This window comes from Takifugu flavidus, chromosome 8 (assembly GCF_003711565.1).
Source record: "Takifugu flavidus isolate HTHZ2018 chromosome 8, ASM371156v2, whole genome shotgun sequence".
Taxonomy (NCBI): domain Eukaryota; kingdom Metazoa; phylum Chordata; class Actinopteri; order Tetraodontiformes; family Tetraodontidae; genus Takifugu; species Takifugu flavidus.
This window is the reverse complement of record NC_079527.1, coordinates 8,237,207-8,360,544: the sequence shown is the minus strand read 5'-3', so window position 1 is coordinate 8,360,544 and position 123,338 is coordinate 8,237,207. Positions and strand designations below refer to the sequence as shown.

At 43.9% G+C, this 123,338-nt stretch overlaps 8 protein-coding genes and 1 long non-coding RNA gene across 36 annotated transcripts in view; 3 read left to right on the top strand and 6 right to left on the bottom strand.

The window, feature by feature from the left end:
• Positions 1 to 4,910: 4,910 nt before the first annotated feature.
• Positions 4,911 to 36,720, bottom strand: huwe1 (HECT, UBA and WWE domain containing E3 ubiquitin protein ligase 1). 17 transcript variants are annotated; one of them, XM_057041064.1, is made up of 84 exons: positions 36,648 to 36,720; positions 35,285 to 35,350; positions 32,582 to 32,625; positions 32,350 to 32,413; positions 31,920 to 32,018; positions 31,316 to 31,522; positions 31,065 to 31,217; positions 30,911 to 30,973; positions 30,740 to 30,817; positions 30,595 to 30,645; positions 30,347 to 30,515; positions 30,166 to 30,266; positions 29,621 to 29,771; positions 29,414 to 29,541; positions 29,177 to 29,317; positions 28,941 to 29,046; positions 28,718 to 28,813; positions 28,538 to 28,639; positions 28,337 to 28,417; positions 28,143 to 28,249; positions 27,706 to 27,883; positions 27,397 to 27,488; positions 27,089 to 27,309; positions 26,903 to 26,960; positions 26,646 to 26,822; positions 26,238 to 26,483; positions 25,880 to 26,013; positions 25,675 to 25,787; positions 25,406 to 25,585; positions 25,113 to 25,329; positions 24,745 to 24,867; positions 24,401 to 24,638; positions 23,935 to 24,267; positions 23,233 to 23,289; positions 22,852 to 22,974; positions 22,669 to 22,764; positions 22,256 to 22,525; positions 21,977 to 22,129; positions 21,753 to 21,880; positions 21,586 to 21,667; positions 21,018 to 21,194; positions 20,362 to 20,913; positions 20,065 to 20,260; positions 19,803 to 19,970; positions 19,571 to 19,719; positions 19,413 to 19,500; positions 19,162 to 19,266; positions 18,175 to 18,398; positions 17,832 to 18,043; positions 17,530 to 17,712; positions 17,183 to 17,355; positions 16,956 to 17,095; positions 16,750 to 16,825; positions 16,453 to 16,551; positions 15,983 to 16,110; positions 15,739 to 15,898; positions 15,373 to 15,601; positions 15,120 to 15,298; positions 14,933 to 15,022; positions 14,627 to 14,787; positions 14,488 to 14,530; positions 13,554 to 13,904; positions 13,155 to 13,365; positions 12,804 to 12,928; positions 12,493 to 12,713; positions 11,879 to 12,267; positions 11,135 to 11,789; positions 10,311 to 11,040; positions 10,153 to 10,241; positions 9,793 to 9,949; positions 9,575 to 9,704; positions 9,219 to 9,421; positions 9,049 to 9,131; positions 8,451 to 8,553; positions 8,101 to 8,250; positions 7,778 to 8,023; positions 7,574 to 7,691; positions 7,356 to 7,496; positions 6,985 to 7,272; positions 6,769 to 6,874; positions 6,556 to 6,673; positions 6,160 to 6,341; positions 5,849 to 6,039; positions 4,911 to 5,763 (listed from the first exon to the last, which is right to left on the bottom strand). In XM_057041064.1, exons 4-84 carry the CDS (start codon positions 32,392 to 32,394, stop codon positions 5,661 to 5,663), a joined length of 13,719 nt encoding a protein of 4,572 aa, XP_056897044.1. In that variant the 5' UTR covers positions 32,395 to 32,413; positions 32,582 to 32,625; positions 35,285 to 35,350; positions 36,648 to 36,720; the 3' UTR covers positions 4,911 to 5,660. The 17 variants fall into 17 exon arrangements, with proteins under 17 accessions (XP_056897044.1, XP_056897028.1, XP_056897036.1 ...); XM_057041048.1 differs by having other exon boundaries at positions 8,902 to 9,131; positions 36,648 to 36,719; XM_057041056.1 differs by having other exon boundaries at positions 8,902 to 9,131; positions 12,804 to 12,889; positions 36,648 to 36,719.
• Positions 36,721 to 37,355: 635 nt separating this feature from the next.
• Positions 37,356 to 45,186, bottom strand: phf8 (PHD finger protein 8). The gene is made up of 22 exons (XM_057041077.1): positions 44,893 to 45,186; positions 44,124 to 44,359; positions 43,934 to 44,019; positions 43,710 to 43,836; positions 43,363 to 43,523; positions 43,070 to 43,211; positions 42,650 to 42,836; positions 42,396 to 42,558; positions 42,228 to 42,315; positions 41,815 to 41,921; positions 41,623 to 41,714; positions 41,445 to 41,534; positions 41,080 to 41,361; positions 40,926 to 41,008; positions 40,678 to 40,847; positions 40,181 to 40,266; positions 39,889 to 40,010; positions 39,384 to 39,715; positions 39,201 to 39,296; positions 39,017 to 39,126; positions 38,538 to 38,898; positions 37,356 to 38,453 (listed from the first exon to the last, which is right to left on the bottom strand). Exons 2-22 carry the CDS (start codon positions 44,219 to 44,221, stop codon positions 38,365 to 38,367), a joined length of 3,072 nt encoding a protein of 1,023 aa, XP_056897057.1. The 5' UTR covers positions 44,222 to 44,359; positions 44,893 to 45,186; the 3' UTR covers positions 37,356 to 38,364.
• Positions 45,187 to 45,565: 379 nt separating this feature from the next.
• On the bottom strand, positions 45,566 to 75,451 carry si:dkey-151g10.3 (serine/threonine-protein kinase WNK3). Of its 9 annotated transcripts, none has more exons than XM_057041066.1 (25): positions 74,919 to 75,451; positions 68,931 to 69,920; positions 62,842 to 63,014; positions 62,415 to 62,635; positions 61,877 to 62,034; positions 61,615 to 61,703; positions 61,286 to 61,505; positions 60,788 to 61,106; positions 60,555 to 60,667; positions 60,257 to 60,457; positions 56,057 to 59,191; positions 55,723 to 55,766; positions 54,869 to 55,001; positions 54,664 to 54,780; positions 54,482 to 54,583; positions 54,345 to 54,393; positions 54,099 to 54,251; positions 51,721 to 53,762; positions 51,288 to 51,534; positions 49,909 to 49,988; positions 49,469 to 49,809; positions 48,794 to 49,026; positions 48,598 to 48,708; positions 48,328 to 48,485; positions 45,566 to 48,227 (listed from the first exon to the last, which is right to left on the bottom strand). In XM_057041066.1, exons 2-25 carry the CDS (start codon positions 69,645 to 69,647, stop codon positions 47,706 to 47,708), a joined length of 9,678 nt encoding a protein of 3,225 aa, XP_056897046.1. In that variant the 5' UTR covers positions 69,648 to 69,920; positions 74,919 to 75,451; the 3' UTR covers positions 45,566 to 47,705. The 9 variants fall into 9 exon arrangements, with proteins under 9 accessions (XP_056897046.1, XP_056897048.1, XP_056897052.1 ...); XM_057041068.1 differs by having other exon boundaries at positions 48,607 to 48,708; XM_057041072.1 differs by having other exon boundaries at positions 51,429 to 51,534.
• On the top strand, positions 60,964 to 61,613 carry LOC130530144 (uncharacterized). Its single transcript, XR_008951750.1, has 2 exons — positions 60,964 to 61,190; positions 61,295 to 61,613. It is a non-coding gene; the product is annotated as an uncharacterized LOC130530144 (long non-coding RNA).
• A 731-nt stretch (positions 75,452 to 76,182) lies between the features above and the next one.
• On the bottom strand, positions 76,183 to 80,641 carry fam3a (FAM3 metabolism regulating signaling molecule A). 2 transcript variants are annotated; one of them, XM_057041078.1, is made up of 10 exons: positions 80,390 to 80,641; positions 79,375 to 79,406; positions 79,176 to 79,283; positions 79,063 to 79,086; positions 78,834 to 78,960; positions 78,506 to 78,564; positions 78,089 to 78,139; positions 77,909 to 77,993; positions 77,364 to 77,490; positions 76,183 to 77,220 (listed from the first exon to the last, which is right to left on the bottom strand). In XM_057041078.1, the coding sequence occupies exons 2-10, from the start codon at positions 79,385 to 79,387 to the stop codon at positions 77,122 to 77,124; spliced, it is 693 nt and encodes a 230-aa protein (XP_056897058.1). In that variant the 5' UTR covers positions 79,388 to 79,406; positions 80,390 to 80,641; the 3' UTR covers positions 76,183 to 77,121. The 2 variants fall into 2 exon arrangements, with proteins under 2 accessions (XP_056897058.1, XP_056897059.1); XM_057041079.1 differs by having other exon boundaries at positions 78,834 to 78,957; positions 80,390 to 80,640.
• A 172-nt stretch (positions 80,642 to 80,813) lies between these two features.
• Positions 80,814 to 84,682, top strand: idh3g (isocitrate dehydrogenase (NAD(+)) 3 non-catalytic subunit gamma). Its single transcript, XM_057041080.1, has 13 exons — positions 80,814 to 80,934; positions 81,164 to 81,211; positions 81,414 to 81,425; positions 81,982 to 82,079; positions 82,173 to 82,288; positions 82,378 to 82,438; positions 82,537 to 82,669; positions 82,855 to 82,988; positions 83,109 to 83,211; positions 83,290 to 83,436; positions 83,580 to 83,674; positions 83,764 to 83,824; positions 83,904 to 84,682. The coding sequence occupies exons 1-13, from the start codon at positions 80,854 to 80,856 to the stop codon at positions 84,003 to 84,005; spliced, it is 1,191 nt and encodes a 396-aa protein (XP_056897060.1). The 5' UTR covers positions 80,814 to 80,853; the 3' UTR covers positions 84,006 to 84,682.
• Positions 84,683 to 101,262: 16,580 nt separating this feature from the next.
• LOC130529790 (vasopressin V2 receptor-like) lies at positions 101,263 to 113,942 on the top strand. The gene is made up of 7 exons (XM_057040357.1): positions 101,263 to 101,572; positions 101,973 to 102,047; positions 107,153 to 107,532; positions 107,925 to 108,170; positions 108,407 to 108,553; positions 109,269 to 109,824; positions 110,667 to 113,942. The coding sequence occupies exons 3-7, from the start codon at positions 107,155 to 107,157 to the stop codon at positions 110,864 to 110,866; spliced, it is 1,527 nt and encodes a 508-aa protein (XP_056896337.1). The 5' UTR covers positions 101,263 to 101,572; positions 101,973 to 102,047; positions 107,153 to 107,154; the 3' UTR covers positions 110,867 to 113,942.
• A 2,317-nt stretch (positions 113,943 to 116,259) lies between these two features.
• ssr4 (signal sequence receptor, delta) lies at positions 116,260 to 118,929 on the bottom strand. The gene is made up of 6 exons (XM_057040358.1): positions 118,743 to 118,929; positions 118,435 to 118,553; positions 118,282 to 118,356; positions 117,576 to 117,665; positions 117,415 to 117,480; positions 116,260 to 116,904 (listed from the first exon to the last, which is right to left on the bottom strand). Exons 1-6 carry the CDS (start codon positions 118,789 to 118,791, stop codon positions 116,800 to 116,802), a joined length of 504 nt encoding a protein of 167 aa, XP_056896338.1. The 5' UTR covers positions 118,792 to 118,929; the 3' UTR covers positions 116,260 to 116,799.
• A 248-nt stretch (positions 118,930 to 119,177) lies between these two features.
• arhgap4a (Rho GTPase activating protein 4a) overlaps positions 119,178 to 123,338 on the bottom strand; it is a 6,792-nt gene continuing 2,631 nt past the window's right edge. For all 3 annotated transcript variants that reach the window (XM_057040355.1, XM_057040356.1, XM_057040354.1), the window contains 16 exons: positions 123,304 to 123,338; positions 122,959 to 123,180; positions 122,772 to 122,873; positions 122,513 to 122,683; positions 122,349 to 122,433; positions 122,200 to 122,227; positions 121,956 to 122,055; positions 121,786 to 121,846; positions 121,621 to 121,698; positions 121,413 to 121,541; positions 121,231 to 121,336; positions 120,814 to 121,044; positions 120,683 to 120,735; positions 120,367 to 120,601; positions 120,255 to 120,294; positions 119,178 to 119,834 (listed from right to left, as the gene is read on the bottom strand). The exon at positions 123,304 to 123,338 is cut by the window's right edge and continues 94 nt beyond it. In XM_057040355.1, the coding sequence (XP_056896335.1) occupies positions 119,673 to 119,834; positions 120,255 to 120,294; positions 120,367 to 120,601; positions 120,683 to 120,735; positions 120,814 to 121,044; positions 121,231 to 121,336; positions 121,413 to 121,541; positions 121,621 to 121,698; positions 121,786 to 121,846; positions 121,956 to 122,055; positions 122,200 to 122,227; positions 122,349 to 122,433; positions 122,513 to 122,683; positions 122,772 to 122,873; positions 122,959 to 123,180; positions 123,304 to 123,338 (1,838 nt within the window). In that variant the 3' untranslated portion in view covers positions 119,178 to 119,672. The remainder of the gene's footprint in view (positions 119,835 to 120,254; positions 120,295 to 120,366; positions 120,602 to 120,682; positions 120,736 to 120,813; positions 121,045 to 121,230; positions 121,337 to 121,412; positions 121,542 to 121,620; positions 121,699 to 121,785; positions 121,847 to 121,955; positions 122,056 to 122,199; positions 122,228 to 122,348; positions 122,434 to 122,512; positions 122,684 to 122,771; positions 122,874 to 122,958; positions 123,181 to 123,303) is intronic.

Genomic DNA, 123,338 nt, shown 5'->3' with positions numbered 1-123,338 from the left:
GTCAAAGGTTGGATTCAAGAGCTCTAAAATAATTGCAAAAATAAGTCTTTCGGCAACAAGGCGGTTATTCTGCGTGAACATGAAATGGGCTGCTTCAACTCTAATATGAGCTGAATGTCCAGTGGGATTCTACTGACCATCGCATCCACAAGTGCTTCCTCTACATTATATGTTTCTTTGCTAAAGGTTAGGATGTAAATATGACCTTTAGGTTTTGTACTAAACAGTCATAAATTATAGCTGACGAGTAATAGTGTTTGGCTTGGGTTGGGAGGCCAACGTCAATATTTATGGACGAGTCTAACTCATAAATGAAAAAGAAAATCTCCTTTTCAGTCATATTTAGGATCAAAAACTGAGTATAAATCTGGCAAAATGAACACCTGTTAAACAGTGTTGAGCCCATTCACCAGCACTGGTCCATTTTAGTTATTTGTGCCACCTCATTTGGATAAATAACCAATCACACATAGCTTCATCAGCCCTTCAGGCTTCCGTGTGTTGCTCAAGGACACTCCGGCATCACAAAAACAGGGCACGGGATCTACCTAGCGACCTCTGGAGTGGAGTCCACCACCTGAGCTCCAGCCGCCCGACACTCCCCTGCAGCAAGAACACAAAATGTTGCCTTCCTGTAATCACGAAGAAAACAAATGTTTGGAGGAGAAAACACTTGGGAATGAGGACAAAAGCACGCTCGTCCCAGAAAATGAAAGCGCTCGGAAAGATTCAGGTAATTGGGTCAGCGCCGCACTCTGTCATAAAGCCTTACTCCAATCAGCGCCGGCGTGCCCATCTGCCATTCCTGCCCCGGGGTACGGCTGGCCTGCAGACAAAACTGTGGGACGAGCACAGGGGCGACGGCTGATGGCAGGTAAGGACCTCCAGCACGATCCTCCACAGAAGACGTGCTGAGAGTTCAGGGCCCCAAAACGGTGGGATGGTCAGGATCACGGGCGGGTGTGACATGGTTTCAGAGTCCAGCCTGAGCTGGGGTAGATCCAGCTCTCTGTACTATCACCTCGGAGGAGACGCCTCCCTGACGCGTCCTTTTCTGTCTCCCAAAGCCATTCATCTGCAGAGACGTCTCACTCGACCTTGGAAAGGTACAGCCCTTCATTCCCTACTGTGAGTCAGCTGGCAGACAGGCTGGAGAGATGGAATTATATATGAAGCAAGGAGTGTGTGGGGGGGGGGGGCAGGGGGGCGCGTTAAGGTCTGGAGTTGCAGGAAAAAAGAAACAGTTGCACTCAGCAAAAATCATAGACGGAGACAATTCCATCAGCTTAAGCAGGGAGGGGATGGATGCAATCTAGTAAATGGCTGCGGCATGGGCGGGTGGAGGCTGAGAGGGAGGGGAATGAAGTCTGGGGATCCAGAGAAGCACAGAATTAAAGACAAAGTGATGACAGCTCGCCATCCGATAGAGAGAGGGCCACTGGGCTCCTTCCGACTGTCCATCCCAGTTCCCCATCGAGCCCCTTTCTCTTCCTCTCTGGAGTTCAGCTTTGATATGAGGCCTGATGGGAAGTCAACACAGTTGGATTTACTGGAAGGAAGAAAGCTCTTTTTTTAAATGTGTTTTTTGGGAAATGCACAATGATTGAAAACAGATGGCCGGAGGGGGGAAAGAGTCTCCGAAACACAACTGAACAGTGGGGAAATAAAAAAGACCGATTTCTCTGAATTTGGAGGAAGAGTTGCACGCATGTGTGATTGCACAATTCAAACGTCCTCATGGTTTTTAGAAAAACACTTTGCTGTTTGAGCACTTCCTGTTTATGAGCAACCATTTCTCTTCCAGTCAGTTTGTCTCTGAGGGAGAAAAACTAAGAGGGCAACAGAAATTGTGAGACAAATAGAATCAAACTACACTTTGACTACAGGTTTATTGTCTGACTGCACAGTTCCTGGGTTGGTGTGTGTGTGTGTGTGTGTGTGTGTGTGTGTGTGGAGGTCCAATGATCCAAGTTAAAGACATTACGCCTGCAGAAGGTCAGCCAGCCGTCAGTGACCTGGTGTTAATCATGAGCTAATTGGAGGGAAATGACTGATTTAGACCGCCACCTTGCTTCAGAGTGGCTGGGCCGTCACGACTCACCACAAAACATCCCATTAAACATGCGAACCACGTGAAGAAAGACACCCCCAATCAAGACTGGGCTGAAGAATAAAAGAGCAGGAATGCCAACGTTTGTATGAGAACGCAGGTCCGAAATACGTCATCCGACCATTTTCGTAGTCGAATGCAGTGCAGATGTCCCCAGAACAAGTGTCATTGGGAGAACTAGATTCACCTTCTAAAGCTCTTCAAAGGCAGATTTATATCAAACTCCTGTAAAATGCCACCAGTTGCCACTGCTGTGCCACTGAGGGAGAGGCCGCGGGAGAGCGGGGTCCTGTCCGATATGGCCGAGAGGGAAACGAGACGCTTGGAATTAAAAAAGACAGTGACCTTTGCGGAAGACGGCGTGTCACCGACAATTAAGCTCTGGGCTGAACCATGCAGCAGGGGTCAAAGGTCAGGTGGCGTACACCCGTCCCTGCCTCTGACACGGCTGACCTCCTCTGCCACCAGAGGTACAAACTTCGGAGTGCTTGAAGTCATCGTGAAGCCAGGACAGTATTGGCTAAGCAGCCACTTACACACACACATCCTCTTACTTCTATCTTTGTGAGGACCTTTTATAGGTATAATGCATGATCCCGTTCCTTCCATTAACATAAACATCCCCACTTGACCCTAACTTAAACCCAACTATAATCCCAACCTTAAAACCACGTCTTAACCCTCAAGCAGAAGTTGTGAGGATCAGCTAAAATGTCCTCACTTTGCCAGTAGAATGTGGATTTTGGTGCTCAGTGTGCAGCAAGTACAATTACAAGAACAAAACAGGCAGCGTTCCATGGAAATCTTTGTATTTAGAAAGATGAAAACACACAAAATATGAGTCAAACTGCAACTATGGTGCTTTGATCAGGTTATTGTTTGTACGAAATACAACATGCGATTTGTTCCTGAATACTAATCAGGCTTTATTTCATCTTGTTTCTGTTCTGAATCCTCTGAAGAAAGGGTTAAGACGCCATCTCTCACTGACTCCGTTCCAAACATTTCTGGCTAATTAGAAACACTGAATCAATTACTCTAATGAACTGATCTTGCCTCCCTGCCCAGTCGAGCTCTGCGCTGTGGAGGCCATTGGTAATTTTTGCTGTGATTTATCCCAGAAAGACAGCGGCAGTAAAAAGGCTCTCTGGCTGGGATTCACGGCGCAGCCATTATTAATGAAGCCGCCTTCATTTCCTCCGTCCACTTACGAGGAGGGAGTCGCCATTAATGGTGCACTTTGTTTACCATCTTCAGTTGTTTCCATCGTTGTCATTGGGGGCATGTTACGATGCCCAAATGTAACTCATTCATTCACACCTAAGGTCAGTGTATCCTGGCAGCGGATTGTTCTGGACTGGTGAATATCTGAGGGGCTTTACTGGAGGACGCCATGGAGAACAGGCACGTGGCAGAATGATGCATCTCCAACTGCAAATCTGCCACATTTGTTTCTTTGAAAGGAGATCTCCAATCCCGCCCCAGAGTAACAGACGACTTCATTTCCCGACAGCCCTCTTTGAGCAACTTTACTGCATGATTTATTATTTTTCTCCATAAATTTCAAAACTGTGCCTCCACTCCACCCCTGCAACAGACGCTCATCAAATTAAGTCAATTTATAATGGATAGAAAACTACACAAGGAGGGGAAGGGGGGGTGGACTGGTGACTATGTGGTCTGAAGGAAGCCCAGGAAAGCATTTAGACCCAATTTTTCATGCCTCAGCAGGCAGCAAATCAGACGTGGTTGCTCCGTACTCTGCAGCCACGTAGGTATTCGCTGGCTGTGGGGGAGGGTCAGAGAACCTCCACAGCAACGCAGGCGGAAGAGAAGGTTCGATTTTTTTCCCTCCCCAACCGTTGTAGCGGCTCCTGAAGTGGAACAAATTCAGCAGAGCAGGTGTGTGATTGGGGGGGGGGGGGGGGGGGGGGGGTCCTGACACTGAGGTTGGCTTAGTAATGAAAAGGATGAGAAACATCAGCTGGTTCTTCCTTCAGAGGGGCTGAAGTCTGTATTTTTTTAAATGATCATTTGACCTTGTTAGGGGTCATGCAGCATCTGACAAAGGTCAGGCCCAGGCACTGATGGATGCATCGGGGATAGAATCAACACCCAGAGAACCTTTGATAATCCTGAAACATCTACATAATTACAAGCTTTAATGAGGCAGGCAGATGCAAGTCTGTTGAGATGGGAAGCCAGGAAACCATTAGGCTTTGCTGCCCAAACAGCTCTGCCATATACATTTGCTTTATTTAGTCTGAATAAAGTAACAAATCAAGTATTTTCAGTGCTAATCTAAAACACTTCATTATCAGGATAAACATTAGTTTGATGAGGTTTTAAAAAAAACTGTTTTTTGCCAGTGACATTTAGAATTTAATGCTTGAATTTTCCCCCTTTGTAACCACAATTTCATAAAGGAGCTTTGAAATGAACCTGTTTGATCTCAGGTTGAGCAATATTCCAGTGTTAATATTTAATGTGAGCCCCGGGGACGATCATTGTCCAAAGCATGACATTTTTCCCTCCCAAGACATTTAAAGCTGATTAAGTTGCTTTCGTGGAAAGGTTTTCCTCACATCAGCGCTGCGGTCAGTGACCCGTCGCTGCCAGGATGTCTCGTACCAACAGATCCAACTAAACATTTGCTGAGCATTAAAGGTGTGATTTAGGCCAAAATTGGTGACGTTTGATTTTTAGGGGTCCAATAATCAGCTATAGTTTTGATGTGATTAGAATTCAATGAGTGGAGACTGTAAAGAATGTTTAAAACACCGTTCAAGGACACAATAGATGCAATTTTATGCATTTATTCATGTAGATATTCCACTCTGATTCAAAGGCTCAAGGCTGGGTCAGCAATTTAATAGCCAAAAATACTCTAGTTTTTTTTTTTTTTTCTTTAAATATCTCCTTCAGGTCATGTCTTCATTTTTTGTACCATCCTTCCTTAAAAATGCCACAAAACTCTGAAAAGTGCATTTTTGCGAATATCTGAAAACTCCTGTTGCTCATATACCCCCCACCCCCCCGATAAAAATGCTCCCCACCATCAAGGCGCATAAGGTAACAAATCTGCAACAAGAAACCACCACCAATTTTTCCCCAAATGTTTTATAACCGTCCTGTTCAAACAACATTCTCTTATCATTTTTACACAACCAGAGAAAAAAAGATTAAACATAAACTCCCAAACCTTTTGTACAGAGAAATCAAACTAAATGAGAAAAAAGGTCTCTTATATTAGTCCATGATTTATCCTCTGAATATCCACACTTGCATTTGTAATTAAACTGGGGAGGGAGACACGGCTGTGTCATTCATGAGGCTTTCTGTGTTGTATGCAATATCAATCAGTCCACTGCACTTGCTGGTTATATCTGCTCTATACGAAATAGAAACCAGTAAGTCGAGGCCATTCAACTAGTAATCCAGTGATGTCTATGTTTGTTTGTGTTCAAAATTACCGGTGTTGATGCATCAAGAATAGGCAAATCTAAATCAAGTGTTTGTAATCATATCAGTTTGCTGAGAATCTCATTGTTTAAGCCAATCCGAATCCCTCTGAACATTCCTGAATGGCCAAAAGCAGCATATGTCTTAGCTTCTCATAGCTTTCATAAGCTGGGAGGTCCAACTGGTTAAAGCTGTGGATGGAGAAAACAACAAATCACATTTTACCCTAACGACTGTGTTATTTATGTCTTGTAAATATGACCCAAATGTCCATACCAGGTATGAGCGGATGGTAAGCGGTCAGTGGAGCGATCGTCTCTGTGGATCTGAAACTTCTGGATGCCGTTCATGCCTTCCAGGGCAGAAAACCCTTGGAGGGGAACCTTGGATGTGCCGGTGACGAACTGTAGGAATTTGGCTCTGTCTGCCTGGTCAAAAGACCGCAAAGCTCTCCAGAACCACTGAATCTGAAAAGGAAGAGAAGGTCAAGATACAATGGAATTAAAACCAGTTACACTTTACCCAATGACAGCGGAGACACAACAAAGTACAGAAACCTGGTGGATAACAACAACACTCACTCATACCTGGATTGAACTGGACTGGTATTTGTGATATTCAGTGTTGGCCTTTAGGTCATCAATATCAATGGTGGGGAGACCAGAAATCAGCAACTCCAGTTCTTGCTCAGTGAAGATGGAGATAAGTCTCTTGGGAATGATCTCGTAGAATCCCTCCAGGAAGGCAGCAAGCTGCTTCCGGATCGCACCTACAAAACCAATCAAAGTACTCCGTCAGGAATCTTTGTGTAGTTTCACATAAAACTTAATGCACTTGCTTAATTTGGCATTTTTAATTCAATTGTCATGACTGGTGCTGTGTGGAATGCTGCCACCTAGTGTTTTCTTTTAGGATTTGTGCTCTTCACATGTGATTATTCACTCTGCTTTGGCCAAAAAATAGGAAATGCATCACATTCTCACCTGTCATCTTCATCTGGCACACCAGATGCACATACTCCTTTTTGTTTTCCTCTGTTACCAGGATGTTGGCTCCATTTGGTTTGAGATCCCTGACTTCGCACACTCCAAACTCCTGGACCTACCAAGTCATGGTTTCAGTGCATTACTTTTTTAGTCCTGAACAAGTTGTAAGACACATTTAAAACCAATAAGTAAAAACTAAAAAATACAAACCTCAGTGCTAAAGGTCAACTCATAGCCCAACGTGGATACATCATTCTCCAACAAGTATACCAAACCCTGGAAGAATGGGTAATCCTCACTCTCCATGTCTGTGTACCTGGTAACACCACAAGAATTTGATCATGAAACAAAGACCGTTGAATCCATTTAAAACTTTTCTCTTGGAATATTTAATATAAAGACTGAAACAGTCAGTATCTGGAATACCTGACACTCTTGCCCAAGATGTGCTTGTAGAAGCTGCGAGTGAAGTAGCACTCCAATAACCGGTTATCATAGACCGCCTTGGCCACCACACGACCCACAAACTTAAAATAGCTCAGGTGGTTGGGGTTACAATGTGAAGAGGGGTTGATGGTATATGTGACCCGGTCACCAGGTGATGTGCGAAACAGTGCATACATGGGATTGAACATCTCCCGGGAGATGATCATGTACCATTCTCTTAACAGACCACCGGCATCCTGGCCCTCTTCCCCTTCAAATACAATGTAACTGCAAAAGGAATGAAAGAGAATATGAGGCTAAATGATGAATTTGGGAGGAAATCCTGGAATGGGACAGCACTCTAGCCTTACAGCCTATTCTTCATGTCCTCTGGACTCTTGCGATGAAGTTCTCTGTACGAGTCCTCAAACACGTGATCCCGTCTCACATGCACAGCCATGTCCTCCTTCCTCAGGCCTTCATCCAATCTCTCCAACTCTTGGCGGAAGTACCTACAAAGATGGTAAAAATGGATGGGGTGAGTTGCGGCCCAACAGAGAGTGAAAATACTGCTTTCAGAAAGACTTACTTCCTCTTAACATCAAAGTCAAGAATGCGAATGTAGTCAACAAGTACTGCAAAAGGTCCATCAGCCAAGTGAGTCGTGGACTGCCGGAGAATCTGGTTCAGCACTGTGCGGTGGGTTTCTAAAGGTAATGAAAGTAAATCAGATTAAAGGATTCACATACAAATAACTAATTGAAGGGAGAAGATGTATATTTTTAAGACTCACCAGCAAACCGGAGGAATTTCTGGGTGTCTGGTGGCAGGTTTGAAGAAATGTGCATGGAAGAAGGCTCCCTGGAAAAGAACGGATCTAGGGATGAAGGGGTGGCTGGAGTAAGGGGCGCTGGAGAGAGTGGTGGAGGCTCATCTTTGATGTGAGAAAGCTGGCTCTCTCGGGTGTCTCTCACTGGTGGTTTGCTTTCTCGTTCTGTGGCGTGCACCAAAAAGAACGCCTCAACAGCAGGCTGGAGAACTGCAAAACCAAACAGAGATCATTAGGACAAAGCCCAATCATCCAAGCATTTCAGAAATAAAATGAATTTTACTGACCCAGCACGGCGTGCTGATCATGCGACTCCTCCAGTTCTTTCAGACACTCTCCGAGCATGTCCCACAGCTCATCCAACAACAGCTGCTCACTTAGCAGTGGAAGGTCTGGAAGTCTTTCCTCGCTCTCAGACTGGCCATTTCCTTCCTCATCTAAAAAAAGCAAAGTTAAGCTCTAATATGAGCAATTATTTCTGTCAAAATCAGTAGAGTGAAACGGTCTCGCTATTAAAATTATATTGGTTTAAGTAGAACTTCAAGAGTGATTAAAAGAATATGCATGACACAAAAAACTTAAAACAACATATCTAATGATTACACAGAAAAACCCCAAGGTCATCGTTAAAGCTTACCCAGAGGTGTTGGATCTTGCTCTAGAGGAGAAGGCTGGTCCACGTCCATTGGAGAGTCATCTCTCTGCGTTGGCTGAGCCTCTCCCATCGACTGTGCTTCAGACTAAAGAAACCAAATCAAAAAAGCCAGAGTGATGCAAAACAATGAGTGCATGAAGCGTTTAATTCATAAAACTATTGGACACAGCAAAGTCCACATCAACAAGAGCACAGGCCTATGCTGAGGCAATATATTTGAGAGGCAAATCCCTCTTCATGATGGGGCTGGAGAGCTGCAGCTGGTAGACTCCAGTGTGACATTGTCACATGCATTACAAACAATATTTTAGCTTTTCCAAAATGCACAAACCAAGTTCAGACAAAACCAGGTTAGATTATACAGCATGTTATTGAAAACACATGCAATGGGACAATACGTATAACGCCTGCCGTGAGTGCAGCTCATGCTAACCGTTGCAACTGCAGCAGGTGTGGCAGCAGCACCAGCAGGGGGATGGGGGGCAGCTACTGAGGACCCAGCAACGACAGCAGCAGATGCAGAAGAGACAGTGGGTGGAGGGCCCTGTTGGAGCCGCCGACCTCTCTGGCCTTCTCTTACCATCTGGATGATGGCATCGGCTTCAGCCTCTAGCTGTCGCACTGCAGCCTGGATGCTACTGGCTGAGCCCAAACTGGAGGACCCTGGCAAACAATCATCAGGAGGTAAATCAGGCTGTTACAAGCATTGGAGACGACGTCAACTGTGGGAGTTCGTGTCTTGTGTCGCACCTAATCGCCCGGTTTGTTTTGCTTTCTTGTTTGCCCGCCTCGTGTCCTCCCGCAGCTGGATAATGACTTGCAGCACTCGCAAGAAGAATTTTTGTGTCGATGTTTTTGAAGTTAGTGAGCTCATGCACGGTAGCTGCAGTTCGCGTCCCCCAAGAGTACGCTTCTGTGCAGCAACAATCACAACACTTTCTGCTCCATCAAACCTTCATTTGAAACAAGAGATATAATTATGCCAATGGAGATATGGGTTATTGTCAAAAAATTCACAAAATCATTGTACATCACATTAAAAAACAAATGCGGCTACATTTGTTGTTGCAATCAGAGGTTAAGAATCCACTAACGTTGTAGCTAACCTGCTTTTCATCTTGCCCTTGAGCCTGGCTGTGATGGAGGAATCTTCAGGAGCATCTGGGGAGTGTAAATCAGCTTGTGCACGTCTCTGCTGCTCCAAATTGTATTCTCGAAGTTCAGCCAGCAACGTGCCTGAAAGAATGAAAATATTTTTTTTTTTAATTCTTTTTTTCCAAGAGGAATAAAACATAATCCACCAATGTAACTGCCTGGTACTAACCAATCTGTTTACAAAGAGTGTATCCCAGGTGTCGAGCTCCACTGAGAAGCAGCCTGAGCACAGTGTCTCTGGTGGCACCATCACCTCTCGATAACTGCAGCAGAATATTAGCTGCATCCTCCAGACCTTCCTCTGAACACGAATGAGATGTCAACACCTTGGGAGAAGATTACACAACATTCATTAGAAAATCAAGGGTTATGACAATTATCACAACAAAATACATTATGAAGGTTTCTTTAGAGAAGCTGCAGAAATGTTACTGTACAAAATAAAGCCTCAAAGTAAATATTCTATTTATCAATTACTAAAATCTCTTCAGACATATTTTAGACGGCGACCAGGTGACAAGCCTCATACCTCCACAGACAGCTGAAGCTGTTTCTCCGTGAGTCCAGCTGATGCCATCTTGTCACTGTCTACGATGCTGGTTGTAATCTTTTGTTTTCCTGTAGTGCCAAACATTCAATTGCTGTTAATCAGTCTACAAGATGCCGAATATGTTTAAATTGCACTACCTGGAGCTGTTATTCCAGTAGATGTAGGTATAGAGATTGTTGTTGAAGGAGTTTGGGAAGCGACAATAATGGTTCCTGAGGATGGTCCCTGAGCTGCAGTTCCCACCACTGATGACCCTGGAACTACCACTGTAGGCTGAGTAGAGCCCACTGCGGTAGTTAAGGTGCCGAGCGTTGTGATGGGCGCTGGGGCTCCTGAGCTGCTTGCCACGTTGGGATTGACAGATTGTGGGGTGGGGTGTCCAGCAGGCACCTCTGTGGCTTTGTTGTCAGGAAGGGCAATAGATATAAGGGACAGAAGACGCAGTAACTTCTCTGTGAGGAGGGAGCTCCGCCGGATGACAGGATGAGACAGCATGTTCATCAGCTGGCCAAGGGGGGAGGTCTCCAAGCTGAACTGAGCGCCCTCTGCCTCTGCACTTCCACCTAGAGGCACCATCTTCATTGAGGCTTTGCCCTTGCGACTGACATTCATGTTATCCAGCTTGACCAGCAGATCCCAAAAGTCCGTGGAGATTCCAAGTGACTGAAGATTAGCAGCAGTAGCACCTAAGGAGTTTTGGGTGTTGGAAGAATTGGACGTGGTGTTACTCTGCGGCTGGGGCACTGCCCTCATGCCAACACCTCCACCCACTCCTCCAGTCGAGATCGAACAAAGACGAGAGTCCAGTTCCGAAGCGGCGGCTGACAGATCCTTACAACGCTGCTGTGTGAAATGACTGGGGAATACCTACAGAAACAGACAAAAAAATTATAACGGCTATCCAATTTAAGCTTTCTCTTTGCACCACGTCACCATTGACAAGTCAGTAGACCGCACTCACCTTTGCTAGCTGAATAAGTGTATCCAAAACATGTCGACATACTACTGGAGCTGCTTGCGGGTGAATGTGAACAGTGGTACCTCCCCCACCACCACATGTGACACCTGCTGCTGTGCTCGACACTCCTCCTCCCAGAGTTCCTGAACCTGCAGATGCACCAGCAGTGTGCCTGTCAGCGTGCTTTCGACTGGATACTCTTTGAATCTGGAAAATGTTTGTCCGGCAGCCCAAGGCCGCATCCATAGAAACAGAAAGCCAGGAGAGCTGACTAGAGCTGCGAGACTCTACCCTGTTCAGCAGCTCTAAGGAGGAAGTTGATGATGAAGAAGAGGATGAAGAGAGAGATGATGTAGTGGTGCCTTTTCCTCCACAGCTTACTTGGTTACTTCTTTTGCCTCGCGAGTCTTCTAAACGTGGGGTTTCTACACACACTTCACTCTCACTGCTGCGTTGAAGGATGGATAACAGACTGCGGATGACCCACCCGCGTGTTTGGGAGTGGTAGCAGAGGTTTCTGAGAACACGGTGCAAACGGCTGGTATTGAGCTTTGGCTCATCCACAAACAACAGAACTAGCAGGCAGGACAGAGCCTCGTGGTCCAATAGCAATCGACCACGTAAACGTAGGAGAGAGTCTACACTGGAACCAGATGGCCTGGAAAAACACAACCATTTTTTTCTGTTAAGTGCAATTTCATTGCATCAATAACTCAACAAAAAGTGTTGGATTAATGTTTTTTATACCTGTGGTTTGTTCCTCCCATCTGAAATGTGCCTCCTCTCTGCACGGCCAGTCGAGTGTACTGGACACCTCGATTACTTCCTAATCGACTGGTGAAGGCTGGTGAACGCAAAATGGCAGAAAGAGCTGAAGAGGAGCTATGACCGAACAACCTCTCGTGCATTAGTTGTCTCTGCCGTGCTTCTTGCTCCCTCCGCAATGCGGCTGCTTCAGCAGCAATATCTGGTGGCATGACAGCTAGCACACTATCTTCCATGTCCTCCAAAACACTACGGCGAAGCTCTGAGGGCAGTGTCTGGATGAATGTGACTGGATCCAAAGGAGTGTCTCCTTGTGGGGGCTGTTGGGCTAGCTCCCGGCGCTGTTGCTCTGCTCGTTGTTGGGCAAGTACCTAAAAGAACAAATGAAATGCTTACGTTTGCCAAGTGATCATTTAGGAATGAATTGTCATTCTGTCATCTGGACAGTATTTTCTGAATGTGATCAGGTTTCTACACCCAGAAATCATTATGCTACATTTGTCATTAGTCACATCGAAAGCACCAGATATGGGTCTTTTTAGAGAATAAAAGATAAAAATAAAAGTAGAATTGATTATTTAATAAAAGCAACTCACTTCTTCTTGGATGGCAGGTGGCAATGCAGCCAGAAACTCAGGGCTGACTTCTGTAACCCCTGGTCCTCCCAATACTGGTGCAGTGGTGGTGGGCAGACTGGTGGCAACAGGAGGACGGGACGGTGGTCTGATGCCAAGCTGATTCTGCAGCACTTCTCGACGAATGTCTTCAGGAAGTGCTGCAAGGAAAGAAGGATCTACACCCTCTGGCAGGCTTATGCCTATGATTACAATGCATTAGAAATAAGTTGAGGTTTCTTTAAATTTGTCTTGAAAACCTAATTGACGAAGTGGAAAGCATTCAGTTTTACCTGCAAGTGGGTCCTCCTCCTCATTGCTAGTAGATGGGAGGGGCTCTTCTTGGATGGCTTGAGACTGGCTGTCAGCACTATCACTCCTGGGCATCGTTTCCCCAGGTGAAGAGACAGAAGTGGAGCTGTAAATATTTAGAAATCCTTTTGCCAAGTGCTATATAGTAATAAGTTAACCCATTTATAAGAAAAATAAAAGGTTTTCTCAATAAACTGGTGATAATGTAGGCCTGCATTTCTGCTAATAGAGTGAAAGATTGGCAAAATAAAAGCATACAGGGAAGAAGTAATCCCATTAAATATATGCTGGTTGATTTTAAATATATTGGTCAAAGGAACCTAGCTACTCACCCAGTCTCTGCATCTGTCTGTCTATCAGTCAGTCCACTCTCCCCACTGCCGGACAGTTCCTGAGAAAGCTGGGCACTCTGAGCTGGGTTGGTAGCAGGTTCTTCCTGTGTTGCAGAGGCAGGGCTGCTGGTGTCCATGGGCGACCCTTCAAGTTGCGATACGCCAACGACTGCAGGTTCTGTACTCTCCACAATATCTGGACTAAGAGATGCTGTTGTTGGAGCAAAGTGCAGGGGTGGGAGGAGAAAAATATAAGGATTAGGAAATTCTAAACAGTATCCAAAAGCTGACCTTCTGAAATAACAGGGAAAAATGTACATTTCTTCACATAATCCTAATCAACAAAACAGATATAAACCCTGAGTATTTGTCGTGAAAGAGTCTACAAAGTTAGTCTACCTTCCCTGCCTTCATCCAACGCTCCTCCTCCTCTCTCACCAGTTGTGGGTGCTGGCGACATTTCCATCTGTGATGCCTCCACTTCACTATTTGGCCTTTCAGATCCAGACAAGGAGAGACCAGTCCCAGCCAAAGCTGCCAGTGAGCTGGTGTGCGACTCAGCCTGCAGCAAGTCAGCAATTGGTTGATGGACCTGCTGACCAATAGCCGTCTCCAGGGACACCAATGCCTGTTCGTGTGGAGCAGGTGTAGTAGGAGTGACTGCTCCAGAGGGAGGAGCTGTAAGGAACCCCTCCGAGACCCTGGGTGGATCCAGACATGATACCATACTGCTTTGAGTCTGTTCGCCAACTGCAAAATCCATAAAAAAAAAAGACATGAATGAATGAATAATGCAATATCTAACAAGTAAACAGCACACAGATTCACTGCAGACATACATTGAACATTAAAACAACACTTTGATGACATTAGCCCCTGCTGAGGAAGGCAGTAAGTTGTATAGTTATCTCCTGAACAGGGTGCACAATCTTCCCCTACAACAACACAACTTACTACCTCACCACAGCAAGGCCAACAGCAACATCAATACAATGCAATGTTGATACAAGAAAGCTCTTCCAAGGACATACTAACAGCATAGAATAAGCTGCTGCATAAGGTAATGCACACCAAAAACTGAGTCCTTGATTTTGTGATTGCAAATTTACAATCTGACTCCTTTGTTGCATTCGATGTTGAGCTGGTATGGCATTGCCATGGGAAAGACAGTAGACTGTATAGTTATCTCCCAGATCTGGTGTGATCCTAAAACTATACAAACTACTACCTCATCCCACAGCAAGCTCTGCTGGTTGCTGGTATCTGGGTGACCTTCACGGAAGAATGTTAGACACAAAGTCAGAAAAGAAAAAAATCCACATCGATACAGTACCTGCAGTGTTGTCTGAACCATTAATTGTCCCCAAACCTGATCCCTGTGAACAATAAGATTTAAATTATATTTTAAATACAATTTCCTCAAATTACCACTGAAAAGTGTTTTACTAAAACAAAATCCACTAATAATTCACCTGCAGGCTCTGTTCCCTGGTCTGTTCTGCTCCAGACGCCCTCCTCTCATTCTGCTTTGATTCCTCCTCCTCGGCCAGCTGCCTCCTTCTCTTCTCTCTACGCTCTTCCAGTTCTTCATCTCTTAGACTTTCAAGATGCTGCAGGATAGGTACCTTCACCACTAAAAAGAGGCGGACTTGTCTTAGTAACATAAACTGCAGCTATGCTGCTCCTCTCTTATGTGCAACAGTTTCTTATCACACATCCAATGTGAGCAGGGATCTAACGGGTGAATGAATCAGTGAATGTTTCAAGGACAAACATACCCGTTACACAGTCGTGCATACTTTCAGCATCCAGAACCTTACACTCATCCGTCCATCTCGTTAAAGCAGTAGGGATACTAGAAAGAGTGCCTGATAACAGAGCAATGTTCAGATTTTAAGTCAATACTAAACCACAAGATCATGGCATAACAAAATTTTAAAAAGAAAACTGATAAAAAGCTCTCACCTGCTTGTCCCCCAGTGCTGCTCTGTTCATGGAAAAAGTCATCCAACAACTCGTCATCCGAACGAGCAATGATATGAACATCTTCGTTTCCAACCAAAAGACGAGCACGGCCACGAGATTGTAGAGGCAAGGAGTTCGACAGCTGTAAAATGTCTGCTGCAGCACTGGGGCCCAATAATCTAAAAATCATTGATGGATTAAATGAGTAAACCAAAACATCAACAGCAAAGCCATTTTAAAATGAAACTTCTACCGTTGCAAGATGAGTGGAGGGTTGGGCTGACGGTTGCCAGGGTAGTGGACATGAATGGTGTGTCCACTGTTGGCGGTGAGTTGGCGAAGAGTTCGCTGGCTGCGACCCATACCCTGTGCTAGACGGGTACTAGTACCTGCTACACCTAGAGTTAGTGAACCGTGGTCAACATGACGCACCATAAGAGGGTGGGAAGTGGGGATGTTTCCTGGTGAGGGTGGGATGTCAGCTTTTTTGGCAGCAGAGATGAAGAAAAAAAGAGAAGGCCGGCATTAGAGATGAGCTTAGTCACAATTTAATCATAATTGAATCTTCTTAAAATTGAAATGAACTTGCAAAAGGTCAGTTATCATAAACTTTGCTTACCGTTGTTGGAAAACATGTTGTCAAATTCTATGATGAGGTCATCATCCCTGTCAAACCTTTCAAAGCGAATATGTGGTGCAGCATTAATCTCAGGGAAATCCTCATCCAATTCCATCTCTGATCCTTCATCGTCATCATCCTCATCCCCTTCTTCATCATCCTTGATTATGATGAGGGAAATGAGTGAAAAGTATAAGTAATCAAAAATGAAGACAGAACATCATGCCATTTTATTAACTCATACCTGATCTTCCTCTTCCTCTTCTTCCTCCTCTTCCTCTTCATCCTGACTATCCTCATCATCATTGCTGCCACTAGAATCTTCCTCTTGTGTGTGCTCCTCATCTTCTGGTTCCAGGATGTTCATAGAATCTAACACGTGAGCAAAAAAAACTGCTATTGTTACAAGAATTTTTAAACAAAGCACGAGGAATGTAGTTAACACAAAATTTGGCCATTTGCACCTCAGCAACTTAAACTAACATCATGCTGCAATTAGGTAGTTTAAAAACACACAAAATTGGCATTGTCATTAAAACTGCCACTCCAGCTTGGATGAACTCTTGATTGTGTTTTATTCCATTTGTTGACATATTAAACATTTGCGACTTCACTCATAACATTAACAGCGACATCTAGTGGCAAGCTGGCATTAAAAGTCTAAATGTCAAAAGTTCTTTTTCCCCCCAATTGAAATAAAACTGATAAAAATACCTTCTCGATTGGCCTGAAGAGTCGATGCCTGGCTAATGTTGGAGGGCGCCTCATCCATCAATACATCTTCTTGTGATTCGACTTCACCACTTCGTCCCACTATTTACAGCACACAAGGTCAGCATCCGTTAAAATCAGTTCGCAATCATTTGAGTCCTTCAGGTCTCTACTGTATATGTGCAAATGCAGATTTAGTTTGTGGTTGAAGAGAACACACACAAGTTTGTATGTGAGGACATATATATATCGATGTTGCACAATTAAAGCTAATCAACATCTTTTCCCAAATTAACTTACCTATAATTGTGCTATTGACAGTTCCAGCATCTCTCTCCAGCAGCTCATCAATTAGATCCACCAACTCATTCTCAACCTATTAAACACAAAAAAACACAAATGTTAAAAAAAATTGAATTAAAACTAGATTTATTTTTGATACTTTCTTCAAACAACTAAAAGCGTATGATGTAGTAAAATCATATTTCATGTACAACGATGATCACCTGCATAGCTTGCGTGCTGAGAACCTCTGGCTGGCCAGCAATGACCACTGTGTCTCCCTCTGTCTCGCCATCCATGAGGTCATTGTCTGTTCCCTGCACCCTGTGGTTGCCCTCCACAGGCTCTGCCTCACCCGACTCCCCTTAAAAAAGTCGATACACACTCAACAATAAAACAACTGGAATCCCAGGACCTGAATTCTTGAAGCATATCTAACAGGCACTGGTACCTTGATCCTGAGTGTTACTGTTGGTATCCCTGGCAGCGCCCACTGTGTCATGTTCTGCTTTGTTTTTGCTGGAGCTTCCTTTGCTTCCAAACAGACTACTGGGCTGGTTAACAATGCGTGATAGTGTTTCCAAAGGTTTCAGGGCAGCATTAACAGTGTTGGCCATGTTGGGACTAAAGCAAAGTAAAATGTGGAGTTAGACACTGATTTTGTATGGCATAAACATATACGCAATACTAACTTCCTTGTATTTGTATTGTCTTCCTTGTCAGCAAGACAATTTTTGTAATGTCATCTGCTCTTATGTAAAGTGGTAAATCAACTGAAAAAAATGTATTAAAATATACCTGGACAAATCCAAGCTGTGAGGCACACGTGCCAGGTCATTAACCAGTCCTTTCTTGAGAAAGAGCCTTATGATATTGTTCATGCCATTGTGTTGAGTCTTGGCAGCTGCTGTACTATAGAAACTGGATGTGGATGGACAGGATTCCATGATGGTGCTGATGATACACATAACTGCCTGAAGTCTGGAAAATAAGAAACAGACAATGTATTTTTTTAGGATAAAGGAGAGCCGGTGGGTTCGTTAACAATGTGATAATTTATCACTACCTTGCTCACAATTAGACATTTTTGCATCAATTACCTGGCATGTTTTTCAGCACCTTCCGGCATTGCTAGCGCTCGACTTAAGGCAGCCTTCACCTCATTCACCAGAGCCACCTGTGCATCAGTGCCAGTTCCGGCAGCTGCCAGGCTTGCAAGAAACAGACGTGCCAAAGCTGGGGTATCTTTGTCCTCAGAATTCTGGGTGTGGGGCAGCAGGTGGTCGAGCACAAAAGCTAGAACACTGCAGTCCTTCCAAAATCCAAGGTCAAAATGGTGTTAGCATTATTCAAAAAATAATAAATTAAAAATTACATGCGCGTGGACACGTGTTTATCAATCATCTGATGCGAAAGGCAAAAACAACAGGTAGAATTACTCACCTCCTTAATAAGCTCGGACTGTCCAGCCGTGTAGCTGTAGGAGGCGATCAGTGTAGCAATGCCCATATAAGAGCGTACCAGTTCAGCCAGCAGTCTCAAAATGGTGGAAGTAGGCATCAAAGGCTTGCTTGCCTTTACCTTGGCTGCTTTGCTCTCCTCTGAGCTTGTACTCTTTTCTCCTTCCTGTTCTTTCTTTTCCTCACGCATCTCTTCTGGTGTGGAAGCTGGAAGATTTAAAATAATAGCAATTGGATTATAGGATTCTTTCCCAGGCACTTATACAGTACACAATGAAAATAATGATTAAAAGAAGAAGAGAAGAAAAACTACTTTTTGATTATTTTGTTAATCCACAAACATTTAGGACAATATTATTTGATGTCAATAACATAAATAAAAATAATGTTAAGGTGAACTGAAATGAATGAAGCTATTCCACTAACAGAAAGATTAATCTTTTAAAGATCTGGAAACACTGCCAGAAAATAATAGGTTTACTGTGGAAATAAATGTAAAAAGTAAAGCTCTTTAACAACTGTGGACAGTTGTGGTAAACAAAGATTGTTCGTGGTTCTTAGCAAGCGTTCTTTGAGTTAAATCTAAGCTATAGGTGGTTTGCAGGTGACGTCAGGACTGCAGATGGAAGGCAGAAGAAGGAAAATGCCCATATCATGTCCTGTACCAAATGATCAAATTGAGGCTACAGTAATGAAAATACTACCATAGCTTACAAAATCAAAAATAAAGACCAACTTTAAGTTATATTAATGAAATGTAGCCAACTGCAATATCATTCTGGAGTTTGTGTGTTTCAAAGCTCAGTGGTTACATGCATCTTTTTTTTTAACCAATGCTAGCTACATTAGCAATCACAGTCAGTGGTTCTAAAATGAGGGTCCTTGTTCAGACAAGATGTAGGAAACAAAACACTTTTGTGTGTATGGTGACCTATTCAATGTTTTCCTACAATTAGATAAAAGCTGCTACCTGCAGGTCCTGAATACTCGTTTTCGGTCATTTCCAATTCCTGTTCTCCATTTCCTGCCCCATCTGAATTTAACGTGCCATTGGAATCACGTGACTGCAAACCACCTTTGGACAACACAAGATGTGTAGTGTTTTCTCTCCTAAACTTTTGACAGAGACCTTTCCCATTCTATGCAGTGCTTTACAACAAAAAGCACAAAGTCACATTGAACAGATATTGTTGGACTTCAAGAAGCAGGGTTTAGACTCACCCTCACCCTGTGGTGTTCCAGACTGGGAGGACTCGGGAACAGCTCCATCAGCAGCAAACACTTGAGTCTGAGAGGAAGAGACAGGCCTCTATTTTTAAGGTTAAAGGTAAAATCGCACGTGTAATTTTTTGCTAGATGCTGGAAAACCTGAGACTCACGTTGATATGGAAAGCAGACTGGGAGTCAAAGTCACTGGCCTGGCGGGTGAGTCTGTATTGCTGATAGACATCATCACCCACATCTTGCAGTATCTGACACAGGTCTTGACCACCAGGCACCACAGCTGCACGTTCTTCCGTGCGCTCAGCTATACCACAGTCAAGCATACACTTAGTACAGATCAAACAACGCATTCTTTGTCTATGGGTTCGCGCTTGATTAACAGCTTACGTTCATCTGGTGCGTGGTAGGCAGCCAAAGCATTAAGCATGTCATAGATGACATCCTTGATAGTTTCAGGTATAGGTGGTAAAGTGGATAGTTTTAGTGGGGTGGTCTTCACCAGTTGCACGGCATTAGGTCCCTTGATTCGGAGGTTCTCAAACTCATCATCAGAGGCTGGAGAAAAATGAGTTTATAATTCAGCATTAATATCTAAAAAATGAAAAAAACACAAAAACAAAACACTGTCTACAACTTTGGATCCCCTCACCTGTGCCAGCTCCACGAGGTGCAGGCAGAGCAATGCGGACACAACTGCTTGCAGTTTCAACAAAGCATTCAGGATTACGACAGGCAGCAGGACCCAATACACGGAGGATATAATTGATTTCTCTGGAACCAAGACTGCCCGACACCACCCCTGATGTAGTGCTACCTGCGCCGCTACTCACTGCTGACCTCACCACCTATGGTAACAAAACAATGTGTTCATGATAGGAAAATGCAATTATTTCTACTGAAACAAATCATATAAGTAACATTTGAAACATATTCTGAAGAGGCTTACCTTCTCCATGGTGTGCCGCAGTGTAGCAGGATCTTCTATGATATGTCTGAAGAGCAGAGTAACAAGTGGGGTAAAGCCGTTGAAGCCAGAGCTCTGAGTTAGCCCCAGAATCATACGTGTGCTCTTCAACTCGGCAAACATCATAGCATAGCGGTGATTGCGCGTCAGACGCAAACAGAGGCGCAAAGTAGCATGGAGGGTGTCTGGGTCGACAGGAACACTTATCATGCTGACACAGGCACGAATGAGAACGGTGGTCATATCCTCAGTCAGGCCTTGCACAACGATGTCAGAGCCTTGGGAGTAGTCAGAGTCCAGAGAAGATGAAGGGACAGAGATGGCTTCCTTCAACTGGTTTGAATCGTCCTTTGACGTATTTATTTCCAATGTTACAATTGACTCCAAATCGGTGTGTGTCTCCGCGGCTTTGTTTCTCTCTACTTCTTCTCTCTCCGAGTCAGTTATACTCCCCGTCTTGGCAGGCTTTGGCAGACGAGGCATTCTCTGTACAGTCAACATTACTGGCCTCCTGTTGCCAGTCTCTTCATTTACCTATTCAATAGATTAGTGGCAATCAATCAATTCCAAAATTCTAACAAACACTACTTATCATACATTTTCTTTGATAGAATTTAATAGAAGATGTCTGAGCATACCTGGACCATAGTGTTAAACTGCACGGTATATCTGCGGCGTCCAGCTGTGAAGCGGACGCTGCTCTCCCCTGCTCTCCATGCAGAGTCAATGGTACTGTTGTTTGAAGCGCTGTAACTGCACCAACGGCCTGAGCGGTCATCAAACCATCTCCAATTATTCCCATTGTGCTGAAGATACTGCAGATAAGGGAGGGGGAAAGAGCACAACATTATGACCCGTGGTAAAGTAGGCACACAACAAATGACATGACAGTGAACCTTTTCTGCAACGTGTCTGTCGGGTCAAAATCAGGCTAAATTTGTGTAGTCTGATCCTGGCATTAGACGCATTTGTGAACAATATTCGAGGTCTCTTGCATACATAGAAAAGGTAATTACATCTTTAAACATAAGTGTTGCATTTATATTTTATTGAGTGCATATCAACTTTTCATAAAAAGAATTCAGGGCAAAGCAGAGATGCCACTGTGAAGATGTAAGATGTCTCATATATTAATCCATATACTGTATCCACCCCTGAAAGTCAGTTTATTGTTGTAATTCTGCCATTAAGAAGATCGGCCATTACCTTGTTCATTTGTTCTCTGCGCTTTGAAGAGACTGCCATTTTCTCATAGAAATCAATGATCAACAGAACTGGTGTGATCCATCTGCAAAGGTGTAAAAACCATGACGACACTGCATAAACACTCTCTTAACCCAAAACCAAATGATAAAGAGCTTAATAAAACTCACTTTGGAGTCTGGATGTCTTTTTGTTCTTTAGCAGCTTGCAGACAGGGTTGTACAACCTCCAGCAGCTTAATCAGCAAATCAAGAATTCCACTCTTTTCCACCACTCTGGCACCCAGCAGCTTGAGTTCCTTTCAGACCAAAAAACAATTACTTATTGGAATGTATTAAACAAAGAGACAGTGTTAGAGAGAAAGAGCGAGCATATTATTATTTTTTGCTCTAACCTCAAAAAGCAACGTAAGCAAAAGAATTCGTGTTGCCAGCTTCGAGGCCTGGGGCAGTGTTGCCATCTGTCTGGTCCACTCTGACACCGTCTTTGTGTCACTGGTTGTCAGAGGTTCAGCTGCCTTAATCAGCACATCTGCTGCCTCCCACACCTACACAAATCACAATCAGATGCAAAAATTAATTTAGATGTATTCTCCTGTCCATGAACAGAATTAAGACAAACGCGACATATGTCCCATAAATGGATAGACGACTGTAATTGATTATCCACTCACCTGGTGAACAACCTGTCCAAGGATGAGATCTCTGTACTCTGGTCCGTTCCTCTTGATAGCAGTCATTAGCAGATCACAGAGTCGGTAGACAGTATCAGGGAGCTCATCCAGAAGATGGAAGCAGCCCGGCAGCATGGAGTCAGTAAAAGCATGAAGTTCCTTGGGGTCCAGAGGCTCGGCCTCCATGAATCGCTCCAAGCAGCGGGCCTCCTCCTCCTCTGCCCGTTCCCTGGCTCTCCTGTCTTCTTCCTCACGCCGACGTGCTGCTTCCTGAGACAATGATGAAAATGTGTTAAAATGATGCTTTGCTAAACATTGCTACATGCAGCTGTTAAATTTTAAAATGGCTGTCTAAAACACAGTTTTTAATATGCTGTATTTCACTTCCAATTTCAGCAGTAACTTTTCCACACCTCAGGAGAATCCGAACGCTGCTCCATGCTGACCTCCTGCCCAAGCGACATGGCAATGGCCCGCATCATCTGGTCCTCTTCAGACATGGTTAGATCCTTCACAGGAAAGGAGAAACATGTAAATTACCCAATACTGACAGGTAAATTAAGGAATGAATGTACGTTTTATGCATCGATTCTTACTCTTACTGCTCCAACGAGAAGAGGCGGTGGATGCGTAAGAAGGTACTCTGTGGCCTGCTCCATGGTGCTGGTGTTTAGTAGAGCTTCTGAGGCATGTTCTCTTGAGAAACCCATATCCATCAGCTGAAATGTTACAAAGCAAAAATGTTTTTTTTTAAAAAAAGATTAAAGAAATATTGTGTGGGATGGGGGAAACCAGTTTGACCACTCAAATGACCGATGTGTGTTTTTTTTTCCAGTTTCGTGCACACGTGCCCTAAAAAGACCGAGTAATTGTGTCCAGATTCCTTTTACTTTTCAGTCCTCACTACAGCCTCTCTATGTTTACTCTCCCTATTCTTTAATTTCCTTATTAATTCCTTTCCCTGATGACTCTTATACCTGCTGAAGTTGATCCTGGTGGAACTGTGTGGGCCTCTCTCTCCCTCTGCATCTTCCCTGTTATAAAACACAGTGGCCCAGGGTTCAGTGCATGCAAATTTAGAAAAAGGAAGATAGCTTAACATTCCACCTGTTTTTTTTCCTAATAAGGCCACCAAATTACACAACCTGTAGTTGCCCTGCCCTTCACAACTTTATAAAAATGATAAAACAACCCAGCTGTTGAGCTGTTGCTACCATCTTTAAGGACTGCAATGGGAGAGCCGCTTAGCTTAACTGTTGTATTGGATAAATCGCTGAAAGGCAGAGAGGTTAGAAAATAATTTTTACATTTTTTCCCCCCCACCCTTAAACACTGAGTTATAATTTTGATTTAATGCCCTATTTTGCCAACAACATTGTCTTATATCTGTGTCTTTGTATTAATGCTACATTATTTGGTGTTGAGGGAAGCATAATATCAATGTTACAGATATAAATAACAGTAATGTGTGTGGAAGCAGGGGGAAGTACAACACATGCTGCAGGAGCTAGAAGGAATGACAAATCCCAATAGATAGATGTTCTGTTGAAAAAATGTCATCCAATGCGGCGTGGAGGGCTTGGAGCAAAGACTTTTTGAACATTTTTATATGTAGTAAAATTATACAAAATTGTGAAATCCAAGATGTCTCTCATAACGTTCCGTGTTACCTGTGTTACCTGTGTAAGCTGAGCCTGGTTAACTTGGGGCTCCCGACGTGGGGTAGAATTAGTTGCCTCATCAGCTAATCCCCCGGGTGTTGATCCAGTCTGTGTTGGTGCCTCTCCACTTGTGGATGCTCCAGGTGCCACAGTGGGTCCCAAAGAACCAGAGGAGGCCACCTCGTCATCTGTTCGCACTGTGCCTTCTCTTTCTTTAGACAAGCGTTCCTGAATAACGGGCTCCCCTCGCAGGATGTGACAAAGAATGGCCAACATGGATTCAGCCATTCTGCCTCCATACACTTTCAGTGGTTTCCTATTCCACAAACTCCTGATGCAGCTAAATGCAGCCTGAACAATGATGAAAACATGAATGCAAAATCAAATCTACAGTTAAAATTCAACTTTTTATCTCAGAAGGGAAACAGGGCTGAATGGCTTATTTCTATTTGAACAAATAGCAGCAGGGCAGAAATACACTTACCTTCTGGGTGACTATGAGGAACCTAAGAGCGCTGAATTGGGGTATGGTAGGTGTGACCCCAGGCATTTTAGCTGGGAGTGAGTGGGGTGAATCAAGCACAGTGCTTGGGTTCACCATCTTTTCCACCAACATTAACCAAGCATCAAGAAACTCCCCTGTTCCGTCTGGAAGATCAGTATGCTCAAGTCCCTCAGAAACTGGCACCTTTCCTCCCATTGACAGGGCCCAGTTAAATGTCCTGAACAAATGTGCAAACAAAACTCCTGATTAAGATGAAATTTATTATATTCTGAATTAAGAGGACTGATATTCTCTGAAAATCATTACAATAACGAGCCACTTACTCAAATAAGGCATCATGACCACCGGAGCAAAAAAACTTTTGAAGCATGAGATGATAGGGGTACTTCCTCTCATCAAAAAGCATCGGAGATGTGAAGCCCACCGAGCAAATGAAGAATGTCAACCTGCCACATTGAGAAGTGTATCATTTGTTTTCTCGGTTCAGTTAACACAATGATCACAAAATAATATTCAGTTGTTCATTTTGTCAATGAAATTATCAGCCAAACTGATTTGGGTCAATGAGAACTAGTAATTCACAAACCAGCAGCTATGTAATGTATAAGACATTACTGAAAATAGTATATGGTACTGGCCACCAGAAGCAGCTCACTAGACATTGGCAGTATATGCTCAAGCTAATTTTTACCTAAACCTCGGAGTGGGCGTGTAAGGTGGGGGCTGCCAACTTAGACCCTTGGTCAGAAGCTTCGTCAGTGCAGATGCAGTAGCCCTGGCAGCAGGTGTAGGGGTAGTGCCAGTGCTTGTAGCATGGTGGGAGCGGCGCTGACGCACTGGGGAGCCCACACACAGTTTCACCAGCAGGCCAAATAGCTCGGCTAGAGCTCGACCCAAGCGAGATGAAGCTGGAGTTGCATGAAAATTTGCGTCATTCAAGAACTTTCAAGAAGTAATTCCAACAAATTGAGAAGCAAATCTCACCTGAGAGTAGGGGCTTTATTTGTTTAATACGTGTGGCCATTGCTGGGCTAAGTTTAGATTTGGACTTAGCATCAGATGCAGAGGGTTCATCAGTCTCCATGGGAGCCAAACTGTCCCCATCCAGACCCATTCCCTCCAACAGGCCAGTAGCTGGTGAATCCACAGGTGCTGGCTCAGACTCTGCACAAAAATAGGTAAAAAGGAAAGTGGAATAGTGTTGATGAAATGGTTTATGGAGGCTTTCAATTAAGTTAAATATCTATATTTACCAGTTTTCTTTGCACCAAAGACTGTGGGTGCAGCAGTGCTGCCTGATGGCTTCTCTTCCTTGGGCACTAATTTCTGCATGTCTGCCTGGCCAAACTCGCAGCCTGGAGGCAAACTTTTTGAAAAATTCGAGCATTGTTTTAGAATGACACGATCACAAAGTGTGTTAAATGGGAGATTAAAAAACAAAACAAATCAAAAACAAACCTATTAGGTGTGCACAAGGACAGAAGCACTGTGCTCTCCCACACCAGAGAGCAGTACAGCTGGCTGAGCTTGCCGAGAACACTCAAGCCCAACTGAGATCCCCACTGATTGACTGAGATGGCTCTAATCTCACTCTATTGAGACAAAAAAACAACAGGCATTCAGACAAATGTCTAGCCGAAAGCCTGCCTGTAATCATTTTTGGATTAGCACCAGTCTTGTCCTGCATAGGTCTACACTACTTTATTTACAGTCATGAAACATTTACTGATGACAATAATTACAAATGAAAAATTATTTTAATCTAATAAGATTATCCGTAACCAGCTTTTGTTATCAAATGAGTGGCAGTTTTTACCTGTCCTACTCTGCATGTATGCACAAACATGAGGATGTAGGCATGTGCTGCAGTAAGGGCGTGGAGAAGTGGTGTTGCACGGGCTGATAAAGTAGCATCTGTGACGTGGCCAGCATTAGCTAGTTCTCTGAGCAGCACAGATCCACCAGGCACCTCAATCGGTCGATGAAGTGGCTCCAGAGAAGTCAGGATACTATCCAGCTGACAGAGGCCCTCCTGCAGTACCTTGGGCTCATGTGAGAGAGTCTGAGGAAAAGGTTTTAGAGGAGCAACATTTTATCAATGCTGGACATCTTTTCTACGGATCTGGTGACTGTACAATCAAAGTTTTTAACACGATCAGAAATCGTGATATTTATATTTCAGTGTGTCTTTGGTGCATTCCCCTAGTTCAGTTAACATACTCACCAGTATGGACTTGCAGACACCTGCTACTGCTTGACAGGCAGCAGATGTGGGGAAGTCTATCGGTAAATTAGGCAGTCCCAGAATGGAAACCAGTGGTAACAGGCCCTTCTGGTTGACAAACTCTTGACAATGGTCATCGGTTGTGTTGTTGCTCAAGATGGACTCCACAAATTTCATCTAAATAAAACAATATAAAAGGTGAATCTATTTTTATACTATGCTCAACTATCAACTGTAAACACGCAAACGAGTCTTACCACATTTAGAATGTAATCCATTAGTGGAATGGGTATCCTCTCCTCAGTGCCAACCACTCTGCAGAAAAGCAAAAAAGGTCAAAAAACAAATAACAAACATGTATTCATTCAAATGAAAATGTAAATAAAATTAAAAAAAGATATTCTATACTGTTGTTATGAACTCATCACATGAATGCATCATACAGTTCAAGCGGCACTGACTGTCTGGTGCTCTCTGCTTCCCCTTGTTGTTGGCTGAATGTGTGAAGAGCCTCCTCTTCCTCTTCATCCTCACTTGACGCCTCTTCAGCAGCATGGCTTGAGCGTGCTGGAGGTACCACCACAGTGCCATCTGCTTTCTGGATAGATGGTTTCTGGCAGATGTACTCAGGGGCTCGACCCAGGTTACAAATCTCTTCCAGAAGCTGGAAGACCAATAAACCTTTCACTTCTCAGCCAATGCTGGACATACCCCCTATGTGAACAACTGCACGTCGAGGAAGAGCACGTACCTTTATAATGGCAGTCGTAGCATCTGTCTTCAAAGTGGGCTGATGCCTCATCAGCTCGTCTACAGCACTACCCAAATTAGACGCAGTGTCACCTAGAGACATCGTTAGCAAGAGATGAATAACTAGTTATTATAAGGAAATGAGAAACAACATTTATTGACTACATTTCCATTAAAAACATTCCAAACCACAATGTGCTGTAACATCCCCATTTACGACTGCTTAATTTAAGTCAGGACAGCTCTCTGAGGAACAACAAATCCTGTCCCAGTTCCACTGACTAAGGCTCAAACTGTGTCTCAAACTCACCTAATGGATCTGAGCTCCGCCGCCGCCGCATAGCAGGTAAGTAGTCAGGTGACAAAAGCACTTTGAAGAGACGCTCAAAAGGCTGGCACTGAACAAATGAATGCAAGCCTCGGGCATTGAGGCACAGCGCACTGAACACATTGGGGAGAGAACCCAAAACTTCCCGAGTAGCAGGAACCTAAAAAAGAAAAACAGAGTTGATTGGAAAGTGCAGCGCCAATGAACAAAACTGGTGCCTCCACTCATAAACGACGATAGCAGTGAATATTACTAATAGACTGATTCTTATCTGGGCTTTTTTTTTTTTTTTTTTTTTTAATGGATTTTAATATTGACTAAATATGTATAATACAAGTTATTCAGCCAATTAAAAAAAATTGACAAGTGCAACTACAAACCAAACTGTGAAGGATTTGCTTTGTGAATTGCCGACTCACATCTTTGATGAGCAGAGCATGCAGCATGACATCCGTGAGACCATTATCTTGCAGGGAGGAGAGCAGTGACGGCTCCTGGAACACAAACACCGTCACCACCTCTGTCGCTGTGGAAGACAGAGAGGAAAAGGTCCGTTAAAATGGGAAAATCAATAAGATGAATGCTTCAATGGTTTGTTTTGTGCTGGACTCACCCAGTAGGAACAGCGAGGGGCCATAATATTCTGCATTGCTAATGATGTGCTTGAGTGAGGTAGGCAATGAACCATCCATTACTGGAGAGGAAATAAACAATATATTGTGAATACGTTTTATTAAATACCTGCATCTTGAAAACTACTAAGATTGTGGCAGGCGCATGACTGGAAGTGGGTTAACAGTGAGGAGCGACTCACCATGTCGGATACCATCAGAGAATGCAGGATCCTGGATGGCTTTCTTTAGGAAATTTAGCATTGACTTCAACAGAGCTGCCCTCTGAGGGATACACTGCATACCTATGGAGCCAGAGATCACAGAGATGACGATAATACGAGTAACCGGACGAGCTAAATGAATACAGCTGCAGCACGTACCAGCACGAGGCGTGTTAGACGGCCGGTGATCGGACTCTGATCTGCATCCCGATGATGTGGATGGCCCGGGGCTGCTTTCCATCGCCACTTCTGACACTACCAGAATACACAAGGTTGATGCACCGATTCTTCTCAACAGGAGAATTTGGGAACTGCATCTCAAAGTTACAGCTTTAAATTTTAGATCATAAATGACACTGATGATGCCACAACCCAGACTTACCCTCCATGTCTGTGTCCATATCCTCAGATTCCACAGCTGCATTAGGCCTTTGAATCTTTGGCTTGATGACAAAGGGGCACTCTTTCCTTGACAGGTCAACCTCATGCTACAAATAGAAACAGAGTTAAAAAGTCAAAGACCACCAGAAGCACATGTGGCAGCAATTTCAGTAACTGTTAGCTAAACACAACTGTTAGCTTTACCACGAACTGACAGCGAAAAAGTGTCTCACTGACCTCTAGCCTGCAGATGAAAATGGAAAGGCCGCTGTGGGACTGGAAGGCAGCCATGTCAAGGTTGGTAATGAGGTCCACCACCCGTACCGCTCGTGTCACAAACGTTATCTGATCTTGTTCATCACCCAAGAACTTAATCACCTACAACAGAAGATCATCTTAAAAGTTAGCACTGCATTCAATGTATGAAGTTTAACAATTCAACCCTGAAAATGGGCTAAAAGTTAGATCTTGCACCTTTAGAAGGGCTTCCATCATGCCACAGGAAACAAGAGCCTCTCCACCAGCATCATAGCTGGCCAAGTGATAGAGGAATGAAAAGAGCGCCGTGGCAAACTGGTGCGGGTATGGTTCCATCAGCGGATCTTGGAAAGAAAGAGAGCATTTGCCATTTCCACACATCACACCGAGCTCCACGGCTGAATGTTTCTGCCTGATTCTCACCAATCATTGCTTGGATGCAGTTGCGCACCAACACGGGCAAAAAGCCGTGGTACGAAGCAGTACCCGTGCAATCAATGATGTTCGAGAGTTTGGGGGTCCTTTCCAGGTGAACGATGGAAGTTAAAGTGCGCAAAGATGCTGCTTTTATGTCCTGAAATTAGACAGCAAACACGCTTCTGATTTTTACTGCGACTTGATGACCTGATCCAGTTTAACCTTAAAAATGACACCTGCATCTCTCCTTCTTTCATGCAAAGTCCTAAATGCAAAATTGTCTGACTGCCAATCACCATCTCATGCTCCTGTTACCCTTAAACAGGCAAACAGCAGGATCAAAGAGAAAATGCAAACTGAACATCATCAGGTTTACAGCGCTCAACACAGATATTGTTACACTTCCTGTCACAGTGCTCCACCACCAGGTAGCCGCCAGGCAGCGTTTCTCAGACGTAAGAGTTGATCCTACTCTTACGAGTGAAGCTACCGTAACGTTGACGTGTTGAGTCATTACGTTTTTTTGCTAAAATATGAAAGTATTTGCTCACCACAAGCTGTTTGTCTGTGATCTGTAATACGTCCACCAGCTCCTCTATCAGCCCGTTATACAAAATACTGTTGGCAGACTCTTGGAGTGCATTTGAATACACTGCAGAGAATCAGATGTGTCAGTGGTTAAACCGGGAGAAAAGACTTCCACCGTGCTGCTGAGGAAACGCTTCAACTCACCCAGGATGGAGATTGCGTGCAGTCGGGCCTGAACAGCCTGTAACCTCTTCTTGTGATTTGAGAAACCATGGGCCAGTCGGATGTGTGTGAACAGCAGCGTTTGCTTGTCTTTAGGGATGTTGTACATCACTGTGAGAGACTCCATGATCTCCGAGGGGCTCTCTGAAATCTGAACCACACACGGCATCAACTCAGACCCCCCCAAATTATTCACCTACAATATCAGGACAGCGTGAGCGAGGCTGTACCTTGTCGAGCTGCTCGATGTGAATATAGTGTAGCGTGTTACTGCTGGTCTGCTGGAGAGGGAGTTCAGAGAGAACATAAAATCAACACATAAAATCAACACAATATTCCCAAACTGTTTTAATCACAGGGGGTCCTGCTCTTCACCTTTCTCTCCAACTTGACCTCAGGACCTGGTTCTGCGTAAAACTCAAAGTGCAGCGTTGTGGCACTCGGAGGGTATTTCTGTTGCACAAAAACAGCCGGTAAAAATCCTTGAGGAACACGTTCATTCAGCAATTCCAAGTGAGTGGAGCGGCGGTACGCGGGAGGTCTTACAGTCATGGGCAGGTCCCTGCAGCACTCGGCCAGACCAAAGCCGTTCTCCTTCCCTCCCCAGCTCTACACAACACAAACCTTCAATAAGTGCTCCACTCGTGAACAACAGAACGCCTGAGAACATTACAACAGGTAAACAAAGCTTTGGGTGAACCTCGGCCAGGTGTTGCAGACGGGCCAGGAGGGGCGTGCGTTTGTCTGAGCCCAGTCTCGTGATGTAATTGGAGCGCTTGCTGAACACATAGAGCAGGTTTAGCACAGAGAGGACCACCTGCATGTCACAGGATGCTAACAGGGTGGTTAAATGCTGGAGGGAGGAAGAATAAGTGGAAAACAAAGTTGTTAATGAATTATTGCTGTTCATGAATAGCTGTGCAATGGTAAATGGTGATCTTTTAAACCTACCTCTATGGAACTGTACAGATGCCTGGAGAAACTATATTCAATGAGCAGGGCGGTGAAGTTGAGCACTGCCAACAGCAAAGCTTTGAGCTGCCCATTATCAGGATGGTCACACACCAGCAGCCATGACATATTTTCCACCGTCTGGCCTGCGTCACACAGAATGCCATCGAAACGGTCCAGGAGATCCACCCAGTGGTAAAGCTCACACTGTTAGAGAAACAAACCGTTAAGCTCTCAAATGTCATTTCCCAAACGCTCATATATTCATAACATCTACGGACATGCAGGGGACATTTTGATGCCAACAATCACATCATTAATGACCCATCCTGCACATCAAACACTTCCAAATGCACAATCTGGACCAACCTGCAAAACCCCACCTATAATCTAATATCTGGCAGCACAAAACCACTTAAAAGACTTGGTTTCTAGCCAGCAGAGCCGAGTCCAGGTGGTAAAGTTTACCGTGAGATAAATGACTGAAGCTCAACAAGCTAAGAGGTGAATTCACATATTCTGCAGCTGTCCTGGTGAGTAGAGGCTCCTCTAGTATCACGGGTTGGAAAACAAAACGGTTACTAGCTTGTTCTTCGAGCCTTACCTTGCCAATATTCCAGGTCTTAATATGCTGCAGTTCAACCAGCAGTTGGTCATCACTGCAGGACTTGAGCTTCTCTATGAGAATCCTACAGTCAGCCGGCTGTTGGTTCACAAAGAACATGAGAAATTGTTAATGGTTCATTCTCAGTCAGGCTCCTGTAGTTAAGATTGTCGATTGCTTTTGCAACTAATTCCTATGAAAGTAGATTATAACCAAGCTGTCTTTCAGATATGACCTGTGTAATATGTAAAGATTTTACACAACAATGTCTGGACTAAGCCCATATAAATGTGAACACGTGAGCTTATGAAATGAAAGGACGTAACCCGATTCGGTTTGATGTTAACCAGAGGTTAAGAAAACAGGGTGGAAATGAAATCAGACCAAAATCAGGAACTTCTATTAAAAATATCACAATAAACATACTCACAGCTTCTGTAGGAGTTTTCTTTAACTTGCTTCTGTCAACTTTCATTGTGATTCTTTAACTGCTCCTGTTAAGAAATAAACAGGTGATGAACTGAAACCTTGTGTCATATTAGTCAAATGAAACTGTGAGACACAAAATATTGTTTAAATGTATGTTTAAAATTGCTTAGGATCTACAGGGTAAAAGATACTGAACAAAACCACAGACTTCTTTCTGACTGAAAAATACTTACACAAAATTTGATGTCCACTCAATAGCATGTTCAATTCAAGTCACCTGCAATAAATAACAACATTAAAACTGTATAGATAACAGATGACAACATTAAAACTGTATAGATAACAGATGACAACATTAAAACTGTATAGATAACAGATGACAGCATTAAAACTGTTCAATACAAAACAGTTTCACAATCATGTTATAGATGTGTCCTAGATCTGAAAAATCTGTAACTGCACAAGATTGTATGGAGTTTATTAAACAGTAAGTACAAACATCACATCTACTAGGAGGGCTGGACAACGTTATTGACCAGGATTAAGTTACTTTGGTTATCAATCTTGAACCGATCATCACAAAGCAGAACATTTGCTAGGTCCTAGCTAGCAACATACGACACCAATTAAATTGTTAGAGAATATTTAACGGCCTGCGACGTGTATCTATCAGTCATTATACTTCATTTTAAAGCTTCACTTCATCGAAGCGGGCTATTGTCTTGAGAATCTCTCATAATCAACTTGAGCAAGTGAGCGCTTACAGGTTGAAGTTGTAGCTCCTTAGCCAAGGAGCTAACGTCGCCGTTGCTAACGGCTTAGTATTATTTACCCAATGTTACCAAGTCACTGTACGGACGCTGGACTGCACTCACAACCACAAACGTGATGTACGTATTTCATGACTGGCTAGTTACACGAGATATAAAACCCACAAACACTAGCAGACCCGATGTACCAAATCCACTGGCCGGCAACGTTTGCTACGGAGTTCACCCAGCTAAAAGTGAGCTACCGGTACGGTAGCGACCGAGGTTTTCTCTGGACACCTAGAATACTTGGCATTTGGGCTCCACACCACTTTAAGAAAGTCAACTGAATCACAAAAAAGGTTGACATATAACCACCACAGAATATCTCAAGACGGGAAGACTTTGGATTAGCCATATCCACCGGTTTGTGTCACAACAGGCAATCCCCATTTCATAAATTTACCATGCTGTCCTGACCTGACTCTGGACTACTTTAGGTCGAGGCTGAGTAGGCCGCGAAATACTCCGCACTCATTACAACCACACAAACCCTCGATTTTGAACTGGCGAGACTTTAACCACAACTCGGTAACGGGTAACGGCAAAACGGCAGTGTGTCAAACGCCCCCCCAACCACGTCTCGGTGCGGCTCTTACCCCGATCCTTCGACTTCACTATCGTACCACGCGCTAGCTAGCAAGCTAGCCGCTAGTAGTTGGGAAGCCAGCAGAAACGCATATTAAGTCGCTGAATCATTGTCAGATGGGTCTAACGTGACACCGCAATTTTTTCTTTTCGTTTCCTTTCAGGGAAAATACCCCGAAAACCTTCGACACGCCAGGTGAAATACCTTCAGCCGTTAGCTATTTTCCTTTGCAGAGCAATCGCATTTGCCTTCATAAGGCACAGACACTAGCTGTTAGCACAGGCATCATGACTCTGGGCAGCGAGCAAAAAGTGAATAAGTAGTGAATGTGCACGAATGTAAGGCACCGCTGCACGGCCCTCCTTTAGAAAAGACAACACATCCAGATGGGGAATGTCGAAAATGACAACGGGGTTTAAAGTTTTAATGATGGTTTATGCACGCAACTTGTCGGATTTCTCATTCTTTTTTTTCTTTTTTTTGCGCAATTGTTAGCAGATCATTTTCAGTCATGTTTTCCTCAATGTTTATGTGTATAATTCAAACACCTGTATATACATTAGAAATCTAGTTCTATAGGAATGATTCAAGGGGAAAAAGTAGCATATGGAGGGTCCATATTCTTAATTTCATGTTTCATACATCTATTTAAAAATGTGCATGTTCACATCAAACTAAAAGCTTTTTTCTTGCACAACATAAAAAGTCAGTTTATTAATCAGTTATCTACAGTGGGTCACAAGGGATTGTCAGCATCGATTTGGCAAACGGAGCTACACAGTGGGCAACTGACATATGGTGCAGAATAAAGAGACAATCACACACACACACAGACACACACACACACACAGACAGACACACTCGTGGCTAGTTTATACCAAGTACCAGAAGCATGTCTTTGGACTGTGGGAGGAAGCCAGACTAGCGCGCCAAAATGGGGGAAGATATGAAAGATGTGCAACGAAAGGCCGACTGGGATTGATAGAAGAGGGCCGAGAGGGTTGCTGGGAGACCGCCTGGATTTCTGGATTCGACAGCGTCAACGCTGCTGTTTCTGAAAGTTGAAATAGCTAAAATCTCTACGGTTTGGTGGCATCTGTCAGCAGGAGGTTGTGGCGACAGCACACATAAGACACGTGCTTGTTTGATTCATCTATTTTTCACGCTTCACGTTGGAGATTTGGGTGCCACAACACTTCAAACAATTTGCAAAAAAATGAGTTCCAAAGCGTTAATCCACATAGCGCGAGTGAAGCGTGCAGGACGGTCTAATTTAGATTCTGTCTGAACAGCCTGAAGCATTGCTGCTGTGACTCTAACAGACGTCAACCTTGGAGTGTCTTCTGCAATTGACCAGAACATACAGGAATACAACTGCTAGCCAAGTGTTAATATTTCTATTTCAAGCTGGCCCAGTGGCATAAGGTTCTGCCAGTGAGGGTCATTGCAATTAAATGTGCGCTTTAAGGACTGTACAGGGTTATTCCATTTCTTTTAAATTATTTCTACGGTGCATCAAATAGGTTAACGATACCTACCAGAAACAATTATGGTTGAATATCTCCAACATTGTATTCCTTGGCTTTGCAGGTTTCTTGAACTATCTGGAAATATATCAAGCAGATAAAATAGAATGAGACAAACACAAAGTTTATGGAGCATAAAACAAGGTTCACAAATGGAAAAAAGCACCCAAATCAAACACTTCTGAATATGCATATTTCTTCAATTATAAATATCATCGAAGTAAATTATTTAAAATATAAATCTGTTCCAAGAGGGAGAAAAGTCTGATGCTCAACTCAAACATTATTCAGAATGGGTGCAAAGATAAGGCAGGAATATTCATTCTGCCACTTATGTTTCCAAGAATGCCCGAAAATAACCAGTTCTCTGCATTGAATATAAAGAGTAAATACAACATAGAGAAGAACAACATGGTACTGGTCCATCAGGGAGATCGTAAGAATACCAGCGGTTTTGTCTGCTTTACAAAAAAGCTTGCAGTGAAAAAGGTGTCACCAGAATAGTTTATTACATGCATCCCAATCGTGAATAGGGTGTGAGTAACAGAACCCAGGGGTCTTGGTTTTATTCCCAGTGATGATGGAGGGGGGCAGAAATCCGAAGGTTGCAGTGAGACAGAGCTCGAGCAAGATCAAAGGTCAGGGCCTCTAAGATGTTTTGTTCATCATCGCTCTTTGGTGCCATCACCGCAGCGGGGCCGTGCGGGGCCAGGCGGGTCCGGGCGGGTCCAGACCCACTCCGACGGTCTCGGTGGACCGTGATCCGCACGGCTTTCGTACATTTCATTAAGAAGCATTGACGCATCACCCCAAAATAGCTTAGTTGGGCGCAACCTGGTTAGTTTCCCGTACACAGCAGGGATTCAGCAACTATAAGTTAACGACAGGATAGTTGCTGGTAAAGTTGCGCTATTTAATTGACCAGACTAGCAGTTTAGCCTAGCTGTATATTAGTTAGCTCTACTTTGATTGCTAATTGTGGTAGATTACGGAGTCAACTTTATAGCTCGGCAGCCATTAAAACGCACTGAATTTACTATTACAGGTCTCTAAAAAGTGCACGTATCGAACGAGGGAAAAAAAACAGTTTTATTCGTAGTGCCGAGGACAACTTACACAGCAAGTGGACATGACAAGTCCAACTATGCGGGTTTCGCGCTAACTAGCTAAGCCCGAGTAGCACAATGCTGTCAATGGCATCACGGCTAAATTAAAAAAAAAATGGCGGTTTAAGTAGCGTATTATTTACTTTACGAGAGTAGAACAGCTAGGGTGGCACAGCACCCGATAATGATGTGACTCAATAACAAAAATCCTAAATTAAATGAGACGACTTGGCTCAACTAGCTAAAAGTCATGTCAATAGTGCGCTTACCTCAGATATATGTTACATTAGCTTCTCCATCTTGGACCGGAGTGATCGGGCCGTTTGGATCTCGCGAGAACACGTGACGCAGCCTTCGCCACGCCCTTGTAGAAAACGAGAGCAGCCGCACTGGCGCTACTTCCGGTTGGCCCGCTGCCAGTTCTTTGGTCGTTCCAGTTCAAAGGTGAAATAAATTCCAAAAATGTGTTTTTCCTGCACGTGAAAGCAAACAGCAGATAGATTTGATGGATTTGTCTCCATTGAGAACCAAATTTTTAGAATCAAATGTGTTTGGGAATGAAAATGGTACTGTAGAAGACCCTCAACATGTTCAGGGGATAATCCAATTCCACTCCAATTGATCCAAATCTGATAATTGGACATAAATATTGGTATGATTAATGGCTCTACTACATGGGCATTGCTAGAAAATAAAGCTGAGCTTCTGGAGAATAAATAGAGCTTTAGAAAGACATCCTAAAATCAATTCAGGAAGACATTTAGTCAATGGAATATTTCATCTGCTCCAGGTTGTATTTAAACAAGTTTAAAACACAGTACGAGTCAGCACAAATGAATGTCAACAACGGCTGATAGAAAACTAAATGGATAAAAAAGGGGTACTCCCCCACACTGTTACACGGACAGGACATGACAGACTAAGAATGCCAGTTACTGCATACAAATATCAAAAAAATGATCTTCTTTTCAAAACACTGCAATATATCATGTACAATTTATTTCAAGAAATCTCCAAAGTTTTGAACTATAAAAGAACTTAAATTACAACACATATTTACACATCCTGCACTTTGACAATATTTCCCCACACAAATCTAAATTTCTGCAGACTTACTAGTACATTCTGTAGTTTAAAAAAAAAAAAAAAATCAACATAATCTCTACATTTGGTCCAAGACTGCATCTACATTTGCAGAACTAGTCTTTTAGAACCATCTCTCTTTTTTACCTACTTCAATGTAGCTCTATAAATTACAGGTAACACATGTATTTACAATTTAAACTGTAAAAAACTAATTTGACAAAGTAATGGATACATTTTATACACACAATAAGTGGTAAAAAAAAACAAAAAAAAACAGAAGTGGTAAAAAAAAATAAAAATGTTGAGACAAGCATTGCATCAGTCAAGTACATCCATACATCCAAATACTACGAACTAGTACACAGAAGTGTGGCGCCACACTGGGAGCTAACTGTGAACATGCGCTTGACGTGTGCAAAACTCAATATTGGTGTGTGTAATCATACCACAAGAATGTTTAAAGTTGCAAATGACATTGAAATACAACACAGCTGCACGGCTGAGGGAAAGCCTCCACATTATATTTATATAATGCAGACAATTATATATTATATTGTTCACCAAATAAATAATGAGCTGTTTTTCATTCCCTTTAAAAAACTGGACACTAAAATTTAGAACCAAAATATTGAAAGACTATAATTTGATGTCTACCTTTGCGCTGACTTTATCTTTTCTAATAATGTCAAAACGTATATGAACAGAAAGAGAAAAGGAGTACCAAAGCAAGGTATCGATAGAGGAAATAAAGTTCAACAAAACACAACAATGTTCTAACAGTAAACAAATAAACCTCAGTACAAAATATAGCCCAGAGTCTCCGCCACCTCAGACCTATTTAACCAAAAAGATTCTTCATTCTTCATGTAAAAGTTCTCAGCCTGCTGTCCTGCATTGCTCTCACAGCAGAAGTTTGCCGTTGCGATGAATCTTGAGGATTTTCCCAAGTCTCTGTTTTGCCGTCGCAAGTCCTTTTTTTGGACGTCTCCCTGAATCAGAATCAAAAAACAGAGAGTGTGTGAGAAAACGGGCCGTCACAGACGTGCAGCTCTGCGTCAGCTGTCCGCGCTCACCTTGACCGACGCCTGTCGCTCCCTGGCTGGCCAAGCTGGCTGGTGATGCACCCGACTGAGTATTGCTGTTCTGTGGAGACAGTGAAGGTCTCCGTGAAGTGAGGAATACACCTGGGGCCATGGCTCCGCTGCCTCTGGGACCGCCGGGCCCAAAAGGACCAGGTCCTGCTGTGTACTCATGGTCCAACAGACTAGCAGAGAAGTAATCCATTTTCCTTTCTGGGCTGAAGTCTGCAGCAGACTCTGCAGCAGCAGGTGGCGAGGGTGGGGCTGCTTCCGTCTGAACAGGGGCAGCGGTGACCACAGGAGCCGCAGGACGTTGCTTTTTCGTGTATTTCCTTTTGACGGGCTTTTGCTGCTCCTGGATCAAATGAAAACCGGCATTTTGTAAAAGTCGATCTGTGTTTCTCCGCACCGTTCGCTTCAACAGATTTAACAGTGATCACAGAAGCAACGACGCTTTCCTCCTCTGTTCTCACCTGCTGAGCCAATTTAGCAGCAGCTGCTGCCAGACCCGTTTCCACAGATGCAACTCTGGCTCCTTCTCGAGCTGGTCGTTCCTGTTTGGGGAGGGTCGGCATCACCCTGGCTGTGAAGAGACAATTAATAATCAATAGTCATTACAACTAAAAATCCAGCGTGAAGCGCGAGCCCGCCTGCTACCTTTAGGACTCCATGGTGTGTCTTCCCAGTTTTTCTTCCTCTTCATCTTAGCTTTGTTAGCTAGGTCCTCCTCATCAGACTCAAGCGATGGATACACTTAAAATAATAATTCACATAATTTAACACAATCCTAAAAATAAACATTTGAAGAGGTCATTCAGAGATCTGTATGTCATTGCTCACCATAGTCTGAATCTTTAAAACAGGTCCCTAAAGTTTCCTGCTCATCTGGACTGTCGTCATCACTGAGGTGACGGGCCGGCCGTTTGATTGGACGTTTTCCAGGCCGCTCGATGACCGGTTTCTTCTCGGAATGTCCCGTCTTTTTGGAGTTTCCGGTGACCCAAACTGCCCTACCACCCTTTTCCTTTACCTTACCCATCCCCTCTGTAAGTCCTCCAGAGATGGATAGAGGAGATGAAGAGGAGGAAGAGGAGGAAGAGGAAGGTGGGTTGGCCATTGACAGCATGCCCTGAATGGCATCACGCGTACTGGGAGAAGCAGGAGCTTCCTCACTGAAAGGGAAAGCAGATGTGAGCGATCAAACATCACGTCAGAAATGTAGCGTGCCGCCTCAACAACAGTGCAAACGTGGTCATTTCATAGGACATTTAATTGCACTAATCTGAAAATTACTTCCCACTAAGACAACTGTGGAAAGTATGGGATTTAAGCGGGATGATCTTACCCGACTGCTCCAGAGTCCAGACCCGCTACTTGTTTGCTGGCTTTCAACAAATCCAGAATACCTCCGGCTCCACCCTTCACACCATGTGCAGCTAGTGCCTCTTCATCTGTGGTGTAGTCCTCCTGAAACCAAAGAAACAATCATTTTTTCATTATCTCATTAAAACTGTATACTGTCTTAGTGGTGCACTTCAACATCAGCCCAGACAGGCACCATCTATTAAAGGTGTTCTGTAGGAGCTTAAACTGCAGCAGCACATATGGAAGCATTTTTATTTCCAGGATAACCTCACCTCAATGTCAAAGTCAACCTCTCCAGGCTCCCTGATGCGATTTGGGTCAGAGCAGGGTTTGGCTCTGGGAAGTTTTCTGGGAAGAGCTGAGGGCAAATTAGAAAAGTTACAATACAGCAAAAAGTCAAAAGGCTCATCCTGAAGGAAAATCCAAAACTTGTATACAAAAAAGGAAAGTAACTGTAAATCTGTGGGACGCTACTGTGGTAGATTCTCCAGTATTATCAAGCTAAGTCAAGTTCTATATACATAAGTTTCTTATTTAGATTCACATTGCTGCAATTCCCCATTGGTTTATGTGGCATAGCTGGATATAATAAAACAAATATGCTGACCTGGACTGAAGGAAGACAAGCTGAGCATATCGATTTCCGCACAGAAACATCTTGCTAAGCCACATGGGTGTGCACTTCATGTCTCATATTAGCAACTCCGTGCACATGGACACATTTGCTGTGTGTTCCAAAGCTCTTACTCGGCTAAAGTCAGATACTTACTGCTTAATTTCTTCTTCTTCCCCGAACCTGCAGGTTTGCGCCGTGGGGGAGGGGTCTCGTCAATCTGGAGTTCATCCTCAGAATCTAAATCCGACAGACTAGATTCTTCCATTGAAAGGTGCTTGTAACTTCCAGCACTTCCTGCACCGTTACTGCTCCCATTCTTCTTGCTACAGCCAGGAGATCAGCAGGTGAGTATCTAAACTTTCTAACAAACGGCATAAAAAAGACGGAGCTGCTAAACATACCCTTGGATTTTTCCATTAGTCAGCACCAGTTTCAGTTTGCTTTTGTTTATCTTCCCTCCCAGCTCATCTAAGGGCGTGTCCAACTGAAAGATGGAAGAAACAGAGAAAATAAGACTGAAGTAATCACACAAATCCAATCCCACAGCTGTCGTACCTTGTTCCTGCTCTTGGATTTGCCAGGATTAAACTTTTTCAGTGTGTGTTTGGTGTGAATCTCAATGAGGTCAAGTTCCCCTGCCTCTGCCTTAAGTAGACTCTTCTGACTTTGTTTTTTGGTTCCAGTGGGAGCCAGGCTCCCCACCACCTCCTTTGGCTTGGGTCCCTTCTTTTTTCCTGGGGGGCGACCTGAATTCTGAGATGCAGTCAGGGGAGCTTTAGAGAGTGGGGAACCAGGAAACGGAGGTCCGGTGCGACCTATGTTTTGCTGAAAGATGTCCTGTCAAAGGATATGTGTACATTTTAGTTGAACTGTTTAAAAAAAAACGCTGAAAACAGAAAAGAAAGCGGATAATTATCTACCTCAACCAATCGAATCTCCTTGGCAAGGTCTTTCACGAGTGTTTGAGTATTGATGGTTTCTGGAATTTCTACTTCATGTTCGCCTAAAGCCTACATTTATAAAGAAAAATACTTAGATAAGGAGGGAAATATACCAGGTAATATAACGATAGAACGATAAACAGAATAACATTTGAACCTCTTTACGGGTCCAGCCGCGGAAAGCATTGTTCAGGGCTTTGGCCCCGTGAACCAGGTAAGCAGCTGGGTGTCTGCGGTTTTCTCTCAAACCTGGGAAACAGAATAACACATAGTTAATGTTACCGACAAAACCAATACATCTTAGGACACTCAGCAGGGCATTCCTAACATGCGTATTAAGATTTCTCACCTCTGAAGGTGTCAAGAAGATGCTTTCCAACGTACCAGCACACGGTTTCAAAGTTTGGGAATCGGAACAGATCTGCTGTGCTTAATCTCTTTTCTATTTCATATGCTCTGAAAATGAAGGCGGAAACAGAACTCGTTATAAGCCGTTATAATGTGTGCAACTGGGCTCATATCAATATTAGAAAACACAAGTATGCAACTCCAAAATATGGAAACTCAAAGCTTCAGTTGAGTTTCACCGAGTCTTAGTAGTGAGCATTTGGTGATGAGGGCAAAAAACAACCTTCTATTCCTAAACAAACAAGGTTCTCGCTTGTCTGAATTTTATACGTTGCCAAACTGAAAAAACACCTGACGAAAACTTTTTTTTTTTTTTAACCTGGTCTTCGTATGAAGCTTCCTGAAGCAACTCACCGTAACTGCATGTCAATGTTGAGGCTGTGCAGGAAGTTCCCCCCAAATGCCAGGCAATCTACCGGCGTCAACACAGCGTGAATCCACCCTGGAAAAGGCAAAAATGGAATCAAAGCTTCAAATTTATCACCACGAAAATCTGAAACAAAACCAAATAATACACCTTACCTGTCGGTATGAACAAGGTGTTCCCTTGTTTGACAGAGCATCTATAACACATATCCACCTGGTCGCCAAAGAACATTTCATTCTGATTGGAAGAAGAACTCCATCGTTCAAATAATGCCAAGTTGGCTGGGGTGGGGGAAATCAGGTAGAAGATTTTCTCACCCTAAAAGGAGAAGAGAGATTTAAAACAACAGTTATAAGAAACCAATAGAAACTCTGCGGCTGGAAGACAACAGTACTGAGTTTACTCTTACCCTCAGAACATGATACCACACTGAGGTGCCTCCAAAATCAATGTGGAAGTCCGTATAACTGTCTTTCACCCCCATTAAGCAGTACTTCTGCACATTAGGACGTTCAAATATGGACTCTTCAGGCCAAAGGTTTTCCACCCAAGACAATTTCCTCACAATCTTTGGGGTTTCCACCAAGTTTGACAACCTAAAACAAGTTAATGGCCACTTAAGCAATGTTTTAATTTGTTGGTTTTGGGTGCCTAAAGTCATCTTAGCACAGCTCTCTTATTTTCTACAGGATTTCTAAACACAGTGAAACCTACGGAGTAATGGTCAAGGTATTTTTAAATGTGCTACTCTCAAAATGCTTCGGTTTGACACATTTAAAATAAAAATACGTTTGAAATTCTGTGGAATAAAATAGAAATATTTGTATACCGGGTTTCAGAGAACTCTAGGCTGATGACGTTAAGGACCTTGTCTCTGTTGGGGCTGTTGTAGTATTCAACAAAGTCTCCCAGACGCATCTTCAAGTCGCACTGACGAGACACGTCAATCACATCAATCTCTCTGTCAGAACCTGTAATTACAGTTCCATCAAATTAAACAAACGCAAGGAAAAAGGCATTACCAAAGTTGTTAGGATATATTGCAAAATCAAAATTGTCTATTTAATCCTTCATCTGTACATTAGCCTTCAGAAGAGCACAGGTTCAATCATCCAAATTTACCGATGTGATGCTCCACATCGCTGACGCAGAATGAAGCTGGCGGGAGGGTCATGCCGAGTCCATCCCGCCGCAGCACCATGACCGGGACACTGAATGAATGCTCTTCCAGAAACTCAACCGTCAGCTGGGCTCCAGTTGGTTTGAGTAAAACTTCATCTGCACTGTCATCAAGAAAACAGACAGAGAAACCAAAGCGAAAATGTTAAAAAAGGGTTCAATATTACAGGTAACTAAAGAACAAAAGGGTTACACTTGAATTGGACAAATAACTGCACTAATAAATCGTTTGCAATGCAACTTGCAATTTAAATTGTTATTACACAGCCTTGGCTTGAGGAGAGACATACTTTGGGAAAGTCCGGCTCCGTAGCTCCCTGACAAACTGCGAGCTTCCCGTTTTAACAGGTCGAGTTGGAACTCTCGTTCCAGAGGCTCCATAATCTGGCTGCTTGTTGCCTCCACGGCGTTTGCGCACTTGTTAAAGAAAAAACAGTGAAAATAATAAGTGCACTTCGAAATAAACATAATCCAATAACAGCATGACAAGGAAACATAAAGAATGTCGACTCACTGACAGAAGGTCCATGTGTAACCTCACAGTTGGGGCAGTGATACAAGTCAATTTCAGCTGCTTTGTCTTCCTCCACCCCAACACAACTACAAAAAAAACATATATCAGTCAAACACTATGCAGATTTTGCAGCTACCTGCAAGAATACTGCAGCCACAGTTAACATTTTCCTGAACAAAAACAGGCTTACCTTCCATGGAACCAGTCCTGACAGATGTCACACTCAATCATGAAGCGAGTCACATCATATGGCAGGCGGCACAGGCAGTACACCGGTACGGATGCCATAGTGATACAACAGGCTTTCAGCTGCTAAGGATGTAGTCAAGCCCAGTTTCAATCAGCAAAGCCAACGTTTCTCTGGAACCAAGCTCTAAAGTCACTTCACTTCGGGTTCAAAGTAGCTGAGATCCACGTACTTTAAGCCTGTTGGAAAGCAAGAGAAGAGCTGTTGAATTTTGCAGATCCCGACGAAACCAACTAATCATAAGACTGTTGAATTCCAACCAAACAATAAAATCACAAGTGCACCTGCAAACCAGGATGCAGTCGGTGAACTACAGTGATGCTGCCTAGTAATCTGGTAATTAGCAGCTATTTTCCAAATGCAGAAAATAAGAGCCGTTATATTCGGTATAATATAGCGCTAATTAAAATAGAAGAAACACCGGTAAATTTTAAATGTAACATTTTTTTCCACGATTTGTAAATATGCAATGATATACTATTGGTAGTATCAAAACACGGACGTGCTTCGGACGTAAGCTAACATTAGCCGGATTAGCCCCCGATGTGGCTAACCCAAACATTGAGAGCAGTGTATGTTTGAACAAAACAAGAAACATTGTAAATAACGTTGCCCAAAAAAGTTCACATATAAATTCAAATGCTAAACAGTTGCAACACGACAAATGTATGTTGTTTTGCAGTAAAATGTAAATTTTGATCTTGCAACTTACCGACAGTTGGCTGCGGCAGGCCTTGAATTTGAGAGCAGATGAAATCCTTACGCAAGATCGGGGATAACGTTGGCCTTATTATGCAACGTCTGTTATTTGTAGTTTACGTCAACACATTTATCATTTTCTTAATCTTTCGATGGAAAGATCACACCCAGGAATTGATTGAAACGTAGAAGCACAACGCGAAACGACAACAGAGAGCACAACAAGAACACAATACGGTGTAGCGAACTACATCAACGCCATTTCAAATCCAGTAGCATCCGACTGTTGTGTTACTTGTCCGTCGTCATTGAACAATAAAGTTACGGGAAGTCAAACTGAGCTGCATTCATAAAAATACGTTGCAAAATGTTTAGACGCCAATAAATTTGCCAAAAAGTTAGCATTATTGAGGACTACACACTAATATTAATACTAATATTACTAATAACAGTAAATAAATGAAAACTGTCAACTTCAGAAACAAAGGAGTTGTTGATCTTTTTTTGTTTCAGTATAAGATATATGAATTTCTAGGTGTAATAAATCCAATATCTGAATGTTTCATTGACTTAATTGCTGGCTCTGTGATGAAATACAACAGCCAAACTATACATTAAGTGGTGCTGTAGCATTCAGCCTTGTACTGTGATTTTCGGCATTTAAATAATCAACACAACACACTGTCAAAATTTGATGTTTAACATCATTTATTTTGATTAGTTACAAAACATAAATTAAACCAACAATTGAATTAGTTACAATTTACAGAGGCTAATCACCTATTTTACTTTTTAAGGTGTCTCTGCCCAAATGTTCTTTTACCATTGGTTCTCATAAATGCTATTTTGGGACTCCCCTGGTTCTTATTGAATGAATGTTCATCAAAGTGTAATTGATCAACTGTTTGAATGTGGTCTAATTTTGTGGTCTATTTTAATAATAAATGTAGTTTAATTCTACATCAAATGTCAATGACAGTGAAATGTATCTAATGCTGCTGGCATGTCATGAAGTAAAGAGGTATATCAAGGCAGGGCAGTCCCATGTAAACAGGGATGAAAACCAATATTTTCTCATTTCAAATAACCTCAAAATTATGATGATGATGATGAATACAGTTTTACAATTTGTACAATCCCATTTCAAAATACAAAAATAATCTTTTATCCTTTAACATTTGGTAACACTTCAAGGACAAAGCCAGCTCCACATCATGAATTATGATTAGGTTGTAGCTTGCAGCCATGTTAGTATCAGACATGACAACACAGTATTTCACCTTCACTAATTACGTCTCCGTGACCATGTGGATTGTCCTGAAAAGCAACAAGTAAAGAACTGCATTGTTATGTAAAATGTTATGCAATTGTATTTCTTTTCAACAACCATAGCTTTTGTTTATTAAATCTGCTATTCTTCCACTGATCATCAGTAAAACTGGTCCAAGGTCATTTATATTAATGAAATAGCAGAAATGTTGCATCACCTTTATTCTACGTATTAGAACAAAAAGTATAACAACACCTGATCAAATATGGACTGCTGATACCTGTTTGCATTGTTTTTCAATCTGTGATTGACTTCAGATTCAAGAATACACAAAATTTTCAAATGTGAACAAATTGACCTTCTCTGGAACATTTTAAGGGCCCACAGTTGAGTCCATGATCCAAGGTTGTTTTTCTGATATTGTTAACAAGTAGGGAAGCAAAGATCTGTTAGAAAGCAAACATATAGCTGGCATATAGCTTAACCTCACACATATTTTGTTTGTCTAGATAAAAAAGCCCAAATGAAGGCAAGGTAAACATTATTATCAGGGTACACTGACATTTGAGAGGCCGCTCTGAATGAAGGAAACAGGTATGCAATTTGTAGGAAATATACCATAATACTATCACAAATATTTGTCACATAAAAACACCCACACTCACAAAAATTCTGCTAGTTTTGAAGGCAATAACAGAATAACCCATACGCTCTCCCTACTTTATAATAACTTGGCAGTTTTTCACTTTTTAAAAATTCCTCCTTTGTCTACACCTGTGATCTGATGTGCTTCGATATGTTTGTGACACATTTTTTTAATGAGTCTGGGATCTATTTTAAATTTGGCTGATTAAAATCATTTAAGAAAAAGATTCCTGATTATATGGCAAGTGCCACAAGTCTGAACACAAGTAATTTTCCTAAATTAATGGTCTTTGACTGAATGTATCCCTAAAATTGCATAAGTTCTCTGAATAATGAATCACATCAAGGTAGTTCAGACTGATATCATCTGTCCACGGCCTAATACAGTTGTATGACAATACAAAAGAACATGCTGTCCTGGTGCATGCTGAGTAACATGCGTTCAGAGTATTTTTCAGTGCTTAGCACATTACTTTTTCCTGTAAACCTAAATTTTTCAAAAGATTGCCAAAAGCAGACTATGAAGATTATCTATGATACTGGTTTGTGTCAATATCAACAAAATATTTGATGCCTTACAGACAAACCCACACAGTACACGCTAATCAATTTGACCATCACTAATTGCACTTAAAAAAGGATACTTCTTTTTTGCAAGCATTGACAATTTTAACAGAGATACCATTTTGTCCTGCTTAGGGAGATCCGAGGTGGATTTGAAAAAAAAAAAAAGGTTTAAAAGGACACGAGGGACATGTAAATAATACATGACACATCTCATCCACAACAACAGCAGAATTCATATATTCATTACAGCCACACACAATAATGACACTCCAAATGGATCTGTTCTAGACCTCGAGTTGCGTTTTCCTCTCTGGCATCATCACATTCATCTCATGTTTTAGTTTTTATTTCTGTCCCAGAGGGAGAGTAGAGGTGGGGGGATTTGGGTGAATTTTGGCACTGGAGGATAGAGCAGCAGCAGAGGAAAAACTGGGAGAGGAGGAGGAAGAACAAAATGCCCCCCCAGTATTAGCAGAGCTATCTGTGTGTGCAGTGCTGCCACTGCCAGGCAGCAGAGGCACAACCATCGGTACCTGCGATGTGGGAATCTGGGGAGGAAGAAGAGGTTGGCTTTGTGGCGTTGAATGGGACAGCGGGGTGAGGGGTTGCGTCTGCTGAAGGGACTGGGTCTGTGTGGGAGTCTGCATCTGGGACTGTGGAATCTGCTGCTGGAGAAGGGACTGTTGATAGGCCAGCTGCTGCAGGGGGACAGACTGATGGGGGTGCATCTGTGGCACTTGAGCCAAGGTTGTCTGTGATGGTGGCGCTGAGGAGTTCAATGTGGGCAGGCTCCCTCCACAGGTGTAATGGGAAGATGCTCCCACGGGGTTCTGAGGTGCCATCGAAAACCAACCCGATGGAGGCACCTAGGAGAATACACAGGTCAATACTTGTTAACACAAAGTACAACATAATCATCAAATTGGTTATATTGATTAATGATGATTGCCACCATTTTCTTCCTACCTCACTTTGTTGACACCAGCCTCCTAACTCCTGCTGAATCTGCTTAATCTGATTGAGAGAGGGTCTGTGAGGGGTAGGGTCCATCGTCTCCTTTGTCCAGTTATCAACAAGTTTGTGCAGTTCATCTGTGAATGTGCATTTTCTTAAAGGATTGTTATCTGCAGAACATGGAGGGGACGCATTATTCCACGGAGTCTTTCACAATTACAGAATTTGTTGAATTAAGGAAAATGGATAAGGTGGACAAAGCCAATTTAACCATTTCACAACCTACTGTACCTTCTTTAGCGGGCAGTGGAAGTGAAGTGTGCTGCTCAGGGTTACAGCAGTGGGGGAGTCTGCTCTGTTCACTACCTGAGAAATTGCTTGGTTGCTGCAGGCCTACATGCAGGAAAAACATGACACCATTACAGAGAGGCAAAGTGCGAGTGAGAGGAGAAAGTGTGGGAGTGGATCCAGGCCATACCAGAATGTGTGACACCATTGTTATCCATGTGCGAATGAGGCCTGGGCCGAAGCTTGCTTTTGGCTGGCCTGTGCCTACGAGGAGAGAGGACAGCGGGCGCTGCGGGAAGAGGTGCTCGTGACAGCGAGGCAGGCAAACTCTGCCTTTGGTCTTTAAAGGAACGCAGCTGTCTGTATAAGTCCTGCAGCTCTCGGTTTTGCTGGGCCTGAAGGGAAACCACTTCCTTGATGTGCCTATAGGGAAAAAGGGAAAAAAATATATGTACTCCCTCCACTGTGAAGGTAAGTCTAGACTCGGAAGAATCTAGAGCCCTAGGCCAAAACTGACTGCAGCAAATGTGGCTGGTCTGATCGAGCATTGCTGTTTGTATTTCCAACCGACATTTCTGTGTCGTTTCCACCCCTGGGAAATAACTATTAATAAAATATCCTGTAAAGTTTCAAACTTGTAGTGCTCATCACAGCAGCCATATAGCTGCAAAGTCAGAGGAAGAATTTCTGAATTTTTCCCAAGTCCACAAACAGGTTAAAGATTAGGGATTAAATGCAATCTTAATTATGACAAAGATATCAAGGAGAATGTAGCTCAACGTTGTGGCATTAAAATGTGCCCTAGGTGACGCCTGCATCCACTGTTACTCAACCAAGACTTCAAGGTTTCACTTAGAAGACTTACTTCTCTCTGAGCCTGTGCAGTTCCCGTCTCAGTTCTTCATCCTCCAGCTCACTCTCATCATCCTCATCATCGTCACTGCTGCCCAGCGGCGAGTGGTTGTGCCCATTTCCTCGAGGCAGGTGAGCCATTGCTGACACCCTTTTACGTTCCTCTTTCTCTTCCTCCTTTGCGTGAGTTCTCCTCTCCCTCTCCAAATCAGGAGACACAGGGGAGCTGTCGGTCAGCCAGTCCTCCTTCCGAGTCTCCGCCTTGGTGACAGAAAAGCGTCCCACTTTCCTGTGAGTACCAACATGGCTTGATGTTGTATCCTTTGGGGGAGAGGAGTGAGGTACTGGAGTCACCTGACGGGATAAAGGGGCACAACACATATTTAATGTTTTGTCCACTATACAATAAAGGCTGAAAATAATCAGTGACAAAGCCCAAAGCACTGGTCCCACCTGAAATCTTCCTTTGTGTGAAGGTGAATTTAGTGGTGAAACCTCTTTGTCTTCCTTAAGTCCTTCACTGCTGGAGCGTCCTGACATGGACAAAAGGAAACCAAAGAACCAAGAATAGCAAGACAGAAAGAAAGAAAGGTATAAATGTAAATATAACACACAAACAACAGACAGGAAAAAATATAAACCAAGAAACACAGAGGAGCACACAGACAGATGTGGGCATGGATAAAAGCACAATATTAGAATATAACAACTAAACTAACAAGTGCAAGAAGCTGCGTGTATATAAATACATGTATATGAGTAAATGTGAGAATGAGCGGTATTTAGTATTAAAAACATAACTATTGTAAGCATGGAAAATAAACATATTGTGAAATGGCTACTAACATGGTATCCCCACTCACCCACTCCCTCATTCACACTGACCCATTGTTTTCCATGTTAAAACAGTCTAACACATTTAGGATCTGGGCTCAGATCTTAACTAGTGTTGTTCAGCTTACGTGATATTTGGGGTTATTATATTAGCACATTTCACTGCAATAGTGTTAAGCATCAAACAAGAACTCATTATTAGTCACACATGCTTGTACTCTTGAGGCAAAAAATAAAAAGATGCTGTGAGGTACTGTTAAACATACAGCAACAAGAAACATGCAGGACAGATGGAAATTACACAGCAGAACCTGGCAGCAATTCATAAATCCTGGATGATGCACGCCATAGAATTTACTGTTCAAATGAACTTAAAATGCATGAATAATAGAGTATCCACCAAGACTGCAGCATACAACGGTCTTGGTGCAGCAATGTTCTGCTTTCTGAGATGACACAGAATGGATACAGAAATTATGAATGGTGACAGATGATCTAATATCGGTTTAGCAGCATAGCGTTTGTCTTATCTGGGTTAAGTTGGGTGGGGGAGAGGTGAGATGGTTGTTGATGGCAGTGACTGAAAAGTGGGGGTTAAAAAAGAGGGCTGGGGGGTGACAGGGATTATGTCTGAGGCACAGGCACAGCTGGGCTTTACTCCAGAGCTCATCCAGCCACCCTCCACTACTCTCCACTGTTCTGGCCCCTGGGTGAGTAACCCATGCAAAAAGAAAGATTTTAATGAGAGTCAAATTAAATAAATTAGACAAATTGAATGGAAAAGAAAAAGTGTTGTTGTCAACACTGACATTAAATGGACACAATAAGCACAATATCAAAACAGGATTATTAGCTATTAACAACAGTATACTTTAAAATTAACAGTTAATATTCTTTACTATGTTAAAAACTAATACAGACATCAGATGTAGTCCATGCCCCAACATCCCATTCTCTCTCTCTTTCTCTCACTTGTTTGATCCCTAAAAGGACGCTACCTTGCAAGACCCTGGGCTTCTTGAACAAGCTGGAGGAGTGGCGCAGTTTGCACGCCCAGTATTTGAATTTGCGAGTCCAGGATTTCTTGCTAACAGGATTTCTCATACTAGGACATGTCAGGTTTAGGCCAAAATATCCACCTCCTGCATTGTGCTTCTGCTCTCCATGTCGTAGAGGGATGGGGTGTTGCCCAGACTGCCACGATGTGTCTCCAGGTGTGCTAGTGTCAGAGTGTGGTGATACAGCCTAGAACATTTAGAAGACAACATGAGGGTTTCATAGATCTACTTTAACTCCTTTCACCCATTGTAAAAGATACTGTTTTTTGGTAAACTATACTATGTTTGAGGTAAATTTCCTTCCAAAAGTAGAGAAATGTATTATCGACACACTCGGAATTAGTTTTATAAGAGAACGATTTTGATCACTCACAAGAATGGTTGGTTCTCCTGGTACAGGTGGTTTCTGAGGTCCTGTACAGTCTAGCTGCTTGGGGGGCATTAAAGAAGTAGGAGGGGTGGAGGAGGTAGAAGTAGAGGGGATAGAAGTGCTAGGTTGTTCCTCCATTGTGAGCGGCTCTGAAACACTGGGTCCTTCCTTCCCTGCCCCGACTCTCTCTGGTGGTCCAGGAGAGGTTGAAGAGGAGCGGGATGTAGTGGAAGAGGTAGAGGATGACGAAGAGTGAGGAGAAGTATCCGAGGACGAGGCTGGTGGAGGGAAGGACTGTGGCTCAGATAGCTTGTCACCTCCTACTGATGAGGAGGCAGTGGATGCAGGGCCGGAGGCTGCTCCCCCAGTCATTGGTGCCCCACTGCTATACTCCTGATATAACAGGTTCCTCAGCTTTTCATCCAGAGTCTTTATGCGGTTGTCTACATATTCAATTTTGGGAGGGCCTTCACTGTCTGACTCAGCGACTGAGGAGGGCTGAGCAGGTGAAGGTGTCAGCGCGTGGGAGAGGGCAGGCGTGGGGGCTTCGGCTGTGCTCGGATGGAGAGGGGGCAGAGAGGAGTCAGAAGTAGGGTAAAAAGAAGCAGAGTGGCTGCACATGTCCTCTGTGACACTCGTGTCTCCTGCTGATGCCTCAGACTCTGACATTTGCAAAGAGGATTGCTTCTGCAGTGGCCGCTGCTGCTGCATCGGGGGTGCCTCCGTAGCTTTGACCATTTCTTGCTGCTGCTGATCAAAATGTTGCAGCTTCAGGTGCGTATGTACATTTTGCTCCACCGCCTCAGCAGGAACGTGGGTCTGTTGCACCAGCGTCTGCTGGGATTGTACCGGAACAACATTGAGCAATGGCTGCTGCTGAAACAGTTGCTGACTACCTGGCAAGGGCAGCAACTGTGTTTGGTCTGGTTTTAAAATGGCAGCAGACATAAACATCTGCTGCTGCTGCTGCTGCTGCTGCTGCTGCTGCTGCTGCTGCTGCTTGCTGCTGCTGCTGCTGCTGTGCTGCTGCTGCTGCTGCTGCTGCTGCTGCTGCTGCTGCTGCAGTGCCATTTGTTGTTGCTGGAACTGCAGTGTCTCTTGAAGGGGCATTTGCTGCTGCTGGTGATCGATGTGGCCCTGCTGTTGCGCTGCAGCTTGGGGTGCCATACCTTGCTGCGGCATCTGCTGTAACTGTTGCTGCTGCAGCAAGTGTTGGGCATATTGTTGTGGTGGCTGTTGAGGAAGAGCTTGTTGGGACTGCTGCAGGGGCACTGGCAGTTCTGGATGATCCAGCTGGGGCAACACTGGCACTTCTGTCACATTAGATTGTGGTATTTGCTTCTGCATTGTCTGCTGTTGCTGTAAGGTTAAGGATTGTTGCAGTTTGCGGTCCTGCTGGAGCTGTGCTTGCTCTTGGAATGCCCGATGTTGTGATTGTAAATGTTGCATCGGAACTGGATGCTGTGTCTGTTGTGTCTGCTGTTCAGCCATTATTGTGTACAACTGCTGCTGAACTACAGGTGTCGGCTGAAGTTGGGCCTGTGTTTGTTTAGAGACTGGGTTGAGTGTCAACTGCTGCTCTGCACCAAGCTGGCTCACTGCCGAGGAGATCATCGCAGCAGCAGACAGAGGAGGAAGAGTGGGAGAAAGAAAAGAGGCTGGAGATGGGTCTGGTGCATTACCTAAAATGGAACAACCACTCATGTCAGCAGAAGAAAGCACATCCAGGTGAAGGGTGGTGAGCGTTGGAGACTTAATGGCAGCAGCAGTGGACAACGTGGGTATGTTCACAGCAGCAGGAACTAGTATTGATGAGGGAGCGCTAGAGACCTGCTCACTGGGACCTGGTGGCAGCAGCTCAGCAACAGGTGCAAATGGGACACTGGCTTCAAAAGTGGAGGCCGGGGCAGAAATGCTACCAGAGGGAGCACTGATAGGAGGCAGAGCTGAGGGCTGCATTGAGGCAGGAGAGGTTGCAGAATGACTTGGACATGGGGGAGAGGACATTCCATTTAAAGATTCCAGACTCTGTGGTCCTTCATTTTCTATGAATGCACAAAATACAAGTCATTGATTTGAGCTTGCCAGCTCACCAAACCTTGTCCTGAAATTACAACATCTACAACTTGCAATAGCTTGCCTCAAACTAAATAATATAGAGAGACAAACGTTGCCTGTGTGATATTTTTGAATTTAACTGTTAAGAAAATATGTGCCCCTGTGTTTAAACTCCAAAAATTTGCATAAATATTTTTGAGATGGCAACAGCTGTCACCGTAGAAGCTGCACATAAAGTTAACTTGTAACACACAGTCTAAAAATAAAGTATCATGCAAGTTGTGGCAAAATAATAATTAATTGAGACTTCACACACAGCTCACCTGTCTCTGTTTTAAGGGATTGGGATGTCTTTGTATCTGATGTGGGTAAAGGGGTGGCCGCTCCTTGGCTGGATAAAGAGTCTCTGTGTCGGATGGTCTGGTTGATGAAGAAGCGCCAGCGTCCCACTGGAGAAGAATAGGGCACTGAGTCGACTAAAGATTATTAAAACGTGTTATTATTCACAACATAACATGCACTATTTTCTTTGCAGTGCCTGTGTCTTCAGCTGCTTATTTATTACCCACCTGAGGAGCTACTGGGAGTGCTGACATGCAGCTGGTCTGTTGATCCAGTCTGATACAGAAATGAAAATTCTAAGTTATTTATGTTCTATCAATGACATAATAATAGAGGGGAAAAAAATAGCTGTAAATTAACATACCAGTGAATGTGTTTGAAGATTTTCTTGTGCCTTTTTAACTATGGCTTGGAGCTCCTCAACAAATTTTTCTTTCTCTATATCTAGGACAAAGTCCTCTTCAACCTGAAAAAGGAGGCAAGCAGCAGTTAAAAAATGAAAGGTTATAAATACTTTTTAGCTGTGACAGCAAATTAGTTGCCCACCATATAATCTGCTATGTCCTCTGGTGCATCTCCTTCAATGTCGAATTTAAACGTCACCATCTTGTTGCTATGAGTCTCCAACTGGCATTCGACCATATTGTCCCCACTCCCAGACACCTGCCAATAAGACAGACTAATTTAATGGGCCGTCCTCAAATTTTACCCATTAAAACATAGATGTATAGGTGGTTGTTTGTCTTTTCACCTGGAGCATCGTCAGTTGAAACTGATGTGAAACTTTCTCGGGTCTCAGAGCAGAAGCGCGCCTTTGGCTCTTTAATCTGTCTAATTTTCCATTAGCCAGGAGCAGAGATTCCTCTCCATTGGCTGGAACAGACCTGCAGGCGGTTTAGATTGTTGCATAAGTGACAACACAACAATCAACAGTCAATAAATGGCAACTGCTCATGCTGCTGGTGACTGCTCATATATACATTAAGGCGAGGTGTACTTGTGATTATTACAGTACACATTTAACATTTAAATGTATCACACAGGTAGATCAGAACACATGAACAGTTTGTAGATATGGACAACACAAATAAACAAACATGAGAACATGTATGTTCTTGTTTATATAGTGAATCAATCTATCTATCTATCTATCTATCTATCTATCTATCTATCTATCTATCTATCTATCTATCTATCTATCTTCCATTTGATTGTTTTTAATTACATACTTTTAAAATATAATGCTAATACATAAAGAATGAACATAAAGTAAAAATAACTTTCATAGTATTGCTTGATTTTGGCTTTGTGACTTGAATAAATAATAATAAATATTTGTTTTTTCATCAACTAAACCATCTAATAATGCAAAAAGATGCCCTAATCAGGGCACTATGTATGCAGTGCTAATGCTCAAGTAATATTGAGGTAGTTAACCTTTGACAGCTACAAAGATGTGAGACCTTTTTTATTACTGCAAAAAAATGATGTGAAACTAAATGAGCCTAGAATCCTATGAGATTAACACTTCACTACCTCCTTTGCCTTGCTAAACTGTTTGTGATCATCACAGCTAACATTAGACAGTAATGATAGCAGACATACCCCGACGAAGAATGACGTTCTGTACTTGACAGGTATAGACCATCCTGTAGAGCAACATGAACAGACAAATAGTACGCAAGAACATTGAAAAAACAGAGACAGGAAACATTAGCAACATCAAATGTTGCTTTCACCTGATGTTGCTAATCTCTTATGCTGTAATGTAACAATGAACAAGACTATAACTGTTAAATCAATACTTACTTACAAATAAAGCAATATATTATGAGTTACATTTGTTAATATGGATCAAAAAGGCAAATAATTGGATGCCAGTATTATTAATCAGGTATAATTAAACAATTAATAGAAAACACTGTCCTGCATGATGTACCTGAGCAGTACCCAGCAGGGAAGAGTCACAGTCTTGCAGCGAGGCTTGGGGCAGTTTGGGGGCATTAGATTCAAGCGAATGTAGAGTGGTGACGGGTGGAGGGGAGGTGGGTATAAAGTCGGCCAGCTCTGGCGAGGCTACCTGGGCCGCTGGAGGAGATGAGGGCAGCTCTGTCAAAGGCTCAACAGCAGGATGGTAGGGTGGTAGGGATGGAAGAAGCAATGGTAGTGATGTTGGGGGGTGCGAGGTATGAGTAGGGCTGAGCGGCATTTGTGATGCAGGAAAGGCAGCATGGGGCACAGCAGGCTGTTCAGATGCTGGTGTTTCAGTGCGTGTCTGAGTGTGCGAATGAGCCTGCATGTGTGTCTGTGTCTGTGTTTGAGAGTGTGTTTGTGACTGAATGCTGGTTTGGGTGTGTGTGTGAGCTGGCAGCATTTGCTTGGTCTGATGCTGTGGAGAAGATGGGACACCTGCTGCTGAATCACTGTAGAAGGACAGGCTTCTGTCCTGAGACTGAAGTCCAGCCGCGCTGTTGGGGGCTGCATTTGCAGTGGGAAACGTCACTTGATGTGCAGCAGCTGATATTGCCTGGTTTGGAGCATGCGGTTGCTGGGTGGGGTTGGCAATATACCGCGACAGTAACTGGGGCTGTGGACATGATGGAGCCAGTGGTTCCTGCACATGTGCCAGCTTCTGTAGCTCTTTATATTGTCCAGTAGACTGGGGGACTGCTGCTATGACCGAGGGGTCTGCAGTGCTTCCTATGGACTTCTGCTCAACCTGATTAACTGCACCCAGTAGTGCCTGACCCGGAGTACTGGTCTGCCTAACTTGTTGAACAGTGGTGACACTATTGGGGTCAGTTACTGGAGGACTCTGATCTGTTGTAGGAGCAACAATCCCAGCTGCAGTAGGAGGCATTTGCTGATACTGCTGCATTGGTTCTTGCTGTGGTTGTGGCATATAGGTTAAATCCGTTACCGGTGGTGTTCCGGAGTGGGTAGGCTGAGGGACGTACTGAGGGGTGAACTGAGCCGCAGCAGATGGAGCATGCAACTGGTGAACTGATGCTTCAAAAGCTTGCTGATGAAGATGCGGTTGGATGAGTCCAGTTTGAAGATTTTGCTGAACACAGGTCTCACATTGGATCTGACTATGAGCTGAACTAATTGCAGCTGAAGGCTGGACACCAGTTTGGCTTTGGGACTGACCAAGAGTCAGGTGTAGAGGCTGATTGTGGATTAATTCCTGAGCAGTTGCTTGGTTCTGCATAGGAGCGACAGTTCCTGGATAAGTAGTCTGGAGAGGAATTTGCTGGGTCTGGATGGCCGGGGCCTGTCCTTGGACTGACCCTTGAAGACCTACTTGACTCTCGATCATAGCTGAGGCTGTTTGGGCTGTGGGCTGGGCTACGAATTGAGCAGGTATCTGTCCCTGAGGAAAAGCCACATTTTGTCCTTGTTGCGTAAGAACCTGAGCTGGGCCAACAGCAGGCGTCTGCACTGGGATCTGAGTAGTCTGAATTGCCATAGCAACATGGGCCTGTGAGACAATTTGCTTTTGCTGAGCAACCTCAGTGATTGGCGGAGCTCCAACTGGAATATGATGCTCTGTTAAGGAAGGATGGAGCTGAGGCTGGCCAACAAATCCTTGCTGCTTTTGAATGAATGCTGCATGCTGTTGTTGCCCAACACCTTGCTGTTGTGAGAGGGTGGCATGGACTGGATACTGAGAGGTGTTAGGCTGGGGAATATATGGATGATGTAGTTCAGGAAATTGCTGCTGAATCTGCTGCTCGCTCTTACTTTGTGGAAACGCAGCAGCGTCGTCTTTCTCTGGTTGCTGAGGATGGATGATGTTTGCTTGCTGCTGCTCTTGGATCTTTTGCTGCATCAACGCCTGTTGCTGTAGTCTCTCCGCTTGTTGCTGTTGGAAGATGAGTTGTTTCTGTTGCTGCAGGAGAGCTTGCTGTTGCTGCTCTATCTGCTGCTTGAGCTGGGCTTGTTGTTGCTCTTGTTGCTGTAGTTGAAAGTTTTGCTGTAGCTGTTGCTGTTGTAATTGCTGCATAAGTATTTGCTGTAAGTCTTGTTGCTGTTGAGTCTGATGTGTTTGCTGTTGGAGTCCCGGCTGTTGTTGCTGGGGCTTCTCTGATTCTTTCTGTATTCCAACTAGGTTTTGTCCACATTGTTGATATAGCTGGCTCTGTGGCTGTTGTTGCTGCCTGGGAAGCTCCTGTTGTTGCTGCTCTAAATTAGGCTGTAAATAAACTTGCTGATGTTGCTTCTGTTCTTGCTGTTGGATAAGAATTTGTTGTTGCTGCTGATCCAAAAGTTTTTTCTGCATAAGTGCGTGCTGATGGTCCAGTTGATGCTGCTGCATTTGAGCTTGAAGAAAAGCTTGTTGTTGTTGTTGTTGCTGATCAAGTTGTTGTTTGACATACAGCGAGGCTTGATGTTGTTGTAGCAAAGCTTGCTGTTGCTGAGGTGTATGATGCAGTTGCTGTGGTTGTAGCATGGCTATCTGCTCAAAAGGTTCTGCTGTCAGCTGAGGTCTAAAAGCTTGATGTTGCTCCTGGGGTAATGACATAGCTGGTTGCTCCATACCTGTTGGTGCAGGGAACAGTTTCTGCTCTGGAAGTGAATGGACAGGAGGAGCAGGTTGCTGTACGAATATCTGCTGCGGTGGCTCAGTCGCATGTGTCAGGACAGCTGTCGCGGAAAGTCCTTGCGGTTGCGTCTCCATCGGTGGCAGAGTAGCAGTAACTTGTTGATCGAGTAAAGCAACCTGGGCCTCCATTTGCTGCTGTGGCTGTTGCTGAATGGTGGACGTCTGCGGATCCATCCCTATCTGTTGTTGTTGGACAATAGTATGCTGAGGGATCATGACAGGCTGTGTTTGCAGGGGTGCTGCATGGGGAATGATGTCAGCGAGCTGAATGGGTGTGGCTGGGGGCTGGGTCTGCTGAACGAGGGGCACAACGGCCCCCGCAAGTCCAGCGGGATCACTGACGGAGATGGGTGCAGTGAGAACATTGACAGGCATTTGTAGAGAAGCAGGGGGTATGTATGATTGTGAGGGGGCAATCGACCCAGGGGGTATGGCTGACTGAAATGCATCTGATGGGAATGTCTGTGACTGCTCAGTGAGAATGATAGAATGTTGATTGGTGTTGAAAGAGAAAGGAAAAGAAATGGTAGAAAAAGGTAAGAATGAGCTTGGCAAGAAGCATCAATAATCATCAACACATTTAATCTCAAACAACAGGGTTCCCACAGCTTTTGCAGTGGGTGGTCTGATTTAAGTGAACTCTAAAGTACACACGTAGTCCCAAAAAGTAAAAACCACAGCTAGACAAACCACTGAAGGCCTGATCTACTAATATAACCAAATAACGAGCATTAAACTGCAAGAGCAAACTAAAAAAAAAGGTATTATTAGTGGGTGTGCTGCAAGTGATCTACTATGATTGCATGTGCAATTTGTTACAGGTGCAAAAGTAGTGGGGAGCGCCCTATTTAAATGAGGATTTTTGCCTGTGGCTGTCACTGTGGAAACACACCAAAAAAAATAACCCTGGGTGTTGTTGGCACTCACTGCGATGGTGCGCTGGAATGATCCAGATGCGAGAAAATGCAGTGTTGCAAAGAGGTTCACCATAGGAGATACGACTCCTTGTTGAGACTGGCTCCAAATCAGCCCTGAGGTCATCCAGCAGCTCAACAATAGCATGGCTGCACAGACAGTCGGTCTCTACTAATTTTATTTCTGACAGTCCAATTATTTTAACACATGCACCGGTGATTCTCTCTGTCTCTCCATCGTCTGACATTGCAGCTACAGCTCCTTCTCACCACAATGACAGCAGCCTTTTGTGCGAAACGCTGTGCCTTTCAAACGTGCCAAACACAGATGCACACACACCGACCGCAATCAGTCTTGGGTGTGATAAATGATAACATTTGCATATCCCCCTCCCATTATTTTGTGCATTTTCCTAATCTGCTTATGAAGGCAAACGCGTCAAATGGATATTTAGTAGATCAGGCCTACCAATTACGTCATTGAGTAAAATCCACCCAAAATATGACATTATATTTAGTGTGACAAACTTCATTTGAACAGTGAGAATGTTAAATATTCTACCCAGTGTGTAAATATGCCTCTCAGGTAAGTGCAAATTAGTATCATCACCATTTTCACCTGAAAATATTGTTGTTGGACACTTGGTGATACCTGTGGAACCATGGGATTGGGCTGAAGAAACGTCTGAGCAGCAGCTCCTCCTCCACTCTGGCCTACAGACATGCTGGACATGCTCGCGCTTTGGCCGACAGGTAAGTTAGGAACACTTCCGCTCTCACCGATGGGGACCATCTGGGGGCGAGATGGAGTGCTACAACTCTGTAGTGGAAGAATCCATTAAAAATGCACATTATCAGTCCACTGATGCCAAATACATATTTTTAGCTATATGAGTGAATGTAAATGAGAACTGTACTGGTGCCACAGCAGGGAACGTCTGAGAGTGGCTGTAGAATTCCCCTTGGTGAGAATAGTGACTCTGCCCACTTGCATATGATTCACAGCTGGCCGACCCGATGCTTTCGTCTTCTGAAAGAACAAAATTTTAGAAGGGATGTAAATGTTTACTACACAGAGGTCTATTATCATATATATCATCATCATCATCATCATATATCAAATATTATCGTATATATTAAAGGTGAATACCTGGCAGATTAGGGGTGGTTCCACTGAAGATATAATGCTGTTTGATATGCTGATCCCCATCAGACGGCTCCTCGGACTCCTGCCCTCCTCCTCCCGTCTGTCCAGCCGCTCCTGGCCCCGATGAGGACGGCCATGATGGATGAGCAAAGGTGGAGGAGGTGAAAGCGGAGTCTCTTCTTTCCTCCAGGCCCTGCTGCTGTTGCTGGAGAAGCTGCTGCTGCTGCCGACGCTCGCGGGACTTCTTGATGAGATTCACTCGGTCTCGGATGGATTTCCCCACCACTTTGGCATCGCTCTCGTGGAAAAATCCCGACTTCACCTGAGAAAAAATGGGAACATTATTAATGAGCAGAGGTGAACGGAGGGGGAAGTAGGTCAGCACGAGATGAAAGATTTCCCTAAGGTGACCTTTCTTCTGATGCATCAAATCTTCTCCCTTTCTACCTTTTGTCACACCAAATCCTTGCTTCTGTTCTTTAAAAATGACCCTTGTCTCACCATCTCTAGCGCCACTTCCTCAGCAACATCATTCTCCAGGTCGTAGCTGAACTCGATGGCTTCGTTGTCTTTGTGTTTGCCCTTTAATTTCTTGGGCTCGTCAACCCAAATCCGGAGGGCCAGGCAGTCCTGGGTGCCCGTGTCCTCCTCTGCCAGCTCTACACGGACGCCAGTGTCTTCCCCAAAGAAAGCGTGGTTCAGGAGATCACGGATGGAAAGTCTGAGAGAAGAATCACACAATGAAATAAGTAAATCGTGCTTTAAGGTGTGAGGTGTCTCTATGGTAACTCTGCCTGGTAGGATTTAATATAAAGAAAGATCAGCTTTGCCTCTGGCTCTTGTTCTGTCGAATGCAGCCTTCAATGATCTCCTTGATCTCCGGATCATTGACTTTATCGAAACTGGCAGGTTTTATACCCTTCAGAAAACAAAAAAGGAAAGTAGTTAATTCAACAAAAGAATGAAGTTTTAGAGGGTTGTATATACTTAGATTCAGCTACTACTCAGATTCAAGCATGGGTGCAGCTTTAAAGGTCAGAGTTTATCCACAGAGGGCATCGCCACAGATGTGTTGCACTCAGAGAGACTCACACTTGTGACTTTGCGATAGATTTGAGCAGCATTTTGGCACTCGGAGTAGGGATATTCAGAAGTCGCCATCTCTAGCATGCACATGCCAAAGGCATAAACATCCACAGACTCGTCATAGTGCTCCTCATACATCTCCGGGGCCATGAACTCCGGGGTCCCTGTTGAGGCAACATGTCGGTCAATATTCAATCCTCAAGTGTAATCAATAAAACATCACACCACTATTAGAAGTAAACTTAAAACTTCCAGGAGTAGCCTAATGCCCAGATATAACTCTGATAAGCACTTTCCTGGCGATAGCTCTTGCTTCTTCCATTAACCTTTATTGAGCTTCATGCGCTGCAGAACGCATTGATTAAGATGGATTAACCACATCATCAGCACTTTGTCAGCAGCAGTGCTTTTAACATATATATTCAATAATATCTGAGTTAATTAGATTTAGAAAATAATATCTATAAGCCCTGAGTCATTTTGCTACCATCTAATAAGCTCCTGGCATGTTCCTATGAGCAGTTAATCTGCTTATGTAGCCTACCTATAACACTTTTGGCAAAAGAGGTCCGCATGAGAGTTGCCAGTCCCAGGTCGCCTATCTTGACTGAACCTGTAGGGCCTGTAATAAAGATGTTGTCACACTTGAGGTCTCGGTGGACTATCGGAGGTGTTCTGGTATGAAGGAAGTGGAGGCCCTTCAGGATTTGCCTACACCAGCTCCTCAGGACTTTAGGCTTCATCACTTTAAAGCGCTTCAGATAGCTATAGGGAGAGATCAAAAGCAGAAATTTGTCAAACAAAAAGATGGTGGAGGGCTTAAATTATCATGACTGTAACAGAGAACATATCTTACTCTAACATTAACTTTTTGCTGTGTTAGAATGTGTTCTGGGTGAAACAGGAACTGTGCTAACACCGTTAAGGTGGAAAATAATGCTAAAGGTTACAGGAGATAGAGCCAAACTAACGTTTTGAGTGTTCCCGAAGTCATGAGTTCAGTGACGAGTACAATACACTTCTTTCCACGGAGCACAGACTCCCAGGAATCATAGAAGCGGACGATGTTGGGGTGTTGAAGCCCCTTCAGCATCTCGGCCTCCTCCTTGAAACGCTGTTGCTCTGCCTTGGTCAGTTTGCGGTCCTGATGTGAGAGAAATACAACCAGGGCTCAAGCAATTACATGCCACATAGTCCTAAAGCTTTAGATATAGCTTGAAAAATGTCATAAACCCACAGAAAAAGAAATAAACCCGTAAGTGTGCAATTACACCTCCAACCGCTAGATGGCACTATCACGCCAGAATTAGGCACAGATCTGAGACAACACCCAGGCTGGAGCTTCATAAAAGCACATTCACACTGCAACTGCCACATATTCCCTGTCTGAAGGACAGAATGGACACAGCTTCTGGTCTTATTCAAGGACATGGGCAGCATCCCATAGGAACTGGGAATGACTAATCCCTTTGTAGCACAGCTTATTTATGGAAATAAATACTCGAGAAAGCGGTGCAAAGAGCTTATTCAGTTCCTACGCACAAAACAATAGCATTCTAATGTAAACGCCCCTTGAGCTGAATATCAAGCAAACAGTCTTATAAAAGTGCGAGTGGGCATTCCAAATGATGTGATGGTGATATAACAGAAACGAATCGAAAATCGCAGCATTTTACAACGGACAAAATCTTGAGTAGCTTCACTAATTCAGGGCATATTTTTAGACTTGTCAAAAGCAGCTGTTGCTGTCTGCCTGCCATGTGTACGAATAACAAAGCATTTCAGGTCTGAGCTCTCTGCACCTCTGTTGACGTGTGTGTGCACGTGTTTCTGTAGTGAAGAAAATATATTTAACAATATACCTGTCCTTCCTCTGCAGGAGCCTTTGAATCCTGCTGTAGATGCTAAAAGCAAAATAAACTCACCACAGTCTGATTTAATATCGGGGGGGGGTAGATGGCAGACACTGTTGTGTCACTACCAGACTTCCCTATAAATAGAAGTGATCGCACAAGCTTTCCACAAATCGATATTTATTGATGTTCAGCTTTTTCTCGACACACAAAGCGGACGGGGCACAATGAACCATTTTTCCAAGTAGAATAGGACCCCTTCAACTGTTATTCTGCCTCTGCATTAAGATGTAGATGCATCCTTCCCACCTGTGTCTGCATTTCTTATAAAAGGCGTTGCTGGTGAACAGGCTCTCTGTCTCCACAGGGAAGTAACATCAGCAAACGGCATGTTTATAATTGCAGTTTGTACTGGAATGTTTCCAACCTTGATCAACCCCAGGCTCTCATTCTTCTACCACCTCTTGTTGCTAAGTACACACATGCAATAGTTCTACCTGCCAGAAAAGGCCTGTGTTATTACCATCTGCTTTAATGGTTCAGAACACACACATGCACACTCACACACATGTGAGCGTGTGTGTTTTGCATGTGATGGAAGAGCGGTTGTTTGGGCGTCTCTGTCCTCTGTCTGACTCATCAGTCGGGCATCGCTCGTCTCGTAATATCCGAGACAGAGTGCTTGCATGTGTGTCTTTGTCTGCTGCCTCTGCTGTTTACTGCCTCCCTCTGAGTGTCACATCAAATGGCCTCAGGTCAGCCAAAGGTCGCAAAAAGTTCACTCACTGAGTCTGTGTCTAGACAAATTCTCACAAACATTTTCATGCTACACAGTCTCCCCCCGCTACGCTCACGTTTGCTCGGCTCTCATTGACAAAATTCCCCAGTTCTCTTCCCTAACCTCAACCTGACCCATATTCTGACCTTAAAATCAAGTCTTGGGGGCACAGACGGCTCAGTTCCACATAAAATTGACCCTTTAAACATGTGGTAACATAGTGTTATAGACAGACTAGCATCACAACAAGCAACAACGCAGTGAAAATAAACCATAAAATGAGTTCAACATGGGTCCGATTTATGGGAGATATCTCATACCAGGCTTTTTATTCATTTTAATGTTATGTTCATTCTGATTATGCACACTTTTATCATTTAAAGGTAAAGTCTGCTGTGAAAGATTCACTACTACCCAAATAAACGATAAATATATGGTCATTCCCCTTTGTTTTGAAATGAATTAATAAGAGTCAGAAGTCAAAGCATCCGTAATGAGCCCAGGAGCTTAGATTGTAAACCCTTAGGGAGTGTCCACTCTGATAAAATGAACAATAAATTGGGATGCAATTTGTCATTTGCTCTTTTGCTGTCCTCATCAGAGATATTTTTAGTTCGCTTCAGGAACTCACAGGCGGCTGGAGTCCCTGCTGTCACAACAGTCAACCCATTTAAAAACGATAAAGATTCCAATAAATGTAATCATCACAGGGTTTGGCTGATCCGCTTCAGTCTCGTTTCCCAAAAGGTGACACCAGACACTGCTGCAGTGTCCTAAATGCAGTACAGCAGAACACACGGTGTCGTACCAAGAGGCTTTTTAGATCAGACATCTGACACAGTAGAAGGTCAAGCTGTTAAGTAGCTTCATAACATGAAATGGGCAGGATACAACTTACACCCATTTTTTAGATGTGAAAGGCTGGGGTCATGAAGCATGCGCATGCAAACCTTAAAACATCTATTTTAGCCAACACTGTGAGGCGTCAGCTATCTTACTACCCACATAAGGTGAGTCGGCTTCCCCGGTTACGCTCGGGAATGTGATGGAAGTGTGTCACGGCAGGAGAAATCTGTTCATTTCACTCACTACTACACAGGGAAGCATGAAGCGTTTCTGTGGTTGGATATTTATAAAGCAGTATTTCGTGTGCATGAATGTGCACTAAAAGACACACAGGCATGCCAGTGTAAGAAAATCTGAGGTGGCTGACGGGAGGGATTAGATTACTGTAAGCTACAACAGGTCAGGTTTACAGGATAGCAGGTTAGCCCACACACTGGATTAGAAGCCTGGACCAGTAGGTTAGGTTCGCAAACCTTGCAGAAGCAAAACAGGCAGTCGAAAAGTTCACGTAAAAGTCGAATTTTACAACTGTTCCAGTAATTTGACGGTATTGTCCTCCAATAACGGTCACATCGTGCAACACAGTCCAGAGATATTAACTTCTGATTGGCCTATACAGTTAATACCAGTAGGTTGTGGTCACAACTCATACATTCAATACCAGGCAGTGGACCCGAGGGACAGACGCCAGTGGTCAGTGTCGTTGTTGTGCATGCATTAGGAACAGCTTGATTGGATCGATTCCAGGCCGGTCAGTTCAGCTGCAGCATATCTGATTTTGCCCAGTCTATATTTAGTCTGTAGGTGGGCGCATCAATGGCATTTATCTGCTATACCTGGAATAAACTGCTTGTTTTTTAAAGCGCTAGAATGATGTGCACCACCTCCCTTTAGCTATTAGCTATAGCAGCTATGACTACACTGACTCTTCTGAGGTATTTGAACAATAATCCAGCCTCTTTTTCATGGTGATTGCACGTTAAATCACAGTGCTCATGTTATCCTCAGCAGGTCAAAGTCCAAGTTCTTACACGGTCTTAAAAAGATAACAAGCCTTTCTACTAGAATCATAGCAGGGTATTTGAAGGGCGGGGGGGCTCCTAAGCTGGCATTTATTTGCCGGCATAATTCCAGAAGGCTTTATAGGAACATATTCGTGTTATACCTGCTAATAATCAACTTTACGTTTTTTTTAGAGTTGTGGTCGCCACTATGGGGGCTTTATTCCTGACAGCCTCTGTGGCTGAGCTGGGCTGATTGGTGCTGAACCCGTCGGGTATAACTGGGTTGAACCAGACTGGTTTCTGCTGCTCGAGTTATGCTGTCTGTGCAGGGTTTTTGTTCCGGCGTTGCAGGCATCCACTGTAATTAACTCCCCTGGATCACTCTGCATGCTCACTCACACAGACAAAAAGTGATGGAGGGAGAGATGGAGGGAGGGAGAGCACGAGAGCCGGGGTGATAGACGGACACACACACACAGACACACGCACACACACACACACACAGTGGCATATGTGGACACGGACGTTCAGGGAGCAACGGTGTTGATGGAGAAATGTGATACATGAACAAACACTTCCATTTAGGGTGATGGATGACAAAAGACGAAGCCGTGGCAAAGGAGGACGAGCATTTCTGCCTTTTAAGGTGGGAAGTTCTCATGAAACGTCCAGGCCAAGGAGATACACACTGTCCACACAGGGATCTTTAAGGACACACTTGGACAGCTAACGTGCACGCTCGGTTACTCTTCTAAGAAATTCATTACTTTCAGCAGTGATAATTTGTGCACAAATGTGGATCTCATTCATATATGATCATGTCCCACTGTAGGCCATACTGCATGGAGGCTTTAGACAAGTGATCAGCCTGCTAAAATTTGACACTGAATGTTATAATGGCTCACTCTGTGGACCTGTGAGCAGGTCATCTTTGTGTATGTGTCCATGCGTGTGATTGCGTGCATGTGTCTCCCTGCATGTGGTCAGTTAGCTTTAGCCACATGAGCGCTCTGGGAAAGATGCCACGGTAATCCTCTGTTTGGTCGAAATCTCCCCCTCTGTCTTTCCACCTCACGTTTTCTCTCTCGTCTTTGTCCTTACTGCTTGTGCATATCCTAACATGTGAATTTGCTCAAAGCTTTTTGACCCATTTCAGTTATTCAGTGATTAAAACTTAAAACTTCTGCAGGAACAAAAGGCCAATTGAAAATGCTTTTCGGGAAAAAGCTATTCCAGGTTGGGTGAAGCAATAAAGTCATTCACTTTTAAAAGTTATATTGTTCTTGGGTTTTCTTGCACCCTTTGCAAACTTCACCACAGAGCAGATGTCACTCCTAAAAGAAAGATGTCAAAGAAAAATACATAAGCTTATCAACTGAAGGTGAAACAGGGTCACCAAGCAAGCTGCTGAGTAAAGTATTTAAGCAGGGCTGGACAGCAGCCCGCCTGCTGAGGAGAACCAGAATGATTAGACTAAACCAGAGTAGGTGATGGGAGTTTGCCTGCTGTTTGTTAGTGCAGCTGACAGAGATTGAGCTCAAGGATTAGCCAACACTCTTGTTTTAGAATTAGCTCCAAACCAAACACACAACTGATTTTTCTCACACAAAGCCAACAGTCAAACCGGACGCCTCACCATAACACTGCTCATATTGTGGGGCCAAGAGTCAGAAGGAGGCTTTTTCTCCTCCACAACTCCCGTCTCCCATCACGTGTTGCATTTACAACCTCCAACGACGTTTCCCATTACAGCCCAGGGTGAGCTTCCCTTCCGTGCAGGGAAGGGACGGAGAGCTGACGTCTGACACTTATTAAATTTCATTGCTCTTGTCGTGAAAAACAGCTTGTCACAGTCGCGTTCAGAGCTTTTCCATCTGCATTTGTACGCCGATGATGTTTTTAGGGTTAGGGTTAGGGTTAGTTACTTTGTCCCACCTTATTTTACCCAACAGACAAACAGCTTGTATGGAAACAAAACAGGAAAAAAAAAACAGAGCCATTATAGATTTTTGACTGGTCTTAATGTGGGTCGACAGGAGTGACACACCCTCAGTCACTGAACGAATGTCTCTGGACAGTTTAAGGAAACCTGAATAACAATATATATATATACTGTATATTTCCAATGGATTTTGTAGGAAATACTATAAACCAAGCTCGGGGAGGGAAGCCGAATACAGCCGGAGGAAACAGTGACAGGCCCTGCTTCTATTATTTATGCCAGTTCTAGAAAAGGCAGAGCTTCCACTTTCACTTTGTGCTGTCATTCATCTACAATGGATGCTCTTCTGTTTCACCCCGTCTCCGCTGAGCTGCAGCCTCACAGCGAGCAGGCGACGTGCTGAGATTTCCAGAGTTCAGAGGGAAGAGCTCTGATGACGCACAGAACATTGGCTTCAAAAGAACATACAGTATGCCTCAAAGAGTTCTAGAGCAGGCTTTTGGTTTGTGAGGAGTTTGGATTATCCACATGCTTTTTTATCTCAAAGTTTGGTTTATTTTAATAAACAGTGCTAAGGCAGAGATAATGATTACTGTTGGTAAACGTTGGGGAGAGGTTTAGGAGGTTTAGGTCTTACCTGGAGCTCACACCAGGCCACCTCCACCCACGTCTCTGTATCCAGGCCTTTATACACAGTCTTGAAGGCCCCTCTGCCAAGTTCAATATCAAACTTGAGGAACCTGCCTCCAGGAGAGGTGGCCACGGCCTTCATCTCAGCCTCCTCCTCCTGCTCGCGCTCCCTCTCCTTCCCTCTCTGGTTGGCTGTGGTCGAAGGAGCATCCCTGTCCGCCTCCTGGCTGGAGCCGGGGCAGGAGGGGTCGTGGCCGGGGGCCGCAGGTGAAGCAGCCCCTTGCGGCAGGACAGCGCCAGCGAAGACCGAGTCTGAGGCGTGCAGCGCCGAGTGAGGGGCGCTGTGTGGCGCCTCCGGGGGCACCTCCACATCGTCAGCCTCCTCGCAAATCTCCACGCTCTTCCTGAAGAAGCGCTTCTCCCTCCTCAGCTGCTTGGGGCCCGTGCTGTCTGGCAGCGACGGCGTGGAGAATGAAATCATTCTGACTGGTTTCTTGTCCCTGACCTGGGAGGGTTCCCCCTTCCTCCCTCCTCCTCCTTCACCGAGAATACCTCCATCCTCCCCTGTTGTTGGATTCCTCTCCTGATTCCCGGAGGAGGGGAAGTTAGAGGGGGTGCTGAGCGTCCTCTCCCTCTGAGGGCGTGCCCTGCCCTCCTCCCGCTGTCCATCAGGTTTCTCTGCAGAGTCCTCGGTGCCGGTGGGCTCCCCTGGATCCGTAGCCATTTCCCACTGCCTCTGCCTCTCTCTCAGCCCCCTCCTCTCCTTGGCTCTCTCCAATAAATCCGTCCGGTCCTGCAGGCTGTGACAGGACACTCTCCACTCTCAGTTTGTGAAATTAAATCCTTAAACGTCACGCAGGGAATTTTCACCATGGGCCTAATTTAAGGTGCAGTGCTCAGGTGCAGCCAATCCCACACGTCCCTCCTGACCTTTACAGGAACAGAAAAAGCTGCAGAGCGTCTTTACAGCTCCAGGGTGAAGCTCTTCAAACAAGCCCTGCAAGATAAAAAAGCAAAAGACTGCATCAATATATTTATTTTATTTACTGATGCCTTAACTTATAATATTTTTATTCTTGAGAGGAAGGACTGGCTGCTGAGGAAACTACACTGCAGTGTTGGTATTGCATATGAGAGGTAAATATGTGTCTGTATTTACTGGTGCAAACACAGTATAAGCACTTGCGTGTCCTTTATTACTGATCAGCTGAGGAGCAGGGAGAGGATCACATTAAGGGAGAAGATTCAAAATTGAGGCTAATGGGAATGGGAAGCACCATTCTTACTTTCCATTACACTTCCATTATACCACTCAGCTTGTTAAGGAGATAAAAAGCCTTCTAAACAGCAAAAGTTACAAACATTTTGCTCCAGATCAGTGGGATTGACTCAACAACTTTCAGGTTTTGCAACTGGACACTGTATTTTCTTTGAGCCTGGAAAAATGAAATATGACTTATTTTAAAAGCACCTAATGTAAACAGCAACACACAGTATCAGTTCAGTTGTCAGGCTGGCATGGAAACACCATCAGTTAATATGCAGGACCTGTGTTGTCGAGCTACTAATAATAATACCCATCTGTCTGTAAATTGAACAACATATGTTTGTCCACAGCTTTTTTTTGTGTCTCCATTAGAGAAAGCTGGAGTTGGGGAGTATGCAAACTCAACCATTAAATATGGATGATGAACTACGGGTCGGCTGAGCGTGAATAATGCATGAGCGGAGAGACTGTTGGAGTGACTGCTGCACATCTGAAAAAAGGGCTTATACGGTAAACAAAAAGTCCCACATTTGATTATGATTATACTCAGCGTAAGTGACCAGTGTTGCTTCTGTGAGTCCACTGGGTGTACAGGCTGAGGGGCCACTGATCTCTATGAGCAGCTGGTCATTTTGAACCAAATCCTACCCCTAGCCCTAACCCCAGCCCTAACCCTAGCCCTAGCCCTAGCCCTAACCCTACCCCTAACCCTAGCCCTAGCCCTACCCCTAGCCCTAACCCTAGCCCTACCCCTAGCCCTAACTCTAGCCCTACCCCTAGCCCTACCCCTAGCCCTAACTCTAGCCTTACCCCTAGCCCTAGCCCTACCCCTAGCCCTACCCCTAGCCCTAACTCTAGCCCTACCCCTAGCCCTAGCCCCACCCCTAGCCCTACCCCTAGCCCTAACTCTAGCCCTACCCCTAGCCCTACCCCTAACTCTAGCCCTAGCCCTAGCCCTAACCCTAGCCCTACCCCTAGCCCTAGCCCTAACTCTAAACCTAGCTCTAGTTTAAGACTATACATCCACACTGACGTCTGAGGTTACAGCACACTTGTGTAGGTCACATCTCGATGCTGCACATGCCCCACATATCTGCCCCATCACGTTAAAGTCTGAACAGTTGGACTTTTTCGTTAAGCTTTAATGAGCGAACCGCACCACAACCCCTGATGGGTCGTCCAGTGGCTCCCGTGGGCCACTTTCTCTTTTCAACAATGCAGTCATCAACACTCACATCAAACCTGTTGCCTCGCTAGTCTTAAAGGACGAGTCTGACAGCCAATGCTAGTAGCTGTCAGTCAAATTTAGGCGACAACGGTCTGATGTGGGACCAGCCGCTCAAGCTCTCCGGGAGACAAAGACAGAATTCCAGCTAAGCAGCATTCCTAAAACAAATATAAACATCAGAAACAAGTCTGGGAGCTCGTAACCACCCACAGTGGAGCGCGTTCATTTACTTTTCAAGTGAAGAAAAAAAACCTCATTGTTCTAACAATTATACAGCAAATAATTACAAAAATCCACCAACAGTTTTCTCAGTTCAATTCAATTTAACTTTATTTATAGAATCACATTGGCTCTAGCTGCTTTACATAAACCCTGACCCTGATCAAATAAGTTTAATGGCAGGAAGAACTTACTTTTAACAGGAAGAAACCTTGAGCAGGACCTTATAGGGGGTTCTATTTGCGAAATTAATCATGGCTTTAACATTACTTAACAAAAAATACATAATTATTTATGTAAAGTTCGGCGTTTTGCCCTTCAGATTCAAACAACGCATCAATTTATATGAAACTACGTAAAGAGATACAAAAACAAGTTTCCTGCATACAGTAGTATCTACTGTGGAGTACAGTGGGACTAAATAACATAAAGGTCAACAGGATGTGCGGAACATAAAGGAGGGAAAAACAACAGGCGATACTGAGGGAAGCTGCCCTTTAAACAGGAGCTTATTCGTCCATGTCCCCCAGGGCAAGGAGTTCCCATGAATGCCACATACCGGACAGAGTTATCACAGTACATCAAACACGTTCAACCCCATCACCATCTCGCACAGCACACACACACACATGAACAGATGTGAGACACACACCAGCAGGTCCGAACAAACTTTGTGCTTCTCTTTCTCTCTCACCCTGGTTCGATTTTTTATACGTGGACAAAACAACAAACCCTCTCTTTCACACCCAAAACCCCAGTTTGGCCTTTCAGTGACAGAACGCCAAAAGGAATTTCCTGACACCAGCCAAACAGCCAAGCAACTGCCAGGGTGGGCAAACGTGGCAAACTTAACGTTTATCGGGGCAAAATCGATGCCAGTGGCAGCGGAATACCGTGCGTTCACATCCCAGGAGCTCAGCGTCCGCGTTCCTGCGTCTGAGAACAGAACACCTGACACGCTGCCTCACACCATTCCTGCCCCCGAGGCCACAGAGAACACCTGCAGCTGCCAAACCGCTTCTGCAATGAGCAGTGAAATCTGGGTGACAACGCGGCTTTGTGGTTGCCAACATCATTTAAAATTGTTTTAATCAAAACTATTGCCGGAAACCTGCAAATCTATATGAAGATTGCACATTTATATCATTAAAAATGGTTAAAGTTCGGCAAAGTTATTTGAAAGCCATAGGAGTGCATACTTTCTCCTGTGTCACACACACACACACACACACACATCAAACAGATTAGGCAGACAAATGTCGAGAGAGGCAGAGCGAGAAAAAGAGACTGAATGCATAGTTTTCGCTCTGGTGGGGGACACGCATGTGAAAAGAGTGAATAAAAACTGGCGAAAGGGACAGCAAAAGAATTGTAGCCATTAAGAGCAGGCGGACAGCAGAGTTTCAGAGAGCGAGGGAAGGAGAGATGGTGCAAGGGGGGCCGGCTGGTCGAAGGGGTGGGAAAAATGTGTGTGTGAAAGAGAACAAGAGAGAGATAAAGAGAGGGGGGTGGCACAGACAAAAAGGGGACAGGGGGGATTTTGCCTGATAAAATATGTGCCAATGTTTGTGTGAATGAAAGCAGTGACTATAGCTGAATTTGTGCCAGAACAAAAGCAGCTACAGTTGAGAGGAGAGGAGAGGAGAGGAGAGGAGAGGGGAGGGGAGGAGGGGAGGGGAGGGGAGGGGAGGGGAGGGAGAGGAGAGGAGAGGAGAGGAGAGAGGAGAGAGAGGAGAGGAGGAGGAGAGGAGAGGAGGAGGAGAGGAGGGAGGGGAGGGGAGAGGAGGAGAGGAGAGGAGAGGAGAGGAGAGGAGAGGAGGAGAGGAGAGGAGAGGAGAGGAGAGAGGAGAGGAGAGGGGAGGGGAGGGGAGGGGAGAGGAGAGGAGGAGAGGAGAGGGAGGAGAGGAGAGAGAGGAGAGAGGAGGAGAGGAGAGGAGAGGAGGAGGGAGAGGAGAGGAGAGGAGGAGAGAGGAGAGAGAGAGGAGAGGAGAGGAGAGGAGAGGAGGGGAGGAGAGGAGAGGAGAGAGGAGAGAGAGGAGAGAGGAGAGGAGGAGAGGAGAGGAGAGGAGAGGAGAGAGAGGAGAGGAGAGGAGAGGAGAGGAGAGGAGGAGAGGAGAGGAGAAACAGGGGAGAACTTGAACTTTTTAGTGTAAAACTGGCTGATTTTGCAGCTCAGTGTCAAGCAGAAGAAGTTTGTGATGATGAAGAATTTAAGCCGATTCTGGAATAAACCAACAGAGCTGGTTCAACTGGTGAGATAAGAAAAGCAGGATTTCTATATACACAGTCAGAGGAGAGCTAGAGCCCTCAGACATGAAGCCTGAGCGTCTCCTCCTGTGATGCCCACGGTGCTGCAGCATGTGTTGCTTCCCTGCGAGTCTCCAGCATATCGAATGCTGGCCTCCAGAAGCAGAAGCACAATGCCTGTTCTCTTCCCATTGGGGGAGAAACTCAAGTCTGAAAACACAACAAGGACTTTTGTCTGATCCAGGTCAAGCATGGGAGAGTGGAGTGTAGGTAGGACACACACAATTCTGTTCACCCAGGGAGAGAGAGAGAGAGAATATGTTATCTAACACCCCTTCATGTTGTCTGTTAGCCCCCAGTGTGAGGAAAAATCACATGATTCCAGGTAGAAAAGAAGACTTTACTTGACCAGTGATGAAGCAAAAGTAAGTTTGGTACTCCTGGTGCTCAGAAGGAAGGCCACATCACACGCAGTCAATGATCAGGACGAAATCCTGTCTAGGGGCCTGTAAACGGAGTCTCAGTACAAATAGGAATTCAACATTAAATGGCAAAATGACTATTCATGGGTAAAATGGCTGCACATGTCGTGCATGTACTGTGGGGAAAAGACACAGATGCCTCCAAAGCAAAATGCAACTAAAGTACGGTATGTTATTTATAGGCTCCAGCACATATGACACAGCGATGGCCGGGCGTGCACGCACCGCGGAGGGCAACCATTGGCCCGCTGGCGGCTCAGCTGACTTCATAAACGCCGTGCAAACGTTCAAAGACGCCGAGCACAATCACCACATTGACAGCAGCGCACATCAGAAGAAACAAACCTGCCGGCCTGCGAATCTGTATTCAAGTGAGGGGCTGCAGAGCCAGTTAACAGCGACATCAATTAGTCCGTAATAAGGACAAGGAGACGCACGAGAGGATAAATACTTAATGAGCGGCATTTCAGTGCTGAATAACACCCTAAAATGCCCCCGTATCTCAGAATTGTTCCAAATCTGTAGTTGAAATAAGCACAACATAATACTCACCCAAATGAAGCGTCGTATCTCGGCGATATAACGTTTTTACGCATGTATACAAACGTTATTGCGCGGAAATTACACCGGGATCTATGTCTACAAAATTCTGACACCGATTGACAAAATATCTATACAAAAAGCGTTCTTTTATTTAAAAAAATTAAATAAAAAAAAAAACGCGATTCCTTAATTGTTATACTGTATCATTTATCCGTTCGCCGCGTTCGCCGCTGAAAATCCCCGGCGGAGTCGTCGAGCCCGTCGGTCCGTGTGAGGCAGACGCGGAGCACTTGGCGTCCCTGTTCCGATTCAGGCGATGTTTGCTGTTGGTTTAGATATTCGCTCACTCGCTGCTCAGTGTGACGGCTCCAAGTTGCGCGGCCGGCCATTCATGTGAACCCGAATATATCCGGAACTTATGTACATAATTTACAGCGCACGACTCCAACGGCCTTCTGCAGGTTGTGGCGTGCACCGTGCGCGCTCTGTTTGTCTGTTGTCATTCGCCACGGGGCTCATCGTTATCCTCAGGACGGGCAGCAGCCGCAGTTTTATCTTCCTTCCGCAAGGGGGTGATAAAGTCACGTATGTCCTCTCGGCTTGGTTCGTGACTGATGATGCGTTCAAATGCTTCTCGTAAGTTTCTGCATCACCGCACTAACCGGGCATCGAGGCGCTTTCTATTATTAAAGCTGGACGTGGTCTAATGGGTTTGTTTTAGAACACAGGTGGATAAATTGCTGACACAATAATTTATCACAATCAGAAAAATAGGTTATTTTAAAGTTTTAAAGATATTATAGAACTGAGCATCGAAATCCATGAAGGCAATAATATAAAAAAAGGAGTGAGTTCAAAACAAGTTTAACCAAGTTGCATTTGATGATTTGTACAATTTACATCAAAAGGTTATTTTTTATATGTATCTAGATCTAAAGAGTGTATTGGAACAATTCTACCACTGACCTCAGATCTGACCTTTTTCTGCATGTGTATGACTCCCTTCAAGAGATTAATATGAACATTAACAATGTGTGTAGGCTCAATTGCTGTATATTTGTCTAAAATGTTGGCACATGTGATAAAGTTGACTGGAATGTTTTTTAGGTTTATAGCTTTTTATAAACGTTCACCTATTGTACACCTGGAGTATATTCGGGGAGGCAATTACTGACCTTTGTCTCTCTCTAGCGGGCACCTTAATTAGTGCTTGTATTCGTCTTGGAAAATAAAAATAGCCGAACATATTTAATCACAACACTGCCAACAAAGCTCAAAGTGAGTGCATTTCTTTATAGAAAATTCAGTTTTTATTCACACCAAGTACTTTATATTCTAAGCACAAATGTGAAAGAAGCATGAACAAAAATAAAGAATAAACACATAAAAAAAATCCTTTAAATCAAGCACTCATTATAAATATGCTCACAGGTATGACATGAAAACAACAAATGATCAAGGACGGTCTACTGAAATGTAAAAATGGAACAGTAGGTGCAACACTTTCTATAGACACAGTGGCAAATAAAATTGGAGTTATTACAGAAATATATATCACAGGATGAAAATATATTATTTATATATATTCCTGGTGCTTTGTATAACATTCAGACATAAAGTGTCTCTCAAATTCCCTATGCCGAGTTTTTCCACTCGCCTTGGCTTGAAAATAGTGTATTTGGCCTGCTTTATGTCAAGTGTCACAGGCGTTTGTGTTTCTCCAGTAGTGACCATCCATAGTCCAAGTAAATGTAACAATCTGCTTTTGGGCCTTTTGGGCCTTTTGGCACTCCGGCTATTTTCGATCAGGAGTCATGTCTTCACTTTGATCATCAAATATTTCTCCAGCTCACACGTGTCACATCTTGCTTTCTAAATTACGGCTTGAGTTGGATTGAAACTTTAAGGAGAAATCTCACAAACAAACAATAAGTTAAACTTCTAACACAATGTTCCCAGCTTATGCCTCTACAGCAGCAAGGATACTTTATCAGCGAGAACGTATTTTTAGCATCTATTCACATTGTTTCTGGTCTATACATCACAAAATCTAAAACTCCAAAAAGGAAGGCCTCGAAGGTTTTAGGTTGTAGTTGTTGACCACCAAACTCAAAAATCTACTAAACAGATGTTTTATAAGAGGTTTCAGTCACGTGACATTGAGTCAATTGGATCCTCAGGTGGACTCTGCATGTGAATCGATCAGGCACGATTATCCTTCCAGAGGGCCTCGAAGAGGAATGCAGCCGTCCATCTCCAGAGACTCAGGCCAGCCTTCATACTTGTTACTGCTTTTACTGTTCTTCATGCGCTAATAACAACAAGAGACAACCAACCAGACCTGGGTAAACATCTCAGAGTACTTTGATTTCTTAAAGTCTAGAGTCATTTATGCAGGTGGGGAGGGCTGATAAGAGAGTGTGCCGTATAGCATCAGTAAGCTGAGGAACCCACCTGCTCAAAAGGACTTTTATTCTCGATGCCTTTGGCTCCAACAAATACCCAGCTGTCTCTGAAGGCCAGCTCCTTCACCGCTGAGCTCCCGAGCCCCTCGAACAGCCTCCGAGCCTCTTCGTTCATCCTGTGATGAAGGTACACATTAGCTATTTAAAAATAAAGGAGAATGCAGGGGCTGATATCAACAGAGTTCAGTAGTTTTGATCTCACACATTCTGACCGATGCCCTGAATATTCTGTGAACTGGGCTCACTGTGGAACGCTCCAGAAATTCTAATGTCTTTTTGAATGGACGCTTCCATCACTTAATAGATTCCTGTAGGAGAGCTGCGTAGCCGTGGATGACGGCTGAGAGAGGAACAGCCGGCGAACAAATAAACACCAGCTGTTGGTTCAGAGACTTGAGGCGATAATGGCTGTGCTTTGTTTACTCATTTTAAATGATTTCCCTGCAAAGTATGCCATCTATTCTTTTCATGATATTAACCTGTGTAACCTATACTTAACCTTTAAACGCCTCCAGGCGCGTGTGGAAGACTTACTTTGTAGCCGGATCATCAAACGATGCAACAAAAACAAGCGTTCCTTCATGAAGAGGTCGGAGAAACTTCAACAGGTCAGAAACATCTGAGGGCAATCATAGATGAGGTGGTTCACAGCCTCATATTGCCAGGTTCATTTGAAATATATACATGAAAATGACAATATATTTTTCATATTACCTCCAGCCCACATATCAAAGTACTTAGTAGTCAAGAGTTCTCCTGTGACTCCTGGAAAAAGGAAACAGGCCACGTCAATTATATCAGAATTTCTTTTAATTTGTTTTTAATCAGGTCGAAATCACATTCGCTTCTTGTTTAGACATTAATTGTTGCATGACTCAGAGGAAAAGGCAAACAATGGTTAGCTAGCAGTAGCATCTTTAAACCAGCAAGCACATGGTCCTTGGCCGCCTTCAGGAAACTAACTGCTTGCCAAAAGGAGAGCAAAATCCAAAGCAGCTTTAGTAAAATATGCATCAGTTGTCTCTGAAGCTCTAGATTAGAGTCAGCTCAGATGCAGCGGTGATGATAATAACAATGATGGAGACAGGGTGATGACATTCAAATCTAATTTGGTCTGGGTGTGTCTCTTACCATTAACCAGCGCTATGTTTAATCCCCGTCCGACATTGTTCTTCACACTGCTCACTAACCTGTGGGACAGACACACAGGAAGTTGAGGCTAATCTGTGGCTGAGCTCTTCTTTGCCTACAAAGCTAGGCACTTTCGCAGACGCTGAACTTCTAAAAAGACTACAGAGTAAAATCAAAAAGGGAACCAGACAGATTTTTAATAATACCCAATTTAATTTCCTCAGACAATTAGAGGGCAAGTTAATAATCAATGGGGATTAGAAAAAGAAAAAATGAGAAAATGAGACAGCAGAGGGAAGGGGACACGATAAAAGGAAACACGTCTCACATCTTGTCCTCGAGGCAGATTTTGGGCCCAATGACATTGGCGGCACCAGACACCAGGCGGAAGGCCAAATGCTTTGCAGGGCAGGGAGCTGAGAGGCCACATTTATACTTCCGAGGGCGCATTTCTGCTGAGAAATACGATGAAGAAAATGAGGCTGGTACATACAGACAGCCATCCTACACGACCAGTCATCATCTCATGGTTCCACCATAAAGTTCCTTTTACTTACCCGGTGTTGGCTCTACACTTGCACCTGAAAAAAACACCATAAATGCCCTGTCAGATGAAATGTGCCACTCTAACAGTGGTAACGTTCAGAAGTCTTTTTTATTTTTCCCTTACCACTGAAGAAATATCGCACAGACGATCCGCCCTCGCCTCCGAACAAAGTGTTTGCCAGCAGCCACGTGAGCCCCACCAGCAGCAGCACAGCCATGGCTCTCAGAGGACCTGTGAATCAAAACATACCAGAGGGTTAGTGCCAACTGTCACCCAAACTTAAAAATAGACAATATTGGGGGGGGGGGGGGGAAGCACCAACCTGTTAATCTCATTGTTCACAGTTTCATAGACCTGGACAGACAAACACAATGAAGGAGGTGGAACAGTACATGACAAATCACCACAATGTTTACTAAATGTCTTAGGACAGATTAGATATGCTTTATTGGACCTTGGTCATTCACCTCATAGCTGTTGAAATGTAGAAAGGGCATAACTTGTGCTATTACTTGTGTTGCATTATTACTTTTTCCTTATTAATGCCCAGTTTAACAACACTAATGGTGATAAAACCAAATCGCCATTTGTGACTTTTGTCGTTGGGTTCAAACCGGTGAAAGCGAGATGATTTATGGCGGACAGCACAGTTGTTCAGCTCAGAACTGATACTTTAGACTAGAGGGATCTGGAACATGATTACATGGTCTGGAAAGACTATTTTTTGGTTTTTAAACCCGGAAACTGTTCTCTGGAACCTTTCTGACATTTACCTGATTTTGCATTGAGCACATGTCTTGTTCTTTTAGACTTTTAAAGTTCTAATCAGACTTCTCATGTTTGGAACCATTCTGACTCTGCTAACAGGCTGCTGGCAGCTGTGAGAGCATTCTTGCCGTTTGACAGCTGCACAAAATTAGGTAAAATCTTCGCTATATCTTCACACAGCGGTAGCCAGTGAACATTTTATATTATACCTTTTACAATAACAGATTCCTCATCCAGTTATAGAAGATGATAGATAGCTAGACGAAAAGGCCAGACAAAGTTTTTAAAGTAAAATGTGTGCTTAATAGCGTTTTACCATGTCTTATCTAAATCGTGCAACCAACCGAATTTTAGGCCTAATTTAGTGAAAGCCCAGGAATATGGTTACTATGTACAGGAGTTAGAACGTTAGTATGGCACATTAGTATATACTGGCCTTGCAGATGACGTTTGGATAACTGAGGCCCAAAACATTGCAACACAACACTTCTATCCCGCTATTATCCGATGCATGAGTGCTTGAGTGAGTCCATGAGTGCATAAGTGACATTTTAAAGGGCATTAGTTACCTCCTGTTTCCACGCTGCAGGAGCTTCTTGCTCCTTCTGTTTCCCGACACCTTCGCTTGGAGTTAATCAACGGTAAAGCCGCTCGGGACTTTTGCTTATTTCTTGCGCTGTTTCCTCATGAATGCCCTGCTGACTTCGATACATCATCTATCTAAAGCCATGTTGGAGCCAACATTGTCAGACGACCGTTCACCGACGCCTCACAGCTCCGCTTCACTAACCAGCGCTTCTGTCTTCCGGGTTTGCTTCCAACTCACTGAGTTTGCGCGTGGACGTTTGCCTGAAAACTATTTTAAATAATTTATTTATTTTTAATTCTTTAAGTAAATATACGATACAGAAAACACAATGCCTTATTTGTTACACAATACTTTAATAAACCAATTAATATGATAAAATAGGGGGAAGTCTCGCGCGAACGTGCATTTCCTCCACGTGAACGCGACTATCGCTGCTAAATCAAGATGGCTGCCCACAGCATAGTGTTGTCGCTCACCAAAATTATTAATCCTTTCTCGGTTGGACGTCTTGGAAGCACCGTTAAAGTAAGATAGGACATGGTCATTTTGTTACCCCAGTCCTGGTCCATGACGTGTAGCTCACTAGAGTCACAAAATCGTTCTGAGTCAAGGTCATATGATTAATGTACAGCATTTGTATCGCCACGGGAGCGAGCGCCTTCATGCTTTAACCTTGCTGCGTTTAAGGCACACCCAATCTGCAAATCGCAACATTTGACAAACGCATCCTAAACCAACACTTTTTGCATTCCAGGTATTTGGTACAACTCTGAGCAGTCACAGAAATAAGGCCACGCGTTCTGTAAGTCATGTAGCCTCTGAGAATATGTGGATTTTCACTACATTTTCTATTTCTTTGGTGTATTATTCAGAGCCTGTGTTAATCTGTGTTAATATGTACCTGTACATTTTGAATGTAAATGTTATACTTGTTCTGGATTTTCTTGTATTGTTTTCAAACTGACACATCTTTTCCTTCTGCCACTTTTCCTCTGCAACCACAGGGAGAAAATATAGTAAGTGCCTCTTTTAAGTGTTTTCTGAAGTATGTTTGATTTAAATACAGAATCCAGTAGGGCTACAAGTTTTGATGACTGTACAAAATACAATCATTTCCAAGGTGTGCAGCATTACTTGGTAATGAACACAGCAATCCTTGCAACATGCAACATGGGTGTCATCATTTTATGTACTCATTTAATGCCGTTTTCCTAGTGTTCCCAGTGTATTTATAAAATAAATTCCCACTCCACTGAAAACAACAACAATTTGTTGGTATGCATGGTTTGCTGCAGAAACTACTGTCAAAAGTGAGCCTGTTAACTATCATGTGGTTATAAGATAATTACGTTATCCTCAATATGAATTTCAAGGGGATAGTTGTTTTTAAAAAAAGAACAACAAATGCATTCAGATGCATTTCCAAATCTACTGTATGTTCTATATTGGCTTCATATGCTTTAGATTTATTATTTTCTACCTCTATATACCTTTACTTGTGTTTTAACCCTTTGCAATTTAATCTTCAGTATTTGCATCAAATTACAATAACAGCATAGTTCTACTTTGCAGCCTCCTCCAGCGAAGTATGGAGGCAGACACACTGTAACGCTCATACCTGGAGATGGCATCGGTCCAGAGCTGCTAAACCATGTCAGAGAGGTTTTCAGGTTGGCTAAAAAATAAGTTTTAAACAGCATTCCAAAGGTTGTCTTCCAGTTGTTAGGATGGTTCAGTGTGTGGTTTGTGCATTTTTTCTGCAGGTTCAGCTGTGTTCCTGTGGACTTTGAGGTGGTACATGTCAACTCTGCCCTGGAGAGTGAGGACGACATCAATAACGCCATCACTGCCATCCGCCGAAACGGGGTCGCCCTCAAAGGTACTCAAGCTATTTTTTCTGTCTTTCATACTGATCATAAAAGGAGACCCTAGATGTGATGCCATGACTGTGATGTTATTCCACGATAGGTAACATAGAAACCAAACATACGATGCCGCCTTCTGTCAAATCCAGAAATAACCTCCTTCGGTAAGAGTTTTAAATTGATCTCTAAATCCTTGGCAAAGCCCGTGTTTTGTCTTTGTTGTAACATGAGCCGTTGTTTCTGCTCTGTGTTTTCACACAAGCACAAGCTTAGACTTGTTTGCCAACGTGATGCACTGCCAGTCGCTCCCTGGGGTCCAAACTCGCCATAAGAACATTGACATCATGATCATCAGGGAGAACACGGAGGGGGAGTACAGCAGTCTGGAGCATGAGGTCAGATAACAAAGACAATATCGGTCCTCCTTTAGTCTGAAGCCCAGTGTGATCACCTGTTAGATACAACCAAAGTGTTTTTGAAAATGGATAACTCCAGTTAGATTCCATTGTTAACACGATTTACAGAAAAAAACAAGTTCCTAGTTTGTCCTTCATCAGTTCTTCATTTTTTCTTTCTTCAGAGTGTTTCTGGGGTTGTGGAATGTCTCAAGATTATCACCAGAAACAATTCCCTCAGGATTGCCGAGTATGCTTTCAACCTGGCGAAGGAACAAGGCCGTCGCAGGGTGACTGCTGTACACAAGGCCAACATCATGTGAGTAACACAAATGCATACTGCAAGTAACATCCAAAGTCTTGTGTAAATATCAATTAAAGTCTCCATTTGAGTTTCCCAATGATAGAAATGTTAAAAGTGACCTTTCTGTCCTGACAGGAAACTTGGTGATGGATTATTCCTGCAGTGTTGTAGGGAAGTTGCCTCAGGCTACCCAGACATCACGTTTGACAGCATGATTGTGGACAACACCACCATGCAGGTGAGGAAGTTTAAACAATACACTTCTTTTTGCTTTGAAAAGGACCCACGTGAGATCAACTCGTCTGTGTGTTTTTAGCTGGTGTCCAGGCCTGAGCAGTTCGATGTGATGGTGATGCCCAATCTGTACGGCAACGTAGTGAGCAACGTGTGTGCAGGCCTGGTGGGGGGGCCTGGCCTTGTGCCCGGGGCCAACTATGGTCAAGTCTACGCTGTTTTTGAAACGGTGAGTGTTTGTTTCTGGCATCATCGTTGCTTAATCACACACAGCAAAATAAAGTTCGGACAAAGATTAGTTCACACTGCATCAGTGACATTCACAACAGTGTGTTTTGACTCGATCCAAAACTCTATTTCTGGCTATTTCAGGCCACAAGGAACACAGGGAAGAGTATTGCAGAGAGGAACATTGCTAACCCCACAGCCATGTTGCTGGCCAGCTGCATGATGCTGGACCACCTGAAGTAAGTTCATGTGGATTCTTCTCCTTCTAGCTGATATGCAATAATAATAATATGTAATAGCACTAAAGATGAAAACGTCATGTCTTCAGGCTAAACAACTATGCGAGTTTGATCCGAAATGCAGTCCTCACCACCATGAATGAAAACAGGGTGAGCAGCAGGTGCATCCTTGTAGATTTGCTTTGCTTTAGTCGAATCCATAATTATTTTTTACCTTTTTTTCTTGCAGTTGCACACACCTGATATTGGGGGTCAGGGCACCACGTCAGAGGTGGTCCAGTCTGTCATGAAGATCATCCAGAGCAAAGGGCAGCTGACAGCTGAGCTCTGAGCAGTAAACACTCATTAGAAATGTGTGTGTTTGTGTTTGGACAGGTGAAGATGCCCGCGTATTTTCAGCTATCACACATCAGAATGTTCGTTTTCCTTTCCTAAGAGGACCAAGCCACTCACAAACCTTTTACACACATGCAAATATGTACACAGTTTATTTTGATAAAGTTCCTCATTCATCACTCCAAGTGCAAAGGTTGCATTTCCCCTTCAGCTGAAAACCAAACACACACCATCAGAACAAAAAATGCACGGCGAAGCCTGTAATATACACATGCACTTGGTAATTTGGTTGTGAATCTTTGTTTTCAGATTGGAATTGATATAATATAATATAAAATTTGTGTCGATTAAATGTAATTAAGTGTTTTCCATTTCACTTTGCTGTACTGGAGACAGACCCAGATTATGACTCTATACTCTAATGTCATGTCTGCTCTCAACAGATCAATTGTCCTTTAAAATAGAGCTATTTAAACTGTTATAAGAAGTACATTTCAAGTAATCGTTATTAAAGCTTAACTGTTACAAATCATTTTACACAAGCTAGAACAAGAATATCCCGATGAGGGCTTGAAACCGCGTGTCTGTTGATGTCTCTTTCACTGTCTGTGGAAGGATACTGTATACTGTACATAGACTGTACCACACAAGCTTAATAAAGACGTCAGCTTACACTGTTGTTTGTTCTTTGAATATTAACAGCTTCACATTTTTTTTAGAAAAATGTGCTTTCTCTGTGCTCTAATGGATGGGCACCATGAAGGCCTCTCTCGGGGGATCAAATCCTTTCACTCCAACTTGGATAAATCCTGCCGATCTTTCCGTTTGTTTTACAATTTCACACTCCACCGGCGTCTTCCTTTCAACACCGGATGACAAGTTGCTGTTTTGTGTTTCATCACTAGGTGGTGACAGGCCTTTGTTGTGCTGCCACAAAGCAGCAGTTTGGAGCTAAGTGTTTGTTTAAAAAAAAAAAGAAATAAGAGCACTATTCATCTTTCTATTTTCATGTGTCCCACTCTGATAAACTCGACCTTTAACAAACAAACAGACCAATGAATAAAAGCCACTGGTGCTTCCACCAGGGCTGGTTTTTCGTGCACCTCTAAAGCAGAACTGAGCCGAGGCTTGGCCCGCAGACAGCAGAGATATCCCAGTGCTGTGTCATTCAACACTGCCCTGCTGCTCACGTAGACTAGCAGTAATCTCAGCCCACCCCTCTGGGCCTGCAGTCTCAGGCACATCCCATTGTAATCAGACTGGCCACTTCACGCGTCCAGCATTGTGGGAAAGTCACAAACTGCATGAACTCCCCACGGCAACCTTGGTACTCCTTTTACGACTGAAGGGAGCAGCTGTTTCTAAAGATGGACTCCTTTTCCTTTTATATTAAGATGAAAATGATAAATGCAGTGTAAAATCTGCAGGATATTAAAGCTATAGTATCTGCCAGTTGGCTGTCATTTTCCCGCCGACAGCAAGTTGGCGCCTGAATATTTGCTTTTCTTTTGGAACCAGGCTTTTGTTGTTCTGCTTGCGAGAAGAGGATCCCGGCTTCTGGGCCAGCTTTTTCTCATCATCATCTCTGTCCCTCTTAGGATATTTACCTCACTGGACCTCACATTAATCCCCATAACGGGTCTACGCACATTCTCCCCGTTGGACTCTCATCTCTCTGCTCGAGCCGGCCAAAGGGGAAGTGTAAATAACGGCTTTGGGCTTGACTTTTATGAGTCGTCATCGGGTCCCTGTCGCTGACTCGAGCTTTTAGATTTTTATGTGGGGGGAAAAAAGGGGGTTGTAAAGGGTTGTGGTTTGAAGATGTTCAGTCCATTTAACAAGTTATTGAATTATTCTCTGAAGAATTTTACATGCGTGTGAGAAAAAAAATCTTTGAATTCCTGCTGGATAAGGAGACATTCTTCTTCCTTCATGTTACCTCCAAAAAACCTGCATCCATTAGTATCAGACTTCCACATCTTCCATCATTCAAGTCTCATCTGATGAGAGTTCTGGTTGTTGAATGAAAGATTTTTTTAATCATCATCTTCTCTTGAAACAACAAACAAAGCACGTTCTTAAAGGCAAATATTGTCATATATGAGGTCATACGCTTGGCTGTCATCACATCAGCAGCCATTTCTTTTTCTCTTATGCGCTCTCATGCAGATGTGTTTTAACTTCCCGACACACTCAGATTGTAGCTGTTGGCTGCTTTCATCAGTCCAGATGTATTTATGATTGCTCTGCTTCTTCTCCAGCATCTCCTCCCTACATCTCTTCCATTCTTGGCCTACTCATGTCCCCTTTAACGCCATGTTTATTTTTTGTTGCTTTTTTTAGTGGGCTTTCCACGCACCCCACCCCAAAAAAAAAAGAAAATAAAAAAAACTATTATTCATTTCTGGTTTGTTCCTGATCAAAACCAGAATTGGTCTGTGTCCTTCTTTCTTTCTTAGACACTCCCTCACACACATGCAGGAATCAGAATTAGCCCAGTGTATTCCAACACTCTGCCAAGCACAGCTGCATCCATTCAGTCGGCCACCCCCACAAAATCTATGGCTTAGCTACATTAAGCTACGTCAGCGGTCAGCTATTCCCTTGTACCTGAGCTGGGCTCTGGGGGTGCAGGGGCCAGTAATCACAGGACAATTACTGCTGAGTGGTTTGGGAGACAACCTGTTGGTGATGGTCACTTAGAAAAAACAGATGTTGATAAGGAGGTCTAGAATGAATGAGGGGAGGTTGTAGACGTGGCTGGAGGATGAGGAAGGAGAGGCCAAGGCGATTCCGGTTTTAAGAATTGGAACAGTTGGGATTATGTTGAGTAGGAGGACGTATGCTGTGATATATGGCTGCAGCCGTTCTGCTGGCATGTTAGCTCCTTAAACACTTTATCAATGCTCCATCATTCCAAATGAAAAGCCAATGAAAGATCTGAATCCAGCCTGCTTTCAGAGGCTGCAGGCTGTTTTTTCTTTTTTTGTAGAGAAAAGCGTTCAATAGAATCAGGACAGTTAGATCGGATATACAGTGAACTGATCCCATCAGAAATGTCCCCCCTCCCCCCCGTCCTCCAGTCAGCCCTGCTGCTTGCACGTCAACTGAGCACGTTCATTTCTAACATTGAGTTATATACATACAGCTCCCAGCTGCTTCTCTGTGACAAACTTTGATACCATGATACCACTCTGAACCCTGCACACATGGTTCTGGGCCCCAGTCTGCGCTCAGTCAAAACAGGGCTGCTTATTTGAAAAGAAACCATGCTTGCTTTATTTGACTCTAGAGAATGTGTCATGTACAAGGTACTGTATTCCTGAGCCCATTCTGCATAGCTTATTATTCCCAGGGAAAGAAATCTGACACTTGAGGCACAGCGGCGTTAACTTATCTGCAAGTGCATGTGGATACAGGTCCTGTAAAGGGTACCAGTATATTACACTGTTGTGGCGCATATGCTGTTTCTGAAGTCATGTTCTTTGGTGCCTCTAAGCAGAGAACCTGATCCAAAGTTCACTACCTAAGCAAAAACCTCACTTGGCCCCGTCTTGATATTCTGCTAGTGCCAGTGGCGTGAGGGGTGGTGTTGTTTTTTTCACTCTCAAACAAACTCATTCATCCCGCTCTGCTTTAACCTCCTCACATTTTTGTCTTTGACCCTCTAAATGGAGATCTAAGGGAGCTATTTCTGGGGGTGTGTGTTTCTGATTAGGAAAGGGGGGATGCTCCAGTGACAGTGCTGATTTGTCCCCTTTCATCAGGTAAACACATTGCTCGAGGGCACATCAGCCGTACATGCAGGGGTCAGAGGGGCGGAAACTGCAATGATCGTTTGGTCATTGATGGATCATGAAGCCGTTCCAGTGGCCGAGGTGGCACTGCCAGTGTACGATTACTTGGAGGCCGTCACGCCGCACAGATGAAACCCTGCATTACACAGCTCTGATGTCATCACAGCTCAGCACCCCTGAAACTGGAGCGTCTTGGCACTCGGACAGCTCAGCAACCCCCCACCACTCCAGCCGTGTGTCCGTGATTCCAAAAACAATATGCTCACCCGGTTGCTAAAACACAGCATATTTCCTAGTGACGCTGGTGTAGTTTAATCCAATAAACCCATCCGCAGTAAGAGATTCAGACACATGCGCAGAATAAACAACCTGACTCCCCCACGTGTGGTTAGACACAATATAGTGGGCCAATTATGAGAAAAGGTCTTCCAATATCACTTTTTGAACAGTATCCATGCCTGATCTGCTGTTGTCTTATATCTTTTATATAACTGTATACTTTTAATATAAAATAGCCTTTGTTGGTTGCGCGGATGCCCCATTGCTGAAGCATCTCTGGAAAGCTTTCATGAAAACAGACTTTTTGAAAATCCACCAGAAAATACAGTTTTGATTGTAGCGTACCCGTGGAATCACTGTGAGACAGGAAGCAGGAGCAGCAGGAATACACCTTTCCCCAGGGTGAACACACATACCTGATGTGACACAGTGCGCAGCCATAGTCCACTATGAAGAGCCGGTCTGGTGACGGCCTGCCTGTGATTACCCCCGTTATCTCGCCATCTTCGGACTGGAGGGATGTTCTTTGGGTACTCCCGAAGGGGGGGCAGAGAACTAAAACTTCAATTTTTCAGGTTTTTTATGATATTTTTGAGCATCTTTCAGATTAACCATAGTAATAAAAACAAAACAAACAGAAAAACAATTTTTAAACAACATTTTATCACTCGTGCCCTCCGTAAAAAGAGCGTGAGGGTGAGGGTTTGGCATGCTTTCTTTATTCTCACATTCTTTCCTCGGTGCTGACATGATGTGTCTCTCAACAGCCCCTCAAATGTACATACCTGACCCCTTCACTTCACTTCAAAGCTCCCCATCATGGCTTCTTACCACCCCATGGCTATAATCTTACCAAATGCACCTCTGTTTACGACGATACGGCGGCATCTTTCTTGCTTTTCATAATCTTCCTCCTGTCTCCCAAACCTGAAGTATATAAATATCCTTTTTTCCTCGTGTTCAGTGAATAAAAAGCAAATATCAACTTAGGCTAATTAGCTTAGCTTAAATAGTGGTAGCGCATGGATACAGCCAGTTCTGGCTCTGTTTTAGCTCATCTGATAAACTGAGGGCCTTTGTGCTTGTTGTAGTGACTTACGCACTTCCTGCATTGATTCCTTTTATAATCACATTACCATGTTATCTCATCATCAAGGAGCAGTTTACTGGGTAAAAATCCTCCTCATTTTCTCCATAACCAGTTTGATTTAAACCAGAATGTCATACGGGTCCAAATGAGATTTACTGGGAGACACCTGAGTGTGAAACAATATATTTTCGATGATAAAATAAAAACTATAATTAAATTTATTATACTGTCAGAATCTATGGTAAGAACATGCTGAAGTGTTTTTTTGTTTTTTTTTTTAAAAAAAAGAAGATTTAACGATAGGGCGGTATGAGGGGAAGGGAGTATTTCCTGCTGACAGGCAGAGTGAAATATGTTGGGGAGAAACTGATCACGTGATGACAGGTCGGGGTGTAAGGACAGTCTTGGAGGCCTCCGGGGCTCTGGTAGCCTGGGCTCCTTGTCAAAGTCCCTGCATCACTGACTGATTTCCCATGGAAATACAGTACATAAATCAGGTGTATTCCCCTCTGTGCTCCACAAACCAGCTGTCCAAGTAGACACACAGATACTGCGATCTCTTTCTTTCCTGTAACATAAACATCCATCAAGCATAGCACTGACGGTGGGCTGTTTTTCTTGGACACCTCGCGGCACTTTCCTAAATCTAACGAGAGGTTGCAACACGAAGAAACAAAGTATGGATTATATATGTGACCATGGCTTTACTCAGCATTATTACTTTCCTAATATGTTACATACGAACCTTTGGGCCATGTTGCATTGTTTGTACTTCCTTTTACCCTTTTGTACTCAGGATATCCACTGAAGAGCCAGGAAGAGCAGAGGCCACCCAGGGATGGCTTCACGTCATACCTCTGTCAAGTCTTGGGCCATACCTTCATATTTTATGGGCAGTTATGAAAATGTGTGCTGTACTTTTTATTAAATCATTGCTGCTCTGAACTGCTGCGGGTTTTATACTGGGAATAGGAGGAGGGAGTACAGCTAATCCAGCGTCTGTCAGTGAAACGTTTCCATGTGGCCCTTTGATGCCACCCTCTCGCTGCCTGGTAATGCTACAGATGGCCCGCATAGCAGCTTTGATAGACAGTATATGCATGTGTGTCTGATTAGACTGCATAATTATTGTTGTGCCTCAGGCTGCCCACCATAAAAGGCCAATCTAAATTTTACTGTGTCAGAAAACCAGGCAGTATCTACCCCCCAGTGCAACACATCTCCTTCGCATAGGGTCATTGAATGTGTCCTGTGGAATGTTGGTCCATTTCTCCTCAATGGCTGTGGGAAGTTGCTGGATATTGTCAGGAACTGGAACATGCTGTGATATAGGCCAATGATGAGCACCCCCAATATGCTCAATGAGTGACATGTACGGAATGTCTGCTGACCATGCAAGAACTGGGATGTTTTCAGCTTCCAGGAATTGTGTACAGAGCCTTGCCACATGGGGCTGTTCACAATCATGCTGCAATGTGGGGTGATGGGCGTGGAGAAATCACACAGCAATGGGCCTGAAGATCTGGTTGGAGGTATCTCTGCGCATTCAAAATGGCATCAATAAAATGCACTTGTGTTGTCCATACCATAATCCCACCACCACCATGGGCTACTCGATCCAGTAAGGTTGACATCAGCAAACCTCTCACCCACACAACACCATGCACGCTGTCCACTATCTGCCCTGTACAGTGAAACCTAGGATTCATGTGTGAAGTGAACACCTGTTCAAAGTGCCAGAAGCCACTCAGGTCAGTGGCTTGAGCATGTAGACCAGCTTCCCTGAGAGGGTTTCTGACAGTTTATGCCGAAATCCTTTAGTTATGCAAACCGATTGTTGCAAGAGCTGTCAGGTCTGAGGTGACAATGGAGGTGAAGATGCTGAATGTGGAGGTCCTGGGCTAGTGTGGTTACACATGTTCTGTGCTTGTGAGGCTGTTTGGAAGTAGTGCCAGTGCTTGTGACAGAGAAATGAATACGAAATTCACAGGCAACAGCTCTGGTGGACATCTCCTGCTAATCAGCATCTCAATTGCCCGCCCTCACGAAATATGCGACATCTATGGCTGTGCTCGGTGATGAAACTGTATTTTATAGTGGCCTCTTATTGTGGGCAGCCTGTGGCTCACCTGTGCAATAATCCTGCTGTCTGATCAGCACCTCCAAACCTGGGAGGTGGACGGATTATCTTGTCTAAGGAGTAGCAATGACTAACGCAGATTTCTGAAAAATGATATTACAGAGAAAAAGCCCTTTTGTGTACACAGAAATAAGTCTTGGATCTTTGAGTGCAGCTCAAGAAACATCAAAACACAAAAGTGTCGCGTCTATATTTTTTGATCAGCCAGGCGCAGCCTTAGAGTGCAGTTTTAGGTTGCCTGTAAAGTGGACTAGCGAGAGCTCCGACAACCTCCTGGGGAGGACAAAAGTGCTCGCTCCATCATCCTAAGCTAAAATGACAGCACCGTCCCAGGAGAAGAGCCACTGAAAAGTGCACTGAAGAACACTTTGCGACCGGAATGGTCAACCTGGTGAAAGAGTTCCCTGGCGTCTGTAAGGAAACGCTGCCATAAACACATTCGGTCAGTCCTTACGGTAAACACCTCACCTGCTGAAAGTTAATACTGCTAACGCAAAAAGCCATTATGTCTTTAGCAGTGGTTCAGGAAGCAGCTAACAGAATGTCGTGACTCTCATTTCACTTTGTCTGGCTTAAATTGCTCTCCTGGCCTTCTCTCCTGTCTTTCCTGCTTGAGATGTGAGTCAGCATATTACAGGAGCAGATAAAAAATGCCATTGAACCATGTGACCTAGGTGGGGCAAATGTAATAACAATAGGAATAAATACGCTTTTTAATCTTTCACAGAAAAAAATCATATTAATTACTTACCGTTACTATTTCTTTTAATTCATTACAAAAATGATCCTGAAATGGTTTGATGGTAATTCTGCATCGTCATCACAACTGCCAGAGGGAAACTGTCAGAGTTTCCATTTAAACTAACTGACAGACACATGACAGTGTTCCTAAAGTTGACAGGCAGACTAGGACATCAGCAAGCACCTGGATTTGCTTCACATTTGCACCTGTCTTCAATGTTACCCCTCTTTATCGGAGGTCAGAAGGGCCAGTTTCTGCCGGTTTCTCACATGCCCCATAAATATGCCACTGCGGTCAATAATGTGGGACACAGCTGCACCGATCCGACCGAGGAAATGTTCTGTCCTTACCCACCGAGCGTCTCTGGTGGATGAGTGATCTCTCCTCCTCCCTTCTTTAATCCTGTTGGACAGAGGCTGCAGACAGGAAGCACAGTCGAGTAACAGGCAGCAGAGACACATCTGACCTCAGGGCGAGCTAATCATTAGCATACCTGACGTGTTTAAATTCAAAACCACCTCATGCGAGCAAAATATGGACTGACAGTTTCGTGGGTTGCGTTGGGAGAGTTTTGTATCCTATGGTGCAGACCAAAACCAATACAGTTTAATCACTTTATTTTTACACTCCTATCCACCGTTATATTTCTGGCACAAGATCACGAATTCCTCCCGAAAATAAAATCTAAAGCAGTGAAGATCTAAACTGCAAGAACTTGTGTGAAATAATGGAAAGGTTGCTTTTGTCCCCTGACAGTAGATCTGTCCAACATTCCTGAAAATAAAGAAGGTATTCAAATCTGTGTTTTCACCTCCACTGCACACACTGGACCTTTAAACCCTGGTATTTAAAAGAATGTGAAAAGGAAAATAAGAAGGTGCGTGCCAATACATAACAGAAATGAGGCGTCTTTAATGCTTGCACTGGAGAAGACCATATCATAAAAGAATAAATAATGAAAAGGGATTAAATTGGGGGAATGACGGTAGACACCCGAGTCCTGCTGGCTGAATGAGAGGAGGATATTTCTGCAGAGGACACTAACCTGACACCTCCTGAACACACTCCGGTGACTGACACACTTAATGTTTCATTGACTGTAACACCATCCCCCTAAACGTCCTCGCTTATGTGTTTTGTTCGTCTGCGTTTGTCGAACTCAGTTGCTCACTTTTCCTGCAGTCATTGAGCACTTTTTTCCAAATCAAGTAATTTCCCCCTTAAAGTGGAAAAAACAAGAGGCTCCTTTTCTCTCGGGCAACATGTGAGCTTCGATCCTTCCATCCCAGAAACCCTTCCCGTCTTTCCTTGTTAAATAATAACAGCCGGCCTGATTTAACCCAGTCCGGATCTGCTCCAAACTCAGGAAACGCTGATTACAGCCCCATTATTTCCACACTTTGTCAACTTTAAAGTGGGGCGGTAATAGGCTTGTTTTCCTGATAACACCTCATATCAACACACAAATCTAATAAAAGAGATTGATTACACATGGGCAGAGAAGTTAGAAAAACAAGTAGCGCATTTTGGTCATTTTGGAGTTAATATTTGTCGTTACCTTTGATTACCATTAGGCCTATCAAAAGAGGCTCATTTCCCCATTAAAAGTACCTCCACTGGTGTCTCAAGGTCCAGTTTAGTAAACAGGCCTGAGCCAAGCTTGGACACATGGAGGCAGTTTCATAAGCTTGGCTCAAGCGTAACGATGGGATAATCAAGAGCAAGGGTCTTAAAATGCGCTCCCCTCAGGCTGACGGAGCTTAGTGGGTCCAAAGAGTCAATAAGTGAGATTACATCCAACAACAAATTATTGTGGTTGACACTTAGTGGATAATGATTTTATTTACATTACAGAACCCGCACGCCAAGAATTTCAATGTATAAACCCACGTATGCAGATTTGATCAATGAGAGCGGGGACGCACGGACATGTAAACACACCACAAGAGCCTCTCTCTTTTCTCTTTCCCAGCACAGAGAACTATTCACCCCTTTCCCCCACTCTCCATCTCCCATGCTCCCTCTCTCTTCCTGGCTCACGCTCAGCTCTCGGCAGCGGCCGACACTGCACTCATTCAACCCTGCGTCCACCCTCGTTTTTTCCTCACCTCTGCAGGTAAATAAACACCCCCATCATAATTATCATTAACGCCGTGACGTCAGCGCTCTCATGTATGACACACATGAAAAGTGTATGTTTGTGTTTGTCTGGGGAAGGGGGGGATTCATGTGGAAATCTGCTTTTAGACACGTCACTGCGCACCTCGAGAAATGACTGTTTCTTTTCAAACACCGGATAAGACGATTTTAAACACGCTTTTAAAGATGGGGCGGGTTTGTTTGCACTTGACTGCGAGATGTCTGCATAAATGACCCATGTTACTAAAATAAAAAAAAATAAAATAAATTGCAGCACAAGGGAGCGAGCTGCCCCCAAAATAAAACCTAATCTAAACCTTTTGAATCTTTTGAACTCCAATCCATCTCCTACCTTTATTCCAAACAGTAGATGACCTCTGCTGGCTTCGTGCTGCTTCTGCTGCTTTTTCTCATTTTTCTTTAACATTTTCTGGCCCCGGTGGCTCGTTTCCTTGTATTTCCAAAGTGGGTTTGATAGACCATTGTTTCCTTCTTGTTTTACTGTCAGTCCCACCTGTTACCCCTCAGCTTCCTCCAGTTTGCCTTCCACTATCTCGTCCACTTTATCTCTCTGCTTTTACGCAGCGACGTTCCACTATTCAATAAGATCAGACTAAACAAATATGTGCGGCTCGGCTCTGGCCGTTATCTCTCCTCCTCTGCCACTCTTCTCCCCACAGTGGATTGTTTAAAATCTGAGCTGCATCATGATGTGCTGGTCCACATGCCCAGAGTTGGACAGCTGTCCCCCAGGATCGAGCTAATGTTGGCTCATGCCTCACGGTATCAATCAAATGCCCAGCACACAGCTGACTACACGTGGTGGCTTAATTTTATTTTGCTCCGAGCACCAGAAGCCAACAATTACTGCTCTGACCATGTGACTCTGAGACTGATGTCTGCAGCTGATAATAGGATCCAAAAATATTTAAAATAAATCTTTCAAAACACTAAAAGAATACAGGACTACAAAATACTTATCTATTTTAAACAACATCCCAATGGTGCAATCGTGCATGTGCTCATCCTAGAAGAAAATAAAAGGGTTGAAGTGAACCTGAATTCAGGTCTGTTTATAAAGACAGATTCTTCACTGTTTGTAGACACATGTTCTCTCTTTCAAGGCACTGAGCTGCTGTAAACTGTGGGGGATGGATGGATGGATGGATGGATGGATGGATGGATGGATGGATGGATGGATGGATGGATGGATGGATTGGTGGGTGGGTGGTGGTGGATGGACGGATGGATGGATCGGTGGGTGGATGGGTGGATGGATGATTGGTGGGTGGTGTTGATGGATGGATATGGATGGATGGATGGATAGATAGATAGATAGATAGATAGATAGATAGATAGATAGATAGATAGATAGATAGATAGATAGATAGATAGATAGATAGATAGATAGATAGATAGATAGATAGATAGATAGATAGATAGATAGATAGATGTAAAGCTCTCTGGGACAGAGCTGAGTCAGGGAGGTCACCAAGACACCAGTGACCGCAGTAGCTGCAGGAGCGACTCAGCAGACAGCAGCATTTCTGTTCTTTATCAGGCAGAGTTTTTTCAGGAAATACCATAACTCCCTTGAAATGTTGGTATTAGGATATACAGAATGTTAAGGTAAAGGTCAGTCTGCGAGCTCTTTAGTGGATGTGCATCATCAAAGGGCCGTTATCCTGACCGTAAATCAGGAAGGCAGCAGCAGAGAGAAATCCAAACCTGACCTGCTCAGGAGACAGAGATCCTGAAACAGTCTGCGAAAACTGCACGAACATTTTAAAAACAACAAGAATGTTGAGTGTTGCGGAGTGGCCAAGTCAAAGCCCAGACCGTCAGACTTTGTGGCTGGACTTGAAAAAGGCTGTTCACCCCCGATGCTTGTGCGCACCCCAATAGGAGGTTGAGCAACTCTGGAAAAAGGAACACGAATACAAGTAAAATGACATCTGCAGACGAGCAGCAGTGACCGAGACGCGTCTAGATTCCACCATTCAGCCTGTAAAAGCAAACCTCACTTGTAATCAAACACTGAATGCACATGAGCTATATGGTATAAAATCAACTCAGAAAACATATTAGGCCGCTGCATCCTACACACACACACACACACACACACACACACACACACACACACACACACACACACACACACACACACACAGAGTCCAGATGCAGGGGACTGTTGGCTGACACTGGGAAAACGGAACAAATTCAGAGGGCAGAAATGTCCTGGAATTGCCAGTTTATCCCAGAGACCCCCGAAGCTCACAGAGATTCTATTCATCACATCTGCATCTCCATCTGCACACTAACTTCTCACACTCACTCTACTCTAAACAAACTTCATTCTGAATGGAAACATGCGCATGCTGATCACTCATGTGCATACACTCATAACCCACATCCATCTTGTGGAGCTCGCAGTCTGTTTGGTTTATCTTGTTGTTGTTTTTGTTGTTGGTTTTTTGAAGGATCGCACTCGAGGCTCAACAACAGAATCGCCACTTGACCACCTGTGACATATACTTTTCCTACGTCTCATCCTTTGTCCTCACCTTAGGTTTTCACATTCAAGCGAGGGCTGTATTTTCCTGTCCGATGTGGCTTCTGGAGCAGTGATCCAGGATTGTGAAACACGCGTGAAGCGTTTGCCTCTCCTGATTGATGGATCAAACCAAAACAAACACCGCTTTTCAAAAATCCCTCCATGCTGTGTTGAAACTACCAAGCTGTCGTTCCTCATATTCACCATGGCTGCTTTTCTCTTCTCCTCTCGTTTACGTTGCTTAGTTATTTATCCTACCTTTATCTGGGCCCTTTGTGTGGTCGGTATGTATACAGAAAATCCATCACTGCCACCCACTGCCAACATTGGGGCGCAGGGCAAGAAAGAAAAAAAAACAGCAGCGAGGGGCCTCGGAAAGGAGAGGCAGCAGATGATAACGCTGGGAGGAACTGAAGATTTGAGCTCTTGACTGCTGCACTGAGGAAAACACAGAGGCTTCTGCAGAAGGTGGTCTCAGGGGCCCTTTGTACTAAACTGACCACGCTGGTCTCAGCTCAGTAGGATGGGCCCGCATCAAAGCATTCCTCTTATGGCTTCCTTCTTGTTTTTCCTTTACGTTCAACATATTGGTGTGTTTCAGGGATGTGGGTGGGGAACTGGATTGTCTTACAATATCCTACATTGAGATTTGTGTAACTTTGTTTGGTTTAATCAATTTGGCTCCTGCGTGTTATCCATCTATACTGTATCTGCAGGGCCCAGTGGATTTAAGGAGCTTTTTTTTTCTTAAATAAATCTCCATTAACATCCATCTTGGCAGTGAGAGTAACAAGTTGGCCATTCAGCTTTTTATCTATGTCTTCCAGAGCTATTAGAATGACAAATTGTGGAGATAATAGCTGCAGTTCCAGAAGAAAAGGGATTTTGCCTGTCATACGTAAACCTGCGCTTATGATCTAATTAATTAGCTCCCATGGGAAATGTCAGGCAGCTTGTCTCTGGAATGAAGCACCAGCAAGACACATTAGCTATATGTCCTTTCAGGCAGCAAAGCTGGTTGCTAAAGCTCTCATGGGTCACAGATCACTGATTTAATCCATAAAAAGAGAGAAATTCAGCCAAAGCTACTCAATATTACTCCGATTCATGATCTCATAGCTGTTTGATATCATGTAAAACATTTGGTCATCAGCCCACAACTTATGGCACAATGGTTACATTAATATTCTGCTGTAATAATATTTAATCAAGTAATTTTTCTTACTTTTTAGTAGATTATTTTGCTGAATTTGGCACTGAACCGCTGTTCTTGGCCCCATGAAGGAAAAATCCCAGTTTTGCTCACTGCGGCGTTGAGAAGCTATAGCAGCTGTAGAGGAGATAAAAGATTAAGCGCGCTTGAGACCAGATTTGACTGGCTGTCAAAAACAGAGCTGTCTGATGGATCAAGGAGGCGAGCAACCTTCACACGTCAGCGTGGCGTTAACAATAAACCCTCAAAAGGGTAGAAAACAACTGAAAATTGATGCGCTTGCTTATTTGACTAATGTATACAGGGTCTGGCCAATGGGAGCAGAGGACAGGGACAGATGAAGCTGAGCGCCAACAGCTGGAGTGTTAACGCAAAAATGAGAATGTGGCTCTTTCCTCATGTTGGATCGCTCAGAGTGCAAGTCTGGCAAGTGTGCACTCACGCATCCGTACGCTGGCGACTCCCCTGCAGTGGTGCTGGTGGGTCGAACCACCGCTCATTCAGTCTCTGGCCTGAGCCACTGCTGCTTCAGAAAGACAGAAGAATCACGGCTGCGCCTGCTGCCAAGTGCGTGACACCTGCGGAGGCAAAGGAGGAACCGGAAAAAAGCTGTTCTAATATATGTATTTTAAAATTCATTCAAGTATTTTGATGTGCAGATAACTCCTGTTCGTGTAATCCAGGCGTTTAACGTGATTTAGAAGCCATCACATCGACACCATGCAGCAAAAGTTGCGCAATAAGTCCAAATTTACCAGAACCAATTCCAGTGGCGTTCCTCACTACTACAGTTTTTAGTGGATTCAGCAACTGTTTCCATATTTCCGAAGACTCCCCACTCTAGTATGGAAAAGAGCTTGATGACTAATGACAGTAATAAGACCTCTGGTCGTAATAAAACTCCGCTTAATTGTCAAATTCAGCTGCCGCGGTATTATGGTGTCACAGAAGATGTGCCCCCAAATATTTTACCCTTCTGTTTTTCATGGGTCAGTTGACAGGAAATGATTCCCTCAGATGTTTTGTAGCTTTTCAGTCCCAACCTTTGAGGTCCCAGGTGCCGCTCTGAACTCCGTGTACATCGTGTTCGGATTCAGGCAGGAAGAAGAAGAAAAGCAACTTTTCCTGGACGTTCAGTTCTGCTGTGCCCATGTTCTCATTGCTGTCTCTTGAGTTTGATGGATACTCTGTTTACAAGCTCTGAAAGAGTCAAGATATGAGGCCAAACACTTTGGACTGTGTATGAACTCGAGGGATTTAGGTCACTGTCTTCCAAAATTGTCTTCGTCGTCAGAGTATGGTCTGGAGCTGACCTGATCTGATTAATTACCTGACCGCGTGATGTCTTAAAGTTTTCATCGCCTCATTGCTGGAATCGAGTATTCTCAAGGAGAGTCACTGAAATGTCTTCGGAGAAGCGTCTCCCTCTCTGAGAAAACCAGCTGTCATTTTTTATTTCTGGCACAGAGGAAGTGGAAATAAGCCCCAACGATGGGAGACTGTCCGGTCAGAAGTCCCAGAAGAAAACGTTGTAAATTTAGATCTTTAAAGGACACAGGGATTCCTTTCTTTAACTCTAATGGAACTATCTGGCTGACCCTGATGTCCAGGGGGGGTGGCACCTGGTCGATGATGCATATGTTTAATCCAACCTTTGCAAATATGCTCCTTCAGAAACGCGTCTTGTTTTTGGTCCTCTGTTTCTTCTCATAAGCTTAAACCTCAAACTAAATCTAATCTGCATTTCATTCTTCTGCCTTCTCTCTTTGTCCCTTTCTCTCCCTTCTCTGCTGGAGGACCAAAGTGGATTGCGGATTAAATTTGCAGCTTTAACGCTTTGTGACAAAATGTCCTCTAAGACTAGCCGAGCCTGGATAATCATGCCAATGATTCTCAGGAGCTTAGCTCCCCACCTCCTCAGCCATCTGATGTGAATCTGGCAGCAGGTACGGAGGGAAACAGATTCTCTGACATCATGGGACACTTGAGGCTTTGCTGGCACAGGATCAGTGACTCCCACAGACAGACGGACAGAGATGTTGATCCTCTACCTCCTCATGTTTTGACTTTTCTCCTGTGGTACAAGGTTGCAATTTACTTGTCAAAATGAATTTGGGTGCATCACCAGCATTTCAGGCGCAGGTGCTCAAATGTGCCTCAAACGCAAGAGCGTGTGTGTGTGTGCGTGTGCGTTTATGTGTGTGAATCCAGTCTTTGTGTTCACCTGTAAGTGTTTGTGTACATTTCAGCTATATTTCTTAACCACATATCGAGGTGCAATATGAGAAATGCACACAAAAGTCATATTTAAGTAAAAGTAAAGCCAAGCAGATGCAAATGTGAGAGTGGTTCATACACACAGATAGAGTGCAACTGTGTTCAGTATTTAATGTACCAACAGAGTACACATGAGAGCCAGTTTGTCAATTTTTAACGCATTACTGTAAACCGCAATAACATTCGACAGATATAAACTTTCCTTTATCACCCCCTAAGGGGAACCCATATGAATAAAAGAGACAAGAAACAATTGCATTTCCAAATGACTAAAACTGTACACACAACATTCTAACCTTCTATATGCGCTTCTGTGGTTCTGTAACAATCTGTAACTTAAAAGGAGAGAAAATGATGATCTTAATGGCGCAACAGACTAAAAGTGCGTCACGTGCCTCCAAAATGTTGTGGTTTGGTATCAGAAAATTCATTTATTTTTACAGATCGTGCTTCCTAAAGAACCTGGGGTGGAGGAAGGGTGTCACTATGTGTGTGTGCGTGTGTCTGCGTGTGTGTGTGTGTGTGTGTGTGTGTGTGTGTGCGTAAGGCTTAACATTAAAATCAAAAGACAGAAGTAAAAATTTTATTTCTTTGTGCTTACCTTCACATTTGTGTGTACACGGCGGGTGTGACCCGTTTCTGGCCTGGCGGACTCAGCTGATCAACATTCCTGGATGGGCTGAGGTGCCACCGCCCCTTGTCCACCAACAACGGAGGCGTACTAAAGGTGAAAAGGTGCAAAACAAGAGGGGAATACCAGAGTATCAATAACCTATCTAACCTAGTATCACACAGGAATCAATAGGGGTGTTTTTGTGGTTGTTGTTTATGATCACATCTCTTTATCACACTCACACACACACATTCACACACACACAAAGCATAGGTATGTGTAACAGCCTCCCTCCACCCCTGCTCCAGGCTCCACCCTCAGCCCTATAGAGGACAGGCTGGTTGACCGGGTGGGAGGGGAGAGTTGGGGGAGAGAGAGTGGGGAGGGGGGAGGCAAAAGCAGCCTGAGATCAGATTCATTCGTGCCTCTGGTGCTGAAGGTGCAGCACCTCGCAAGAACGTGGCGGGCTACCAAAAGGATTAGTGTGACACACACCAGCGAAGACCAACGCAGCGGGGACCACACGGCTGACGGGCAGGCAGAGGATGTGCACGGACCCAGCAGAGAGTTTATTTGGAAGTTGATTGACATTTCTGTGCCTTCACCCTAAGTCCCCAATCTGCTGAAATCACACTGATCGCAGGGACCTGGACTGGCAGCGGCAACAACATCCACACAGTGAATAAACAGCTAACGGTGTGATTAAAGTGGTCACTAAGTAAGTGGTTTTTTTGCATTTTTGCCATTTTCAATCCCTGGCAAAGCTTTCATTTGATCACTCACTATGGTGTTTATTCTGATATCACCTCCAAAAATAGTTCTGTGATTACCTAAGACAATAGAAAAAAACCTTAGAGACAAAGTTCATTTTTACCTCAAAATGAAAGTCTTTCCTGAGCAGTCTATAATCTGCTAAATCAGCAGAATTAAGCAATATACAAGTTGCCGCTTCTGTACCTGTCTTGATTTCGGCACATGTAACGCACCCGAACATGTGGTTTCATGCTGAGAAGTTTTTCCATGGGCTAAAAAAGCTTGAGGGACCTGTCAGGTTGTTAATGTGACCTGCTCTACCATGCAATGTTAATGGACTGTAATGGTAATGCTCTGTCCCTCAGCCTCTGTGACAAGAGCAAAACGACGAGCAGAGAAAAGGACACGCGTGAGAAAGCTGACCATGCACTGACAACAAGGTGAGAAGCAACAAAAGGCACAGACGCTCACCTTGGCGCGCTTCTCTTTCATCTATGTTTGTGTGTTTCCTGCCCATATAGGCGACCTAAAGACCGTTGAGATGGGAAAATGTATTTATGGTAAAAACAAATCATCATCTTTAAGATGTTGTTGCTTGACAACAAACCACCCCGACGGCAAATGTGGGACTTCAAAATTGTGATACGCTGGAACAGCCGCTCTGGTTTCCTCAATTCACTTTTTTGTTGTTGTTCCTTAACGACGGAACAGTGATTCATTCATTCCATCAATCGTTGTCAGCTCCATCGGTGTTGTTGGGCAGGAAGTTGTTTTGTCAGTTACGCCGTGCGGCGAAAATGTGACATTTGCAGAAACATCAACCACTTCTACCTTTGATGAAGACCAGGTTTATTTAGTGGGCAGAATAGGGCCTGTTGTGACTATACTGGTTAATGATACATAAAAAGAAAAACAGCCTGTAGTCTAATGAACAGGCTTTATCAGTGCTGATAAGGGGGACTTGGACCTTCTTCGGGCCTGGGCCGGCAGAAAATAAGCATTATGGGAACGCACATACGAAGGAGTGCCACACACACACACATGTGCAGCAAAATGTACACAGGTTAAGACAGTAAAAGTGTGCTCAATAAGGTGCGGTCCCGCACGATAAACTAACATTTAATGGAATATGTGGGTTTAAAAGTGACAGGAGTGTTTCCTTTGCTCACATGAAGCGCAGGCAGGTGTGGAGGAAAAAAAAAGAGCACGCGGCGGGAGAGATAGGGATGCATCACGGATGCATGGATGCAGCTGTACAGCTGGTGGCTATACAAATTCATAATTCATAATATCTGTCATTGAACCAACTCATTCACATTTATGATGTGTATTCAGGACCAATGGGGAGCTAATTTACTGATTTGAGCATGGCTGCTGTATCATGCAGATGAAACGCTGCACACATCTGGGGACTCACCCGGACCTCTATTGTGTAATAGTCTATTGATTGATATGCAAATAAAAACCCTTTGGAGTACAAAGCAGAACACTATGATCTAATGAGTGATTCACATGTCCTACATTAGTCATTTTAAACACACATGGGTTCGGATCGTTCTAATCCAGTTTGCTGCTGCCGATTTGATTTCAAAACAAATACAGCAACCACGTTAGAAACCCTTTATTTTCTGCAGGAGAAGGCTGGGCAGCACAGGAAGGGTGAATGCGAGCGAGACAAATAGAAAAGCCAAGAGAAAAGAGGAAAAAGGGAAATTTAGGGTGGGACGCCATGACTGTGTGGACAGTGAGCTGATAAGGACTGAAATGTCCCCATTATTCAAATTGGGCCGAGCATGATGAGAGGGAACTAATCAGGTTACTGGTGTGCAGATGTAAGACACGTAATAGAACTTTGATTGTCCTGGATTCATTGTCCCTGGCCCCAAAGATCCCTCATTTATCCGCTGTGGTGGCGGCCACCAAGCATGTTTATTAATGCTGTCGGAGTCTTTAAATGCTAATGGATTGTTGTGTGCATGAAAAGGACAGACAGATGTGTTTTCCTGCTGTGCAGGAGATGGCAGGATGAGACGCTGCAACAGCTCAACATCCAGCACGGTCGGCCAGCTCAGGTTCTTTTTTTTTTACTTTCCTTCAGATTATTTTATGATCAAGAAAGTTAAACCTTGGGATTTAAGGCTATATCGCTGGAATCAGCACATCCCAGATCGGAATTATTTTGTCTCCTCGGCACGACATTCCTTCTATTGCATTTATTTCCGAGTAATATGAAAATTTCTGCAAACCTGGCTCGTGTAAATATTTACTGAAGGTCAAGCCTACGGTCAAGGCTATCAAGTATTCGTTTTCATTATCTGGAAATACGGCTCTCAAATACGTCCTGAGAATGACACAGCAATAACACGGTAATACAGTCGCAGATTACAGGGCACATACCTGGTGTCAACCCCCCCAGAGAATAACCCTAATACATCCAGAATATGAAAAATAGGTTTCTATAAAACAGGATGAAAGACTATATTAACAAGTGAAGACGTTTCTCCTCTAAGCATTTCATTTGCATACAGCACTTGTTAACTTTCTTTTTGGAGGTTTACATGTGTTCCAACAGTCGGGCCTTATTGTTTCACCTGTGGGAACTAGAACACTTTAAATCCGGAGGACACAAAAACACACATTTTGGATTTTGGCATAGGCACAGCATGACGTGTGTAAAGGAAAAACACGGAGACGCTGAAAGAGGTTAAGACTTGGTGTAACTCGTCTCTGTCCTCCCTGAGGCACTGCAGGCCGACGTCCAGGCAAGGCAGGATGGGGAGAACATGAAAATGGATGGTTGCACCCTGGTTCGCATTGAGGGAGACAAGCAAGGGAGGAATTGACTCCATCATTAATCACAGTGAAAGCCTTGAAGAGAGGAAGCAATGCTGATGCACTACCTACTAAAAGCAATGCCCTCAGTGGCTTCAGCTCAGGGAATCAGAATAATTTGAGTTTAACATTAAGTCAATAAGACAGATGGGAATTCCATCCAGCCCTTGTTACCAAAAAAGAGCTGATCAGAATAAACTTAGAAGTGGTGGTGGTGGTGGGGGGGAGGGTGTGTGTGTGTGTGTGGGGGGGGGGGGGGGGGGGGGGGGGGGGGGTATGTAAAAGACATTAACTTTGCAGACAATATTTATGTTCTCAATGTGAGCTCATTCAAAGAAATTTCCCCCCCGAGGGCAAATGTGGGGAACAGCCCAGAAAGAAAGTATGAGCTACGCGTGGGTCTCCTGGAGCCCCTCGAGATCAGTCTCAGGCTCCTGGAGTCAGGCATCCGGCGAGTGAGACGTGACCGTGCCTCGGAGAAAACGCTCCACACCCAGATTTTCAACAGGTCGGGAAAAACCGGATCTAATTAAGAATTTATTAGAAAACGCCTGCGATGAAGCAATCAGGAGGGGACAAAAGTGCCCCAAACACTCTGTAAATTATGATCAACAGATGATTTGAACACATGATATCATTATCAGACCGCTCCAGGTCTAGCCTGCTAATTTCCTTTCATTTTGAGACAAAGAGGCATTTATTTGTCGTCGCTCCAGCTGTGGATGATGGAGGTCATGGCGCCATTCAGGCTCCATATCCTCACACAGGCATGCTTGGCTAAAAGATTCACAATTTAGTCACATGGGAAAATATACCAATGTGATTATATGGAGGTAAAAAGAATGGCATGTGCACAAAGAATCCTCTCATGTTTTATCCTCTAATTACAGAGGGGGGCACAGGGCTCCTGAGGTCCTCAAAAAAAGAGAGGGGCCAAGAGATTCCATGATGAAAACAGCCTCTTTGTTGAAACTAATTTAAAAATAAAAGACTTGAAAGGGGACAATAATCAACAGATAATAAAGAGGACTTTGATCCTGAGCTTTTGGGCACTGAAAGTAGAGATGTGTAATAAAAGCTGGAATTATTTTGGCCATTTATGGCAGTGCTGCAGAAGGCTTCACTCAGACCGAATGTAAAAGAAAAGGTTCTGCTCAGATTCTCAGCGGTAGTACCTCCACGCTGCGTGTGGAGACCCAGCTGGCTTGGCCTGTCATGCATTCATCTGAATACATTCCTTTGGCAAAACAGCATGTAAAGCCTGACAGTTTCTTCAGCTCTATTCCCTCTTGCACCCAACAGTGAGCATGTTATTACTAGCAAATTGGCCGGAAAGCCTCCGCAGAACAGCAAGAAGAATCTCGTAATTCTACATATTTTTTCTGCATTGTAAAATAAATACAACCACTTTGAGTTCATTACCCCCGAGGGGGGGATTTGTCATGCTAACACCCTGAGACATCGGCCCAGAAGCTCAGGCACAATAAAACAGAAAACGTTGGTTAGGGTAGCCAAGCCTACGGCTATCATCGGGATTTCTGTAGATCCCGAGGATGTAAAGGTTACAGAAAAATGTCAGTAAGTTTAACACCAATTACGTGACAGTCCACCATATGCCATGACTTGTTCCTGTCACCTATTAAGAGATAAGTGTCCCTCCTATTTTTAGAGGTGGAACATGTCCAAGCCCGATTTCAGCTAAACATTTTAGCCTTCTTGCATTTGGCTTCTCCCTTACTACTTTGTAACATGTGTTTTGTTGTTTACCCAATATTAAGTCCTGCTAAGCATCAGCTTGGATTTTTATTAACCGTATAATTGCTGCGTTATTAAATAAGAGCGTGTCCATTCTTTATATTTTGTCATCTTCCCTCCCATCGTCTTCCTTCCTACGGTTGTTTTCGCATTAATGTCCTCATTACCACCTCCATCCATCTTCCTCCCAGATTTTTGTTCTGTGTGGCGTTTATTTGCCCAAGGATGCCCCCGGCATCCCATGACTGTTTCTGAATTTGTGCTTTAATTCCCCTACAACTTTGCTTTTGAGACATTTATTTGCAAGCAGAAGAAAAAACAAACACAGGCAAAAATTCATTTAGAAACAAGAGGCTGGGGAAAGTAGGAAAGAATGTTCGGGTGCATGAGAGCAGCGGAACACAAACAGGGGAAAATGGCAACATATGGGGCAGAGCAGGGGACGTGAGCGATTATGAGCCCGGAGGTGAAGGAGCGAGCGGTGGGATAGCGGAGAAAGCTGTCACATCAACCTTGAGAAGATATGAGAAAGAAAACAAGCCACGTTGGACTTGCGTCAAACAGAGCTTGAGGCTTTGAGAGATGCTAAACAGACGCGCAGAAGGCGCGGGGTAGAAATGGAGGAAGAACAAAACGTAATGACTGTCCTGCTGCGATTACACTGACACATTTAGTCTGTTACACATGTTACAGAAAACAGCCTCAAAAGAACCATTTGGGCTGTTCGCGTCCTGAGCGGAGACATTTTTACAGTAATGGCTCCTTTTCAGAGATAGGAATCAAAAGTACAAACTTACTCAGCTGACAAATTTCATGGCAGCTATGAAATAAACATTCTTGTGTAAATCTACAATCTGACAGATGTCTTTTTTGTTTCTTTTTAAAAAAATTATTCCAGGGTTTGCTTTCTAATATAAATGATTACAAGCAGGTATTCCTGCCACTCTTTGCCTCTTAGGAATGGAAAGCTTTGGTGAGGAATCAGACTGGGATGGGATGGCCCTGTCGGTAACCACGAGAAGAAACAACCTCTCCCTGTCGTCTCTGTTGGTCACCGGGCTGAACTCCATTAACAGCTCACACAGCGGGGGATCGTACTTCGGGATCTTCCCTGAGAATGGTTCCACCGCCACGCCTCATACACTGTCTCAGCCCCAGGTCAGGGACCTGAACCTGGCCCGGGCTGAGATCGCAGTGCTCAGCCTGGTTCTGGCCCTCACAACCCTGGGGAACAGCTTTGTCCTGTGGGTGCTGCTGAGGAGGAGGAAATACAACGCACCCATGCACGTGTTCATGGTCAACCTGTGTGTTGCCGACCTGGTGGTGGCTTTTTTTCAGGTCAGTTCCCGGGTCAGATCATTAGGAAGAACTAGAATGAAGAGTTGATCTCACTGATGTCACAACTCCGCATGGTCTCCACAAATGAGCTAATTAACAGCAGACTCTTTTGTGGCTTGAAATTGTGTTTGCAGCAGGCGTAGCAGCAGCAGCCGCCGCCGCAGCAGCAAGCGTGTTCAGGCCAGACTTAAAATACACCAGGCTCATGTCCGTGGCATTAACACCCATTACAATGGTGTGACTCATCGGTGTTTTTTAACTAGTTGTCGAACAATCCTACAAGCCTGTGGGGATGATGAAACGCCCTGCATCAGGCTTCGTAGGATTTGTAGATTCACAAGATAGGATAAGACAGTACCGGATCATATTTTTTTCCTAATCTGTGTGCTTAGGTTCTGCCCCAGCTAATATGGGACATCACAGAGAGGTTTCGTGGGCCTGACCTGCTCTGCCGATCTGTCAAGTACTTGCAGATCGTGGGCATGTTTGCTTCCTCCTACATGATAGTTGCTATGACAGTAGACCGGCACCATGCCATCTGCTGCCCGTTGCAGGCCTATCGCGGGGGAGCGGTGTCCCGCTGGAACACCCCGGTCATGGTGGCATGGGGCCTGGCACTGGTCCTCAGCCTACCGCAGGTAAGCGGAGACTCAACACATATACAAACAACGCTTGACAAGCATTCACACCCGCCTACAGGAAAACACAAACACACACACGTAGAGTGGAGAAGGAAATGGAACTTGGACACAGACATCTGCAGCCGGCTGTATTTTTAGTTCGATGAGGTCATTGCGGTTCAGCTATCGGGACAGGAAAATGACAGTCGTGTCTGCGGGTGCCCTGACCACCTCCTTTTGCTCCGGTCTGTTAGGTTTTCATCTTTTCTCGCTCAGAAGTGGCTCCGGGAGAGTACGAGTGCTGGGGTCACTTCGCAGAGCCTTGGGGACTGAAGGCCTACGTCACTTGGATGACTGTGGCGGTCTTCCTCTTGCCTGCCCTCATCATCACCATCTGTCAGGTAATATTGGCGCTACTGGACACACCTTCACCACGCGGTCCGCGAGGAGCATGCCTGCATGCCTCCGCGGCTGCACGCAACGTTATCCAACAGCAGAGCGTGTGGCACGAATAAAATCCTGTAATGTTTTCATGAAGGCTGTATTTGGCAGCCATTGTTTGATATCCTACTGAGGATTGTGGCTGGAGTTATATAGCTTCCCATGGCGCATAGAAATTCTTGCTCTCATCACCCCAGCTGCTCTATTTAGGGTAAGATATTTCCAGGGCCCCACTATTTCCCCTAATTAACACAGCACTTGGTGGACGACTGCTGAGACTGCTGCTCAGAAAATGTGCCCACTCCACACTCAGAAGCTCCTGCCAGGAATGTACCCGATCGTAGCCAAACAGATTCTTTTTTCATTATCAGTCAAACCTCCCCCAAAAAACAACTTTTAGACTTTTATGTCATTTTGGAAGAAAAAAACCTGCTTCCAGAGAGTGTGATGAATCATTTTGTTAGACAGTTAATAGATCCTTACAGAATGTAAATGGTATTGCATAAAAATGACTGAACTGAAACTGGTTTGGGAGCGATGAGGAAAGCCAAAATTCCTGCATCGACGCAAACAAGCTTGGCTGCAAAGACTATGAAGCATCTAAATGTGCTAACAATCAGGATTTATATTCAGGTCCTGAGGTCTTACGTGGTGTAATGGTTGAATATTTTTCAGATAAGGATTTTCCGGGAGATTCACAACAACATCTATCTGAAGTCGGAGAGGATGGTGGTGGCTGAGCTGAAGAAGAATGAAATCTTCTTCCGCTTCCACGGCTTTAAAAAAGAGGACGAGCGCGCCAGGGAGAGGGGCCGACGGGCGTCTGGAGGAGGGGGCCGGGAAGGGAGGGGAGGCCACGCAGTAAAAGGTGTGAACAACAACCCTCACAATAACAGCAACAACAGTGGAGCCCCGCCCACTGTTCAGCACAGCGGTTGCCACGGTGACCATGCCACAACATCGGCAGCACCTGTGCAGCAGCAGCAGATACTGAACGGCTCGGATTGCCCGGAATCCTACACGTCATATGGGATCACCCCAGGCTCTCCGCGCTGCTCTATCGACTACGCCCCCCCGCACAGTCCGTCCACCCCACCTCCGAGCATCACGAAGGCCATGTCAAAGACTGTGAGGATGACCCTGGTCATCGTGCTGGTTTACACTATCTGCTGGTCCCCTTTCTTCATTGTGCAGTTGTGGGCTGCCTGGGACCCAAACTCCCCAGACCAAGGTCAGTAACACCCACCCAACTTAAATATGACTTTTGTGTGCATTTCTCATATTGCACATCGATATGTGGTTAAGGAATAGAGCTGAAATGTACACAAAGACCTACAGATGAACACAAAGACTGGATTCACACACATAAATGCACGCGCACACACACACACACATTCTAACTATGAATAATGAATAAACAATGACTCACTGGACATTAGGTTCTAGGTCGGATGTGCTAACACGGTGTTTGTTTTTGGTACAGCGGCTTAATGTGTTGACTTACAAATGGAACAATTGATGCTTTTGCATTTTCAAGTTGTGGCTAATTGCGTAGATCAACAGTTTACACCGGGGGCCCAGGCCCTTTATGGCGATTATGTAAAGCCTGTTGTAATTATGCGCAAAGTTCACACATATACCGTAATCAAAAGCACAAGCAGATATAAAGCGGTGCACATAATTCATGGCACAAATGCACATGCACAGCGTGCTCACGCGCAGACGCATGAATAAGTCTTCAGCTACGGAAAACACAGACACAGTTGATCTGTTGTGTTCAGCTGGTAATAGTCTAACAAGCTTTTTTGGTCGCAGATAGAAATTTAAAAAACAATTTGGAGATGACTTTGTCTCTCCTGGATATTTTCAGTTCAGGAAATCTTCTGAAGGAAATTTAGTGGAGAAACAGATTGCCTTCGAACCAAACAGCTGTGTCACATGTAAGTGTTTGTTTCCTTGGAGAGCAGAGAACAATATGAATGGCAGAGCCATCTGTTGTTGGGGGAATCCTCTAACTCACCAGCAGTTCATGTAAAAAAGAAAGTCAACGCTTGCGCGTGTTTGTGTGCGCAGGAGTCGCCTTCACCATCTTGATGTTGCTGGCCAGCCTAAACTCCTGCACCAACCCATGGATCTACACAGCGTTCTCCAGCAGCGTGTCCAGAGAGCTGCAGAATCTGCTGCACTGCCGGCCGGGGCCTGGCCGCCGCGGCTCCCTACCTGATGATTCCACCACCACGCACACCTCCACCACCAAGGACAGCCTGTACTGACAAAGACTGATATGATGGAAGAAGACAAACGGTGACATATTTGACGAGACACGCACGGTTGCACACTTGACCTGTTGCAAGGACGCGATATTGCACTCCGCCGCCATTACCGCCTCTACTTCCAACACTGCAGGAGAGCTGACCTCTACCAGATGTTTCCAACAACAAAGGACATCCGTACTGTCAACAAGGCTGTATCTTTAATCACGCTGGTTCTCCACCCAGCAGCGAAGACAGGTGTCATTGAGGTTGTCAACACTGTTTTATGAGGGTGCCAGAAAGACACAGCGCGTAAAATGCAAAGTGGCCTTGAAATTAAAGACATTTTCACCTCAGCTGCAGTTGCACGGGCCTGAAAAATCCATGAGAAAGTCCTGTCAGACAGCGCAAAGTCACAAGAATGTGAAGGGTGGATCAGTGCATTAACAAGGCGCTCGGCACGCCTAATTTACAAAGCAGCAGACAAAGCTACGGGTATAAAGAAAAACAAGCAGTCGGCTGAGGGAAGTGAAAACAATCGCAGACAGAAGGAGAAATCTGCTGATGGACAGAGAACAGACATGGCAGGGATGACATGGATGTTACGGCCACGGAGGGAGGGGCCCTGGGAAGACTGTGGAAGAAATGCAATAATGTGGACAAACGTTGTTAAATAAGAGAAAGTGGATTACATATGGATGTGGATGCTTATTTACTTGGGAGGAATCTAGTCCCAGATACCAACAGCGGTCTGAAGGGGGTCGGTCCCCTCAAGCGTCAAGACGCTTCTCCATTAGGAATAACATGTTACCGTACAGACAGGTGGAGGGGATGGACATGAGAGACTAGACATGAACAACCCAGGCTCCAGTCACCAACCAGGACACAATTATGTAATTAGATTTTTGTCCAAACAAACCACACGCGGGACACAAAATTTCCTTCCTGTTGTCCTTTAGTGGTCTGACAAACAAGACTGTTCAACAGGAAGCACCAAAAGGAAACAACAAAGAAAATAATCACCAGCATTCCATGTACAGTGATTCCCAGTGTACAGTATATTTATTTTTTAAATAAGAGTTAAGGCACATTAGAGGGTTGTGTGTACGATAAACATTGGACATCCAACGAGCGCGGTTGTGATCATCTGAGTGTACAGCAGAAATAAAGATGTGAAACCAAAGAATTTTTCTAGAAACGGTCTTACGTAGCGAGGAGCTGGAAATCTTCATTCTCTGAGTGCAACCAAGTGCCTGTAATGTCAGGAGACATTTGCAGAGGGGCCTCCCTCACGTCTTTGAATGATGGCTGCCGTGTTTAGACAGCACGCTCCGGAGCAGGAATCAGCGGGTATGTCATATCCCAGCAGGATCCATGTCTTTTCTCCTCATTTATTGTTGCAAAAGCAAGCAAACTAAAATAAGACATGCACTCACGCACAACACCCCCCCCCCCCCCCCCCCCCCCCCCCAATGTACATGTAAAGATTTGTATCCTGTCCCTCGACTGCACATCGTTTTATTTAATATGCAATTCTAAATGCAACAAAGCAGAATAGAGGTCATTACTTTGTGTGTGTATGAAATTAAACCCCGCTGTATTTAGTTTCAGACCAACTCAGCCTTGTTTCACGAGCAGGCAGGATCAGACACGGGCCTGCCGGACAATGCTGGGATGCTTTCGGGATGTCTTGGGAGTACTTGTCTGGGTTGGAGGAGAAGCCTCACCTTTTCCTCTTTGTAGCCAAGCTGTGAATCTGTTCCCGAGACGCAGGCCCTGGCTTTGATGGCGTGCCAGATGACGCGGTGCAGCAACAACGTCCCGCGCCTCACTTTGTTATATCAGGAAATAAATGAACTTCTCCCAAATCCACGGGGTGTTCATGTATTTTCCTCTTCCTGTCAGGAAGGTGAGGGGTGAAAAAGACATTTGGATTGAAAGGAGAGGCAGACTTTAGATCAATCTGGGTTCCCGGGCTGATGCGAGAGGCTGTGCGTACTCCGACGGTGCATTAACGGAACCATTACCGTGCTAAATAATAAATGTTCTCCAATGATTGCACTATGTGAATGAGTAGTCCACGTAATCAAAACGGCTTTAACCAGACCTACCAAAAACAGATCTATGCCTCATTGAGGAGAATTCCTCAAACTTTTGAGGACGAATAAGAGTAGGCGCTTTCATCTTGTTGACCGTTAAGTCTTTAGAACAAAGGATGCATTCTCTGGTGCGTCTCTGACGTCAGAGGTGTGTTTTTGTTGAGTATCGATGCTGAATCAAATGAAATAATAATGAGTCAAAGGTCTGTAGCTATAGCATATGAGTGAATCGTCTGTGTTGCCGTCACAAGGGGAGGTTATTGGTGAACTGGCCTCTTCAAATCAATTTAAGGTCAGCTGAGGAGTGCACACTGACCCTCTAAAGAATAATAGAGCCACGCAGCCTTAATGAGAGTCACCATCATTCATACCCGGAGCCCATCGCTACTCCCCTGAACTGTGACGGTGCTGCTTAACTCATGACTTTCTGCGGTGAACTCTGCTGACCTGTTGGCGCTCCAGGACACCAGGAGGCATTTCAGTCCTCCACTCACCAACAGCATCCGCCCCAGCGTCTCTTATCACAGAGCGATGCAACACCTGACCTTAAAAACACAGAAAAATCTGGGGTTTCAAAACAAAACCATTTGGTTTCTTTTCCTTCTCAGTCAAATCATTTCTTCACTCGGTGCTCTCAACAGGCAGCAGATGGTGCACTTCAGGAATAACTTCCTCACATATAAGTTGGAGTTTTCCTCAGTAATGTTTATATTTTCAACCGTTTTACTGCAGAACATTCAGGTTTTTTTTTTAAAAAAAAAGTCAGATGTTTCTTTTTTTTAAAGGCGGCAAATGTGATTGTGCAGAAACTCTTGGCTCGTACATGTGAGAGCCAAGAGTATCAGGATCAAGGGGAGCTTTTCTAACCCTCTCCCACCTTGTTTTCATAATTTAAAACGGTGTTAGGTTCACATCTCAACAAGAGCCTGTTGATTTTTTCCCCTCTCTTGTAACAGGTATGTGGACATCCCATTAAATTCACTTCATTTTTGCTTAAACACGTGTTCCCTTGTTTGACCTATTAACTCTGACAGTTGCATGTAAAACCAACTGTGGCCTGTGAATTACCAACATTTTCTATGAAATTCCCCATATATGGCTGGTTCTTGCTACCTACAACTAGATCAGGCAAATAGGATTAGAGAAGAGCCGAACCAGACAGCAAGAGTGTGGTAACGCAGGCTCAAGTGTAAATGCCTGGAACTGAAAATGAGTTATACGCTCTAAATGTCTCACTGTGCACACACATCCCTAGAATAACCAGAACAATAACTGTTTTCATAGTATAAGGAAGTGGAAAAGATACAGTCCATTTTTTTGAGCGCGGCTTTAAATCAGCCGTTTGTTGACTTTGTTCTGTTCTGTATTAAGTTGGATGACTGAACAGTGGAAACAATGCTCCCCACAGAGGCAGCGGACGGTTCACCCGTTTCCGCGTTGCTGCATCCCACTAAGCCATAATCTGTGTCTGCCCTGGAGTGGAGGCTTCAAACACCTCCCAGAGAGTAGCTTCTCTACTTCACAGCTGCCTGTCTATCTGTCTATCTGTCTGTCACTCTCTTAGTCAACTGCACAAACTCAAGGAGCCCAGGGCAGACTAAAAAGTCTGCATAATAGTGGGCATGCTGATAAAAAGACAGACTACATCCTTGAGAAAATAAAAAAAATAGAAATCACAAAGAAACAAACATGATTTAAATATCCATCATTCATAGAAAAAAATCATATGTTTTAGACATATATTGTTACACATATTTGAAACACTGAGTATAATGCTAATTTGTCATCTGAAACTATGTTAAATATTGTAGAAGCTTTTACTTTATTCTTTTCTGTATTGCTGTGAAATTGCAGATTATCCTTGTCTGCCAAAGTTAAATACAATTCTGCTGTATTTGAATGTAGATGAGGGAAAGGTAGAGGTTGTAAAATGAAGCCTGGTAATTTAGATTTTTTTTTGGATCCCAAAATGCATTTCACGGTTATCAAGTGCTTAAGTCAACATGCAATACATTTTGCATTCTCCTTTCTTTTTTCCAAGTCAAAGAGTAAATAACCACAAAACAAATTTAAGATTTTTTTGTTTTGTTTTTCATGAGACAAAAAACTCTAAAAATAAGTCGATCTCAAAAGCTTTAGCTCTATACTTACATTGCCTCCGTCACCATGTGAAGGCAAGTGTTGCATGATTTAACCAAAGATGACAAAGAAAAAGTCAAACACCGCGTCCTGCTCTGAGCTCCATTTGACTGTTTGTTTGTTCATTCCATTTATATCCCCTCCATCCAGTCCTCCCACTCTTCCCACAGCCCAATAGGTGACTCCAACAGTGTCTGGATTCACTCCAGCCCATGTCTCTGCTCTTTTTTAATAAAATTACCTACCGGCTTGTCTCCTAACCAAGGTGACAACACAGCGAAGCAGACACGCTCACACATGAAGTGTGTTTAGGCTGCCAACGCTACAGAAAAACATGTATGGGAGTTGTGGAGACTGTACACTGTATTGTTTATCTATACAGATCGTCTCACTCATACACAAAGTTTACATTAGTCTCATGGGATCGAGCGAGGGGTCACGCTTCACTCTGCGTGCACAGTTTGCACTCACTCATTCAGGCCAACTACAGAAATAGTCCTGCTAACTTTAAATATCTCCCGCAAACTATAGATCACTTTATAAGACTGTTAAATGTGTAAAGGAAATACAAAACTGAAACAGGCCTGCTCAACGTGCTGTATCGGCAACAAATAAATGATAAAGCAGTAATAATATTACCTCTATTAGGCAGCATGTGGCTTCGGAACAGAGGATTTGAGACACAGAGCTGAGGGTCACACAGGTAACCCAAGTAGCTTCGCTGGCTGTTTCGCACATGCCACATTTAATATTGAGGTTCATCAAGAACAAGCAGGAGATGGGATTGGCTACTCGGGACCGGCTAATGTTCCAGCGGGTACGTCCCGTTTCCTATCTAGGAATGCCGATGGGACAGTGATGCCTCTGCTGTGCAGACAAAAATAGCCATGGAGATCAGCCACAACCTTCAAACTGAACATGTTTACAGCTGCAAAATTAGTTTTCTTGCCAACTCTCTGCTAATCGCTGTAAAAAAGTTCAGGCATATATACAAACTCAGAGGACAGAGACGTCTGCGGACCTGTGAAACCACTGTGTTTCTTTCCTCGGACATCTGGTGGTGAATATTTTACACGAGACTGGTGAATCCGCTGGCAAGAGGTGCAAGAGCAATGGCCAAAAATGTTCTGTCCTGGAGGAAGAATTTGGTGTCTCACATGAATCCAAGCATCACAGTTGAAAGAAAAGCTGGTCATTTTTTTATTTTTACTGGTAGAACAAACACACCAGACTTGATCGAGCAGGCCAGCACAATCAGGTCAACATGTCACCTAAGGCTGGATGGAGTCTTGACCTTTATTTTGGGTTAATGTTTAACACAGTTGTAAGACTGCAAAGTCTATCCTGATAATGGAAGATTTGATAATCTGATGTGCACGTGTAGAACCTTTTAAGCAGGTCTGAACACAAGACATCATCTTTGACTTACACACGTGGTCCAAGTTTACCTTTAGAGTTCATCAATACAAAAAAGAAAAGAAAAAAATCCATCCAAACAGAAAATACAAGTATCGTTGTAATATATTTGAGTTGAAGTCTGGCGGCATACAGACACAGTCTGTATATTAAAAAATTTGATAGAAAGACTACTGTTCTCGCTCCGTGTCCAAAACACACCATGTGGCAAAATAAGACTGACTTGCCATCACGTTGGATGGTGGATCACACCAAAATCCAGTCTATAATGATCCAGTGGTTCATGACTCGTGAAGCTGTTTATGCCTGGATGGTGCTCTTTGCGGTGAATGCCAAGTAGTAAACCAGAATACCAATAAGGGCCGCCACCACCTCAGTAGAGACCCATGGACCACTCCATGCTCCCTGTTGAAACACAGATAACAAAGTTATTCTTGAAATACTGTAAGACCACCGTGGTCATTTTTCACATTTTATGCTGCATAGTAAAAATAGACCGATTACTCTTAAAATGAATCATGATAGCTTTAAGAATAATACAATTAACTGTAGAACACTAGATGGATGCTTCCCTAACAGTGAGGAAATTTGTCATCTGGCGCCCTCTGTTGGCAAAAGCGAATCAGTGAAAAACAGCAGCAGGATGATAGGAATAATGAAAAAGGCTATGGGTTCCAAAAACACTTAACCAACAAGTGGCAACTGTCTAGGTTGAAAAATTCAAGCTGTTATCACCGCTTTTAGCAAAAATAATCAACAAATCAACTATCACAAAGAACCATCCATCACTGGGACACAAGATCTCGGAAGTTCCATGAATCAAGACGGGGGTTCACATTGGGAACTTCTGATTATAAACATCAACTAATTATATTGAGTCTTAAATTTAAGGGACAATGCATTTAAGGGACTCACCCTGTGGTCGATGTTGACAGAGAAGAGAGGCTCAATGGCGTTTACATCTTCGTTGTTTCTCTGGGCCTGGAAAAGGAGGAAAGAAAGGATTCATATTAGGCAGCTGCAGCTTAAGGGGAGATTACAACCAACATATCTCATCACGGCAATCAAACATTTACCTTGCGTAGGGAACTGTAGGACTCTTCGTCAAAAAATTTTACTTGATATGTTCCAGAGCTGGCCTGTTTGTGAGGAAGACTCCAAGACACCTGAGCAAGGAGGTCACATGACATGAAATCACAAACACGTTTCCCTTTGACATTTTGAGATGACATTTTCTAAACACTAACCAAACACAGTTTAAGTGTTAAGACCCAATGCATTCTGATATTTCTAAGGCTCTGGCATATATGGACATTTATAGACTACCAATCAGAAGGCTCTAGTAAACATCAGTAAAGTGTTTGAAAAGGGATTAGGGGCAGATGTTCCATCCTTTTTAGAGGAGACATTTAGATGCATGAATTGCAGACCTCATGCGACAGTGACAATTGTAGTGCATATCAGGTTAGTCTAAAGAATAATGGCATAAATAGTATAATGTGTTTCTATTTTCTAGGCAAGCCTTTGCATTATGGTATATGATTGATTTTCAAGACATAAAAAAAGATCTACTTGCATGTTGAGGTGCCTTAACATACTAATCAACCCTACCTGACAAATCTAGATAAACATTGCAAAGATTTGCTTACCAGAAAAATCGTGGCAGTTTAAAGAACAAATAAGTTCTCATTAATTGCAAAATACCACTTTTCAGCAAGTGGTATTTTGGTTTCATGAAATAATGAAAGCAACAACACAATAAAACAGTAATATGAAGCATACCTGGTACTTGCCAACGTCCTGCCCTCTGGTCACTGGGAACTGTCTTCCATTGACGTCAGCATAAAGAGTCACACTCTGTAGATAATATGAATAAGTTCATTGACTAAATCCCGGGAACATGCAGGTGCAAAGCCCTCCGTGTGCTGTCTTTACCTGTGCTCCATTTCCACATGTGAGGCTGAGCTCAACGATGAAGACGGACTCAGAGGAGATGACGGCGTCAGAGGTGGTGTAGGCCGACGGAGTAATGATTGGGTTTGTGCAGCTTTCTCCTGTTACCACACGATAAAACCAGTCAACGATGCACTACCTGAACACTGTTAACGACTCGTTTGCTTCTGCAAAAATCTGTTTAACATGAACGGCAAATGGGAAGACTTTACAATTTAGCGATTGGCTAAAGCTCATTAGCATTAAACAATATTTAACGCCATCAGCAAGCTTCCATCCCGAAAACTCACCAGAGCAGACGACCACAAGTAGGGCAATAAATGCAGCTATCCGGAACATCTTGTCTGAAAGGCTGAGGGGTTTTCTGAATGAATTTGGCAGTCAGCTGGTGAACAGCACGTCTCTTTTCACGGCGATAGACGAAGAGAAGTCCACCTCAGCTCAGTGGCCACTCTACTGCGACTGCGCAGAAATGACGTACGCCGCTGTGCCGCAATGCAGGCTGGGAATTTAGTCTGCCGACACGTCATCTGAAGATTGCAGGCGTAACACCGTTTATTTATGGAGCTTTTGCAGTTATAAAAGCAGCTTATTTATCCTTAAAAACAATTTCTAATATTTATGATGACGTCAAACTCTTTGCTTTTAATGTAGAAAATAAAACACTAGATGATTCCGTTTTATAGGTTTATCCATTTTCATGTCCATCACGAATGACCAAAACGTTAAGACAAAAATATTTATTTGGCAAATGTCCCAGATGAACAGAAAGAATTGAGTGAGAACCAACTAACAGACAATATATACAATTTTATATTTTCTTTTGTTGAAAGAAAAATTCAATTCATGGATGCTTCACATTTGACAACAAATGTGTTAAAACTGATTGAAAAGTATTGCTGATAAATATTAAAATACAAAAGAAAAAGATACTGGCACTCAAATGTATTAAAATCAGTGGATTTGTAACTTCACATTAAACTGCAGTCACAGCAGGACGCTCTCATTAAAACAAACACATAAACAACATTACCATAAGGGCTTGTGTCTACTGAGCTACCCTGTTGAGAGAAGCACAATTCCAACAAAACACTCATCCATCACCACTTTGTACCCTATAGGATCTTTCCTAAACAGTCAGAGCACTTCAGCTTATACATCAATTGCCTTTTGTATCACCTTCCCAAGTCACCATACATGGTGTCTCCTCAGGGGTGCATCTACTGTTTTGAAGACCCCTGATCCTCTTTCCCCCTGCGTCCATCCCATTTTAATTTCTTTTGAAATGGTTTTGCTAAGGACGAGGAGGTGGAGGAAGGATCCTGCAGCAACTGGCGTGCGAGGAGCTCCTTAAAGACAGAGTCCATGTGACGACAGACATCCTGCAAACCGACAAGTCAATGTTGGTAAATATGTTCCTTTCATTCCCCTGAAGAGTCCCAACCCTTTTTCATTAAATGAACAACAATTTACTTTATCAATGCAAAAAGGGACAAAACCTTGACATAAATCATGTTTATTCTTCTTTGACTTTTTTGGTCAAACTACATGTGATCTTAGGGTTCTTTGTGATCACATTTCCTTTGAAACACTTTGTTTATCCACAAAATATGATCAGTCCTTGATAGATTTGTACATGAATCACAGCATTCAATCACATGGCATCATGCTGGCTAGAACACTTTATTCTAATTTAACTAACAACTTTCCTAATACAGGATCCTCAATTTTGCTCAAAACAATTTTGACGAGTTCTCTTTATCATCCATATGCACATTTTTATATAAAGAACCAAGACAAACCTTGTCTACATGAATATCTTCAGATGAGTGTTCCTGAAAACTGCAGACAAATGATAAATCAGAACACTCATTAAATATTCATTACTTTTGTCTCAGTTTTATTGGTACTCACTCTCTGCCCATATTTCCAGGGTTGTGAACCCGTCTGGGGATGTACTGGTGGCTGGGCGGAAACTGGAGCATGAATTTTCCACCTGCAGCAGTGCTGCCCCCTTTTGGCGCAGCTGCAGACTTGCTTTGGATGACTGAACAGCCAACGTTGACTCTGGAACCTTCGGTTTTCTTCTCCGCGTTTGCTGTGGATGAACTGCTGCTGCTGCTGTTTGTTGGATGTGTGGTTTCCAACTCTGCAAGGACGTAGTTAAATAACACGTGCACAAGTGAAAAATAAATCATTAAACCAAGTGGCTAAAGGTCCAAAGTTTTACCATCTTTGAGACTGTAGTCAACCTCAACATCTGCTTCCTCAATAGCAGGCTCACTTTAAAAAACAAACAAAGTGGAATTATTACTACATCACAGAAGCACCCATGTTGCCAGGATGAGACGCTGCTCCTACCTGTCAGCCTGCTCCAGTGTCATGCATTCCTCATACACCGGCCCTTGTAATTCACTCTGGCTTGGGAAAATATTTTCCTGCTGCACGATAATGTTCTTTACCAGGGCGTTGATTAATGGTTGCAGGGTGACGACATCGTCGTCGTTCTGAGCCGCTCGCACCAGGCTGGGGCCAAAGCACACCGCCAGGTTGTAAGGTTGCATCATGTTCTCGTCGCTGTACTGAGATACGCTGGAGGAAGTAAAACAGAATCGGCAGTCAGCGTTAATTAGGGAAAAAAAAAAAAAAAAAAAAACCGCATTAAAAAAACAGAACACACCATTTTGCTTGAAATGCTCAACCAATAGTTGGAGCCGACTCGGTGACAGCCCCAAAGGTGGAGTGATATTTAAAGCTTCAACTAGGAGAAATACTCACTGATGCAGAAACGCAAACAGGTATCTCATGACGATGACGACAGGCTCGGGGTAGGAGGAGATGGTGATTTTGAGCTGAGCTGCTCTTTCCGTCTCCCCCTTAATTTCTGAGGAAAGCAGGCAATGAAAGGAAGATGACCTCCCACCGTACACACTCATTCCACATGTCAACGCTCTACTTACGGGCATGCTCCAAGAGCTGGCTGTTGCTCTCGCTAGGAAAGAGAGGTTTTTCCAGAGTTCTGAAGTAGAGCTTCAACACTCCAGCGACAGAATCCAGGTCATACGGACGCTCAGAGAGGGGATCCTCTCCTACGAGGGAAACATACAGCCCACCGATAAATACAGGGGTGGCTGGGCTTGACTCAAACACATACCGGTACTCTGCTACCTCTTTCAAATGCATCTCTAAGGTTATTGATCTCCATCTGAGAACCTGGCACCCGAAATATCCCTTCATGGTGAAGACCTGGTAGACAGATATGACTGTGTGTCCATTCTGTCAAATGTACTTTTTAAATTGTGCCTCAACGTGTCCTCACGTTCATACACTTACCATTCAGGTTGATAAAGCACACACAACTTTGCACAACGACTGGAATCTGTTGTCCTGATGCCTGAACAAAAACACAAGTGGTCATTAAGCTGGATCCTAAATGGCAATAAACTATAAAAATATAGATTAAAAAAAAAAAAAGGAAAACTTGCAAAAGTAGCAGCCAGTACCTGAATAAAGGACAGCAAGTCTCCATAGAAAAGTTTGTGGTTGTGCTTAATATTTGAAGTTGAGTAATTTTTCCTGATGTACAAAGACTTTCCATTGTGCCTGTATAGACGAAAACACCAGGTGCAGAAGGAGAGAATTCTATTTAATTTCACTTTCAGGCTGTGTATAAATATATATACACATATCTTAAAAATAATTTTTTAAAAAAAAAACAGGAACTCTCTAAAATATTTACATTTGTACCTCTGGTGGTTTCCATTTGATGATTCAGCTAAGGGGAATAAAGGCAGAAAAGTTGATTCTCAAACAGCCAGCGGACAGAAAGGAATGAATATTACTCAGCACATTCAGCGTTCATGACCTTTTTACTGTTGGGAATGCAGAAGTGATACCTTTTTCCACAGCTGCTTTTAGCTGGTCATGTCTGGCTTGCAGTTTAGAGACCAATGACCTGCCCACAACGTATTCTTTTACTCTCTGTCAAACAAATCAGATGGGATGTAAAGTCGTGTTTATGCCATCGTTATTAGGGAAAAAAGGAAAACAACTAGCTCACTGTGATGTAGCAACTTTCAATTTCTTGGAGGTTGAACCTTCGTCGGGCGACACTGGGCTTAATCAGGTGCTCAGTGCTGCCCTCTTGAGACGGACCACCGCTGGGGTCCATGTCATTATCACTGATGTTCTCCAGCAAGTCACTCTGGGCCACCAACATGTTCTTATGAGCCTGGAAGGAGGAACACCTTTAATATGAACCCACACTCCTTTCTTTCAAAAGACTCGTGATGTGTTCATAGCCATCTGATATGCATGACCTCCTCTGTTTCCATGGAAACCGCCTTCAGCCTGGTTTCAATTTGTTTAAATCTGGTCTCCAGTTCGCAACTCAACTCGCACTCAAAATTGACCTCAGACACCTAAAAGAGGAAACAAATAATGCAATTAATGTCGCAATTAACGGACTTATTCCTAGATTAGATTTAGAAAAAAGAAAATACAGACCTGGTCCCCATCATGGGGTTGATAGGGAAAGCACAGTGGCATGCAGAAAGTGTTAAAATGCTCCTGCAAGAGGGTATCTCTGTCCCGACACTGGGCAAGGCCAGACACGGTGCCTTGGAGCTGTTGCAGCCCTGTGCCAAGGTTCTGCTGGGTCCGCCAATGACTGGACAGGTAGGCCTGAATCACCTGCCCCAACGACAGGTGGTACCCTACATCTGCACACTGAGGTCAGCAGTAAAACCACAGCGCGCCATTAGACCAAAGCTAAATCATTAATCAGTCACAATTTAGATGGTAGATTTATACCAAAGGAAGCCTGGAGAAGAAACAAAAAGCCCTACTCACATCAATTAGAGTCGAGATGTCCTGGAGGTAGAAAT

Coding starts and splice junctions, on each gene's coding strand:
- ssr4 (XM_057040358.1), bottom strand. CDS start 118,791: ATGTTCCGGATAGCTGCATTTATTGCCCTACTTGTGGTCGTCTGCTCT. Junction 118,357..118,434: donor CATGTGGAAATGGAGCACAG/GTAAAGACAGCA, acceptor TATTATCTACAG/AGTGTGACTCTTTATGCTGA. Junction 117,666..118,281: donor AGGACGTTGGCAAGTACCAG/GTATGCTTCATA, acceptor CTCCTTGCTCAG/GTGTCTTGGAGTCTTCCTCA.
- si:dkey-151g10.3 (XM_057041066.1), bottom strand. CDS start 69,647: ATGGCTACGGATCCAGGGGAGCCCACCGGCACCGAGGACTCTGCAGAG. Junction 54,394..54,481: donor ATCTTCAAACACATTCACTG/GTATGTTAATTT, acceptor TTTCTGTATCAG/ACTGGATCAACAGACCAGCT. Junction 54,252..54,344: donor CACTCCCAGTAGCTCCTCAG/GTGGGTAATAAA, acceptor AATAATCTTTAG/TCGACTCAGTGCCCTATTCT.
- LOC130529790 (XM_057040357.1), top strand. CDS start 107,155: ATGGAAAGCTTTGGTGAGGAATCAGACTGGGATGGGATGGCCCTGTCG. Junction 107,533..107,924: donor TGGTGGTGGCTTTTTTTCAG/GTCAGTTCCCGG, acceptor CTGTGTGCTTAG/GTTCTGCCCCAGCTAATATG. Junction 109,825..110,666: donor CCCAAACTCCCCAGACCAAG/GTCAGTAACACC, acceptor TTGTGTGCGCAG/GAGTCGCCTTCACCATCTTG.
- idh3g (XM_057041080.1), top strand. CDS start 80,854: ATGGCTGCCCACAGCATAGTGTTGTCGCTCACCAAAATTATTAATCCT. Junction 82,289..82,377: donor AAACGGGGTCGCCCTCAAAG/GTACTCAAGCTA, acceptor ATTCCACGATAG/GTAACATAGAAACCAAACAT. Junction 82,989..83,108: donor GTACACAAGGCCAACATCAT/GTGAGTAACACA, acceptor CTGTCCTGACAG/GAAACTTGGTGATGGATTAT.
- huwe1 (XM_057041048.1), bottom strand. CDS start 32,394: ATGAAAGTTGACAGAAGCAAGTTAAAGAAAACTCCTACAGAAGCT. Junction 29,047..29,176: donor TTTTCATCTGCAGGCTAGAG/GTCAGTGAGACA, acceptor TTCTATTTGTAG/CATGAGGTTGACCTGTCAAG. Junction 18,044..18,174: donor AGTCCGAGCTTATTAAGGAG/GTGAGTAATTCT, acceptor GGATTTTGGAAG/GACTGCAGTGTTCTAGCTTT.
- phf8 (XM_057041077.1), bottom strand. CDS start 44,221: ATGGCATCCGTACCGGTGTACTGCCTGTGCCGCCTGCCATATGATGTG. Junction 41,535..41,622: donor GCGGCTGGACCCGTAAAGAG/GTTCAAATGTTA, acceptor TTATAAATGTAG/GCTTTAGGCGAACATGAAGT. Junction 40,011..40,180: donor AGGTTGACTTTGACATTGAG/GTGAGGTTATCC, acceptor CTTTGGTTTCAG/GAGGACTACACCACAGATGA.
- fam3a (XM_057041078.1), bottom strand. Junction 79,087..79,175: donor TGTGCGATATTTCTTCAGTG/GTAAGGGAAAAA, acceptor TGTTTTTTTCAG/GTGCAAGTGTAGAGCCAACA. Junction 77,491..77,908: donor TTTGATGATCCGGCTACAAA/GTAAGTCTTCCA, acceptor CCTTCATCACAG/GATGAACGAAGAGGCTCGGA.